Source organism: Moschus berezovskii, chromosome 1, assembly GCF_049115385.1.
Source record: "Moschus berezovskii isolate FMDL1 chromosome 1, NW_MosBer_1.0, whole genome shotgun sequence".
Lineage (NCBI taxonomy): Eukaryota > Metazoa > Chordata > Mammalia > Artiodactyla > Moschidae > Moschus > Moschus berezovskii.
In genome coordinates this window covers 27777048-27921226 of record NC_142460.1, presented here as the reverse complement: position 1 = coordinate 27921226, position 144179 = coordinate 27777048, and the positions used below count along the sequence as shown (strand labels likewise).

At 40.9% G+C, this 144179-nt stretch overlaps 1 protein-coding gene and 1 pseudogene across 1 annotated transcript; one reads left to right on the top strand and one right to left on the bottom strand.

Annotated features, from left to right (window-relative positions):
- Positions 1–43969: 43969 nt before the first annotated feature.
- On the bottom strand, positions 43970–104340 carry ADAMTS5 (ADAM metallopeptidase with thrombospondin type 1 motif 5). Its single transcript, XM_055421697.2, has 8 exons — positions 102791–104340; positions 86646–86778; positions 73889–74056; positions 63511–63794; positions 61569–61752; positions 60816–60991; positions 58489–58664; positions 43970–51054 (listed from the first exon to the last, which is right to left on the bottom strand). Exons 1-8 carry the CDS (start codon positions 103904–103906, stop codon positions 50487–50489), a joined length of 2805 nt encoding a protein of 934 aa, XP_055277672.2. The 5' UTR covers positions 103907–104340; the 3' UTR covers positions 43970–50486.
- On the top strand, positions 103963–104862 carry LOC148778706 (uncharacterized; annotated as a pseudogene).
- Positions 104863–144179: the final 39317 nt, after the last annotated feature.

Here is a 144179-nt window from a genome sequence, read left to right as displayed (position 1 = left end):
TGAGCCTAAAAAAGTGTCCACCACCATCCCCTAGTGTCAGGGTAGAAATTAGACACTGAAGAGACCAGCAAACAGAAGCTAAAACAGGAGGGAACCACCTTGGAAGTGAAAGGTGCAATAGATTAAAACCCTTTAGTTAGCACTGACTACATAGGAAGGGGCCTATAGATCTTGAGAAGTACAAGCCAGATCGAGGAACTATCTGAAAATGAACTGACCCCACACTGTTCACAACACCAGAGAAAGTCCTAGATATGTTTTACTATTATCATTCTTTAAATTAAAAAATATATATGTATATTTTTAGTCCTCTGCTGCTGCTGCTGCTAAGTCACTTCAGTCGTGTCCGACTCTGTGTGACCCCATAGACGGAAGCCACCAGGATCCCCCGTCCCTGGGATTCTCCAGGCAAGAACACTGGAGTGGGTTGCCATTTCCTTCTCCATTATTACTCCTTTAATTTTAATTTTTATAACCTACTATTACTTTGCAAAAAAAGACCCTATTTTTTAAAGCAAACTTTATATATATATATATTTTATAATTTTTGTGACTTTTTTTCTTTAATATTATATTTTTGAGAATCCAACCTCTACTCTAGATTTTTAATGTTTGCTTTTTGGTATTGGTTATCAATTTTGTACCTTTAAGAACCAAATCTTCAGTACCCATTTTTACTTGGCAGCGAGATCACTGACCTGATTTCTCTCTCCCCTTTGGACTCTCCTTTTTCTCCCCCAGGTCGCCTCTATCTCCCCCCTCCCCCTTCTCTTCTCTACCCAACTCGGTGAACCTCTTTGTGTGTTCAGGGCTGTGGGGAGCACTTAGGGAACTGATTACTGGCTGGATCTGTCTCTCCCCTTTAGATTCCCCCTCTCCTCCACCTGGTCACCTCTGTCTCCTTCCTCCCTCTTCTCTTCTCCTTGTAACTCTGTGGATCTCTTTGTGTGTTCCGGGCTGTGGAGAGCACACAGGGAATTGATTACTGGCTAGTTTGTTTTCTCCCCTTTTGACTCCCGCTCTTCTTCTCCTGGCCACCTCTGTCTCCTTCCTCCCTCTTCTCTTCTCTGTGCAACTCCGTGAACCTCTCTGAGGGATCCAGACTGTGGATAGCACATAGGGAAGTGACTACTGGCTAGCTTGCTCTCTCCGCTTTGGATACCCTCTCTTCTCCTCCTGGTCACCTCTATCTCCCTGCTCCCTCTTCTCTTCTCCATGTAACTCTCTGTACCTCTCTGGGTGTCCCTCACTGTGGAGAAACTTTTCATCTTTAACCTAGATGTTTTATCAATGGTGCTGTATGGACGGAGAAGACTTGAGGCTACTGTAAGAATAAGACCTAAAACCAGAGTCAGGAGCCTTAAGTCCAAATCCTGAGAACACCAGAGAACTCCTGACTCCAGGGAACATTAATCGATAGGAGCTCATCAAACACTTCCATACCTACACCGAAACCAAGCACCACCCAAGAGCCAACAAGTTCCAGAGCAAGACATACCATGCAAATTCTCCAGCAACACAGGAACATAGCCCTGAGCTTCAATATACAGGCTGCCCAAAGTCACTCCAAACCCATTGACATCTAATAACTCATTACTGGACACTTCATTGCACTGCAGAGAGAAGAAATCCAGCCCCACCCACCAGAAAACTGACACAAGCTTCCCTAACCAGGGAACCTTGACAAGCCACCCGTCCAACCCCACCCATAGGGAGGAAACTCCACAATAAAGAGAACTCCACAAACTGCCAGAAGATGGAAAGGTCACCCCAAACACAGCAATATAAACAAGATGAAGAGGCAGAGAAATACCCAGCAGGTAAAGGAACAGGAAAATGCCCACCAAACCAAACAAAAGAGGAAGAGACAGGGAATCTACCTGATAAAGAATTCCGAATAATGATTGTGAAAATGATCCAAAATCTTGAAAACAAAATGGAGTTACAGATAAATAGCCTGGAGACAAGGTTTGAGAAGATGAAAGAAAGACATTGCTAGAAGAAATAAAAAAGAGTCAGTAAATAATGAATAATGCAATAAATGAGATAAAAAATACTCTGGAGGGAACCAACAGTAGAATAACAGAGGCAGAGGATAGGATAAGTGAGGTAGAAGATAGAATGGTAGAAATAAATGAAACAGAGAGGAAAAAAGAAAAATGAATTGAAAGAAATGAGGACAATCTCAGAGACCTCTGGGACAATGTTAAATGCCCCAATGTTTGAATCATAGGAGTCCCAGAAGAAGAAGACAAAAAGAAAGACCATGAGAAAATACTTGAGGAGATAACAGTTGAAAACTTCCCTAAAATGGGGAAGGAAATAATCACCCAACTCCAAGAAACCCAGAGAGTCCCAAACAGGATAAACCCAAGGCGAAACACCCCAAGACACATATTAATCAAATCAACAAAGATCAAACGCAAAGAACAAATATTAAAAGCAGCAAGGGAAAAGTAACAAATAACATACAAGGGGATCCCCATAAGGATAACAGCTGATCTTTCAACAGAAACTCTTCAGGACAGGAGAGAATGGCAAGACATACTTAAAGTGATGAAAGAAAATCACCTACAGCCCAGATTACTGTACCCAGCAAGGATCTCATTCAAATACGAAGGAGAAATCAAAAGCTTTACAGACAAGCAAAAGCTGAGAGAATTCAGCACCAGGAAACAAGCTCTCCAACAAATGCTAAAGGATCTTCTCTAGACAGGAAACACAGAAAGGGTGTATAAACTCGAACCCAAAACAATAAAGTAAATGACAATGGGATCATACTTATCAATAATTACCTTAAACATAAATGGGTTGAACGCCCCAACCAAAAGACAAAGGCTGGCTGAATGGATACAAAAACAAGACCCCCATATATGTTGTCTAAAAGAGACCCACCTCAAAACGAGGGACACATACAGACTGAAAGTGAAGGGCTGGAAAAAGATATTCCACGCAAATAGAGACCAAAAGAAAGCAGGAGTAGCAATACACACATCAGATAAAATAGACTTTAAAACAAAGGCTGTAAAAGAGACAAAGAAGGACACTACATAACGATCAAAGGATCAATCCAAGAAGAAGATATAACAGTTATAAATATATATGAACCCAACATAGGAACACCACAATATGTAAGACAAATGCTAACAAGTATGAAAGGAGAAATTTACAACAACGCAATAATAGTGGGAGACTTTAATATCCCACTCACAACTATGGATAGATCAACTAAACAGAAAATTAACAAGGAAACACAAACGTTAAATGATGCAATAGACCAGTTAGACCTAATAGATCTCTATAGGACATTTCACCCCAAAACAATGAATTTCACCTTTTTCTGAAGCGCACACGGAACCTTCTCCAGGATAGATCACATCCTTGGTCATAAATCTAGCCTTGGTAAATTCAAAAAAATTTAAATCATTCCAAGCATCTTTTCTGACCACAATGCAGTAAGATTAGATCTCAATTACGGGAGAAACACTACTAAAAATGCCAACATATGGAGGCTGAACAACACGCTGCTGAATAATGAACAAATCATAGAAGAAATCAAAATATGCATATAAATGAATGAAAATGAAAACAAAACAACCCCAAACCTCTGAGACACTGTAAAAGCAGTGCTAAGGGGAAGGTTCATAGCAATACAGGCATACCTCAAGAAACAAGAAAAAAGTCAACTAAATAACCTAACTCTACACCTAAAGCAACTAGAAAAGGAAGAAATGAAGAACCCCACGGTTAGTAGAAGGAAAGAAATCGTAAAAATTAGGGCAGAAATAAATGTAAAAGAAACAAAAGAGACCATAGCAAAAATCAACAAAGCCAAAAGTTGGTTCTTTGATAGGATAAATAAAATTGACAAACCATTAGCCAGACTCATCAAGAAACAAAGGGAGAAGAACCAAATCAATAAAATTAGGAATGAAAATGGAAAGATCACAACAGACAACACAGAAATACAAAGGATCATAAGAGAATACTATCAGCAATTATATGCCAATAAAATGGGCAACTTGGAAGAAATAGACAAATTCTTAGAAAAGTACAACTTTCCAAAACTGAACCAGGAAGTAATAGAAAATCTTAACAGACCCATCACAAGCACAGAAATTGAAACTGCAATCAATTTCCAGCAAAAAAAAGCCCAGGTCCAAATGACTTCATAGCTGAATTCTACCAAAAATTTAGAGAAGAGCTAACACCTATCCTACTCAAACTCTTCCAGAAAATTGCAGAGGAAGGTAAACTTCCAAACTCATTCTATGAGGCCACCATCACCTTAATACCAAAACCTGACAAAGATGCCACAAAAAAGAAAACTACAGGCCAATATCACTGATGGACATAGATGCAAAAATCCTTAACAAAATTCTAGCAATCAGAATCCAACTACACATTAAAAAGATCATACATTATGACCAAATGGGCTTTATCTTAGGGATGCAAGGATTCTTTAATATCCACAAATCAATCAATGTAATACACCACATTAACAAATTGAAAAATAAAAGTCATATGATTATCTCAATAGATGCAGAGAAAGCCTTTGACAAAATTCAACATCCATTTATGATAAAAACCCTCCAGAAAGTGGAATAGAAGGAACATACCTCAACACAATAAAAGCTATATATGACAAACCCACAGCAGACATTATCCTCAATGGTGAAAAATTAAAAGCATTTCCCCTAAAGTCAGGAACAAGACAATGGTGCCCCTTCTCACCACGACTATTCAACGTAGTTCTGGAAGTTTTGGCCACAGCAATCAAAGCAGAAAAAGACATAAAAAGAATCCAAATTGGAAAAGAAGTAAAACTCTCACTGTTTGCAGATGACATGATCCTCTATATAGAAAACCCTAAAGACTCCACCAGAAAATAACTAGGGCTAATCAATGAATATAGTAAAGTTGCAGGATATAAAATCAACGCACAGAAATCCCTTGCATTCCTATACACTAATAATGAAAAAATAGAAAGAGAAATTAAGGAAACAATTCCATTCACCATTGGAAGGAAAAGAATAAAATACTTAGGAATATATCTACCTAAAGAAACAAATGACCTATATATAGAAAACTATAAAACACTGGTGAAAGAAATCAAAGAGGACACAAATAGATGGAGAAATATACTGTGTTCATGGGTCGGAAGAATCAATATAGTGAAAATGAGTATACTATCCAAAGCAATCTACAGATTCAATGCAATCCCTATAAAGCTACCAATGGTATTTTTCACAGAGCTGCTGCTGCTGCTAAGTCACTTCAGTCATTTCCGACTCTGTGTGACCCCACAGACAGAAACCCACCAGGCTCCCCCATCCCTGGGATTCTCCAGGCAAGAACACTGGAGTGGGTTGCCATTTTAATTTCACAGTTTGTATGGAAGTACAAAAAACCTCGAATAGCCAAATGAATCTTGAGAAAGAATGGAACTGGGGGAATTAACCTGCCTGACTTCAGGCTCTACTACAAAGCCACAGTCTTCAATACAGTATGGTACTGGCACAAAGACAGAAATATAGATCAATGGAACAAAATAGAAAGCCTAGAGATAAATCTATGCACCTTATCTTTGACAAAGGAGGCAAGAATATACAATGGAGAAAAGACAATCTCTTTAACAAGTGATGCTGGGAAAACTGGTCAACCACTTGTAAAAGAATGAAACTAGAACACTTTCTAACACCATACACAAAAATAAACTCAAAATGAATTAAAGATCTAAACGTAAGACCAGAAACTATAAAATTCCTAGAGGAAAATATAGGCAAAACACTCTCTGACATAAATCACAGCAGGATCCTCCATGACCCACGTCCCAAAATATTGGAAATAAAAGCAAAAATAAACAAATAGGATCTAATTAAAATGAAAAGCTTCTGCACAACAAGGAAACTATAAGCAAGGTGAAAAGATAGCCTGTAGAAAGGGAGAAAATAATAGCAAATGAAGCAACTGAAAAAGAATTAATCTCAAAAATATACAAGCAACTCCTGCAGCTCAATTCCAGAAAAATAAATGACCCAATCAAAAAATGGGCCAAAGAACTAAACAGACATTTCTCCAGAGAAGACATACAGATGGCTACTAAACACATGAAAAGATGCTCAACATCACTCATAAGCAGAGACATGCAAATAAAAACCACAATGAGGTACCATTTCACACCAGTCAGAATGGCTGCTGTCCAAAAGTCTACACGCAATAAATGCTGGAGAGAGTGTGGAGAAATGGGAACCCTCTTACACTGTTGGTGGGAATGCAAACTAGTGCAGCCACTACGGAGAACAGTGTGGAGATTCCTCAAAAAACTGGAAATAGAACTGCCATATGATCCAGCAATCGCACTCCTGGGCATACACACTGAGGAAACCAGAATTGAAAGACTCACATGTACTCCAATGTTCATTGCAGCACTGTTTATAATAGCCAGGACATGGAAGCAACCTAGATGTCCATCAGCAGAGGAATGGATAAGAAAGCTTTGGTACATATACACAATGGAGTATTAGTTCAGTTCAGTTCTGTCGCTCAGTTGTGTCCGACTCTCCGCGACCCCATGAATCACAGCACGCCAGGCCTCCCTGTCCATCACCAACTCCCGAAGTACACTCAAACTCATGTCCACAGAGTCGGTGATGCCATCCAGCCATCTCATTCTCTGTCGTCCCCTTCTCCTCCTGCCCCCAACCTTTCCCAGCATCAGAGTCTTTTCCAGTGAGTCAACTCGTCACATGAGGTGGCCAAAGTATTGCAGTTTCAGCTCTAGCATCAGTCCCTCCAATGAACATCCAGGATTGATCTCCTTTAGAATGGACTGGTTGGATCTCCTTGCAGTATAAGGGACTCTCAAGAGTCTTCTCCAACACCACAGTTCAAAAGCATCGATTCTTCGGCGATCAGCCTTCTTCACAGTCCAACTCTCACATCCATACATGACCACGGGAAAAACCATTGCCTTGACTAGACGGACCTTGGTTGGCAAAGTAATGTCTCTGCTTTTTAATATACTATCAAGGTTGGTCATAACTTTCCTTCCAAGGAGCAAGCGTCTTTTAATTTCATGGCTGCAATCAGCATCTGCAGCGATCCTGGAGCCCCAAAAAACAAAGTCTGACACTGTTTCCACTGTTTTTCCATCTATTTCCCATGAAGTGATGGGACCAGATGCCATGATCTTTGTTTTCTGAATGTTGAGCTTCAAGCCAACCTTTTCACTCTCCTCTTTCACTTTCATCAAGAGGCTTTCGAGTTCCTCTTCACTTTCTGCCATAAGGGTAGTGTCATCTGCATATCTGAGGTTATTGATATTTCTCCCAGAAATCTTGATTCCAGCTTGTGCTTCTTCCAGCCCAGCGTTCCTCATGATGTACTCTGCATAGAAGTTAAATAAGCAAGGTGACAATATACAACCTTGACGTACACCTTTTCCTATTTGGAACCAGTCTGTTGTTCCATGTCCAGTTCTAACAGTTGCTTCCTGACCTGCATACAGGTTTCTCAAGAGGCAGGTCAGGTGGTCTGGGATTCCCATCTCTTTCAGAATGTTCCACAGTTTATTGTGATCCACACAGTCAAAGGCTTTGGCATAGTCAATGAAGCAGAAATAGAGGCTCTTCTGGAACTCTCTTGCTTTCTCCATGATCCAGCGGATGTTGGCAATTTGATCTCTGGTACCTCTGCCTTTTCTAAAACCTGCTTGAACATCTGGGAGTTCACGGTTTACATATTGCTGAAGCCTGGCTTGGAGAATTTTGAGCATGACTTTGCTAGCGTGTGAGATGAGGGCAATTGTCTGGTAGTTTTACTCAGCCATTAAAAAGAATACATTTGAATCAGTTCTAATGAGGTGGGTGAAACTGGAGCCTATTATACAGAGTGAAGTAAGCCAGAAAGAAAAACACCAGTACAGTATAATACCGCATATATATGGAACTTAGAAAGATGGTAATGATAACCCTGTATGTGAGACACCAAAAGACACACAGATGTGTAGAACAGTCTTTGGGACTCTGTGGGAGAGGGTGAGGGTGGGATGATTTGGGAGAATGGCATTGAAACATGTATATTATCATATGTGAAATGAATCGCCAGTCCAGGTTCGAAGCATGATACAGGATGCTCGGGGCTGGTGCACTGGGATGACCCAGAGGGATGGTGTGTGAAGGGAGGTGGGAGCGGGGTTCAAGAAGGGGAACGCATGTGCACCCGGGGTGGATTTATGTCAATGTATGGCAAAACCAATACAATATTGTAAACAAAATAAAATGGCATAGTTCGGTCATCTCTCCCTATCTGTGGTTCTGAATCTGTGAATACTGAGGGCTGACTGTATCTATGTTACTACTGCTGTCAGGGATGTGGTCAAATATATGAGCCATGCTGACTAGATTCATATTTTTGTTTGTTGGTTGGTTGGTTGGTTTTCAAATTTTTTTCTTTGTTTTATCTTTTTAAAATTTTATTTTTATTAATTTTTTTTCATTTTGTATTAGAGTAGAGTTTGACTGATGGGCTTCCCAGGTAGCGTAGTGGTAAAGAATCTGCCTGCCAACAAAGGAGATGCAAGAGACCAAGAGGCGTGGGTTTGATCCCTGGGTTGGAAAGATCCCCTGGAGGAGGAAATGGCAACCCATTCCAGTATTCTTGCCTGGAAAATCCCATGGACAGAGGAGCCTGTTGGACTACAGTCCATGGGGCTGCAGAGAATCGGACATGTTTGAGCATACATGCATGGGCACATGTGTAGTTGATCAACAGTATTGTGTTAGTTTCAGGTGTACAGCAAAGTGATTCAGTTATACATATACATATATCATTTTCCAAATTCTTTTCCCATTTAAGTTATTAAAGAGTATTGAATAGAATTCCTTGTACTATAAGGTATAAGGTAGGTCTTTGTTTGTTATCTGCTGCAAATACAGCATTGCATATATATGGCAATCCCAAATTCCCAAGGCTGCCTAGATTTGAATGCAGAATGAGCTACAAGTTGCAAACAAGTGGCTTTCTGCAGATCTATAACACTAATTGATAGAGAAAAATCTCAAAATATCGCTTTACTGGTTGGTTTTTGATTCCGTGGTTCTGGAGAGTGTTAGAAGAGTTTGTGTATGTCTTGATACTATCAAACTAAGAGAAACACTAGTTGATATTTATAAAGCTGCTATTTCAATCCGTTTTACTTGGAATACAGTTGCATCAGTGTTAAATGATTTTGTGCGAGCTTCTTTGTATAGCACAGTCTACTTCTTTGTAGTACAGATGAGATGAGCAGGTGTGTGGCGATCAAACAGAATCCAAGATAGAACCTCATTTGTCTTGTGAGTCCTTATCTCAGTCTGGGGTAGAGAGTGTGAGTGAAGTGGGTGCTGAGATATTAACCCATAAATGGCAATCGAGATATTTATATAAGCGCTCACAGAAAAAACCAAATGAACTTCTTGGCCAACTCAATACTTTGATATCAAATGTAGAATGGCATGTTGGTGATGAAAATTTGTTAATTCTTCCTGGTCAAATTTTTACAAAGATTTATTTTAGCATTTTCTTAGTCAACTCTACCCTCCTTTCAGGTTGTCATTAATTGAAGGTAATGAAATATATGTGATAATTTGGAGAAATCCCTTGAACTAAACTAATTCAGACCCCAACTGGCAACAAAATTGTGTGACTTTCTGTGCATTGGGGAATTATTTCAGGAGAGATTTAGCTACTGATCCTGAAGCCATTTTGAGCTTGCTACCAAAATAAAAACTAATTCCTTGAGAAAAGTCTACACAATTTTGCTTGATTCAATTATATTTCCTGATAATTTTTCATAGATAATAGGTATCCTTGATCTTGTAATAGAGGAATAGATTTCTAACTACAATATAGGTTGTCAGGTACAGCTTTATTCCAGTATGCAACAAATTGACTTTGTATAATTTTTTTTTCCCCACTAAGGGTAGGAAGAGGAAAGGAGAAGGAATCATAATAAGTTACCATAAGAAAAATTTAAAGTATTGCCTTAGTTTTAGAATTTATGTTTTCTGTGTTGCTGTGTCTTGATTTGGGCTAGATAAGACCAATGACACTTATTTGAAATCTGAGAAGGGGGCGGGAGAAGAAGGGGACGACAGAGAATGAGATGGCTGGATGGCATCACCGACTCGATGCACATGAGTTTGAGTGAACTCTGGGAGTTGGTGATGGACAGGGAGGCCTGGTGTGCTGTGATTCATGGGGTCTCAAAGAGTCGGACACTACTGAGCGACTGAACTGAACTGAGAAGTATTCACTCCGATATACATTTTAAAACTATTCAGAACTCTCTAAATTTTTCTCATGGGTTCATCTCTTCATGCCACAGTGAGAACATCATTACTATATGGCAGCACATCTGGAAAATGAGTGGCAAGATCAAGTTGAAGTCATGGAACATTCCAGAGAGGCCAACATTCTAAATAAAAGCAGCTTAACTCAGAATGCTCTACAGTAAAGGGTGATTGCTTTGGCTTCTGCAGTAGCCTCACTGATGATCTCGCATTAAGAAGATTTCAACAAGCAAAATTTAAAAGGTGTGCCCATTGGAAAGAAGATGAAAAATTATATCAGTGGTAAGCATTAGATATAGATATTCATTTAATTCAGAGTGTTTTTCAGATACTCTCACATTGTCAGTCTTTGCTTCTAGTACTATTGATATATTGTCCTGTATAGTAGTCAAGGGTCATGGGTGACCACTGAGCACCTGAAACATAGTTAGTGAGACAGAAAAACTGAATTTTCAGTTTAATTTCAATTCCTTTAAATTTACAAATTGAACACCAACTATCTCATGAATATTTTTATATTAATGATATGTTAAGAAGGAAATATTTTAAATACATTGGTTTAAATAAAGCATATTATTCATAATAATTTCACCTGTTGCTTCATACTTTTTGTTGATGTGACTACCAAAATGCTTAAAATTACACATGTAGCTTGCATTGTATTTCTACTGGACAATCCAGTTCTACTTTGTACTCCTTCAGTTCAGTTCAGTTCAGTTCAGTCGCTCAGTCGTGTCCGACTCTCCGCGACCCCATGAATCACAGCACGCCAGGCCTCCCTGTCCATCACCAACTCCCGGAGTATACTCAAACTCATGTCCACAGAGTCGGTGATGCCATCCAGCCATCTCATTCTCGGTTGTCCCCTTCTCCTCCCGCCCCCAACCTTTCCCAGCATCAGAGTCTTTTCCAGTGAGTCAACTCGTCGCATGAGGTGGCCAAAGTATTTCAGCTTCAGCTTTAGCATCAGTCCCTCCAATGAACATCTGTACTCCTTAGAGGTTCAAAAATGTCTAAATTACCTAGATGCACAATCTCCTCCTTTTCTGTCCTATAGATGATGATTATATATGTCAAACTGACTTATAGCTTAATTCTGATTCTGCCATGTAACTTCACAGTTCCTTGGAGAATACCTTGTTTTTTCTAAGAACAAGTTATCAAATAGTCAGTATCAAATAGTTAATTATCAATAGTCAAAGTCACTGAATGTTCTCCCATGTTTGTCTTTTTTTTTATAAAAGTATTTATTTTTTAAAAGAAAGATAATTGCTTTACAGATTTTTGTTTTGCTTTCTGTCAAACCTCAACATGAATCAGCCATAGGTATACATATATCCTCTCCCTTTTGAGGCTCCCAAGTTTTTCTTCCTTGGCTGTCTTTAATTCTCAGAATAACCCATGTCAAAAATTACAAGCATGACGTTAGAAATTTTTTGCTTATATATTTGCTTATATAACATATATGTTTGCTTATATAATGCATTGCTAATATAATATATATATTTAATTTATATTGAAGTATAGTTGCTTTACAATGTTGTATTAGTTTCTACTACAGTGAAGTGAATCAGCTATCTGCATATATGGCTCTTTTATGGATTTCCCTCCCATTTAGGTCACCACAGAGCACTGAGTAGGGTTCCCTATGCTATACAGTAGGTTCTCATTAGTTACCTATTTTATGCATAGTATCAATAATGTGTATAACTCACTCCCAGTCCCCTAATTCATCCCACCTTCTCCCTTTCCCCTCCCTCTTGTCCATACCTTTGTTCTCTACATGCTTGTATTTTTGATTGAATAATGCCTCTACGATCTCTTAAGTTAATCTGCTTCCATCCAGCTAGTTTATGGACTCCTTTAGATTTCTGAACTTGGCCTTAAACCTCTGCTGTCTCCTTATCACATCCTAGATGTGTTGATCCTTATTTAAATTACTTCCCACAGTTTCCTCACAATACTGCTTCTTAAGGAACATCTTCACGATTTCAGAGTCCGATTCTTGGGACTCAGGATAGTTCTGACTGAATGCAAAAGTGCTGTTGCCATCTTGCACCCTTCTTGGTCCTCACACAGTGCTGCAGAGGCTGACTGGGCTTCTGACCTCATGTGACACACAGTAGAGTGGGAGAGGCACGAAACAAACAGCTGTGCTTCTGCTGGGCTCCGGGAACCTGCCCTGTCTGCAAGCACAGAGAGGGGAAATGCCTGAGAATTTAGCTCTCCCCGAGAACAGCTCACAGCCAATGACTGATGTGTGGGTGAGTATAAACACTCCATCCCTTAATCGGGGCAGCTCTTCCATGAGACGTCACAGAACACAGAATGCCTTTGAGTTATTGCGTTTAAGTTGCGCTCTGTGGAGTTTGTGTTGCCACCACACCCTTCCTTGTGCTACTTCCTGGTCTGATCTCATATTATCACTCCTACGCTTGTGTCCTGGAAATATTTCAAATAGAGCGCTTTCTTAAAATTCCTCATCACTGCATTTCCTTCTGGGGAATTAAATTCCTCATCACTGCATTTGCTTCTGGGGAATCCAGTCCAATGTCACTGATCTTAGGTACTAGAATGGGTTCTAGGAAGCAGACCATCAGGATGTCATTCTAGAATTGGATCACACAGTGAACAGATGACACAGAGGTCCTGTTGTTTGTGGTAAGTGAAGGGATGACAACCTCTTACCCGCTGTGGCACAACTTTGTTGATACGTTTACCTTCTGGGAACTGGGAAGGGATGCAAGTGAAAAAGGATTCATTGGACTATACAAAGCTAAAGAATTGGATGGTTATGATAATTATAAGAATGATGGATGGATGAGCAAAAAGATTTTACTGTATGTCACAGAGAACTATGTTCAATAATGTATGATATCCCATAATGGAACAGACTATTTAAAAAAGAATATATATATATGTATACACATATGCTTCCCTGGTGGCTCAGAGGTTAAAGCGTCTGCCTCCAATGCAGGAGACCCGGGTTCGATCCCTGGGTTGGGAAGATCCCCTGGAGAAGGAAACGGTAACCCACTCCAGTATTCTTGTCTGGAGAATCCCATGGACGGAGAAGCCTGGTAGGCTACAGTCCATGGGGTCGCAAAGAGTTGGACACGACTGAGCGAGGGAACGGATACGGATACATATATATATATATATAAATTGAGTCACTTTGCTATACAGCAGAAATTAACACTGTAAATCAACTATACCTCAATGAAAATTATTAAAACTGAAAAACACAAAAAGAAAGATGGAGTTGTTTGGTCCCTGATAATTGATGTACTGGAGAGAGAAAATACTAAGCCCTGATGGCCGAGTACCACTTTGTGGGGGAAGAAGTGGTCAAGAATTCTATTTTATAGATGCTTAGTTTAATTCAAGAGAAATTTCAAGGGGAGGGTGCTTATGTGACTGTTGTTCTTATTATTCAGTCACTCACTCATGTCTGACTCTTTGTGACCCCATGGACTACAGCACACCAGGCTTCCCTGTCCTTCATCAATCTCCTGGAGCTTGCTCACTCATGTCCATCAAGTCGGTGATGCTATCCAATTATCCAATTATCTCATCCTCTATTGTCCCCTTTCCTGCCCCCAATCTTTGCCAGCATCAGGGTCTTTTCAAATGAGTCAGCTCTTTGCTTCAGGTGGCCAAAGTATTGGAGTTTCAGCTTCAACATCAGTCCTTCCAATGCACCCCCAGAACTGATCTCCTTTAGGATGGACTGGTTGGATCTCCTTGCAGTCCAAGGGACTCTCAAGAGTCTTCTCCAACACCACAGTTCAGAAGCATCAATTCTTCAGTACTCAACTTTCTTTATGGTCCAACTCTCACATCCATACATGACTACTGGTAAAACCATAGCTTTGACTCTATAGACATTTGTCGGCAAAGTAATGTCTCTACTTTTGAATATGTTGTCTAGTTTTGTCATAGCTTTTCTTCCCAGGAGCAAGTGTCTCTTAATTTCATGGCTGCAGTCACCATCTACAGTGATTTTGGAGCACAAGAAAATAAAGTCTGTCACAATTTCTGTTGTTTCCCCATATATTTGCCAGGAAGTGATGGATGCCATGATCTTTGTTGTTTGAATGTTGAGTTTTAAGCCAACTTTTTCACTCTCCTCTTTCACTTTCATCAAGAGGTTCTTTCGTTCCTCTTTACTTTCTGCCATAAGGATGGTGTCATCTGCATGTCTGAGGTTATTGACATTTCTCCTGGCAACCTTGATTCTAGCTTGTGCTTCATCCAGCCCAGTATTTTGCATGATGTACTCTGCATATAAGTTAAATAAGCAGGGTGACAATATACAGCTTTGACGTACTCCTTTTCCTATTTGAAACCAGTCCATTGATCTATGTCTGGTTCTAACTGCTGCTTCTTGTCCTGCATATATGTTTCTTCGGCTGCAGGTAAGGTGGTCTGGTATTTCCATTTCTTTAAGAATTTTCCACAGTTTCTTGTGATCCACACAGTCAAAGGCTTTAGCATGATCAATGAAGCAGAAGTAGATGTTCTGGAATTCTCTTGCTTTTTTTATCATCTAACAGAGCTAGTGACTATATCGGAGAAGGCAATGGCATGCCACTCCAGTATTCTTGCCTATAAAATCCCATGGATGGAGGAGCCTGGTAGGCTGCAGTCCATGGGGTCGCTATGGGTCGGACACGACTGAGTGACTTCACTTTCACTTTTCACTTTCACACATTGGAGAAGGAAATGGCAACCCACTCCAGTGTTCTTGCCTGGAGAATCCCAGGGATGGGGGACCCTGGTGGGCTTCTGTCTATGGGGTCACGCAGAGTCAGACACGACTGAAGTGATGCAGCAGCAGCAGCAGCAACAGATGTTAACAATTTGGTCCCTGGTTCCTCTGCCTTTTCTAAATCCAGCTTAAACATCTGGAAGTACTGTTGAAGCTTGGGTTAGAGAATTACCTTGCTAACATGAGAAATGAGCGCAATTGGGTGGTAGTTTTAACATTCTTTGGCATTGCCTTTCTTTGGGATTGGAATGAACACTGATCTTTTCCAGTCCTGTGGCCACTGCTGAGTTTTCTAAATTTGCTGGCATACTGAGTGCAACACTTTCACAGCATCATCTTTTAAGATTTGAAATAGCTCAACTGCAATTCCATTACCTCCACTAGCTTTGTTCATACTTATGCTTCCTAAGGCCCACTTGACTTCAGACTCCAGGATTCTGGCTCTAGGTGAGTGATCACACCATCATTGTTATCTGGGTCATAAAGATCTTTTTTGTTTAGTTCTGTGTATTCTTGCCACCTCTTCTTAATATCATATGCTTCTGTTAGTTGCATACTGCTTCTGTCCTTTATTATGCCCATCTTTACATGAAATGTGCCTTTGGTATCTCTAATTTTCTTGAAAAGATTGCTAGTCTTTACCGTTCTATTGTTTTCCTCTATTTCTTTACACTGATCCCTGAGGAAGGCTTTCTCATCTCTCCTTGCTTTCTTTGGAACTCTGCATTCAAATGGGTATTTTTTTCCTTTTCTCCTTTGCCTTTTGCTTCTCTTTTTTCCTCAGCTTTTTGTAAGGCCTCCTCAGACAACCATTTTGCCTTTTGCATTTTTTTCCCCTTGCGAATGGTTTTGATCACCACTTTCTATACAATGTGTGATTATAGATAAGGTCAAATCTAGAGATATAACTTTTCAAATCATCATTATACTTACATGGTTGATGCAATTTATATTAGAGTTCTCAGTAACAATGAACAGCCAGCAGAAACCATTTCAAGGAAAGAACATTGAATGGATGTTAAGTACCGCACAAATTTGCCAAAAAGCCTGAGAACAAAGCTTAGGGAATTGTCATGAACAAAGGAGGCTGGAAGCTAGCCAGAACTACACAGACACTGATAAACCTACAGATTCTTTATAAAGGGGACACTGATGCTACCTCCACTGTACAAATTGTTGTCTCAGATTATATAGCCTCCACTTCTAGCTCTAATTCCTGGATGCCACTGGAGGCACCACCGCTTTGGATGCCCTGGAAAACGGATGTGGTGCAGCTGGTTTTGGAGATTTCCTACTGTCTCTGTTTCTATGTCTCACAAGCTCCAGTTCTGAAGAGTGATGGATTCTTCTGATTGGACAAGCCTTGGCCATGTGCCTGTGTGTCCTGCACCAGCCACCAGTGCAATCCACCAAGTATGTGCCTTCTGAATCTTAGGAGAGTGTTTTGGACACTTGTCGTTTGATCATGCAAATTCCTTCCTTTCTATTACTGAGTAGTATTCATACACTATTTGGGCATGAACAACTTGTTTACATCTTGAAATATCAATGTCTTCCTTAAGTACTCAAAGGTTATTTTTCTGTGTTTTTTTTTGAAAGCTTTGCAGCTTTAGCTTTTATATTTAGATTTAGAATTCATTTTTGAGAAAATTGTCTGTATGTTATGATACACGTTGAAGTGCATTTTTTCCCACATGGATATTCAGTTGTTCCACCATCATTTATTGTATTTTGACCTTGTATTTCCTTCGTATGTTTATTGAAAATCAAATGACTGTATATGTGTGGATATATTTTTAAAATTTCTATTATATTTCACTGAGCCATATGTTTATACATTTGAAAATACTACCCTGTCTGATTACTGAAGCTTTATAATAAGTCTTTAATTCAGTACAGTTTCTCCAGGTTTGTTCTCAAGTATTTTTGTTTTTGCTATCACCTTTGAAACATATTTTTGAATCAGTTTGTTAGTTTTTATTTTTAAAAAATCCTTGTTGAAATTTTGATTTCAATTATCAGTACATTGATATTTTAGTATTATCTTCTAATCCATGAACATAGTGTACCTCTCCATTTATTTTTCTTAATTTCTCTCAGTGATGTTTTATAATTTTCACTGTAGAAGTCTTACATGCCTATATTTATATACATACCTGAGTATTTTATGTTTTTATGCTACTGGAAATGGTATTTAAATATTTTTCTATTGTCGCTGCTAGTAAATAGAGTTAGAATAGATTTTATATTAAGTTTTAATATTGATCTTCAGTACCCTGCTGCTGCTGCTGCTAAGTCACTTCAGTGACCTTACATTATTGTAAATGTATCAGGATGTTCTAGGTAGGTTTTTTTGCTAGACTGATTTTTTTAATGTGTGCTATCATATTAACTGAAAATAAAGACAGTCTCCTTTTATTCTGTTCAAGAGCATTTATGATGAGTAGACATTGAATACTGTCAAATGCTTCTTCTGCCTGTTTATTGAGATAATCCATTGTTTTCCCCTTTTTCTTTTAGTATGATGAGTAACCTGAATTGTTATTGAATTATTAACCAGTCTTGCATTCCTGTGATAAACCCATCAGTTATTCTGTAATAATTTAAGTTTGGTACAACAATTAAAAAGTTAAGGCAATAACTGATTGGCTTATCACAGGAATGCAAGATTGGTTAATAACTAGTTGGGAAGATCCATGGGAGAAAGGGACAGGCTACCCACTCCAGTATTCTTGGGCTTCCCTTGTGGCTCAGCTGTTAAAGAATCCATCTGCACTGTGGGAGAACTGGGTTTGATCCCTGAGTTGGGAAGATCTCCTGGAGGAGAGAAAGGCTATCCACTCCAGTATTCTGGCCTGGAGAATTTCATAGACTATACAGTCCCTGGGGTTGTGAAGAGTCTGACGTGACTTTCACGGTCACTTAGGTTTGCTAATCTTTGGTGTTTTTGCGTAGGTTTCTTAAGACACCTTGGTAGAAATGTTTCTACCTTTCCGTAAGAAACCTTGGTAGGTTTCTTATAATATCTCTTCCCTGGGAATCTGAACAAAACAATTGTAAGTAAATTGGGAATTGTTTCCTTCTCTTCTAATTTCTGGGTTTATGTAAGATTATTTTTTCTTCCTTCAGTGTTCCATAGAATTCACCATTAAAACCACTTGAGCCAAAATCAGGTTTTCTTTCTGGATGCTTCTCTTTTTCACTGGTTTTTAATATGTGATTAAGATATGCCTTCTTGTGGTTTTCTTTGCCTTTATCCTGTTTTTTTGAATTTCCTGGTTTTGTGGATTTATAGAAGTATTTTTTTTAATTTATTTATTTTAATTGGAGGCTACATACTTTACATTATTGTATTGGTTTTACCATACATTGACATGAATCTGCCCTGGGTGTACATGTGTTACTCAAAGAGTATGAAGTTTGAGTCACGTAAGTCCTAGAAATCTGCTGTATAGCATAGGGCCTGTAGTTAATAATATAAAACTTATTGGAAACTAAAAATTTCTAAGACTCTAAAACTTTTGGTCTTATCACAAAAATAAGAATAAATAAAGATGATAGGGAGAATATTTTGGAGGTGATAGGTATATTTATGGCATAGAATGTGGTGACAATTTCATGGATATATACTTATCTACAAACTCATTAGGTCTGTTGTCCATTACTGTTCTGTTGCTCAGTTGTGTCCGACTCTGAGACCCTGTAGACTGCATCATGCCAGGCTTCCTCATCCTTCACTATCTCTTGGAGTTTCTTGAAACTCATTTCCATTAAGTCAGTGATGCCACCCAACCATCTCATCCTCTGTCGTCCCCTTCTCCTCCTGCCTTCAATCTTTCCCAGCATCAGGGTCTTTTCTAATGAGTCAGCTCTTTGCAGCAGCTGGCCAAAGTGTTGGAGTTTCAGCTTCAGCATCAGTCCTTCCAATGAGTATTCAGGGTTGGATTTCCTTTAGGATGGACTGGTTGGATCTCCTTGCAGTGCAAGGGATGCTCGAGAGTCTTCTCCAACACCACAGTTTGAAAGCAACAATTCTTTGGCGCTCAGCCTTTGTAGTCCAGCTCTCACACTGATGTGGTACTTGGTTACTGGAAAAGCCATAGCTTTGACTATGCAGACCTTTACATTAACTATGTATTGCTTTGGGTTGGTCAATCATACCTCGATAAAGTGGTTTTAAAGACATTTTGAAATTTTGCCTGTTCTCTGTTTTTCCCTTTTAATCTGTCTTTTCTCTTCTTTTTCTGGAGTCCCTGTTGTTCTGCAGATAAGTGAGATTCTGTTTATTTACTTTTCAAACGTTTTCTCCTCAGTACTTTAGTTTCCACTTCTACTATGTCTTCAAGTTTATTAACCCTTTTATCCCCTCTCTCTAATCTGCGATTAAGTCCTTCCTGTTAAATTTTCCTCTCAGATATTGTTTGTCAGCCTTATAAACCATATTTGCTTTTTTTAATCTTTAATTTCTCTCCTCATTAGATTCTTGTTTTCATCTAAATCCTTAAGAATATTTATAACACCGTTTTAATGTATTTGTCTGCTAGCTGCATTGCTTCTGTCATTTCTCAGTTCATTGCTATTAACAAGCATTTCTCCTGATAATGAGCTTCAACAATGAGCTTCATTTTCCTGCTTAATGTTTAGAGAAAAATTTAAATGATTATAGTCATTGTAAATATTGTTCTGATAAGTGTATAGAATTTTCTGTCTTCATTTAGAGAGGACTGAAGTATATTTAGACAGGAAATTTAATTGCTTATGAATTAGTTTGAACTTACCTTTCAGCTTTTTAAGAGTGACACAGGGTAGATCTACCATGAAGACTTCTGGGGTCTCTATTGAATACCTCAGGTGTTCAATACCTTCAGTTTGGGTAGCCAATGCAAAATAGTCTCCCATCTCTGAGTGAATTTTTTTTTAAATTTATTCAGTTTACAGTTCTCTTGTAACTTATCATTTTTGTCCAGCTCTTAGGCGTTCCCCCACCTCCATACACACTGCTTAGTTTTACCCCTCATATGCTGCTTAGTATTAAGCGAAAATCTCAGGAGGCCAATGCCTGTTCCTGGAGCTATTTCTCTGGGCGCTTTCTCATCTTTTGTATTCTGCCCTGCAAATCCAGCTTTCTCAGCCTCTGAGAACTTTAATCTCTACCCCAACAGCTCAGCAGGACTGCTATGCTTTGCCTGGACTCCTCTTCCCCGCTTTGAAATTGAAAATGGAAAGTTGCAGTGTATAGTTCATTTTTTTTCTCCTCTCTTAGGTAACGCAGTCCTGGACTGCCAGTTGCCCAATGCCTAATAATAGCAGTTTTGCATATATTTTCAGTTTCTAATTATTGTTTGTAATAAACAGGCAAGTCCAGTCACTGTGACTGTGTCACAGGCAGAAGTGATGGTCCTTTGTTCAGATTTTAATCTCTCTTTTGAAATTTAAATGTGTCAAAACAATAATTTGGGGTGGTTTATTTCCAAAATCCACATGTTCCTCATATATGCTGACCTTAAGTGGAATTAGTAACAGAAGCTTTTATTTTGGAAATCCTTAGATCTCTCTGGACTCAATTTTGATGATGAAAAAAGAAGAAAGAAACATTTAAGCAAACAAATTTCCAAAAGCAGCCTCAAAACAGCTAATTGTGTTTTGCTTGTTTCAGCTTTTCATTTATGGTTTTAAGAATGAAATTCATATTCCTCAGAATGAATTAGTACTACTGGAAGATATTTTATGCCTCTATCCTGTTTTCATATACTAAAATAATATTCTTGAATCAGATTTCAACACAAATAACAAGGCAAGAAAAAATGAGAACATCAGCAAAAATATATCCTGCATTGCAGCTAAACTTTGCTCTCTGTTAGTGAATATTTTGCCATGCAGGTAAATAACAAAAAAAGCATTAGGAACAAAGCATTAGGTGTCTCCTGGCACACAACGTGTAAAGATGAATTTCATTGTTTCTCTTGGGAAGCTTTAAATAGTGTTCTGTTCCCAAACTGAACTTTAAAGAGTTCCCTTCTGGGTTCAAAGTGAGGTCTAATCAATGTTTCTAACACCGCACAATCTGCTCTCACTTCTTATGTTCTATTGTGCTCTCACTTCTTATGTTCTATCTGTTCTTGCTCCAAAAAAGACCAGCACATCACAAAGACAGCCCAAGACTTTATGGCTGGGAAATACCCAGTTTCCTAGTAAGGACCTGAAGTTCTGTGTACTTGGTGAGTCCCTGAAGCTCAAAGTGGCGTTAGTTTTGGTCTGTGTTTGTGGCAGGAGGGGAAACCAAGAGCAAGGTTGGGCACAGTACCTTGCTTGCCATGGAAGAGCGTGCTGAAGTGACATGGAAATGGGAAGTGTTCTGAGGATGTAAGGACTTGATCCCTTTGAATCAGTAGGTGAAAGGATGCTGTTAACAGCACTGGCAGGTCGTTTGACTTCTAGTCATAAATTATTGGGGGCTTTTCTGGTGGCTCAGATGGTAAAGAATCCACCTGCAACACAGGAGACAGGACTTGATCCCTTGGTTGGGAAGATCCTCTAGAGAAGAGAATGTGTATCCACTCCAGTATACTTGCCTGGAGAATCCATGAACAGAGGGGCCTGGTGGGCTACAGTCCACAGGGTTGCAAAGAGTCAGACACGACTGAGTGACTGTCTCTCTCTCTCTCTCACACACACACACACACACTTCAATTTTTGATCTCTTCCTCTAAAAATGCAACAGGGCAGGTGAACACACGTTTTCTAATTAGTTTTGCCATCATCAGTTTTTTATCACCTTCCTGTGTATGTGTTTTCTTCTATGGATAAATAAATTAACTCCAGCTGTTCTGGTGTGTCAATTCTTCCAACAAGCTTGGTCCTTATCTCTGATTTGACTGCATGAATTCCAACCACTGTCTCTAACATAATATTTAGTATGACTTCTCATTTCCTAGGCCCCTAGTACACCTTTATGACAAAAATCAGTGAAGTTAACAATAAATGATTATAGGTTGAGGCAAGATGTAAAACTGATTTAAAGAATGGAGATGTGACCATTTTCAAGGTATTTTTGCTTTGAAGTCATTATTTTTCTGGTCAATTTTCTTACCTCTAATTTTCCTATTGCTATTAACACATTATTGACCAGAGACATATTAATACATTTTTTGTTACCCAAACGTTATCACTTCTATAATAAATTGCCAGCTGAAGGTGCTAATTTCTGCAACAATCCCACTGTCAATAATGAGTCCAGATACTTATGTTAGTTCAGAGTAATACTTCAGTACTTTTTGAAAAGGTAATAAGAAAGGTACAGAGATATTAAAAAAGTAATAAATGAAAGGAAATGATCTGGGCCCCAAAACGAAAAATGTGAGTATAATTGAGGCCTGGAGACTTTTCAGAAGAAAGGAAGCCTGCATCTCATTTTGTTTGATGTTTGGGATAAGACTGTCCCAGTGTACTTCTTAAATTGCCTGGATATATCTACTTAGTATTTGAATTCAGCCTGGTGTGCTGTGATTCATGGGGTCGCAGAGAGTCGGACACGACTGAGTGACTGAACTGAACTGAACTGAATTGTGGTCTCATGTTCATTTTGTGACTTTTAACACTTACATTAACCACAGATTTGTCAGTGTTTTGGTGTCATTCAGTTCAGTTCAGTTCAGTCGCTCAGTCATGTCCGACTCTTTGTGACCCCATGAATCACAGCACGCCAGTCTCCCTGTCCGTCACCAACTCCCGGAGTTCACTCAAACTCATGTCCATCGAGTTGGTGATGCCATCCAGCCATCTCATTCTCTGTTGTCCCCTTCTCCTCCCGCCCCCAATCCAAGAGATACCAATTTATGGAATGATTTACATGGAAATAAATACAACTTTAACTTCTCAAATCCTTAATTCTGTCAGCTATACACATATTCATAATCAATTTCAGAAAAATTATATATTTTATTTTTATTTATTTTCTAATTGGTGGAAAATCGACTTAAAAGTTTGCATTGGCTTCTACTGTACAAAAACACAAACCACTCATAATTATGTATATATCTCTTCTCTTCTGACCTTCCCTCCACTCATCCTATCCCACCCCTCTAGTTCATCACAGAATACCAGGATGGGCTCCCTGTATTATTCAGCAACTTCTCACTATCTACTTTACATCTGATAGTGTAATATATAAATATATACATATTTATATGTCTTACCTGGTAGCTCAGATGGTAAAGAATCTGCCTGCAATGCAGAAGACCCAGGTTGGATCCCTGAGTTGGAAAGATTCCATGGAAAAAGGAATGGTTACCCACTCTAGTATTCTTGCCTAGAGAGTTCCATGGACAGAAAGTCTGGCAGTTTACAGTCTGTTCCATTTGAATGCAGAGTTCCAAAGAATAGCAAGGAGAGATAAGAAAGCCTTCCTCAGTGATCAATGCGAAGAAATAGAGGAAAACAATAGAATGGGAAAGACTAGAGATCTCTTCAAGAAAATTAGAGATACCAGGGGAACATTTCATGCAAAGATGGGCTCAATAAAGGACAGAAATGGTAGGGACCTAACAGAAGCAGAAGATATTAAGAAGAGGTGGCAAGAATACACAGAAGAACTGTACGAAAAAGATCTTCATGGCCCAGATAATCACGATGGTGTGATCACTCCTCTAGAGCCAGACATCCTGGAATGTGAAGTCAAGTGGTCCTTAGAAAGCATCACTAGGAACAAAGCTAGTGGAGGTGATGGAATTCCAGTTGAGCTATTTCAAATCCTGAAAGATGATGCTGTGAAAGTGCTGTACTCAATATGCCAGCAAATTTGGAAAACTCAGCAGTGGCCACAGGACTGGAAAAGGTCAGTCTTCATTCCAATCCCAAAGAAAGGCAATGCCAAAGAATGCTCAAACTATAGCACAATTGCATTCATCTCATATGCTAGTAAATTGATGCTCAAAATTCTCCAAGCCAGGCTTCAGCAATACGTGAACCATGAACTTCCAGATGTTCAAGCTGGTTTTAAAAAAGGCAGAGGCACCAGAGATCAAATTGCCAACATCTGCTGGATCATCGAAAAAGCAAGAGATTCCAGAAAAGCAACCATTTCTGCTTTATTGACTATGCCAAAGCCTTTGACTGTGTGAATCACAACAAACTGTGGAAAATTCTGAAAGAGATGGGAAGCCCAGACCACCTGACCTGCCTTTTGAGAAACCTGTATGCAGGTCAGGAAGCAACAGTTAGAACTGGACACGGAACGACAGACTGGTTCCAAATAGGAAAAGGAGTACGTCAAGGCTGTATATTGTCACCCTGCTCATTTAACTTATATGCAGAGTACATCATGCAAAATACTGGGCTGGATGAAGCACAAGCTGGAATCAAGGTTGCCAGGAGAAATGTCAATAACCTCAGATATGCAGATGACACCATCATTATGGCAGAAAGTGAAGAAGAATGAAAGAACCTCTTGATGAAGGTGAAATAAGAGAGTGAAAAAGTTGGCTCAACATTCAGAAAACTAAGATCATGGCTTCCGGTCCCATCACTTCGTGGCAGATAGATGGGGAAACAGTGGGAACAGTGTCAGACTTTATTTTTCTGGTCTCCAAAATCACTGCAGATGGTGATTGCAGCCATGAAATTAAAAGGCACTTACTCCTTGGAAGGAAAGTTCTGACCAACCTAGACAGCATATTAAAAAGCAGAGACATTACTTTGCCAACAAAGGTCCGTGTAGTCAAGGCTATGTTTTTTCCCGTGGTCATGAATGGATGTGAGAGTTGGACTATAAAGAAAGCTGAGCGCAGAATCGATGCTTTTGAACTGTGTTGGAGAAGACGAGAGTCCCTTATACTGCAAGGAGATCCAACCAGTCCATTCTAAAGGAGATGAATCCTGGGTTTCATTGGAAGGACTGATGTTGAAGCTGAAACTCCAATACTTTGGCTACCTCATGCGAAGAACTGACTCATTTGAAAAGACCCTGATGCTGGGAGGGATTGGGGGCAGGAGGAGAAGGGGACAACAGAGGATGAGATGGTTGGATGGCATCATCGACTTGGTGGACATGGGTTTGGGTGGACTCTGGGAGTTGGTGATGGACAGGGAGGCCTGGCGTGCTGCGGTCCATGGGGTTGAAAGGAGTGGGACACGGCTGAGTGGCTGAGCGGCTTGGGTTGCATATGACAGACACACACAGTGTCTGTATGTCCATGCTACTTTCTCAGTTCCTCCCACCCTCACCTTCCTCCAGAAAAGCTGTATTTTTGAAGTTTTTGTTACAGGAACCACAGGAGTTATGCATTCACTCCCTCTCCCAATTTTTCCTCCTCTCATTCTTTCTGTTTTACTCAGTGTGTCTCTGTCTCCCTCTATTTTTACTCACGAGTTGACTTTGTTGGTATATTCAGTTTGTCATTCATTAAATGTGACTGGAAGCGAAGTTCCATTAGAAGTTTAGCACAAACATGACTGGTTTATTTCAGTGTAGGCCCATCGACCAAAGGTGGAAAAAGTTCAAAAAAATTCTATTTGCTGGAAAATTTGCTAATAAACTTTTGGTGGCTCAAAGGCTTGCTCACAATGTGGGGTTTGAGGGTGGGGGCCTGGGTGGAAAGAAGACAAAATATAATAAACACAGCAGAAACTCCCTGGCATGAAACTGATTGGAGTGTGTTAGGAAAACAACTTACGAGAGAACTATGAAAACAGGCTTTGTACTCTGTAAAGTGGAACGTTTCAGAGATGCCGATTATAAAGATTGGAACTAATAGCAGTGCCCCAAGGCAAGGTTTCTGTTTCAGGCCTGCCTATGCACATTTTATTCTTCATTCATAAAGAAATCTTAGTTTGCAAACAGGATGTATACCAGACCCCTGGAGGATGTAAGAATTTCATCTACACAGAGAATTAATGTAAATACATGCCCTTCTTTTAGAGTGAGAAAAGGTTAAGCTAAAAAGAAACAAATGACATTTAGCTTATCTGATATTTCAAAATTAGAAAAGAAAAATGTATGAAAGGAGAATCAGGCTTTTTTTTTTTAAATTAAAAACATATTTTAGAATATTTTCTTTTGTGGGGGCCAAATTTATTTTCTTCTTCCATTTGTTGACTCCACCGTGAATTTCAATAAGTTCTTGGTGTGTTCTTGGTTTACTTGACTTTCGATTTTAAAAGGTAAGGGATGAATTTCAGTCTCTAAATGTGGAAGAATGCCTTTGGAGTGAAGTCCTCCCAGTTTCCTGGAGGAAGTGGCAATTAACTTTGCCTTTAGGGAAAGGGCGCAACTTTAACAATAAAAGGATGGGGTAGGGTCCTTCCAGATGGAGAGGATGGGATTCATAAGTGATAGAGGACCAAGCTGCTTTAGATGAGTGCTTGTGTGTGCATGCTCAGTAGCTTCAGTCTTGTCTGACTCTTTGAAACCCTATGGACTGTAGCCCACCAGGCTCCTCTCTCCATGGGAAGAATACTGGAGTGGCCTGCCATGCCCTCCTCCAGGGGATCTTCCTAACCCAGGGATAGAACCCATGTCTGCCAGCATTTCCTGCATTGCAGGCAGATTCTTTACCCACTGAGCCATCTGGGAATCTCAGGTGAGTGATGAGTGAGGTGGCCTTATAATGCACAAGAAAGGCATCTAAGTAGACCTCATAAACCAAATCTAATGATACGGAATGGAGGGCAGACACCAGAATTCTAGTTTTGTCCTATTTTTTTTTCTGATTATCAAAGTTAATAGGATTTCAGGGTTAACATGCTAGACATGCTTAATTACTTTGCCAACAAAGCCCGACTAGTAAAAGCTATGGTTTTTCCAGTAGTCATGTATGGATGTGAGAATTGGACTGTAAAGAAAGCTGAGCACTGACAAATCAATGCTTTTAAACTGTGGTGTTGGAGGAGACTCTTGAGAGTCCCTTGGACTGCAAAGAGATCAAACCAGTCCATCCTAAAGGAAATAAGTCTTTAATATTCATGGGAAGTACTCATGCTGAAGCTGAAACTCCAATACTTTGGCCACCTGATGAGAAGAACTGACTCATTTGAAAGACTCTGATGCTGGGAAAGATTGAAGGCAGGAGGAGAAGGGGACGACAGAGGAGGAGAGTTGGATGGCATCACCGACTTAATGGACATGAGTTTGAGTAAACTCATTGGTGTTGGACAGGGAGGCCTGGCATGCTGCAGTCCATGGGGTCGCAAAGCGCCGGACTTGACTGAGTGATTGAACTGAATTGAACGTGCTTAATATTATACCTTATCTTAGCTTCCCTTGAAAATGCCCATAGTGATACACAGAGTGGCAGCTGCACCGTAAATTAAACACAAGAGGAGAACAAGGGCAGAATGCTCTCTAATTTCATCTCAGGCATAGTGGAGTTGAAAAGCTCAGTCTTAGGCTACACATGCTAAGTTCCAATCTCTGAACTCAGACAAGAAAGAAGCCAGCAGAGCAAGTAGGCACATTAAGTTGTAAGTGTATTCAGATCCAAACTAATGAAATCCAGAGCCCAGTTCTTTTCTCATTTCTTATATGTTTGTCATCGATTTCTCTCTTGACATTCATGCAGAGATGACACATGTCAGCACACAAAAGGCCAGGAGGTAGTGGAAGTAAGAGGTGGGCAGAGATGACAAATGAAACAGCCGAAGATCTGAAGAGCTGTGAACGGCACCTGATTCTCACGTTGTCATGGCAACTACCCTTATGGCTGATGAAGACGCAGACTCACTCGGTGCCCCTTAGATAAATTCCTCTCATGTGCCACAAGGAGAACAAGGCATTCTTGTATCTTCCCTTGGATTTTGGATTCATTGAGACAAACTCCTCAAATTCAAACGGTTCATGGCTGGAGGTGGGAGTGTGTGGATGTTGGTTGTCTTCACTGCAAAAATCACGTATGGATAGACTGGAAAGCTGAGTAGCGAACAAGAAAACTAACCAAAGCATGTGGTCTATTATTTAAAAAATACAGAATTAGGACTGAACACACTGCGGTCACAATGATGCGCAGAAATGCTTTGTTTTTCCAGATGCATGATAAATCTCCCAAGGAGATTTTCTACAAGTATCAACACCTGGACCTCAGTTTTAGAACTTCTAGTGTGACTGACGTGGAGCTGGGCCTGGGAATTGGTATTTTTTAAGGAGTGCCTGAATCATAGCAAGAACATCTTTCCACACATACTTTCCTCTCACTTAGCCTCAGTTTCCTTGTCTGGTAGAAGACAAACATCCAATAAAGCATTGAATCATCGTGTTTCTCCCTCCTTCTTGGAAATGTTACTACTTTCCAATATTGTTTATATTCTGAAATCCTCCAAGGAAATGCACATCCACCTGAGAGCCAAGCAGAAAATGACATAAACCAAAACTACATCTAGTTGAAAATTATTTCTTTGTGTCTTTTTAAATTTTAGAATGAATTGTCATTCCCAGATTGTCTGAGTGCAGACTGATAGAAATCATTACTGATAAGGACAAGGATTTTTTTTTTTTTTTTTAAAGAAAACATTTTTATTCCTTGGTATTAAGAGAAAATTTCTTTATTAAGACCATTGTGACTCTTGCATGCTTAGTTGTGTCTGACTCTTTGTGACCCCATGAACTGTATAGCCTGCCAGGCTCCTCTGTGGAATTTTCCAGGCAAGAATCCTGGAGTGGTAACCATTTACTCTTTAGGGGATCTTCCTGATCCAGGAATTGAAACTGTGTTTCCTGTGTCTCCTGCATTGGCAAGTGGATTCTTTATCACTGATGCCACCTGGAAAGTATAAAGACTAGAAATACAGGAAAATCTAAAACCATCTAGTAAAAGTAGCTGTATTTGACTACATGAAAGCCGAAAATAAAAGGATTCAAGATATTGCAAAGTTTCAAAACAAACATGACAGACTGGGAAAAAGTAAATATTTTACAACATATGTAATAAAAGGGACCCTTGTCTTTTTTTGTAGGAATTGATTTAAAAATCTTATTGAACTAGTAGTCAAAACTATGAATATCATTTCATCAGAAAGGAAATGAAAGCTGCTAATATATGGGAAAAAAGGGATCAACTTGATCAATAGTTTAGAAATTTAAAATAAAAACAAGATCCCATTTTTTGGTTCACCACTTGGCAAAACTTCAGAAGTGTTCCAGTATCTAGTTCTGGTGATAATGCAGGAAGGGGCAGATATACATTATTTGTGGGGAGTAGATTTTTGCTAGTAATTTAGAAAGTAATTTTGCAATTTCTTTTTAAAATTAATTTTTATTGGAGTTTAGCTGCTTTTCAATGTTGTATTAGTTTCTACTGTAAAGTGAATCAGCAAATGTACACACGTATCTCTTTATTTGATTTCCTTCCCATTTAGGTCAGCACAAAGCATTGAATATAGTTCGCTGTGCTATACAGTGTGTTCTCATTCGTTATGTTTTATACGTAGCTGTATATGTAATGTATATGTATATGTAATGTCAATGCCAATCTCCCAATTCATCCCACCCTTCTCCCTCATTTGGTTTCCAAATGTTTGTTCTCTTTGTCTTTATTTCTGCTTTGCAGATAAGTTCATCTGTGTCATTTTTCTAGATTCTACATATAAGTGACAATATGCAATTTTTGCTTTTATCTTTCTGACTCACTTCCCTCTGTATGAAGTCTCTGTGTCAGTCTGTGTCTCTGCAAACACCACACTCTCTCTCCTTCTAAAGCTGAGTAGTATTCCACTGTATATATGTACCACAATTTCTTTATCCATTCTTCTGTTGATGGACATTTAGGTTGCTTCCAAAGACAAGGACTTTGAACTTTGTCTAACGTAAAAAGAAGCCTATTGAAATTTGTTCATATCCACAGACCCCCAAAACTGCCTGAAGCCCTAGGATAACCAACAAAATAAGAAGTAGGAGTGTAAGCTTGGACCACTTTCTCCTAAATTTCCTGGCCCTCAGATGCTTTATCTATATGATGAAGAGGGTGGATGACAGGATTTAAAGTTCCATTAATTCTCTAATCTATACATTATATTACTATTACTCTTATTCAGTATCAGGATTTCATTAGCATTGAGGACAACAAGTACAACCAAAAACATGTTTTGCTAACTTTTCAGCAGTTATTTTAGATGTCATGGAGATCCCATCTCAGCAACAGGTCTCTGATGAGGTGAGTGAAGAATTTGCATGCAGTCCCAAATTTAAGAAGGAGGCTGGGGTGTCATAAAAACTCATAATCAAGAAAAATAATATCTAGTTTTGTATTTAAAAAATAAAAATGAATGCAAAAAATCTATGAGACCAAAATATCAAAAATCTATGTAGGAAAATTGCATTAAAAAGTTAAGATTGACTTGGGCTTCCCTGGTGGCTCAGAGGTTAAAGCGTCTGCCTCCAATGCGGGAGACCTGGGTTCGATCCCTGGGTCGGGAAGATCCCCTGGAGAAGGAAACGGTAACCCACTCCAGTATTCTTGCCTGGAGAATCCCATGGATGGAGAAGCCTGGTAGGCTACAGTCCACGGGGTCGCATAGAGTTGGACACGACTGGGCGACAGAACGGAACGGACGGAGTATTATAAAATGTCTACTGTTTGTCCAAGATAATATTCAAATATGTTCTCATGACATCATTCATACAATAAATTGGCAGTGATTGAAAATATAAGGATATTGAAGACATGGGCTTTGCCTTCAAAAGATTTATATTTCAATATGGGTTGGTGAAGTCAGTGAGGTAGGGAAGGAAGCAGAAATAGAAGATTTTAATAATACAGAGACCCATAATGTGGGCATTTAGATAACATGGTAATTGATATTGACTGGGAGTGTGTGTGTGTGTGTGTGTGTGTAGTAGATCTGTACAGTCTTCATAAAAAATGTGACTTTTTCCCTGAAAAAGATGTCATTGAGAGACATGATAGAAAGGCAAGCGGGCTGAAGAAACAACATGGCAAAAGTACAGATACTCATGTACACAGAGAAACCTCAAGAAAGATAACGGGCTTTGTGGCAGAACTATAAGTGTGTATGATCAGATATGATAGCTGGACATGTGGCTGGAAAAGGTGGTTGGATTTGGAATGCTGTGAATAGTCATCTTCTGCTGGATTCCAGAGTCGGGCCCTCTACTTGAAGAACTGAACTGTAAATACTCTTCAAAGAACGGAATCCCCACAAATGAGAACCCACTGCGTTTCTAAATGCAACAGTGTTTTGGAGGCTTGTAGCTCTGACCTAGTAAACATAGCCAAGAAGATTTAGTTAGGCATCCAGGAAAACATGCTGCCTCCAGAATTTAGCTTTGAACTGACAAAAGGAATTATTCACTCTTTCATCTGCGTCACCTGCCCAGGGAGTCAGAAGCAAGGTAACGCGTTTTTAGAGATGACCATCAGTTTTGATGAGTCGTGTGTGTTAACATACAAGTCATCGTGTATCAGATTTTGCACTGAGCCAAGACTGACTCTTGTGACTGAAAGTCATCTCTGTGGGAGAAAAACAAAGACATCAAAGCGCAACCATTTTTCAAATTGTACACTCGCTTCTAAAGATGGAGCACTTTTGGCTTTGACTTGAAAGCTGTGGTGTTGAGTCTTTTAGGAGGTGGAAGGTAATGAGTTGGAACAGCAGAAATAAACAAGAACCTCAGGAATCCTTCTGGTTTGGCAGGAGGGAGCCCAGTGGCAAGTACACTGTATATATCTAAAGATGAATAATAACCTACTGAAAATGTAAGCAGAATTTCAGTATGTCCTCTCCTGATCTTACCTGCTCTTAACTAAAATGCTTCTGAATCTCGCTGTCTCTAAAATCTTTTTTAAATTTAAATTTTTATTTGATATTAGAGGCTTCCTTGGTGGCTCAGTGGTAAAGAACCTGACTGCCAATGCAGGAGACATAGGTTCGATTCCTGGGTCGGGAAGATCCCCTGGAGAAGGACAACCACTCTAGTATTCTTGACTGGAAAACCCCATGAACAGAGGAGCCTGCTGGGTTACTCTCCATAGGGTTATAAAACAGTTGGGTATGACTTAACAACTGACCTACTAAACAACAGCAACATAGTTGATTTACGATATTGTGTTAATTTCAAGTGTACAGCAAAGAGATTCAGTTACACATACATCCATTCTTTTACTGCTGGCTTCTCCAGTGGCTCAGTGGTAAAGAATCTGTCTGTAGTACAGGAGAAGCAGAAAGTGCTGGTTCAATCCCTGGGTTGGGAAGATCCCCTGAGGAACGAAATGGCAACCCACTCCAGTATTCTTGCCTGGAGAATCCCAAGGACAGAGAAGCCTGGCAGGCTACAGTCCATGGGGAAGCAAAGAGTTGGACATGACTGAAGCAACTGAGCACACATTCTCTTTTAGATTCTTTTCCCATATAAGTTATTATATAGTATAATAGAATTCCTTCTGCTATTCTGTAGGTTCTTCTTGATTATCTGTGGACTGTAGCCCACAAGGCTCCTCTCTCCATGGAATTCTCCAGGCAAGAATACTGCAGTAGGTTGCCATTCCCTTCTCCAGGGGATCATCCCGACCCAGGGATTGAACCCAGATCTCCTGCATTGCAAGCAAATTCTTTATCACTGAGCCACTAGGGAAGCCCTTATTTCAATGGCACCCCACTCCAGTACTCTTGCCTGGAAAATCCCATGGATGGAGGAGCCTGGTAGGCTGCAGTCCATGGGGTCGCCAAGAGTCGGACACGACTGAGCGACTTCACTTTCACTTTTCACTTTCATGCATTGGAGAAGGAAATGGCAACCCACTACAGTGTTCTTGCCTGGAGAATTCCAGGGATGGGGGAGCCTGGTGCGCTGCCGTCTATGGGGTCACACAGGGTCGGATACGACTGAAATGACTTAGCAGCAGCAGCAGCAGCAGGGTGCATATGTTAATCCCAAATTCCTAATTTATCCCTCCTCCCACCTTGCCCTTTTTTTAACCATATATTTGTTTTTGAAGTCTGTATGTCTGTTTTGTGAATAAGTTCACCATATAATTTTTTTAAAATTCCACATAAAAGTGATGTCATTTGATATTTGTCTCTTCCTCTGTCTGACTTACTTCACTTAGTATGATTAAAAACAAACAAACAAAAAACTTCTCTCCCTCAGTAGTCAATCAGAATATCATTTAGGCTATCCTGAAGAGCCAGGTTTGAGAATGTATGCTGCTGCTGCTGCTGCTAAGTCGCTTCAGTCATGTCCGACTCTGTGCGACCCCATAGACGGCAGCCCACCAGGCTCCCCTGTCCCTGGGATTCTCCAGGCAAGAATACTGGAGTGGGTTGCCATTTGAGAATGTATAGTTTGGCACAAAACTTCATATATAAACCTGTATGTAACTCTTATTCTTAAACAAAAAAAATATCTATACTTGTGATTCATGGAAAACTGAATTTGGATTTTCTGTTGTACTAGGGTTTCCCTAGTGGTTCAGATGGTAGAGAATCTGCCTGCAATGCAGGAGACCCAAGTTCGATCCCCGGATTGGGAAGAGCGCTTGGAGAAGAGAATGGCTGTCCACTCCAGTATTCTTGCCTGGAGAGTTCCACCGACAGAGGAGCCTGGGGGCTACAGTCCCCGGGGTCGCAGAGTCGGACACAAATGAGCTGCTAACACTTTTACTTTCACCTTGTTTTTATATTTCCTAGAGTTTTTGTGTTTCTAGAATTCCCTAGAAAGGAATACATTCTCATTTATAGCAGTTATTATTTAAAATATATGCTATTGCATCTAAAATAAAGTATTGTTTAAACATACACTTGAAGGAACAAAACATTCATTCTTCTCAATTCTTTTCACTTGGCTATTTGGGAAATATTCCACTTAGCTCATTCAGAAAATGTGCATACCTGGCTTTGGGCACAATACTAATATTCTAAAATGGATGGACCAGGGCTAGTTTCCACATGTTTCTTGCAATCGGTTGCACGTGGTTGGAAGTCAGACTAACGGTGATTTACAGTAATTGCTTATCATCAGTCTAAGTCAAGCTCACCTGCATAATTCACCAATTGTCCCCAGTATGCCCAGGACTCATAACCTACCTGAGATTATTTGATTCTTGTGTGAAGAAACAAACCAAGTGCCAATGATTCAAAATGAAGCATGGCCCCCAGCTCCTACTGCGCCAACTATCACAGCACCAAGGAGAACAGCGTCACAGTCCTGTTGACTCCCATCTCATTAGAAGGTAAAAAGTAGTTTCCTGAGAATGTGTATTCCACAGGCAGAGCAGGCCAGGAGTCATCTGCGAAGGTGGTATCTCTTAGCCTCAACACTATGACATTTTGGGTGAGATAATGCCTGGTCTATGCACTGCAGAATGTCTTGATTCTTTCCATTACATACTAGTAGTGTCTTGACCCCTGCATTCTGGCAATCAACAACATTACCCAACAGTGTCAAATATCCCCCTGGGGAAAGTGGGGAATTTGCTTTGAATGAGAACAATTGTACCAGGGAAAAGTAAAACTAGGCTCTTATAATTGGCCAGCATTGTGCACTGAATTTCTGAAGTATACAGCAGACTATAGGATAAAGGGAAATAATAAGATAAATATTTATGAAACAAGTGCTCAGGTGCTCAGTAGTGTCTGACTCTTTGAGACTCCCTGGACTATAGCTCACCAGGCCCCTCTGTCCACGGAATTCTCCTTGCAAGAATACTGGAGTGGGTTGCCATTTCCTCCACCAGGGGATCTTCCCTTATTAAACATGCTTACAAGTAATATATATATATTATACCCATATCTATGTAAGTATGTATTGTTGTTGTTGCTGTTGTTCAGTTGCTAAGTCGAGTTTGACTATTTGTGACCCTGTGGACTGCAGCAGGCCAGGCTCCCCTGCCCTTCACTATCTCCCTGAGTTAGCCAAATTCATGTCCACTGAATTGGTGATGCTGTCTAACCATTTCATCCTCTGCTGCCCCCTTCTAGTTTTGTCCTCAGTCTTTCCCAGCATCAGGGTCTTTTCCAATGAGTCAGCACTCTGCATCAGGTGGTCAAAGTATTGGACTTCAGATTTCAGGGTCAGCATAGTGTGTGTGTGTATGTGTGTGTGTGTGTATCACACATATCTGCAAAGGTACACGGACAGTTTTGGAAAACTTCACTGGGGGAGGGGAGTGGTAAAAGGAAACCAGTTATGGTACTTCTAGAGCACTTGTTTTTGGAACAAAAGTTGCAATGTGAGAATGGTAGTCACTTCCGCCTACACTGGTCTTTACTTTGACCAATACATTAGTTTTAATTTTACCCTTTCTTGTTATGTAGAACAATTATAATTTTTCTTCCCCATGATAACCCATCAACTATAAGAATACATATACTATATATATTGTTCTAAAGCCCCATTCCAACTCTTTTTTTAAAACCATACAAAATAAGACATTGTTGTAAGTTCCTTCAGTTTTCCAACTTCTTTCTTTCCCCTAAAGGAACTTCAGTCTGTTTATATTATTTCTAAATTACAGTTCCCTGAATTGAAATGGGAACTTGAGTCAATGAGGAATGCTTTTGTTTTAACAAAGACAAAATTCAACAAGGATTTAAACCTTTAAAAAAAATTTCTTGTAGAACAAGTATTCCAAATAGTTGATTGTTGGCATTGGTTCAGCTTTGCAGTGACAGTCTCTTCTGCCCTACTGTTGTTAATATAGAGCAAGGAGGAAGGTGAAATATGTTAACATTAACAATGTCCTCAGCATGGAAAATAGGAACACAATCACTGTATGTAACTGTATCAATACACTTCAAGAGTCTAATTGCTTCTTTGGCAACTATATCACATGACTGACTCTGCATTTAACTATCAGAGAAACAGTCACACTGCAATATAATTTATTTGTCACCTATATGCATCTCCCTGGTCCTTGAAGAATTATAACTATTTATTATTGCAATAATACTATTAATATCATTTCAAGCTATATTCTTTAAGTGAACAGTAAATTTTTTGTAACTTATCAATGCATACCATATATATTCTAATCTAAAATGTTTCAATTGCAAAAAGTTATTTATCAGAATATTTCCATTTAAAACATATTTATTTTTCTTTATGTTGCACTATAATTTCTTGTTTAGCTTCGGAGTTCCGTGAATTCTCTAATAATTGCATATAATATTTGTGTGTACATCCACTTATGATGCAAACCACAAGTTTTAATCGGGTTCTTAAAGTGATATTTGGCTTCAGAAGTTTACACTCCTTATACAATATAGATTGTTCAAAAATATGAGAAAAGGAAATTTCTCTGAAAGAATTATCTTCAGGAAAATGAAAACAACCAGAAAGGGCCTATTTTGGAGAGATCTCTGTCTTCCAATGACCCTGAAGTAGTACTAAAAGAAGAAAAAACAGAAAGAAAAAGAGAAAGAAGAAAGGAAATAGCATCTTCCGTGACAGTTCTGGATTTCACGTCAAACTCTGTCTCTGAGCTCATATACTGGTGTCTTGCCAGTGTCAAAATCCAAAGGAGGTTCAGGACTCTACTGGATTATAAAAACAAAAATAGTGGGCTCCAGAAATACTCCACAAGTACTGAAACAGCTTTATTATTTCACTAGGTGAAAAATGCAGCACTCAAGTTGTCCTTTCTACAAATCCCTGCTCATTTTCAGAAGTAGATGCCTTTAAAAGTCTGTGTTGATAGATTTCTATTAATTCAACCATAGTCTTTGACTTCCCTGGTGCCTCAGAAGGAGGATCAGTGGATCGGAAACAGTCAGACACAACTGAGTGATTAACACAGACTAACTTCCTGTAGGACCAATAACATAGGAGCTAATAAAATTAGGAGTGAGAACTATCACTGTAAAGGAACTAGAACTTGATGTTGTCTGTACTAAGTAGAGACAAATCAAGGTGCAATTCACATTTCCTGAACAGCACATTTCCTAAGTCTTCATCCTCCTAATTAGAGGGGCTTCCCTAGTGGCTCAGATGATAAAGAATTTGTCTGCCATGCAGGAGACCTGGGATCACTCCCTGGTATGGGAAGATTCCCTGGAGAAGCGAATAGCTTATTCACTCCAATATTCCTGCTTGGACTGAGAAGCCTGGGGGCTATAGTCCATGGGGTCGCTTTATTTGCTTACGAAATGACCTGCAGATGATTGAACAATTTTATTGTATACATCTGGCTTAATATATTTTAGAAAATAAATATTTATTATTTGCTTAATTCCACATGTACAGCTGATACCCTAAACTTTCTTTGCAATATTAACTTTGAGACCTGCTTAAGTCAGACACTCCTGGTCCACAGAACTTCAACAACTTTTCAGACACATTGAAATGTTTTTTCAGGGAAAAGCACGCATAGTGGGAAAACTATAATAACAAAACTGAAACAGAGCAAAGCAATAAAAATAAATTCATGTTTCCCACCCAACCAGAAAGATTCCCTAGAGTCTGTGCTGGTATACCAAGTTAATCACAAGACTGTGTGACTTCTTGTCTGTAGCCCACTGGTTTTGTACTCACACGAATATAAAGGGTAATAATTTCCACTTAATTGTTAACTATTATGTCTTTGTAATTCTAAACATTGTTTTTTTCCTGAAATGAAAGCCTCCATTTATTTGTGTGGAAATGACATGGTTGCAAAGAAAAATTAACTTTAAAAGGTTGATAACTACAAAGAATAGCGTATCATATAATCTTTCAACTTTAGAAGAATCAAGGAAGGATCTATGAATGTTGCTGATTGCTGTATTGTGAAATTTTTAATTAGTTGTATGTTCTGGGACTTCAGAGTCTTGGCCTCAAGAAATCATGTAGGGTCCACTTGGTTCTCTAGAAACACTTACTCTTGGCCTTCTGAGCCTCCTTGAAGACGACTGACCACAACCTGCTGAAAAGATCTTTCCTCAGGGAAAGTCCTGAGACTACATGAAAAAGGAGGCCTCCAGCTGAACCCGACCTTCTCATTGTCCTTGCCAAGATGCCAGACTTGTGAGTGAACCTGTCTTGGACCCTCCAGTCCAGTCCAGCTACAGATGAATCTCATCCAATAACTCCAGTTGGTATGTGGAGCAGGCACATCACTTAACTGAGGCCTGACTCACTGTATCATGAGATTCAATACACTGTAGTCTTAAACCACAAAATTTGGGGATGGTTCATTAATAGCAATTTATACTCAGAACATCCTTATTGAAACTTTGATTTATTTGATCAAAACTTTCATTCACTGATTTATTGCCAACAAAAGATTTCTTAACTGCATTTTGGAGAACAAGGTTCCAGGCAATAGATTTCTCTATTTCGTGAACTCCTATTCCTTCTGCCCCTGTTTTCAACCAGTTTTCACTTGTTCTATAGAGTCGGACATGACTGAGCGACGGAACGGAACGGAATCAGTAGCTACAGAATCTCACTTCCCCTCAAGTTTTTAGCTCATCCTGTCTTTAATTCAAGGTGTATGTATGGACCACTTTTCCAGCAGCCCAAGTGACTCCATGTCAAAGTAAGCTTAGATGAGGGTCTGATCTCAAGCCTTTGTGCCAGTTTTAGAAAGTCAGAGTCTGTGTTTTTCTGTGTTCCCCCTACACAGAAACCACCCCCCCCACACACTATAACCCCAAGAACTAGTTCCTAACCTTGTTCATTGTTCATTCTGATTAATGGTCTAAACCGGTTCAGTTCAGTTCAGTTCAGTCGCTCAATCGTGTCCGACTCTTTGCGACCCCATGAACCACAGAACGCCAGGCCTCCCTGTCCATCACCAACTCCCAGAGTCCACCCAAAGCCTTGTCCATTGGTTCAGTGATGCCATCCAACTGTCTCATCCTCTGTCGTCCTCTTCTCCTCCTGCCTTCAATCTTTCCCAACATCAGGGTCTTTTCAAATGAGTCACCTTTTCGCATCATGTGGCCAAAGTATTGGAGTTTCAGCTTCAACATCAGTTCTTCCAATGAACACCCAGGACTGACCTCCTTTAGGATGGACTGGTTGGATCTCCTTGCAGTCCAAGGGACTCTCAAGAGTCTTCTCCAACACCACAGTTCAAAAGCATCAATTCTTCGGCGCTCAGCTTTCTTCACTGTCCAATTCTCACATCCATACATGACCACGGGAAAAACCATAGCCTTGACTAGACGGACCTTTGTTGACAAAGTAATGTCTCTGCATTTTAATATGCTGTCTAGGTTAGTCATAACTTTCCTTCCAAGGAGAAAGGATCTGTTAATTTCATGGCTGCAGTCAGCATCTGCAGTGATTTTGGAGCCCCAAAAAATAAAGTCTGACACTGTTTCCACTGTTTCCCCATCTATTTGCCATGAAATGATGGGACCAGATGCCATGATCTTTGTTTTCTGAATGTTGAGCTTTAAGCCAAATTTTCCACTCTCCTCTTTCATTTTCATCAAGAGACTCTTTAGTTCTTCTTCACTTTCTGCCATATGGGTGGTGTCATCTGCATATCTGAGGTTATTGATATTTCTCCCGGCAATCTTGATTCCAGCCTGTGCTTCTTCCAGCCCAGCGTTTCTCATGATGTACTCTGCATACAATATAAATAAGCAGGGTGAAAATATACAGCCTTGACATACTCCTTTTCCTATTTGGAAGCAGTCTGTTGTTCCATGTCCAGTTCTAACTGTTGCTTCCTGACCTGCATACAGGTTTCTCGAGAGGCAGGTCAGGGGGTCTGGTATTCCCCTCTCTTTCAGAATGTTCCACAGTTTGTTGTGATCCACACAGTCAAAGGCTTTGGCATAGTCAATAAAGCAGAAATAGACATTTTTCTGGAACACTCTTGCTTTTCCCATGATCCAGTGGATGTTGGCAATTTGATCTCTGGTTCCTCTGCCTTTTCTAAAACCAGCTTGAACATCTGGAAGTTCACGGTTCATGTATTGCTAAAGCCTGGCTTGAAGAATTTTGAGCATTACTTTACTAGCATGTGAGATGAGTGGAATTGTGTGGTAGTTTGAGCATTCTTTGGCATTGCCTTTCTTTGGGATTGGAATGAAAACTGACCTTTTCTAGTCCTGTGGCCACTGCTGAGTTTTCCAAATTTGCTGGCATATTGAGTGAAGCACTTTCACAGTATCATCTTTCAGGATCTGAAATAGCTCAACTGGAATTCCAACACCTCCACTAGCTTTGTTTGTAGTGGTGCTTTCTAAGGACCACTTGACTTCACATTCCAAGATGTCTGACTCTAGGTGAGTGATCATGCCATCGTGATTATCTGGGTCATGAAGATCTTTTTTGTATAGCTCTGTGTATTCTTGCAACCTCTTCTTAATATCTTCTGCTTCTGTTAGGTCCATTCCATTTCTGTCCTTTATTGAGCCCATCTTTGCATGAAATGTCCCCCTGGTATCTCTAATTTTCTTGAAGAGATCTGTTGTCTTTCCTATTCTGTTGTTTTCCTCTATTTCTTTCCATTGATCACTGAGGAAGGCTTTCTTATCTCTCCTTGCTATTCTTTGGAACTCTGCATTTAGATGCTTATATCTTTCGTTTTCTCCTTTGCTTGTCACCTCTATTCTTTTCACAGCTATTTGTAAGGCCTCCTCAGACAGCCATTTTGCTTTTTTACATTTCTTTTCCATAGGAATGTTCTTGATCCCTGTCTCCTGTACAATGTCAAGAACCTCCTTCCATAGATCATCAGGCACTCTATCCATCAGATCTAGTCCCTTAAATCTATGTCTCATTTCCACTGAAACCTGAAATATTAGGTCCAAGAATCAAGGCAAATTGGAAGTGGTCAAACAGGAGATGGCAAGAGTGAACATCAACATTCTAGGAAACAGTGAACTAAAATGGGCTGGAATGGGTGAATTTAACCATTATATCTACTACTGTGCATTCTCTTGGCAGAAGTCTATTAGCCTTTGCCCTGCTTCATTCTGTACTCCAAGGCAAAATTTGCCTGTTACTCCAGGTGTTTCTTGACTTCCTACTTTTGCATTCCAGTCCGGTATAATGAAAAGGACATCTTTTTGGGACGTTAGTTCTAGAGGGTCTTGTAGGTCTCCATAGAACTGTCTAAGCTGATCTAAACCGGTAGCTTTTCTAATACTCCACTCTATATTTCTGTAAGTGCCATATCAAATTGCTATACACTTAGCAGCCTAAAACACCACCAGTTCATTATCTCACAGTTCTATGGTGAGATAATAATAGATGTTTATAGTTAGAATTGGACCGTAAAGAAGGCTGAGAACTGAAAAATTGATGCTTTCGAACTGTGATTCTGGAGAGGACTCTTGAGAGTCCCTTGGACAGCAAGGCAATCAAACTAGTCAATCCTAAAGGAGATCAACCCTGAATGTTCATTTGAAGGACTGATGCTGGAGCTGAAGCTCCAATACTTTAGCCACCTGATGCCAAGAGCCGACTCATTGAAAAGACCCTGATGCTGAGAAGGATTGAGGGCAGGACGAAAAGGGCAAACTCAGGGAGATAGTGAAGGACAAGGAAGCCTGGTGTGCTGCAGTCCTTGGGACTGCAAAAAGCCAGACATGACTTACCGACTGAAAAACATCATGCTCAGCTTGGCTCAGTCGGGCCTCTGGTTTGGGTGTAACCAGGTTGAAATCAAGGTGTCAACAGAGTTGTATTCCTTTCTGGAGGCTCTGAGGACGACTCTGATTCTGAACTTCATGCTGTTGCCAGAATCCAGTGTCTTGCGGTGTAGAGCTGAGGTCCCTGTTTTCTTCCTGGCTGTCAGCTGGGGGTTGTTCTCAGCTTCTAGGCTCTGTCCATGTTACTTGGCCTCTGACTCCCTCTCTCCATCTTCAGAGTCAGCAGTGGTGCATGGAATCCTTCTCATTCTTGGAATTTCTCTGAATTGCCCTTCTGCCTTTAAGAGTTTATATGATTACTTTGAATCCTCCACCCCACCCCCGGTTAACCCAAGATAGCCTTCCTCTCTTGAGTTAGAGAGGGTAGTAACATTAATTCCATCTGCAAAATGCCTTTACAGCAGTATCTGGATTAGCGTTTGATTGAATGATCAAGGGATGGGAATTATGGAGGGACATCTTTAGAATTATTTTACAACATCCTAGGAACTAAAGATCTGTCTTGGAACTAAGGAGCTACCATCCATCTGCTTTGGTTTCCCTACATCCTTGACCTTTTGTCTAAAATGTCAGAGCACCCTGTTTAAAATATTTTCAGTACTTGTTTTTCGCCGCTTGCTAAGATATCTTTGACCATTTTCTGAATCCCTTTAGTGACGATTATCTACTTGGTTGCTATCCATTCCTTCCTTCTTTCCTTCATTTGGCAGTACTACTGAGTATTTCGGATTTATTTTTGCCAGGTACTTTCAGGGTAGCTGATGAAATGGCAATGAAGAAACAAACAAAAAGACTGTGCTCTCAAGATATGCTTCGAGTTGCCCAAAAAGTGCATAACATCGTGCAGAAAAACCTGAAAGAACTTTTTGGCCAGTCCAATATATCAAGAAAGACCCCAGAGAATCTAGGAATTAAAGATGGTTTGGACTTTTCACATGCCTATAGTTCCATTTTGAACCACCTTATTTGTTCATTTTACTCCTAATCTAAAAACTACCCTCTGGACCACTTTTACACTTTCTGCTTTGCCTGAACCAGCTCAATATTAACGTGAAGGAGTTTCTAAGATTAAATACCAAAGTGCTTTTCCCCCTTCCAGCCATTTAATGGTTTTCTAAGTCAAATTCTCTCTCCTTAAACAACAGTTCTTTGTACACTCTAAGGACTTGTCTCTATTCTCACTATTTGCCCAATTCTCCACAGTTTCCATGCCATTTTAATTGGAACTTTAGGATCGCTCTTGTTTTTACTCAATGGCCCACAGATTAGGTCATTTAAATTCTCCCCCTAACCCCCCGAATCTCACGCATTCTTCCATGCACACTGCAACCCCTCCCTCAGACTCCTAGTACTTTAAAAAGCCAATAATTGATAACAAATATGTAAAGTCATTATACTAGTGCTTGGTCCTTGGCGACAGCTAGATGATCACTGCCAATTATAATTTGAGGGCCATCTGCAGTGTTGGGATCTTAAGACCCATGTTCTAAGGGTCATGGAGTGGAAAACCTGGGAGACAGTTTGTGAGGTATATACTGTTGGGCCTGACACAAAGAGGTGTTCAATAATCTTAAATTATAATATACCAGACTTTTAAATGTTTAAGTGTATTAAATTATTTCTTCCAACACTATATGTCCTACCAAGAAGGAAATTTAAAGTACAATTCTGAAATACTATTTGATAAGAGAGAGAAATTTAGTGTTTGCAATGTACACTAACAAGTAATGATTTCAGTTTTAGAAGGAATTCATGTCCTTCAGAATCCTAATGCTATAAATTTGATACCAAATAAATAAACTTTTGCTGCTGCTGCTGCTGTGAATGTTAATTCCTTTTAAATTTCCACGCATGCATTATTATTTTGGCTCTTTAGTTTTATAGCTAGAATATATTTATCTTTATAAGAGTAAGGATGAAGTAGGTAGGTTATGTTGCTTGTGGTTCCAGTTTAACATCAGAAGTTTGATACTAGACAGATGCAGGGGCTGATGGTCTGGTAAGAAGAACTTGAAGCAAAAGTTCATTATAGTTTAAGATAGACAAAGTATTAAAGGCCTGTGCCAAAGTGTATGAGAGATGGTAGAAAGAAGGAAATGGCAACCCACTCCAGTGTTCTTGCCTGGAGAATCCCAGGGACAGCGGAGCATGGTGGGCTGCTGTCTATGGGGTCGCACAGAGTCGGACACGACTGAAGCGACTTAGCAGCAGCAGCAGCAGCAGGGCTTCATTAAGACCTAGCTTGGTCCTATTGCTTTTATGAGAAAATTAACAATAAATAGACAATAGTTTCTACCTCTAAAACATATTATATGCCGTACATACTTTAACCTATTTTACAATTTGCATTTATTATGCCCACTGAAACCACAAAACCAATGTTTAATTTTACAGTTTAAAGTCACACATAAGGAAATGCTTTACAAAATAGGATATTGTTCCTTAATGAAAAATGTTACAGTAAAGGCCCAAACATCTTATTTCAAGTGGTTTACCTGAATAACAGAGCTGTTGTGGAAAGCAGGCTACAAAACACAGTAATGTTTTCAATAGTTGTTTCAGGTTTGAAACATGCCAAAGCTGAAGAGACATTTTAAATAAGACCCGTCTTAGTTTTCCAAGATCTTTTCTTTTTTTTTTTTTTTTGGTTTTCCAACAGCATTGTATTTACTGAAAAAATGCCATCACTTCTGGAAAATTGAGGGTAAAAAGCAGCTTACATTTTACTGCTTGTTTACAGCATGAAAATCTTCAATATTTTACTCTGCCTTGAAAGCATCTTTCAAGACTTAAAAATATCAGTTCTATACCTATTTAGGTTTATTACCTGACTTGACTCACAGACACTAATATAGAAATCAAATATCTGTGGCCACTGCCTACATCAAATCCAACGTATTCCTGCAATCTGTTTAGTTATCTGCAGTCTATTTACAAAGCACATGCATAATCTCCTCTGACGAATGATCTTATTAAAATGTAAGCAATATTTGTCAACTCCTACATTTATGTTATGCTGGAGTGTGTAATGCAAAAATACCATCCAGAGACAATATAAGTTTCTTAATCCAAAGTCTAGTTTCACGAAGTCACACAGTATGATACTCTATCTTAGATATACTCAGTATGGGGTGAAACGTTTCTAATATGTGGTGAATTGTTACAGAAAAGATGGAGATAGAGTAGCCAAGTGTACAGACATAAAATACTGCAAAACTTGAAGTCCAGCCAAATATACACAAAAGTTCCTTTGTGTATAAGAAACTTGAAACAAGTTTATTTGAAAGGAATGCTGATGGTTTAGTACATGATAGAATGTGACTCATCTAAAACTGGGCTATGGTGACCTGATGCTTTTCAAGTTTGGATGTCACCTTAAATATCCTCAATGTACATGGAGCTTCTGTCACTAAGCCCAGCCAATCTGAATGACCATTAGGTACAATTTCCCAAACTTTGATTATCAAGTTGTGCCCAGCCTTGACAAAAATACTTAAAGAGCTCTTTCTTGCAAACCAAGAAATCATGTAGAATAAAACAGGAACTCAGCAATACTGCATCTGGCAGTTGGGTCACTGAAAATGCTAGCACCTTGATAAAGATTGCAATTGTTCATTGGATGTGCCAAAGGAAAAGTAAAAAAAAAAAACACACACACAAAAAAATGCCCTGTTTTATTTGTAAATCACAGTTCTCCTCACAGTGTTAGACTTGGATCATTCCGCTGTGGCAGTGCCTTATAGGAAGACCTGTGCTCTGTGTGCTGTCATGTCTGACACTGTCAACCCCGTGGACTGTAGCCCACTAGGCTGCTTTGCCCATGGGATTTTCCAGGCAAGAATACTGGAGTGGGTTGCCATTTTCCTACTCCAGGGGATCTTCCCAACCCAAGGATCAAACCCACAATAGGATGATGGGCCATTATTTATTTTTTTCACTTGACCTATGGCAGTGCGCATGGACCAGTTGGTGGAGATGTGAGATATGGACCACAGGCAGCAAACTTACTTTTAGTGCGAGAACATTAAGAGAGTGCAAGTTAATAAATACATATATATATATATATATATATATTTCAGTCCTATTCCATTTTAAAACCAACATTTTCTAATAACACATTCCTTTATCTTTTCTATAAAATCTGCATTGACAACTATGGTATCATGGCAACAGGATAGCCAGATGGAATACTTTTCTGATCTGAACACTATGTATATTTTCATTTTCTGAATCACTGATGCATGGGTTGGTGTTTCAATATGTTCTCATATATTAACTGAAGAGAACATGCAGTATGCAGTATAGACTGATGTTTTTTAAGAGCTTTAACTTTAAAAGTCATTTCTGTAGGTCATGCTACTGAAAGTGAAAGTGAAACTCACTCAGTTGTCTCCAACTCTTTGCGACTCCATGGACTATTCAGTCTATGGAATTCTCCAGTCCAGAATACTGGACTGGGTAGCCTTTCCCTTCTCCAGGGGATCGTCCCATCCTTGGGATCAAAACCCAGATCTCTGGCATTGCAGGCAGATTCTTTACCAGCTGAGCTACAAAGGAAGCCCTGTAGTTCATGCTAACAGGGAGCTAATAGAAAGATTGTATTTTTCAGTGGGCTAGTTGATCTACCCACTTAGTTGGTCTACCTGTTTGATAACCTAAAACTACAGGTTGTTGGCAAAATAGAAAAATAATAGAGAAAACATACAAGTTCCTTTTCTGTGTGTCTATATGATAGATCACTTTGACCCTGCACTTGAATGGCCATTTCTGTTCTCAAGGTCATTCATGTAGAATAAAATATTCACTCTGAAGTTGCTTTGTAACTTTGAAATGTTAAAAAAATATATATAAGGTGTTTTTATGACCTCAAGTTTGACTATTAATAGATTAATAACAGTCACTGATCATGCAGATAAGATTTCATACTCAGCCACAAACTATTAGCAAAATCCAGTGGCTGTTAAGTTTGATCTTATTTCACAGTGAACTCTAAGTTATAGCACAAGTCCTGAACTTCTTTGGATCTGGCTGCTGTCCTCTCCTAAACCATTAAAATGACCTTGTTAATAAAGAAGAAGCCAAGGGGAGAAACATGAGAACCAGAGATTGATCTGGTCAACTGTGTGTCCAAAGGTGCTTTGCCTTACTGTGACCAGATTGTGAAATTATAGTCTGGGGCAAGCTGGTGTGATCAATGGTGTCCCTGCTTGTCCCAAATCCTATTATCCCTCCAAAAGTTTAACTTGTAATAGTAAAACATCATATCATATCAATGGAGATCCAGAAACAGTTGTGACTACAGAAACAGTTATGCAGAAACATTACGACTACAAACATCTAAATCATTTAAATCTGATTTGTTTACTCTCATTTATAAACACCTAAAGATGCTGAGAGGAAATGATATTAATGTTAATAAGGGTTTCTAAAGCAGCAGAAGACAATATTTTGCTTTCTTATCATTGATATCATTTGGAGGTTGTGATATATCAACAGCTCCTTGTCCAAGTTTGTCAGTGAAAGTGTATGGACCTGATTCTGAATTGTCTTAGCTTCTACTGGAAGCTTCCAGGCTACCTATATACTCTAGTTTTGAACTTAGACCTTAGTTCCTTGAATAAATGTGTTTCTTAGCTGAGGTTTGGGAAGATTAGGAACCCAAAGACCTGTTAACATAACTACAAGTGATGAACACTATTAGCCACGGAAGATTAAATTTAAAATGTCCTTAGAAAGGAAAGGGACAGTATCAGAGTAAGAATACATGAGAAATATACACACATACACCTGTTTCACACAGAAAGCTTTCAGTAAAAAAAAATACAAAAGCAACCAGTGCCATATATTATGTAAACTCACAAAGTGTACTTTATACACAAACATGAAGCATAAATTAAAAAGTAGGACAACAGCAGAACATCTTAAATATAGAAGAATTTGCACATATTTTTGTTAAATAAGAATAAATAATTTTATCACACAAATTCACATACCAGTTGCAAAAACAATAAATTACTTTTTTTTTTCAGTGCTGCAACTTTTTTTTTGTCTGTGATTAATCCCTTCATTCTTAATGTGCTAAAACTGTTTCCACAGGAAGGCAGAGGAAATTGAATTGGTTGAATAAATTAAACCAATGTCCTTAAACCTCTAAACAACAAGGTAGGGCTTCATTTGACATTTTCTGTTCCAGAAGAAATAAATGTTGCATTGTTCTGGACTCCCTTTTATCTACTGAAACAATCTGGAGTGTTTAGTTTTGTGAGTGTGATTAGATTCTTACTAACCTGAGCATTTTCAGACAAACTCTTTTAAACTCTTTTCTTTTTAGGAAGTGGCTTCTAGCATCCTGAATTTTACACTCTTAATTCAAGATGCAACTATGGAAAGAGAAAAGGCATAACACAACTTGAAACTGAACTAAACTACTTTGCATATATTGAGTATTTTCCCTTTGCTCATCATTCTCTGTGTCTACCAAATACTCCATTTCTCTAAATTTCAGTTTCCAGTCTATATATTTTCTCAGGAGTTTAGACATACATTCCTTAGTCAATCTACTGATACCCATACAAGAAAAAAACAAAAGTAAAAAGCCCCTTAGATAGAAGCATGGAATAGTGGTTTATTTTATTTTTTTAATTTTCTAGGATTGCTCCTACGAGAAGTGTAAAACTTTGGTATTTGGGGAAAAAAGGAATCATTGATAAATCATATTTTAAAATCCATGAATACAGTATGGAGAAGTAGAATAGGAGACAATCACGTTTGCTCTTGAGTTATTTTTTAATGTTACTGCTAATACAACCACAAAAGATTAAAAAATTGCCACAGCTGAATTACTTGATTCAAGTTATTTTGAATATTGGAAAAAGTAAAGCTGGTCTGTAAATTCTCTCGACAGAGTCAAATGATGGTGCTATTTTTATTTTTTTCTACTGATGTGAACAGCTTTGCTCTCAGTGCCTCATATCTGGTACTTTCATCAAATGGAGGTTACCAGTTTTGTACAGGCCTCCATTCTCTAACTGGTACTTGATTACAAGAAAGGACCATGTCTAAAGCAAAGTCAGCCTACAAAAACCCAAAGGATGATTAACACGTTTGATTTCTTGAGAAAATACTTGAAACACATAGACATCCATTCCCTTGGTCTACTGAAATGAATGTGCTATAGCAAGATCAATTACATAATTCTTTTATATTAAAAATATGTTATGACAAAAATAAACTCTCATGAGCTTAAGGAAACTCAAATAGTAGCTCCCTAATATCCTTATAAGCAAATCTCTAATAATAGGGCACATTTGGTAGGTTCATTAGAAAATTTCATAAAAGCAAATTGTTTGTGCTATTTCACAAAGAAAAACCAAATTAAATGAAATATTTTAGTTTTTCTGAACCATGGCATAGAGGGATGTGGTTTATTGCCTATGAAATTTCTATGCAGGTGACGAAAAATTTTCCATGTCTAACTATTCCAACTCACAATCTACCTAAACAGGCTATGGACATAAGAGCAAACTTTGCAAAGGCCATCACATTTCATCACTCACTGGTACAACCAAATGCTTTCTAACTGGGAACAATCTTAACAGTATCAGTATACTTGGATTAAAGAAAAAATGCAAAGAATTATTGCCCATGGTGTGGAAACAGTCTTGTTAATATTAACCTTTTTTTTTTTTGCACTAGCCACATTAACGATAACCACTTCTACATGCGGGTGACTACCAAGTCAACAAGTCCAAAACATCGTAGGTTCAGAACCCTTGAACAAAGCAAACAAATGAGCAAAAACAAAACGCACTATAAAGGCTTGCTGGTAAGAGGTATACCAGTGTTGAATGTGATTGAAAACTTTGCTGTGTGTTCTGTATGGATACGACACATTGTGAGATATCAGATAGGAGCCACAGAGAGAGAAAGCAGTTTGAAAATATAACTTGAAAATATGGTTAAGCAGGTATTTTTTGTTTGTCTTTACTTTTAAATTCTAACAGGAGGAAATTAATTTTCAGACCTTTGAACACTGATGCACACACAAACACTTCTTCTACCTCCTCATGATACATTAATTTGTCTGGCTGCCTGAAAAAATACAGGCAGTTAGTGATTTAAATAAATGGACCCCTGCGTATATTTAAATGACTAGATACACTGAGACCCTTTTTTCTTTTCAGAATTTCTCAGAAGATGCTTGCTGTCAAAATGGTTTTTGACAAAAATTATATCTCCCGTAGTCTGAACGTATAACTAACTCTTTTTAAAACAGCAGCAAGTTCTTAATTTCCAGTAAAACATCCACAGCTCTTTCTGGAAACTGGAAAGAGTGGAAATAGCTGCAGACCTACTTTGGTCAAATACTTTTTTTATAGAAATATATATATATATATATTTAATAGAACCAAGTGATATAAAGTGACATACCAAGGAAGAATGTATTTACAAACAATAAAAATAAGCTGCTGTGTAAATAATATGCATGAAAATGATTATGATGTCTTTGAAGACATTCTATAAGAGGTAGGTGACGAGGGAGAGACTGCTCTGCCATCTTCGAATGTCCCCTGATTCTACATTCATCCGTGTTTCTGCAATCTCCTCGACCCAGGGGATGTTCAAGAACTCGCAAGTGTTTCCACGTTCCAAGGTCACCACTGTCCCACGAAGCAGTGCACACCTTCATTTTGGTCGCTGAGGGCAGATTCTGCCCATAACTGGACTCCTCGTTGACGACGACACGGCAGGGTGTGGCTTTCTGAGCTTTCGGTGGGCCCTGCATTCGCCACGCCTGCAGCCGCGCGCCATCCTCTCAGTCATCCCGGCAGAAGGTCGTAACCACAGGGCTAACACTTCTTCAGCAAACACTGTTTAAACGCGGAAGGCCTCTGGGAGAGGAGACATCCCTTCGCCAGCTTCCGATTCCCGTCCTGGCACTGCACCGTCCTGGTGTGCCAGCCCGTGTCACAGGTTCGCGAGCAGGCGAGCCAGGGGCCCGTCACCCACTGCAGCTGCGGGCTGGGCGAGCCCACGTTATTGCTGCCCTGGCTGGGGACAGAGTTTGCTTTTGGAGCGGACTTCTTGGGAACGAAGAAGCTGTAGCGGACATCGAGGGCTTTCGTGGGGTCTGTGGCAAGAATCTGCACGATGAGAATTTCCTTGGTGGCCGAGTAGCCCATCCCGTGCAAGAAGTCGTCCCTGTGGCTCCAACCGCTGTAGTTCATGACGGTCCCGTTGATGTCGATGATGGTTTCCGAAGTGGAGATCATGTACTTGCCGTTGATCAGGTACTCACCGTTCTTCTTCTTCAGGGCCAAGTAGGCAGTGAATCTGGCCTGGTCTTTGGCTTTGAACTGGCGGACTTTTATGTGAGTCGCCCCTTCGGGGATCCTAACGACGTCAGTGTAACCCTTACTGCAAGCAGGGATGTCGGGCAGGGGAGAGAGAAGGAACCGGGCGGGGGCAGAGGGGGGGAAGGAAAAAAAAAATAAGTAAGACTCTTAATAAATAGATGCACAAACAGACATTCTCTGAAAGTATGGAAGACCCGGGTTTGATTCCTGGGTGGGTATCAAAGGGAATGGAGAGAAGGGAATGGCTACCCGCTCCAGTATTCTTGCCTGCAGAACTCCATGGACAGAGGAGTCCATGGGGTCACAAAGAGTCGGACCCTGACTGAATGATTAGCACTGCCACATCACCTTATCTTAGTGCAGTTTTAATGTATTAAAAACTTTCAATTTATTAAAGCTTAAAATTGGTTTCAAAAGTTGGTTTTCTTATAGCAAAATGAAATTATAGTTAGACTATCATATTGTACACATTTCTTTAAACAACAGAATTTTATTTATTTTTAAAATTTTCTCTCATTAGTTTTGGCCACACCATGAGTCATGAGGGACCTTAGTTCCCTGGCCAGGGATTGAACCTGTGCCCTCTGCAGTCTTAACCACTGAACTGTGAAGGGATGTCTGATATACATTTTTATTATGATGTTCAAAATTTCTTTTCTGGCACAAAATGGGAAACAGATAAACAGAAACCAACAAAATTCTACCCTCAATTAATCTCACAGAAATCTTTCAATTAACATTACTCAAGCTTGTTTGCACATTAAGATCACATGCAGATCTTTGAAAAAGTTCAAAGCCTGCAAATCTGAATCCAGGGCAGTTAAATCCTCATCTTTCAGGATGGGTCAGAGGCAGCAGTGCTTTTGGAGTTTCTCCCACTGTTCCAACACTCAGACTAGTTGAGGAACCATGGACTTAATTATTTGTTAGACTAGAGAAAGGGTAGAGGCTCTGGTTCTGTTTCTACCTAACACTCTGGACTTGCTGGGGCAGGACAGAAAATAAAACATAAAATTCTGTTACTGGGTAACCACAGCTTACTGGTATCAAAGCGGGGTGGGGTGGGGAAAAAAAACATTAATGCCTTAGCAAATTTCCCAGAATTATTAGGGTCTGCAAAACTTTATGGTGGACTGACTAAGGCTTTTATGATGAGCAACAAATGAGATCGATTTCTAATGATCCATCTTCTGCTCAGGAAAGTGGGCAAACGTATCTCTGATACCTATAAATTTGCAGAAAAGGCTAGGATGAAAGTTAGCTGAGCACCAAGGCATTACACCAGTGCAGAGGAGCCATCTCTTGCCAAAATCTTTGTCTAAGTGATTATATTAATGTCTCCATGCGTTTTAGCTCCCTAGCTATTTAAATATAAGCAAATACTTTGCTTGTACAGTTTGACTAATGTGTGTGAAATTTACTTATTTACTTTCAAATTCTTACTCAAGTTTAGAGGATACAGGGCAACGGATCCACATATGGGAAATCCAAGTGTGTTTCCCACTCAAACATTTCCTCTGAGTTGGAGAGAAGGCTCATTCCCAGAGAAGGCCTCTTTGTACTGCACATCTGCTCTACAGTGATGGCCAGGCAGGTGGCAGAACTTGTTACTGTCCTGAAGAGAGAAGATGCAATGCTGATGACATGGCTTACCTATTCAATGTGATTTAATAACTTTATTTATGTAATACTTTTTAGATTAGATTCTGTCACATGATTTTTTAAGTGTCTAATAGTAAGAGATGAGATGTTTCTACAACGGCTACAAACAAAGCCAGGAGAAAAATATTCCATCATACCTAAAAAGCCTTTCACCTTGATGAGGGTGAAAGAGGAGAGTGACAAAGCTGGCTTAAAACTCAACATTCAAAAAATGAAGATCATGGCATCTGGTCTCATAATTTCAAGGCAAATAGAAGGGGAAAAAGTGGAAGCAGTGACAGAATTTATTTTGGGGGGCATCAAAATCACTGTGGACAGTGACTGCAGCCATGAAATTAAAAGATGCTTCCTCCTTGGAAGAAAAGCTATGACAAACCTAGACAGTGTATTAAAAAGCAGAGATATCACTTTGCCAACAAAGGTCCATCTAGTCAAAGCTATGGTTTTTCCAGTAGTCATGTATGGATGTGAGAGTTGGAACATGAAGGCTGAGCGCCAAAGAACTGATGCTTTCGAACTGCAGTGCTGGAGAAGACTCTTGAGTCCTTTGGACTGAAAGGAGATCTAACCAGTCAATCTGAAAGGAAATCAACCCTGTATATTCATTGGAAGGACTGATGGTGAAGCTGAAGCTCCAATACTTTGGCCACCTGATGAGAAGAGCCGACTCATTGAAAAAGACTCTGATGCTGAGAAAAATTGAAGGCAAAAGGAGAAGGGGGCGGCAGAGGAGGAGATAGTTAGAATCACCGACTCAGTGGGAACTCTGGGAGATAATGAAGGAAAGGGGAGCCTGGTGTGCTGCAGTCCATGGGGTCGCAAAGAGTTGGACATGACTTAGTGACCGAACAACAGCAACAACACAATCATACATTACCATGTGCAAAATAGATAGTCAATGGGAGTTTTCTGTATGACTCAGGGAACTCTAATTGGGGCTCTGTCACAACCTAGACAGGTGGGATGGTGAGGGAGGTTCAAGAGGGAGGGGACATATGTTTACTTAGGGCTGATTCATGTTGATGTTTGGCAGAAACCAACATGATACCATAAAGCAAGCATGCTTCAATTAAAAATAAATAAATTTTATAAAAGGGAAAGCAGAAAAATTCAATGTGTAAATGAATTACAAAACACTAAATCTAAACAAAACTCAAATATATGTTTGGAAAAAAAGCCTATCAGGGAGGATGTAGTAAAGTAACTTGCCCAAGTTCACTAGAGTTAACCAGTGGCAGTGCTAGGAAATTTGACTCCCAACTTCTGCTCCTTTTACCACGTCTCTGTGCATGGAACCCTTAGCTCATTCAGCTGAACTTCCTAACAGTTAAATGAAAATATGTTCTGGTAATGTTCAGAGTTTAAGTGATACCAAACAGAGTGTCAAGAAAGTAAAGAAAGTCAGTTGAGAGAATCAGACAGCACAGACTTTTTTTTAAATCCTTGTTCTTGGAGTCTTGACTCATACTCATGAGAATCACTGGGAACTCAGCCCCGTGCAGGTCTGCAGACTGAGTAGCTCAAAGCACTGGGCAGTATGAAGATTCGTGCGCTGATTTCTTGATGCTTCAGTAAAATAGGATTTCCTTTTATTCCTTATTTGTTTTCTTTCACCCTGCTTGGTATCGTTTAAACTCTGGGCATTAACCAGTTTCCTTGGTCACCATGAATGAATGCAGCTGTTTTCATGTAAGTATGAAGTGTGGATGGCAGGGCAAGGCGTCTTCTTTTTTCTTTATACAAATATCCCCTCTTTTTTGGATTTCCTTTCCATTTAGGACATGGAAGCAACCTAAATGTCCAGAGGAATGGATCAAGAAGATGTGGTACACATATACAAAGAAATATTACGCAGCCATATAAAGGGACAAAATTGTGCCATTTGCAGAGATGTGAATGGACCTAGTGAGTCTCATATAGAATGGAGTCAGGAAGAGAAAAACAAGCATTATATTAAAACAAGTATTATATGTGGAATTTAGAAAAATGGTACAGATGAACCTATTTGCAAAGGGAATCTTCTTGTGTCCAGGGCTTTCTCCATAGTACTAAGAACAGCACCTGCTATGAAGGAATAGGTGCATTCTTACATACTACACATGCTGTCAGGGAAGTGACATTCTAGCAGGAGTGGGGGACTTAGACCCCAAACAAAATATGTGACAATATCTGCTGATAAGAGCTGTGGCGAAGAGAGGAGAGTAAGAAACAGCGGAACAAGGAGGAAGGGGGAGAGACCCTCCAATTCATTTAAGGAAGTCACTGCCTGGGGAAGGATGGGGGTTACATTCAGCAGACATTTAAAGGAATTCTAGAGGAAGCACTGGTTATATTCATGTTAAAAACTGTTCCAGGCAGAGGAAATAGTGCCCGTGCTCCTGCTTGCCTTGTTTGAAGAGCGTTGGGAAGTTGGGAAGTCCGGGATGTTAGAGCAGAGCAAGAGAAGAGGCCAGGGAAGAAGAGACTCAGAACAGGGCAGGGACCAAAGCTTTTGGCATCACCAAGGTTACAAAACAGCCTTGTACACAGACTCTAAGTGAGCTGGCAGCCACTGAAGAGTTGCGCCCAGGAATGCCACCATCTGACTCAGGTAAGAAGAGACCATGAAGACCCATGGGCTGGGGACCACCCATGGGAAGACCGCTGGATTGATACAGCCAAAGAGGATGACGACTGGATGGTGGTGTTCGTCCTCCTGGTGGTGAGGGGCAGCCAGATTCTGGGATGCACCTTGGAAACAGGACTGACAGGATTTGCAGATGAATGGGTGTGGGGTGTGACAGAACATGAGGTGTGAAAGACGGCTCAAAGTTTTAGACCTAGGCAGTAGAAGGGCTGAGTTGCCCTTTAGTGACATGAAGAAAATTGAGAGAGAAGTGAATTAAGATTAGGATCATGTTCGTGAGGAGTTTTGAACTTAGTGAAATATTTTAATATGCATGATCTCATATGATCTTCACAGAAACATTTATTTGCAAGATAATTACTGTTATTTCCATTCTACTTTCAAGGATGTTAATAGGAAAGAAGTTGAGTGATTCTTCAAAGACCACACGGCTAGGGAATTACTAAGTCAGAGCTGGACTGCAAATATTCCAGCTCCAAGATCAATGTTCTTTTTTATCAGTCACCTATGTCAAGATAAGTTATTCAGGATATTCAAACAGGTCATTTTCATCACATACTCTAATCTTGGTCAAATCAATTTGCAAGGATTTATAGTGCATCCTACTTGTTGCTATCATAATGCCTTCATCTTTTTATGTGAAAGAAAGTATGTGTTTATTTGCTGTAAATACATAAAAAACCTGAAAGCTAAATCTAGTATTACAAGAGTCTTATAAGTTGATGTAGGAAGAATACATAGCAAATAGTACATAAGTTAATTTTTTAAAAATAATTTTATTTCTCTTTTGGTTCCTGAAGTTTTTCCCTTCCTTCTTTTTCTGTCTCTTCTCTCTCTCTCTTTTTTTTTTTTTTTTAACAAATAGCCTATGCATCCTATTTTCATAACTTAAACTTAAATGCCTCTACTTTGGCATTCCTCAGTCATGTAAAACTGCATAAATTTTAAACTTTCAGAGTCCCAAATCCCTCATTTATAAAGCAAAACGTTAGACTGTATCTTTCCTAAGGTGCCTGCACCTTTGAAATATGCTGAAATGCAGAATATGATTGGACTTGCAGGCTTTTTGACCTAGATGGTCCAATACCATTAGATGAATAATTATATCACTAGCAAACAAGATTAGGAATGGATATTTTAATACAGAATAAATTCTTCAGCCATATTTTTTTATCATATCAAAGATCACTTCTAGTTTTTTTACATTACCATGGCATGTGATTTGTTTTAAGAAATGCTTCTTGTTGACTTGGCTTGTATATTCCTCTCTGGTTACAGACAACACAGCACATATATCAGGAATACAGATGCACCTGATCAATGTGTGTGTTTGAGTGTGTGTGCACGCTCAGTCGTGTCTGATTCTTTGCGACTTCATGGACTGTAGCCCACCATGGAACTGTAACCCTCCTCTGTCCATGGAATTTTTCAGGCAAGAATACTGGAGTGTGTTGCCATTTCCTGCTCCAGGGGATCTTCCTGACCCGGGGATCAAACCCGTGTCTCTGGCATCTCCTGCATTGGCAGGCGGATTCTTTACCACTGTGCCACCTGAGAAGCCCCATCTGACCAATACCACACAGCGTAAGGGTAGTCTGGTGAAGAGGAAAAACAATTCTGCATTCCTGCAGACTCTTTAGCTGACTCAGTCATTCTAGCTGAGAGTATACTATTTCAGGCCAGAAACTGGTTACTTTCTAAACTTACATTTTTAAAGCAAGAGTGTAATCAAAGACCATGAGAGGGAGCAGGAAACAGATATTATGCTTCATAGAGTAGATAGAAACCAGGGTAATGCACTCAAAAACAGGCTTGCCCTCTACACCACTGCGGATCACTTACATTTTGGTTTGAGAAATGTTTTCTCAAGAAAAATATAGCCCAGAGAGAATTTATTTGTTTAAAAAAAAGTAGTTAAGATGGAAACCAGTCATCTCTTCCTAAATTGTGTTTCAGGAATAACAGATCTGCAAGGTATGGCTCAAGTGGAATGTCACAGATTTTTTCTTTGCCTTTTTCACACTCTACAAAACCTGGAGCCATGGCCATTGTGATTCCATCTGCTTCGCGAGGTGCCACAAGTTTCCAGTCAGCATCCAGGGCTCATTTCATGACCTTGCCTTCCCTTCTCATATTCATAAATCATTAATAAGGGGAGGCTGGCTAAACCTCCTCTGAGACAGGCCTAGGACCTGGGACGCTTTGCTGCAGTGGGGCAACGCTTGCACCTGGACACACCTCTCCTCCAGCAACAAAACTCAAAGAAACTGTATGGGACTAAAAATTACTGCGTGTGATCGACTGTGTGTAGCTGGGGCAAATTCTGGGCCCCCAAAATACAAAGAGATCAAAAAATCCAAGTGCCACTTTTGAAGAGCATGGAGCAAAAAACAGGGTACAGTGCCTGCCCCCCTTCACTCTACACCACCGGAAAGTGAAAGTGTTAGTCGCTCAGTTGTGTCCAACTCTTTGCAACTCTATGGACTATAGTCCACCAGGCTCCTCTGTCCATGGAATTCTCTGGGCAAGAATACTGGAGTGGGTAACCATTCCCCCTTCTCCAGGGCATCTTCCTGACCCAGGGATCGAACCCAGTTCTCCTGAATTCCAAGCGGATTCTTTACCGAGTCATACCACTAGAAGGATGGGCAAAATACCTAGGTCCCCCTCTGGCCGACCCATGGACATACTCCTACCCTCACCCCATATAAAGAATGAGCTCTCCCTCCTCAGGGGAGTGAGCAAGCAAGGGAACCTGTTGCTTGTTTTTTTGATTCCCCTTGCATGGGCCCCAGTAAAGCTTTTCCTGAATTTTTTGTATGCCCTCTAGTCAATTTATATTGCTTGCAGGAGGCGAAGAACCCTGGTGGGAAACATGCCCACAGATAGCTTAGGATGTAATAAGTCCTCCTTTATCAATTTTGCAAGAGTCTAAAGTCACTTGATGCGAAGAACTGACTCATTTGAAAAGATTCTGACGCTGGGAAAGATTGAAGGTGGGAGGAGAAGGGGACGATAGAGGATGAAATGGTTGGATGGCATCACTGACTCAATGGACATGAGTTTGAGCAAGCTCCAGGAGTTGGTGATGGACAGAGACCCCTGGAGTGCTGCAGTCCATGGGGTCACAAAGAGTCAGACACGACTGAGTGACTGAACTGAAAGTCTTGTTCAGGTCAGTTGAGGGCAATAGTTCTCTCATGTTACCTTTTTTTATTGAAGGTTCCAATCACCTTTGTGCAACTGGAATTGTCTCCTCCACAGACACCACACTTGTCATACTGCAGCTTTGAGCCAATGATGCCATCACAGCCTGTCCGCACACACTTCCCCCGGACACACACGGAATTGCTGTATGGCCTGCATTCTGTTCCATCGGTCACCTGAATAATGAGAAACACCTTAGCGATAGGAAATACTGGCTCTGCATACATGGTTTCTTCGATAAAATCAAGTTTTAATTTGGGACTTTTAAGTTTGATTGGAATAGATTTTATATCGGAAACTAAACAACCAAAAAAAAAAAAAAAAAAGAAAAACAACCCCCCCACCAAAAAAAGCGCCATAGTTTCCAGGAGTATTGAGTAGAAAATCTTTGACGTATTGGCAGGAAGAAGAACTGGGATAAATCAGGGTTATGCCCTTTCTTTCTTCTTTCCCTCGTGAGCTTAATCTGAGTGTGTTAGGAGAACCGAGGTCCTCATCTCCATTTCTGTGTCTGCGATAAGTCCCCATCGTATAGTCTTGTCTTTTTATTGATAGAATATTTCACCCAGGATGTGGGACTGTTTGTCGCTTGTGTGGAGGAGGGAGAGGAGAATTTGAGCAGGCTCAAGAATCTGGGCATCCTTTTTGTTTGCACACTTTCTATTACTGTCGTAAAATTTAAAACCTCCAACGGACACACACAGCCTTGTCATGGCTGGAAAGCATTCCCTATTGTGTGAAATGGTGAGATGCTGAAACAGAGATATATGATCAGTTGCTTCAGTCGTGTCCAACTCTTTGCAAACCCATGGACCACGGCCCAGCAGGCTCCTCTGTCCATGGGACAATCCTGGCAAGAATACTGGAGTGGGCTGCCATGTCCTCCTCCAGGGATCGAACCCGAGTCTCCTGTGTCTCCTGCACTGCAGGTAGACTCTTCACCACTGAGCCACCAGGGAAGCCCAACTAGAGGCAAATTTGTGTCAAAAAAGGAGTCTGGGAAAGTCTGAGAAGAGTACTTATTGGGAGAGACTGCATATTTTTGAAAAAATGAATTAGTGTATATTGAAAAAGGTAGTTATAAAATAGTGTATATATGACCTCTTAGTGGCTTGTGCATGTAAGTAACACACAGTCATACAAATAAATGTACATATTTTGTATTTGTGTATAAACAAAACTCCTGTCATATACGTCTGTGAATATGTGGATGTGTGTTAATTGGGGTGGGATATTCTTCAACAGGTTAACAACTTTCTGGATGATTATATTTCCAGGTAATGGTTTTTGCTTTTATTTTTATATAATATTTTTAAAAGAAAATGTATTATTTTGCAATAAAAGATGAAATGTTTTAAAACATACATAACTGGGACGTTAACTTATTTTTCAATAATATGTCATAAATATCTGAAGACCTGTTACAGAGGTGGTTTTACATAGCACGTCTATTTACAAATTATATAAACAGCGTTTTAAGCCATAGCATAAAGTTGATTGTGAGAAGTGAAACTTCAGTAATTCAGAAAATGCTCTTCTGTGGAAAATAAAGGATAATTTCACATGTATATATTATGATGTGCATATCTAGAGGGACACTGATTCATATTAAAAGTGCAGGACATTTTAAAGTCTTGGTCAGGGATAATGATGTTGACATCCTGCTTCATGAATCACCAATGGAATTCTTCAATAAAACATAGAAAAATAGAAAACTTTCTTGTTTTATAGTCCCCTTTACAAATATAATTTGTGCTAAAAATATGAAAAAGTATTCTTTTGAGAAGTAGTCATCCCATCTACATAGGGAATACAAACTTTAAGTATCCTTTATATTTATTTTTGCTTCCCAGGTGGCTCAGTGGTAGAGAATCTGCCTGCCAGTGCAGGAGATGGAAGTTTCAACCCTGGGTCGGGAAGATCCTCTGGAGAAGATGGCAACCCACTCTAGTATTCTCGGGCATCCCATGGACAGAGGAGCCTGATGTGCTACAGTCCATGGGGTTGCAAAGAGTCAGACAGGACAAATTATAAATGTACCTAGGGAATACTATTTTAAAGTTAAGGTCACCACTTGTCTTCTTGACAGAGTTACACTTTTTCAAAAAATAGCTTTTAAAACATTTACTTGTTCTGTTTACAAAACCCTTTTGATTCATTGCAGCAAGTTTGAAAATGCAGAAATTACAGAGGTGAAACTAAAACCTTCCAAAGTCTAGCCACCCCTCAGATAATGACTGCTTACCCTTGGTATGTGCAGCCTCCATTCTACCAAATAAGCCCCACCACGGACCCCCGCTGTTTCTGGACAGCCTGTGAGCAGTCACCTTTGGAGAGAACACCACATAGTAGCCAGTGCCCTTAGCTCTGCACGTCAGTTTGCACACGTCTCCGGGCAAGACACCGGCATACTTGGGAACCCATTCCACAAATGTTTTGACTCCTTTTGCGTCAGACTGATAGCCATTTTTGGCCTCACACTGCTCATGACGGAAAGATTTACCTAAAAATAAAAAAAGCACATTATTACTCTGTTCTGAAACTCCGATACATTCCTATTCATGTAAATACTTTCAAGGAGAAGATGCTAATATTTTTTTTTTTCTACAATCTCCTGACACACACGTGTTGAAGGATTTTCATCCACAGAGTTGAAAATAACAATTATTTTTTCCTACACCCAGAATACTCAACTGTTTATGATAATAATTTAAAAACAACTCATGTATTTGTTACTGATTTGCACACTGGTGGAACAGTGCGGTACAAGATTAACAGAATATTTCTTCAGCCTCTCCTATTGATGACTGCTAGAATAAAATTGTTGTCTAGTTGCTAAGTCGTGCCTAACTCTTTTGCAACCCCATGAACTGTAGCCCACCAGGCTCCTCTATCCAGAGGATTTCCCAGGCAAGAATACTGGAGCCATTCCCTTCTCCAGGGGATCCTTCTGATCCAGGAATTGAACCCATGTCTCCTGGATAGGCAGGTAGACTTTTTACCATCAAGCCACCAAGGAAGTCTCAGAATACAAATTACACTTGATATATGGTGGTTGCGGACACTTGGGAGCGGCGTACCATTATCTGGGCAGGGCATGACGCTGCAGGAGCGGTAGATAGCCCTCTTCCCTGTGCAGTAGCGGCCGTTGTTCCTGGGCGCCGGGTTATTGCAGTGGCGGTAGGCAAACTGCACTCCGCCCCCACACGAGCGAGAACACTGGCCCCAGGACCCCCAGGACCCCCAGTTGCCATGGCTTGATGTCTAAAATAGAAAACAGGAGATATTTTACTCAGAAGGGTGGACAACTTTCAAAATGTACGTTTAGAAATCACTTGCGTGCAATGACTTGGTGGAAAGGTCTTCACAGATAAAACATGATCATCTCGGAGTTTAACATGGTTGCAGATGTTGAACATTTTGAAGCTGCAACGTGATCCCAATTCTAAACAATGCACCTTTTCTGCCCCCTGCCCCCCAACACTAGAGGATCTGAATGGGTGTGTGCTTGGTCACTCATTCTTGTTCAGCTCTTTGTGACCCCATGGACTGTAGCCCACCACAGGCTCCTCTGTCCATGGGATTATTCAGGCGAGGATCCTGGGGTGGGTTGCTGTTTCCTCCTTCAGGGCATCTTCCTGACTCAGGGATCGAACCCATGTCTTCTGCATCTCCTGCACTGGCAGGTGCATTCTTTACCACTGAACCACCTGAGAAGCCCAGAGGGTTTGAAAACTTCACCTGAAGTACTGAGCATGCTGCAAGGACTTCTGATACTGTGCATTTCTGTCAGTCACCACCGAATCATGGTTCACTTTGTGTCCACTCTGACTTTGCATCTTTAAAGAACTGTGTGATGCTAAAGAAGCTGCGTGATCCCAGGCTTATCATGCTTCCATCTTCTCTCCCTCTTGAGCGCTCAAGTTCTGCAGTCCCTTCACAGACATCACTCAGCCCATCTGTCACATGCAAACGTATCCGACCTGAGCTTGGCTTCATAACACCCAGTAAAAAGGAAACAGGACAGATACTAACAGCACCCAATCACATGGACCAATACCACAGGGAATGAAGAGCCCTGTTATGATATCCCAGGTTGATTCCTCTGGAAACGCTGCAGCAGGAAGCCGAAGGAAGATATTAGAAACTCCTCTGTCAAGGGCATTCCTGAAGAACCTCCTCTGGTTGTGGGGTTCAGGGCGTCTGTGTCAGGGCATCTGAGACTGGTAGCTTGGGTGGTAAGCCTTGAAAGGAACAAGCAAAGAGCCCATGGCAAAGGTCTTCCAGGGACTCTGAAAATGTTGCAAGTGAGAAGGAACCAATACTCTGCTTGACAATGAAGGTGGTGGGAGGTCAGGTGCCTTCCTGCAGCAGGTATGGCTACTTTAGTTCCTGAAGTTAGAGGAACTTGCCATGGCCTCAGATGGTTAAAGAATCTGCCCGGGTTTGATCCCTGGGTTGGGAAGATCCCCTGAGGAATGAAATGGCAACCCACTCCAGTATTCTTGCCTGGAGAATCCCACGGACAGAGGAGCCTTGCAGGTTGTAGTCCATGGGTTTGCAAAGAGTCAGACACGACCGAGCAACTAAGCACACAGCAGGCACACCATGGGGGAAAACACGACCATTTTGGAGCTGACCGAGTAAGCCTGAGGATCATCTGTCAGTTCTACTGTGACTTCCCTCCTGAATTTAAACAAATGTATTCCAATAACTTGAAGAGCAGTTTGAAAGCAAACTCCCAAGTGGTGACTCGGGGGCCCTACTTGTGGTCTCAATGAGACAGTATCTGGGCTCTCTACTTCAGTATTACTGGGTAAAACCCAAGACCGGCATTTTCTCCAGTAATTGACAGCTGAGGATGACTCCTGCGGATAAAAGAGGAAGTGGTAAATAGATCCCTCAAGAAAAAAATTTTTGAAGTAGGAAACAGAGCCTTTAGGGGACAGTCCCCTCCACATGTCACAGGAATGTACTTCAGCCCCTGGGGTCCGGACCTTGCGTGACAAGAAAAGTACTTACTGAATAATATTTTTTCTTGGTTTTGTCCACACACTTGCCCTGCAGGCAGATCCTCCCTTTCCCACATGGCGTCCCTTCCACAGCCGGCAGCTTCTTGGTCAGACACACCATCTGGCCCTGGCGCACCACGGCACACCAGAGGCGGGCGCACACGTCCATGCCGGGGCACACCGAGTACTCCGGCCCGAAGGTCAGGTTGCACTGCTGGCTGGCGTCGTAGGTCTGGCCCGGGAGCTCCTCGGGGCCTGGGATCTGTGTTCGCGGTAGGTCCAGCAGACAGTTACCTACAAGAACAACGGAGACCCGACACCGTGCCACATTTCCGCAAGACGCTGGCTGCTGCGGAGACACGCTGCGCCCACAGATCCCCGCGAGGGGGCCCTCTAGTCGAGGCTGGGTGCCTCCACGAACTCGCCAACGCCCACCAGGACTTCTGAGGGATGACGTGCCCTGGGGTATCCATGATGATGGTATCATAATGATGGCAGTGAATTTTATTTGATTAAATAAAATTTTGCAATAATTAGCTGGGAAAATAACCATCGTGCTGAGGGACTGAAAGACACTGGATGGACCTAGCAGAAATCAGAAAGTGGGTCTACTAACACTATGTGCTGTGTGCTAAGTCACCTGTCATGTCTCACTCTTTGCGAGCCCACGGACTGCAGCCTGCCAGGCTCCTCTGTCCGTGGAGTGGGTTGCCGTGCCCTCCTCCAGGGGACTGTCCCGACCCAGGGAGCCAACCGGTGTCTCTTATGTCTCCTGCACTGGCAGGCGGGTTCTTTACCACTAGCACCACCTGGGTGTCACAACATCACAAACACCAACAACGATACAGTCGTGTTCACAACTTTGAGAAACAGAGTTTGTCCTTGGGCCCTTTCTACACCCCTTTGTCTGCCACCAACCCCAATTCTGACCTCTTTTTCATGCGCTCATCCCCATTCCATGTTGCTTAGCTGCTAAGTCACTTCAGTCGTGTCCGACTCTGTGTGACCCCAGAGACGGCAGCCCACCAGGCTCCCCCATCCCTGAGATTCTCCAGGCAAGAACTCTGGAGTGGGTTGCCATTTCCTTCTCCAGTGCATGAAAGGGAAAAGTCAAAGTGAAGTTGCTCAGTCGTGTCCGACTCTTCATGACCCCATGGACTGCAGCCTACAGGCTCCTCCATCCATGGGATTTTCCAGGCAAGAGTACTGGAGTGGGGTGCCACTGCCTTCTCTGATACACTGATTATTTACATACTAAAAATGATGAATATTTGTTATACACTGACACTCTTTTTGGGTTTCCCTGGTGGCTCGGATGGTAAATAATTCACCTTCAATGCAGGAGACCCAGGTTTGATCCCTGGGTTGGGAAGATACCCTGCAGATGGGAACGGCAACCCACTCCAGTATTCTTGCCTGTAGTATTCCATGGACAGAGGAGTCTAGCAAGCTACAGTCCACAGGGTCACAAAGAGTCAGACAGGAATGAAGCGACTTGACACCCTTTTCAGTTCTTTAAATGTATCAGTTTATTCAATCTTTAGGAGAATTCTATGTAGCAGATTCTGTTGTGTTGGCCAAAAAGTTCATTTGTTGTTGTTTTTTTTTTCATAGATGTTATGGAAAAACTGGAACAGAATTTTTGGTCAACTCCAGCATTGTTTTCTTTATTTTGCAGATAAGGAAACCAAGGAACCTGAAAACCTAAGGATCAGTTAACTAAGGTCTCATAGCTATTAGGGCTTTATGCTCAGAGTCTGCTCTAGTCATCATATACAAATCTGACTCTGCTTACCATGTGGACAGGCTGCTTATTTTATTGCTAAAGGGCAGGCATGTGTATGAATCCTTTAAACGGTAACACCAGGCCTAATGGTAGAAACACCCGGTCTAAAGTCTAATTCTGGCAAAACACTAAATGGCTGAGTGTTCTTGGCCAAATTAGTCCACCGTCCCTAATTTATTTTCAAGATCTATGAAATGTTGCTCTTCTCACTGTGACACTGGAGGGGCATAATTAGCTCACAGAGCTATTAAGGGTGACCAGAAAAACATAAGACAATCATACTGGTACTATGCTCAACATATTTAACAACATTTCAGATTTATTTCTAGTTATTCTTTCTATCCAACAAAAGAAAACCACGTTTAAATCCTATTTTCCACTGAGAAATGGAATATTGTGCACATTTTAAGTACACTGCAAATGTTTTTACAACTACGCTCAAGTTTCTTCAAAGTGAATACTTGAAATTTGTCAATCTGTGATGGAGGTATTATATGAAAATGAATCAAGAGCAAAGTTCCTATTTAACTTCTGAGCCAGAACTTCTGAAGAGGTAAAGCTTCTTAAGGCAGGCCAGAAAAAGCATTAAAACTTACTATCCAGCCAAATAGAACTTTGGGAGGAAAACATCAAGTTAAAAGGAAAACATCAACAGCAAGTCAATAGGAAGGAATGATAGTAAAACCTCACAAAGCTTTGTTTAGAAGATAAAGTGAGACGAAGCCCTTTGGACTCTAGGAAAAGCATTATCTTCCTTGCTACATAAAAAAGAGCTTTGTGTAAAGCAGAAAATGCTTAGTGGATTGATGACGGTAGAAGACCGTCAACAGATTTCTGAGGCACAAAGAATGCTTTCCAGATCTTCAAAAGTACTGTTTAATGGATTTTTTTTTTCATTGAAAATCACAGACTGTACACTGGGTAACTAAATATCAGCTGGGTGCCTGTGGCATGGGTTGACATTGCTTTTCCCCAAGTCAAAACAACTCATCACCTCCCCATGGATATGTCACTGACACTCTTTCAACCTCCCTGCCTGAAGATTTATGAAAAGAAATGGACAAGGCAATTGGAAATTGGCTTACAACAAAGAAGGCTTCAAGATGTGGTCCCTCTTTATTTAAGCTCAAGGTATGTCTCGTGCTCAGTCGTGTCTGACTGCTTGCCACCCTTTGAGCTGTAGCTCGCCAGGTTCCTCTGTCTGTGGGATTTTTCAGGCAAGAATACTGGAGTGGGTTGCCAATTCCTTCTCCAGGGGATTTTGCTGATCCAGGGATCGAACCCGTGTCTCCTGCACTGCAGGTGAATTCTTTACCCACTGAGCCATCAGGGAAGCCTATGAAGCTCAATACCAAAGTATAAAAGTTTTAAAAACATAACATATTTGCTTGACTATTAAAAAAAAACAACATATTTAGCTCTGTGGTTTTCCCTCACAGGTCATTTGGAGAGGAGCTGTTCTTGCTTAAAAAAAAAATGCTTTATTCAGATTTGCCTTTTATTTATGACTTTAATGTTCTCAACATTAGGATTTGTTGTATTAGCCTCTGATAACACTGAAATCTATAGTCTATTGAGTTCATCTATATGTTGACATGTCGTTTGGTGAGAAAATAGGTATAGACAGCGCTACCAAATGGCAGACTGGGGCCAGGGAACAAGAATAAAAAATCAAAATACAGTTTGACTCTGAGTCTCACGATATGCAATATTCAAATTATAAGTAACAGTGAATTGGATATACATTTTTCATCTAAAAATTGTGTACAATTTGGGGAGGGGTGAGCAAGGAAATTGGTCAACCTTTTAATACCGTTTATATTGACCTCTAAAAGCATTCAGTCCATTGCTGACTTTTCTTAATCTTTATTACTTTTATTCTCAACCATCTCTTTACATATTTTAAGATTTATCTTAGCCTGAAATCCTATCTGGACTTTGCTGCCAACATCTTGTCTATTTATTTTGCTTCACAAAATTGCCAAGTTCTTTTTCCCTTTTCTTTCCCCATCTCTTTTCCTTCCTTCTTTCCTTTTGTCTTAACATTCTGTGTAAAGACAATGAAAATGTGTGCATACTGCAAATTGGTTTTCACTATCCATGTTAAATTAAATGCTTTAAGTAAGGTGAAAAGTTTAAAAAGTAAGACTCAGTGATTTGCGATGAACAAATAAAGGGAATTATGTGGTCATACCCCATGGCCATAAAGAACACTTTTGGGTGATGGAAGGTATGCCAGGTGTCCAGGAAATGGAGCAGAAAAATCTTTCTTTTTTATATCTGACTGGTGTCACTATCTTTCATATTAATGATTAATGAAAATTATCAGATGAAGGTTGGTTGTTCTTTTCTCCCCCCCTCCCCTGTTTCTAACACTGTAGTTATTTCCATCTTTTCCTTTTTAATACACACACATGCAATTAAGAATTGACCCAAATAGACAATTCCTTGGCGGCCCAGTGGTTAGGATTTCATGATTCCACTGCCAGGGGCCTGGATTGGATCCCTGGTCAGTGAACCAAGATCCTGCAAGCTGAGTAGTGTGGTCTCTCTCTCTCTCTCTCTCACACACACACACACACACACACACAATGGCCCAAATATTCTTGGCCTAGGAGAAATAAATTAATATTCCTGATGAAACTCATTCAAAGAACCCTCATAACACTACAAACTCTTTTCTTTATCATCATCTCTCTGGTCTTGCAACTCTTCTTTGAGGTATTTATTTGAATGTCTAACATTAAAAGAGACACTGAAGCATCACGGGTTCAGTGATGGATAAACTAACTTGTTGCATGTTGTTTAGTTCCTAAGTCCTTTCCGACCCTTTTGTGACCCCGAGGACTGTAGCCTGCCAGGCTCCTCTGTCTATAGGATTTCCCAGGCAAGAGTACTGGAGTGGATTGCCATTTCCTTCTCCAGGGTATCTTCCTGACCCAGGGATCAAACCCACGTCTCCTGAATTGGCATGAGGATTCTTTACTACTGAGCCACTAGTAGTAGTGTTAGTCGCTCAGTCATGTCCGACTCTTTGCGACCCCATGGACTATAGCCGTCTAGGCTCCTCTGTCCATGCGATTCTCCAGGCAAGAATACTGGAGTGGATTGCCATTACCTTCTGCAGCAGACCTTCCCAACCCAGGGATCGAACCTGGGTCTTCTGCATTGCAGGCAGATTCTTTACCATCTGAGCTAAAGGGAAGCCACTAGGGAAGCCCTTAAACTGACTTGGGCGATGACAAAGGCACTGTCATTACTTGCTGGCCAAAGTAATTCAAGAGATCTGTTTGTGAAACTGTGAGAAGTATTAGTACACTATTTAGCAGATGTTATGAAAGGGAAATTTTGATTAAAGATTCTCTGTGTTTGAGGATGAAGATTAGCTTTTTAAACAGAGGTCACTGTGGACTTAAAATTCATGTCTTACTTGCAGACTCTGTTAAAGAACATATTTACTGTGAAAAATCAAGAGGCTACCATAGTGGGCTTTGAATTTTATACGACCTTAAAAAACAAATGTTAACATCGTATTAGGACCTCTATTGTCTATACTTACAAAGGATTAAGAGAATGGCTTTTTAATACCACTTTTTCTCCAAAGTTGTGTGTTCAGTAAGTGGCTGCAAACTTAGTTCTTTAAATATGAATTTTTCAAAGATATCTATAGCTTTTCCTTAGCAGCCTGTGTCTTGGGTGTGCTTGAGTTGTGTCTGCTCTCGCAGTGGACATTTCTCATCACCTGGCATTGGGGACTCAGGGATCCAGAGGACACGACTATTATTTTTGGCTTCAAGACTATTAAGCATTTGAGAAAGGAAATTTAATAACTTGCTTTTGCTAAGCAATTTCTCTGCCAGTGCTTACCTTTATTTTTGAGGATCATGCTCCTAAGCCAATTTGCCTAGAGCTAGGTTGTACAAACACTGCAGAAAGTTACAAGTATCTTGGCCAGGCTGGGGTTGTGGGTGGGGGGGAGGTCCCCCATAAGACAGGACTTCTTCCTTTCTGAATTGCAAATTTGCAGGCTCAGTTATTTTAGAGTGTGAAAACTGAATTTTCAATAATAAGCTAATTGCTGTGCATTTCTTGTTGGAACTAAAATCAGAAAGCACTCGATATTAATAAATTTAAATTTGGCAGGGGTAGAGTGCTACAGGTGTCTAGCTACTTGTGGCTAATAATTTTAAAAACAACTCAAATGACACAAATTAAATTGTACTCTAAGAACTCATTTCTACAGCATTGCTGGAGGTGGGAAGGAGACAGGTGAGCAATTACATACATGGGTTTTCTAGGTACCCGGCATGCGTGCCTGCTGAGTCGCTTAGTTGTGTTCGACTCTTTGCGACCCCATGGACTGTAGCCCATCAGGCTCCTCTGTCCATGGGGTTCTCCAGGCAAGAAAACTGGAGTGGGGTGCCATGCCCTCCTCCAGGGGATCTTCCTGACCTAGGGATTGAACTCGCATCTCTTATGTTTCCTGCATTGGCAGGCGGGTTTTTTTACCACTAGCGCCACCTGGGAAGCCAGGTACTCTTTAGGGACCACCTAAAAATTCAGTCATGGCAAGCCACTCCAGTGTTCTTGCCTAGAAAAATCCCATGGATGGAGGAGCCTGGTGGGCTGCAGTCCGTGGGGTCGCTAAGGGTCGGACACGACTGAGCGACTTCACTTTCACTTTTCACTTTCACACACTGGAGAAGGAAATGGCAACCCACTCCAGTGTTCTTGCCTGGAGAGTCCCAGGGATGGGGGAGCCTGGTGGGCTTCCGTCTATGGGGTCACACAGAGTCGGACACGACTGAAGCGACTTAAGCAGCAGCAAAAATTCAGTCAGCTTTGTGAAAATACCTACTTAAAAACAGCGATTGCTTTGCTACATATTATACTAGGTTCTGAGTTTAATCTTCTGAAATAACTGAAAATCATTTATTTTCTGAGTATCAATTATTGTGTTCTGCTGCAATACAGGTTCATCAAAGGATCACAATGGTATAAGAGTTTTTGACCTGGAAATTAGTGTCAGACCACTATGCTTTTACTGTTTGAAGGCTACCATTTTACAGGTGGTTTCTGGTTTCTCTCTCATTTTCAAATGATTTTACTTCTTGTTCTCAGCTTACTTATCTGAGGTCCCTATGCATGCAAATGACTTTTATTTTTGCTCTAAATTGTTGGTTGGTTTGGTTGGTTTAATCATTAAGTCGTGTCCGACTCATGTGGACCCTATGGATTGCAGCCTGCCAGGCTCCTCTGTCCATGGGATTCTCCAGGCAAGAATACTGGAGTAGGTTGCCATTTCCTCCTCCAGGGGATCTTCCCAACCCAGGAATTGAACCTGGGTCTCCTGCATTGCAGGCAGATTCCTTACCAACTGAGCTATGAGGGAAGCCCTAAACTGTTAGTGGCCTAGAAAATCAGAACAGAAAAACAGTAGAACAACTTCATTCCTTCTGCATGCGACTGAATGGGCTCTGCATGTTCCCTATGAGTGCATGTTCCCAATGAGTATGTGGAAAAGGAAGGTTTGATGATATGGTTTCATGACATCAGCTTAGTCTTCTAACAAAGATGTGTGTTTGTTTGCTCTTGTTTCTCTTTCCATTGTCTTGGGCTTTGACGGTCCCCTTGATTCTCTCCTAAGCTCTGAAGTTGAAATGTCAGAACCGCCACCAACTCAAAATCCTGCTGACTAATTCCTATCGCCATACTCTCAGTTGAACTGACTTAAGTCAGTTTTTGGTTGCACTCTAAAAGTTATTAAGGTATTTAAAGTGACGCTTAAATGACAGTGCTACATAGAGTATTGTAGCTTCAATTCTTTATCTGTTTTTCAATGAATGAGCCACCCTGGTGGCTCAGCGGTAAAGAATCTGCATGTGACACAGGAGTGGGTTTGACCCCTGGGTCGGGAAGATCCCCTGGAGAAGGGAATTGCTATCCATTCCAGGATCATTGCTGGGATAATCCCAAGGACAGAGGAACCTGGTGGGCTACAGTCCACAGGGTTGCAAAGAGTCGGACATGACTGAGCATGCATAGGATAGGTTTGAAATGAATATAATTGATCTTGCCACTGTGTCACAGCTACAGTGCCTTTCTTAGACTCTCATCATAAAGTCAGTTTTGTTTTGGTGGGCGGAGCGGGGTTGAAGGGTTAGCTAAAACACAAAACTGCTTACTCAACATTCAAAGGTGAGAGAGTCTAGGTTTTGATGAATGAATGAATGACTATATTATGAGAACTTCTTGTCCAACAGATGTTGGTAATGAAGTTTATTTATTTACTTAACATATAGATGGGAAAGTTATATAAGATTTTCTCGGTGCAAATGAAGGAGATCTATTTCTAGTAAAAGTACAGTTTGGTGGTTATCTACCAGGAGATCCTTTGGAGCAGATGCAGAAAGATGCTTAAAATTTGTTGTAAAATTTTTAAAAATCTGAGTGTAGGCTCTTTTAAATACAGAAATGAGATTTAGAAAGTGAAAACAATACTGGAAGCGTTTTTACTGCATGGAAAGTAAAATCATGAATTCCATAAACATGAAATAAATGAATCATTCCCGAAATATGGCAATAAGGGACAAGATTTTGCACAGCATTGTAATTAGCTGACCTAATACTTATACAGGGAAAAAAAAAAAGTTGGTCCCATTTTAGCCATAAGTATTTGCTGCCTTAGCAACTAAATCTGTTCATTTAGTGATTCAAAGTTTAGCTCAACCTTTTGGAATGTGTAATGTGGGATTCTAAAATAAAATATTAATGTTATTCCATATTCACAAAAGCTGAAAAAAAAAACAGTAAAAACAATATTAAGAGTGGAAACTAAGATTCCACCTAAGAAGAAATGTTACTAGATATGGACTTAATCAATGTAGATAATTAGGTAAGCATTTATCTCAGGACTCTGCATTTACTCAGCATTTTAAGCTGAGCTAACTAAACAGAAAATTACCACTTTATTATTATTCTAGGATAAACCTAATACATTGATTCTTGAAATTGTGTCTAAATCTTTGAGATATTAGGCCATCTTTTCAACAAACAAAGAACATTTATTTTGTGTTAAGGGAAATTTTAAAGTAAGCTGGGTAGTGATTGTTTTCAGGAACAGAAAATTTAAATAGTTGAAAGCAGCTAAAGCCTTATCAATTCACCATTAACATAGCAAAAATGAGTTTGTGAACATTTTGGCTATAAGACAACAAAAGGCTATATAGTAGAATTTCCTTTTGTCTGAAAATAACTGAATTTACTAATTGTTTTGTAATTATGTAGCCAAAGCTCAAGATGGCAAACTCACTAATAAATTGCAAAAATATCAAGCTATAACTGCTGTAGAACTAGGGAAAAGCAGTTACCCCAGATTCTCTTTATCCAGCTTTGAACCATATCTTGAGATAAATTTGTGAACAATTATCATGATCAAGAATTTCTGGCCCATTTACTTCAACCATCAGTTTTAGAAAGAAATAAATTTTAAGAGGAAAGAAAAAGGAATGGGAATATGTCCATTCAGGTGGCACAGTGTGAAGAATCTGCCTGCAACTCAGGAGATGCAGGAGAGGTGGGTTCAGTCCCTGGGTTGTGAAGATCCCCTGGAGAAGGAAATAGCAACCTACTCCAATATTCTTGCCTGGAGAATCCCATGGATAGAGAAGCCTAGTGGGCTACAGTCCAAAGGGCAGCAAAAATGTCCATAGTGTCAAACAGTAGGACAGGACAGAAGTGACTGAGCACGCACACATGTAATATAAGAAACTTGAACTCTGTGGTCTCTGAAAATCTCTTCCAAATTTAAATCATCTATTTGCCTATGTTTCCAGTATTTTAAAGTAACAGGGATGCTAGGAAATTAGCAATAGCTTGTTTCAAAGATTACTTCAGGGTCAGAATTTATATTTCTAAAAACTGTGACTTCCTTGGTATTTTGATATAATTTACAGCACTAATCCTAGATTTAACAGATCTTAATAAAGTATGTTGTGCTCTTGAACTCCATTTAGAGGACAAAGCCAAAGATTTTCTTTTGAAGTTCTTAAACTGTTTTCTCATGGTTCAGATTGATTTTCTATTTCTGTTTCTGCAGCTTTTACTCCACTTTCAGGAAAACGGGCTCTCAGGGTGAAGACAAGTCTTGTAGTGAATGTAGATCTGTAGAGCTTCCTTTCTTGGTTTTATGCTGCCATAAGGAGAATCTGACAGAATTGTTACCTACGTTCTAACCATACCTTTATAATAAGCGTGTAACAAATAATTCTGAGAGTCCTATTAATAACAGGGAAATGAGATATCTGCCAACATTCTCACAGGAAGCTGGTGTGGTGAAAAAGGGAATAAAAGCCAGGCTTTCAGGGCACTAGTGAGGCCTTCTGTGTGGTCTCCCACACTGCTTCTCTTTGAACTTGGCAATTCAAAAGCAAAAAATACCATAGCTATAATGCCACCAAGGGTGTTGGCATTCCATACCAGTAGACAGACCCCCCTGTTCCTTTTTCTGACACTGTCTCAGCAACCATTGTTTTAGAGGTCAAAGTGAATACCAGAAGGATACAATGAGGTGTTGTTTCAGAGCCTGTGGAACTGTACCTACCGTGGCCATCATCCAGAAATTCTGTGATGGTGGCTGAGGTGCATTTGGACCAGGGTTTGGATGCATCAATGCTGGTTAGGATGGAAGACATTAAGCGCTTATCTTCCGTGGAGCCGAAATTTTCTTCACAGAACTTGGAATCATCATGGGAGAGGCCAAGCAGATGTCCTAAAGGACAGGGTAGATAAAGTGCAAATAATGAGCGATTTTTGCACGTCTACTTTTCTGTGGCAATTAAACTAACACTTGACTCTTCTCCCAATTGTACATGAGTTCATTTTAACTGCTTTTTCACACAGAGACTGGACTCCCCCCAGGGAAATTAAAGCTGCATGTCATCAGAGCGGTCACTTCTGGTGAACATTCTGGGGAAAACTGAAAAATTACACTAGACGAGATGTTCCCATAATCCATCTGGATCACACATGCTCAAGAATATGTAGAAACAGACCTTATTTAGAACCTAGAATTTGCAAGGCAACTGTGGGATTATGTCATAGTTCTCACGACATATTATTTTGAATGCTTGTTAATTTTCCATCTTCTGTGCTCAACTATAAGCCCCATGGGATCAGAGAGCATCCCCCGCCAACTCCCCGCCAGCCACTGCTGGAAAATCTATATTTAACTCAATGTTCTGCAAGTTACAAACACTTAATACATGGTATCTGAAGGTCAGGGACTTCCATTTTCTTGGCCAAGTAAATAGGTAGCCATAAAAGAGATGACTAGAGGAGAAAACAAAGAAGTGAACTTAGTAACTTCCTGGTTTCATGCAAACGTTAGCTTGCTTCACTCTCATTTCTTTAAGTTATTCAGTGAGTTGTGAAGATTCACTAGTTCTGCAAGTAAATGGTATATCTTGAGGATATACCCATTTGCATTTAAGAAATGTCTAAAGCACCAATATGCCTCTCACCAAGTATTAGCCCTTGGAGAGAAAAGAAATACTAAGAAGGGAAGTGATTGTCCAAAACCACTCAGGTGGTTTTGTGGTTAAGTTTACCAAACACACTCTCTGTGACCCCACACTGGTGTTCCCGTTCTGCCGTGCTAGGTATTATTCCACAGAGTACATAAGCCCATTTTTATAATCTGACTAAAATTTTTTTATTACATAAGATTAATTTTTCACATAGTCTAAAGGTATAACACATTCTACAATACATTTAAACTACTATTTTTTTTTAGTTTTTATTTTTTTAATTGGGGGATAATTGCTTTACAATATTCTGTTGGTTTCCGCCATACAGCAATGTGAGTCAGCTATAAGTACACATATATCCATTCCCTCTTGAGCCTCCCTCCCACCCTCCTATCTCACTCTTCCAGGTCATCACAGAGCACCAGACTGAGCTCCCTGTAGTCATATAGCAACTTCCCACCAGCTATCTAGTTTACACATGGTGGTGTATATACTTCAATGGTAAAATTCAGGACAACAGATTGGAGAGACTCTAAAGAGTAAACAAGACATCCTAGTGGTGTTTTTTGCAAAGGTTTTTAAAACCCTACACAAACCACCAAAAAAAAAAAAAATGTGGAAAATACCATAGAAAAGTGATTACTGCATTCTCCTTGGGTTCCTGAATACCAAAGGCAGGAACTTTGGCCATTCTGCCAAGAAAAAGTCCAGTGTGCAACAGTAAAACCCAACAGAGATGAAATTTTTCACGCCAAATTCCAACTACTTGGGGCCAACTTGTTAAATCACTAACACCTCATAAGAAAATTGTCCACTGAGCAGCTGGTTGCTGTTGTGGTTGAAATTAAGTGGCCAGGGCTTGGTGACCTTCTAAGCTTTGCATTTTGATGCTATTTATACAGTTATTTACTTCAATAGCATTTACTCAGCTAGTCAGTTCTCTGTGGGAAACCCTCTTACCACCACTTGCGTTCTATTTGGTCAGCAGCATAAACTCACAGTGTAGTTCATAAAATATCTTCCAAATAATATGCAAAAGAAGATTGGCAGGAGCTTGTCCAAGTTTTGGGTGGTATGTTGAGTTTCACCGCACCCACAGAAAAATAGTACCTTTCATTCACATCCTATTCAAAACTGCTAAAAGTTACTTAGTACATCAAATACTTGTTGAGAATGTAGAAAGTTTATCAGTGAACACTGTGGGATTAGAGTGGATGTTTCACACTTGAGTCTTTTCCCCCTTGGCATAGTAGGGAAAGTGGCCTAAGGGAAGCTCTGTGTTATGAATCTAGGTTTTATACTTCAAAAAATGGGATTTTTGCATTCTATTTCATAAGACAAAATAAAAGCACTATTCATATGCATATGTATTATTGCCTCAAGATACTCACTTCATATGGAGGCTAAATTTTAGATATTTGATTTAAATACAAGCCATATGGTAAACACCAAATTCACTTTGAGGGGCTGAGGAAACTACCTTTACTTTTTTCTTTTATACATAATGGTGATGCCTATATGCTAAATATCAATTATGAAAGCAAAGCAATTTATTTTAAGACCCTCTGGTCTTTTTAAATGAATCTTTTGGCAGACTCTCTGGCGTCTGAATTGCCAATTTATATGTGATAACTTGTTGCTGAAGATACAGGTAGACGGTCATCAGAAAAGGCTGCCACTCTGGGCATGAACAAATCAGAGGTCCACTTTGGCAAGAGCTGAAAGGAGAAGTGAATTTTATAAGGTCTCCCAGAGGCAGTCAGAAAGAGACTGCTTGCGGGTCAGCTGAGAGAGACAGACTCCTTGGAGAGAGGATGAATGTTCTCTTCTCCATGAAGAAAGCCTGTCAGCTGGCTGGGAGAGGAATGCTCTCCCCAGGACAAGGAGAATCACGGGCAATGTGAAGACTGTTTCAGCACCCAGAGAAACAGGCAGCCAGTGCCACAGGAGCTGGATCCAGGGCATAGCGAGAGAGACCCATGTGACTTCCCTTCAGGAGGTGGAGAGGGATTGAAATGGAAGAACAATGTGCGGGACGTGATAGGCATACTAAAGGCTGCAGACAGCCAAAGAAATGGCATTCTCAAATGTGATTCCCCTCATCATTAAGCTAGGACACCTAACGTCAGCCTGAAATCATCCTATATCTTTGAGCCCTAGAATGGTAAGATACAGATAAAAGCATAAGTTATTTTCAAGGGACACTCACATTTGAGACCACATGCTTATTAACAGAGAAAAGCCTGGATCCTAGGAAATTTCAAATGTTCTGTCCCAACTGACAACAACACATTTTAAGTAGATGTTGTGAAGGGCTTGACCAGAATTGATCATGATGTCCCTGATGGCCTTTTCCAGTGAGAATTTGTTCCCAAATAATCCAATGAGATGTGTAAAATGACAGGCATGGATTAGAGATTAATCACTCCTCCCACAAGCAGCCTTGAGCAGGATTAGTGAAGCTGAGATTTAAACATATGTGCCCCAGAGGATAAAACAGTGTCAGAGAAAACATTGACATCTCCTAAAATAATGTACTGCTTTCATCAAAAGGCTTTTTCATGATGAGTTTTTTCAGCAATGCAAACCAGAGTTAGTTGAAGGGTGGGCTTCCTAAGTGGTGCCGGTGGTAAAGAACCTGCCTGCCAATGCGGGAGACTGAAGAGGCACACGTTCGATCCCTGCATCAGGAAGATCCCCTGGAATAGGACATGGCAACCCACTCCAGTAATCTTGCTTGGAGATTAAAATTCCATGGAGGAGCCTGGCAGGCTACAGTCCATTGAGTCTCACAGAGTTGGACACAACTGAAGTGACTTAGCACAAGATCAAGGAAGAGTCAGGGAGATAGGATTCAGAAAGTCACAGAGAAAGGCAATTCTTTCCCTTGGAAAGACAGAGATATTTCTTTCTCTAGGCCAAGTATGGGAAAAGAGTGAAGGAGATTCAAGGCAGTTTTGAAAGGTAAGGGAAGAGATTTGAGGGAGTTCTACCAAGTTCCCTTACTAAAACAGGATGTGAAAAATCCTAGTGAGAGGGCAAGGCTGACATGGATTAAGGACCACAATTCAAGATCTGGGTTTAAAGGAGAGGTTCCAAAGTCTTGCTTCAAGGAAGTGTTAGCATTTGTATTTGGGACCATTTGTAATCAGTAGACATGCAAAAGATTGAAGAGTGGTTTGTTTGCCTTAACTAAGTTAAGCAACCTTATTTACAATACTATCTTTCTTGGTGAATCTTTAATTCTTGAGTGATGTCATTGGGAGCCACTTCTCACGTAAAATCCCAACACAGTAACAGACCAAACACTGTTAGTCAGTGGGTGAGTTTGTTAATGGCATTCATACACTTAATTTCTTAAATAAGTATTACAGAAGTCAGAGTGAAATTTACAGTGATGCAGGGGTCCAATTCATTATTTTCCCAAGTGATGCAGCCCTTACAACTGTATCTTGATGTTTGAAGTCATTAATAAAAATCAAGGTGTACATTATAAGGGCTTCTGTAGAAAATACCCATCTATTCTTAATAGATATTAAACCATGTCATAAACATGACAGTCCTGCTAATGAGTGCCCATCACACATAGTAACTCAGGAAAGAGTTTATTTGAATTATGCAGAGGAAATGAGTTTCGGGTAAATTATGTCAAAACAAAGTCTGTAGGGTAAGAGTCTGAGTTATAAGTGTTAGTTCAGAAACAGCAAACTATTAGTCACCTGGAAATTTTTCTGGACAGCAATCATTTTTTAAAATTGGTAAATAGGCAGCATTTCATTAAATCAATTTCATCTCAGATATTCACAATATAGATTTTAAAAAGCATCTTGCCTCCTTAAATTCACACATGAATTTGGTGTCAGAAAATCTGAAATAATGGACACCCTGGTGAAGACACATTACTTTACAGGAAAATGTTGGTTCAGCTTCTTATTCAACTCAGGTATTACTGTACAACCAGGGCTGATTTATAATATTAACCTCAGGAAGGAAATTGGGTTGTTTTTCTAAACTTTGGTCTGTAAATTAAACAGAACTTCAAGCTCTTGTGTCCTGACCCCAAACTGGCCAATAGGCAAGGGGCCACAGCATCACATCCTAAAAAAATGTCACAAGAAGCTCTGTCATGTGTTTACTTAAGAAAGCCCTGCTCATGAAGCATCTGTTTCTTAATGAGGTCATGTTTTTATTTTTACCTAATTTTCCAGCTGGGATTATTAAGGTTCAGGAAGGTCTTGCCAGGGGTTGAAAAGGGAGTCAAAAACTCACAGGGGATCAGGATCTAGAATCCTTGGTGAAGGAAGCCAGGAGCCCCAATAATTGGATCCTACACATCTATTCAAATGCAAATCCTTAAGAGAAGTGATAAAACTTTTAAACTCCCATTTAAAAACATTTGTGTTGTTACCCAGTCCTGTCTGACTCTTCGTGACCCCATGGATTGTAGCCTGCCGAGCTCCTATGTATATGGAATTCCCCAGGCAAGAATACTAGAGTGGGTAGCCGTTCCCTTCTCCAGGGGGTCTTCCTGACCCAGGGATTGAACCCGGGTCTCCTGCATTGGCAGGCAGATTCTTTACCATCTAAGCCACTAGGGAAGCCCTAAACACAAATGTTAAATGTTACATCAATGATGTAATTTAGAAGGGAGAAAATACATTTTTTTCACCTTATAAATAGCTGTGTCAATATCCTTTTGATTAAAATTCAAGACTATCTTTCAAAAGGGACACTAACAAGCCATTCCAGTATAGTGTCCAAATTTTGGGCTCTGGAGCCAGATAAATTGGATTTAACTTTTCCCCAAGCAGTATACCTAGTTGTTGACCTTAGATCAGTTTAGAGACTTCTCTGTGTGTCAGCATCCTCCTTTCTTGGGTGACTCATTAATAGTACTCACCTCATGGGATTTTCTGAAGCTTAAAGGAGAAGGAAATGGCAACCCACTCCAGTGTTCTTGCCTGGAGAATCCCAGGGATGGGAGAGCCTGGTGGGCTTTCATCTATGGGGTCACATAGAGTCAGACATGACTGAAGTGACTTAGCAGCAGCAGCAGCAAAGGATATAAAAGTTGCAAAGTGCTTAGAAAACGTGCTTGACAAATATAAAGGCCCAGTGATTATTACTGAACTTCATTGTTCTCACTGATATCTTGGGTTTGTTATAATTTTAATTTACGAGTAGTTTAATCTTACGTAGTTTTTGATGAATTCTGATTACCAGATGCTAGATTACTAGTGGCTGATTAGTAGACACTAGATTACTAGTGTCTGATAATCATACACTCAATTTGGGAGACCAGGGGAAATTTTCTAATCCTAAGAAGGAAAAAAAAATTACACGTTGTGTGTGATATATTTATTTTATGTCACCTTCAACTTATTGGCTTTCCATACCCATGGCAGACAATCCATAGGCTTTCCCTAGAGAAATACGAATTGGGATTTGATTTCAAAACAAACCAACTGATACTAAAACTACATCTTTCAATGCTGCCTCTGGACACGGAGCAAAGACCTATTCCCACCTTTCATCTGGGGGCCAAGAAAGACACAGTATGGCACTGCTCCAAACCGAACAGAAAAAAAAATGCTCAGTTCATGTTGATTAAAGCTATGGGTTTTGAAGGTAAATACCAAGTTTAATCCTGGCTTCCTTTCACCTCACATCTCACAGCCAGTCCTGACATCTGATTCTGTGTACTTGGCTTTGGTCTATGGTGTTTCCAGGGCCTCTGCAGCCTTTCAAAACATGGCCTCGTTTAATCTAATCGATGGTGGGGTCAGAGTCACACGCAGATCAGCAGAACAAAACCACTCGCTCCAACCACAGCAAAACACAGGCAGCCATACTGTTGTGTCTCCACTGCTTCCTAAGTTTCCAGCTGACTATCTGGCCCTGATTTTAGCTTAGGAAGCATTTTTGGAGTCTTTCATTATGCACAGAGTCACTTAGCACATTTTATAATCAACCACTCTAAGGCAAAGCTTCAGCCTGTTTGCAAACTACAGATTTCATGAGTCTAAATAAAATCAGATGGCTCCCCTAGCACATTAGAGGCTGGCCCAACATCAATAAAATTATTATGTTGGAGAACCATGTGTGCAGCAGGTGAAATCATTATTACAAGCCCATAATAAAAGTTTGACAAGTTAAAAACATAAATTCTCAATGTAAACTTACATTCACTTGAAACTTGCCGCAGCTCACATTTGGATTGTAAAACAGCTATAGTCACATTCTTACCTCCACCCATAGTCCAGGGATGGGAACCATGCCCTTGATAGTTTAAAAAAAAACTTTCTCAAAGATCCTAACACTTGACTCAATGTTGACCTGTCCATAAGATAGCAAGAAGGCAGGCAATAAGGCAATTTATTACAGCCTAGGCAGTGTCTGGACACATCAAAATCTATTTTCCAGAAAGCTGTATTGACACCAGTGGACTGTGTCTCCAAAATCTAGCTTTCTGTTAGGAAGGAGCAGGAAAGCAGGAAAGCAGGAAAAGAGAAGTATTCCCACTCACACATGGCACAAGAAGCATCACTCCTCAGAACTGTTCATTTAAGTCACTTCATTATGACTTTAACATCATGGACAGAAAAGGTACAAGATAAAGACTTCAGGCTTGCCTCTGTCTTACATGATAATTCTCAATGTAGGGACATGTTTCAATGGACTGAGTGAAAGAGCAAGTAAAAGCGAGTAAAAGAACAAAAAAACTTTGGGGGACTTTCCTGGTGACCCAGTGGTTAAAGAATCCACCTTACAATGCAAGGGATGCAGGTGGATCCCTGGTCTGGGAACTGTGACTCCACATGTCTGCAGAACTACTGAACCTGCACACTTCACAGCCTGTGGACCCTGATGAAAGATTCTGCACAAAGAAACCAAGACCCAATAAGTAAATAAATTATTAAAAAAGAACAAAAAAATTTATATTCAACTCTCAAGACTGTGTGTTTTAAATCCTTATTGTATAGAAAGAGGAAGTACTGACTAGAGCATGTCATGAGAAACTGAGTTAATAAAAGTGAACTTACATGCAGAGCACATCATGCGAAATGCCAGGCTGGATGAAGCACAAGCTGGAATCAAGACTGCTGGGAGAAATATCAATAACCTCAGATATGCAGGTGACACCACCCTTATGGCAGAAAGTGAAGAGGAACTAAAAAACCTCTCGATGAAAGTGAAAGAGGAGAGTGAAAAAGCTGGCTTAAAACTCAACATTCAAAAAACGAAGATAGTGGTATCCAGTCCCATCACTTCATGGGAAATAGATGGGGAAACAGTGGAAACTGTGACAGACTTTATTTTCTTGGGCTCCAAAATCACTGCAGATGGTGACTGAGTCATGAAATTAAATGACACTTGCTCCTTGGAAGAAAAACTATGACCAACCTAGAGAGCATATTAAAAAGCAGAGACATTACTTTGCCAACAAAGGTCCTTCTAGTCCAATCTATGGTTTTTCCAGTAGTCATCTGTCGATGTGAGAGTTGGACCATAAAGAAAGCTGAGTGCTGATGCATTGATGCTTTTGAACTTTGGGGCTGGAGAAGAATTTTGAGAGTCCCTTGGACTGCAAGGAGATCAAGCCAGTCAATTCTAGAGGAAATCGGTCCTAATTATTCACTGGAAGGACTGTTGCTGAAGCTAAAGCTCCAATACTTTGGCCACCTGATGTGAAGAACTGATTCATTGGAAAAGACCCTGATGCTGGGCAAGATTGAAGTCAGGAGGAGAACGTGATGACAGAAGATGAGATGGTTGGATGGCATCACCGACTCAATGGACATGAATTTGAGCAAGCTTGGGAGTTGGTGATGGACAGGGAGGCCTGGAGTGCTGCAGTCTATGGGGTTGCAAAGAGCTGGACATGACTAAGTGACTGAACTGAACTGATTCTTAATTATACCTTTCATTGCTGATAGACTAAATAAAGTAGAAACATCATGGGAGCATCCTGGAAATTTTCTCTGCAGCTTATGTTTTGAGCACAGAAACATATTTACTATACACATGAAGCAAATTGCTCATTTTGGAATAGACTCAAGCAAATTCAAAACACTCTGGCAAAACTGAGGTTTCACAGTGGCACTTTGTCAGCATACGTAGCCTGGATATAACCTCCAGATCTGGAAAGCAGTAAATGTCTAATAAAAGGGGAGGAAATTACATAGAAGAACGGAGTAGAATTAGAATTCAGAGCATAGTAAACTCAGGCTGATGGCTACAAGCAACAATCTAAAAATAAAGCGCTGGAAACAGAACAGGGAACTCCATGACCCAAGAGCACACTGGCTGCAGAGGCAAAGCTCTGTAATCGTATACAGATGATTAGGAAATATTTTGTAAGGTTATCTTTGCTACAATTTTTAAGGCACATACTTTATAACACGTGTTTGCAATATTTAGGCGAAAAGTGAAATTAAAGAATAATAAACCAATTAGAAAACGAAATGAATGAAAGCCAGATTTCTTTATGAAAGGGAAATTAAACCCATATTCCGTTATCCCCAGACCTTACATTTCTCAGATTAGGCCATATGTGACACATAAAGAGAAATGAAGTAGGCACTGTTTTATTGGAGAATAAATTACAGAGAATTCTGAAGAAGTACATAGAAATGATCCAATCAAGAAATTCAAGGGAACATGGAGTGTAGTCAGACAGCAAAGATTTAGGTTTGATTTTTTTGCAGAGAAACCCACATTTCTTCCACATTATTCTCTTGTAGAACCATGTCCACTTAAAAAAAGAAAACTTCTTATTATACATAAATAGTTTTAATAAAACACCTGTTCTCATTAGCATCTGGCTTCCTACCTCTTTGCTGTATCTGTCTGTGTAATCCCTTGGTGTAGGAACTCAGGAGGGCTGAGAAAGGTGGTGCTAGAAGGTTCTTCATTCCAATTCGGTTGCTTTGAGGGTTCATGAAGCCTCAAAGAAGCTGCATTTACTGCCACTGTGGTTCCCTTACAAAGAAACCTCCCAGATGCTGTCAATGTGTGAAAATAGATCACTAGTTGGACCATAAAGAAGGCTAAGCACCAAAGAATTGATGCTTTCGAACTGTGGTGTTGGAGAAGACTCTTGAGAGGTCCTTGGACAGCAAGGAGATCTAACCAGTCGATCTGAAAGGAAATCAACCCTGAATATTCATTGGAAGGACTGATGCTGAAATTCCAATACTTTGGCCACCAGATGCAAAGAGCTGACTCATTGGAAAAGATCCCAATGCTGGGAAAGATTGAAGGCAAGAGGAGAAGGGGGCAACAGAGGATGAGATGGCTGGATGGCAACACTGACTCAATGGACATGAGTTTGTGCGAACTCTGGGAGATACTGAATGATAGGGAAGCCTGGTATGCTGCAGTTCATGGGGTCCAAAGAATTGGACACAGCTTAGTAACTGAACAACAACAACAAGAGGATTAAAGAAATAAAACCCATCCTTCATGGAATCTGGACTCTCTTTTTTAGAAGGTCAATATTAGGGCTCATGATATTATGGTGGTTGATGCCACAATTCCACTCTGTTGCTTATCCCTCATCATTCCTTAACCAGCCTTTGCCTACCAAGGCTTAGAACTTTCCTTATGGAACTTCTCCCATTCTGAATACTGGTAATTAAATACTGGTGTAGTTTTAAAATCATCTCTGGGTAATTACAATGCTTTTGAGTATTTGAATTCATTCTTCTTAGCTTTGCTGAAAAATCAGAATATTGCCTTGGGTGGCTCTTGTGTTTCTCCCACTGACTGACTTGTGCACATACATATATATGTAATAAATATTGATGAAAGACCAATGTTAGGCTGTATTTTTATCAGTCAGTTTAATAGGCAAGAGTGAGAGACAGGTGAAGGTATAATCCCAGCCCTGAAGTTCAAGTGGCATCTGTGTTTTAAAAGTATTTGCAGCCATATCAGGTCTTCTAGTGCAGTCACCAGAGAGCCGTCTCATTCATTATTGGTCTACCTTCTAGAGAAAAAACGGAGACTCCTTGTCTGAATCTCTTGCCTGAGATAAAACACAGAACAAGGAGACGGAGCTGGGAGTCCATCTCGAAGCTAAAGAGGCTCAATTAACAAAGTGTTAAATTTCACTGTGATCAGTGATGCTATTGGACAGTTATTTACATTAAGATGTTATGTTTGTGCTTTTTTTAAATTTTTGCTTAGGTGGTAAGAAGAGTGTCAGTTAAGAAAATTAAGATCATGATGCTGAAACTGCAATACTTTGGCCACCTCATGCGACGAGTTGACTCACTGGAAAAGACTCTGATGCTGGGAAAGGTTGGGGGCGGGAGGAGAAGGGGACAACGGAGGATGAGATGGCTGGATGGCATCACCGACTCTGTGGACATGAGTTTGAGTGTACTCCGGGAGTTGGTGATGGACGGGGAGGCCTGGCGTGCTGTGATTCATGGGGTCGCAGAGAGTCGGACACGACTGAGCGACTCAACTGAACTGAACTGAACTGAATTGGAACTTAACTACTGATTTCTATTTTACTGTTCTAATATACGGAGAAGGAAATGGCAACCCACTCCAGTGTTCTTGCCTGGAGAATCCCAGGGATGGGGGAGCCTGGTGGGCTTCCGTCTATGGGGTCACACAGAGTCGGACACGACTGAAGTGACTTAGCAGTAGCAGCAGCTCTAATACACTGACTTGTGCAATTGCACTTTTGATGTGAAGTTAAGTCCCCAAAGAAAACATAGCGGCCAAAAATCAACACATTGTGAAATGTTCTTTGCCTACTAAAGTGGAAGAAAAGTTTTAATTTCTATTTTAAAATTACTGTGTTAGCTTAAGAAAACTACATTTGTATAGTAAAATACAACAAAAGGTGCAATAATTTGCACCATACTTTGTCCCCAAAAAGATAGTGCTAAAAGGTGATATATTTAAAAAGCAAATTAATTAATTAAAAAGCAAAGCAGAAGTGTATATGAATATAAACAACAGCTGGTATCTATAATTTACCCAAGTTGGTCCCTGAAATAATTCGATAAAATAGGCACAATTATTTCTATATTTCAGATATGAAAACTGAAGCTTAGAGAGTTTAAATCATCAGACCAACAGGAGACAGGCAGAAAGTACTTTAGCAAGAACTGAGCCCAGATGTATCTAATTCTAAAACCTAATCCCAAATACTAAATTAACTTCTCATGTCTAGTAGCCTCGGTCAGTGATTACAAACCACATATTCCTAATCGCTGGGATATTTGTCATATTTAGTCTAAAATTTCCAGTTTCAGGATTGAAATGAGTTTCTTAATGTCACCAGGTAAGGAACACTTTGCAATCAACCCTGGTGACAGGTTCTGTTTCATTTGCTTTGCTTCTTAAAAACAAGACTGGAATGGTGACCATAAGCTATAGATTACCTTTGCCAGGAGTCACTGTATCACTGACAGTGGAATAAAACCTGAATGAATTTCTGTGTAAATTGATTCGCCCTGGATGAGTCCACAGGGTAATTTTTAAGACAAACATCTCTGCATTCCATTGTCAACTGTGACAGATTTTATCTCATCAGGTTCTGGGTGGACACTTTACAAGACAGTGGCAGTAGTAACTTTCTCTTAAACTTTTAAATGGCACCAACAGAAAGGAAGTCTCTACCACGTGTGCCTAACTTTGGTTTCCATCCCTCTTAGGAGTTAACCCTAAAAGTGCAAATATAAACAAATGTAATCCCCAAGGGTTATCCGAACCAGGAGAAATCTGGAATTAATTGCCAAGTATGCTGGTTCCTGTTGCAGCTGTTACAAGTGTTTGATTTGGCCAGGGAAGAGAAAAGACGCTGCATACCAATTTCGTGAGCCACGGTAAAGGCTGCATGGAGGCCATCATCTTCAATCACCGCGCAGCTGCGCTCAGGAGAGCATATGGTCCCAACGTCTGCCATTCCCAGGGTGTCGCATGAATGATGCCCACATAAATCCTGCCCAGGAGAAAGAAAGAAATCATTAAAGTCCATTTACATCCAGAAGGAGCCACCTTGTAGAACCACTTGCTCACTCCAAATGTCAACACTGGGATTTGTTTATGGTATCACCTGCTCAGCTCTGGAAATGGTCCAAAGACAAACTAATAGCATTGACTCTGCTAAGCTTCTCTGGGCCCCAGAAGCACAGAAGGATGATGGGACTCAATTACATTTTAAAAGATGTCCAAGACTGTGGCTTGTCTGGTACAAAAGTAGCCACAGTCTTAACAAAGTTGTATCATGTAAATGTAGGCATGTATGTTATGGATCATTTTCACATATGGTCACGCTTAAGAAAGTCTTTAATATTCTGACCTAAATTCATGTTAAATGTATCAGAAGTCAAACGTATTAATTTATTTTCCATCACAGGGGCAAAACTGCAATTCTGCCACCTATTTATGGCATAATATAAATTTCTCAGTCATTTGAATAGGAAACTAAGTTTTAATGTATGAGGGTAATTCCTCAAAAGATCATCTCAATTTCCAAATCGAGTGGTAATTTCATAGATTGTTTCTTCAGAAATATATACAATCTTTCCCATAGTGTTTAATGTATGTTTCTCAACCCGATCAATCCTCAGAAAATATAGGTAACATATTGTGGGTGCTCAGTCACTCAGTCATGTCTGACTCTTTGTGGCCCCATGGACTGTAGCCCACCAGGCTCCTCTGTCCATGGAATTTTCCAGACACGAGTGGGTTACCATATCCTCCTCCAGGGGATCTTCCCAACCCAGGGATTGAACCCAACTCTTTTGAGTCTCCTGAATTGGCAGGCAGAATTTTACCACTAGTGCCACCTGGGATGCCCCTGTAATATACTGTATTTATATAAATGAGTGTATGCATTTGTCTGGTGAGAAGTTGTATAGCTTATAAGAGTTTCTCAAAGGAGAACACGATCACATGTCACTAATGGTTGTGAAAGTCGCTCAGTCATATGCGACTCTTTGCGACCCCATGGACTGTCTCCAGGCCAGAATACTGGAGTGGGTAGCCCTTCCCTTCTCCAGAGGGTCTTCCCAACCCAGGTCTCTCACATTATAGGAGGCTTCTTTACCAGCTGAGCCACAAGGGAAGCCTGTTACTAATGGTTAAGATGATCAAATTAGATGAAAGAGACATCAACAAGACAATTTTAAATTATGAAGCATAAAGAAAAAATAGAAGCCAAAATTTAGATATAGATTTGTAATGATAAATTTTCCCCTAAATGTTATTTGAATGTTAATGGACATTAGCTTTTCTTGTATTTGACTCCTGCTTTCAATGAAAATGAATTGAGAGTGTGTGTATTTCTATCAAAGAAGCCATAAGTGGGTAATGGCAGGAGAGTTTTATAAAATATCGATTATTATGAAAGATGACTGTTTACTAACTGAAATTGTTCTCTCTATTGCAGTTATTATCTTTGTGTCTCCAACTACCACAATGTCTGACTTTCAACAGGAACTCAACAAATATTTGCTTAATTGAAGGTGAATTCTGACATATAGTCAGATGCAATGTAGACCTCACACACCTTTACTTTTTGTTCATTTATATTTTGATGACATAAGCTAATATTTTTATTCTACCAGGACACAGAGAAAAGATGTTTATCTTATGTGGATTTTTGCCTTGATGAACATTGTCGCACATGTTTAATATGCTGTATGCTAACAAGACTGCAATAGACTCCAGGAAGTCAACACGAGATGTTACTACTATATAACCAATGCTGCCGAGTCAATGTCTATACACTCTTCTAACTCTTCTCTGTTTTGCTGCATGGAAGTCCAGCCAAGGTGAATAATATTTAAAAGATATATGCTACAATCTCCCTTATTGTGTTCCATATATTATGAGATCCCAGCTGCGATGAACTGTACTGTGGCTGCCATGTCATTATAACTTCAGACAGTGGAAATCTCAGCCAAGTAAGTTTGGTGAATCAAGTCACCAAACCAACAGTAGTCTCCCAAAGTCTCCTGGGTATCCTCATATGCCATCCTGTGGGATGTCAAATAACTACTGTTGAGAACAAATTAGTAGTTTTTAAAATTGAAATTAGAACACACGTTTGCATAACAATCGGTCTTTGAGATAATTGTATAGTAGAATGCATGTTTTAATCCATTTTTTTCCTCCAGTCATTTTAGTAGCTTTAAGACCAAAGACCAAGGTCATGGTTTAAGTGAATTGCTGGACACTGGAGGTTATTTCTGCACATGCAAATTTTTTTTAAAAAACCAGGATTTATGTTTACCTTCACAGTTTGGGGTTATTATCTTCAAATGACAAAATCTAAGAAATGTTTCCCCTTCTTACGCTTTACTTCATTAATAAGCTTGGATGAAGAGTCACAGCTAATGGAAATGACCTCTTGTTGTACACAGAGTTTAATGTGGATTCTTCATCTCTCTCTGTTTACTGATAATCAATTGCTCATTAGAGCCCATCAGCCCTCCTTGTCATCCTTGAATTGCATTAAATGCATTTGGCACTTTGCCATGGAAATTTGTACATGTGACAAAATTATGAACAAAAGCAGTTTTTTTTTTTAAATCACATTGATTAAACCCCTTGACTGCATAGCCACAGTCTTTATTTCTGTAACTGTAATTATGTGAACTAGCAACCTTTCCATTTTACTCATGCAGTTTCAAATCCATGGCAGCCCAGTAATGGTGTCTTCCTCAAGACTGACAATGAATGCCTGTGATTCTCTGTGCTCCAATGTTCATTCCAATCCACTAAAACTGAACTTGTGCATCAAATTATTAAGAATATAACACATCAAACTCATCTCTATTTTCTGATGATTTATAACAACATTTACAGGTGCAAAGCTTATTTAAAGTTTATAGGTGCTTTTGTTTTTTAATTCAGAGCAGGATTAAGTATCCTAGTGAGACAATAGCACATCTACCTATCTATCTGTCTATCCATCCATTCATCTATCTTCCAAAACTGGAGGTAGGAGATACTAAAGGAATGAAAATCACAAAAGGTATCCACATAAGGGTCAAATGAATTAAGAGTGCTGACAAGGATTTTTCTGCTTAGTCAGTGTAAATCTGAAGGTAAGTTATATCTGTTATGTCAAAGATGGTTCTTTTTAAGCAGAATTGATTTCATGATATTGATATGTATAGACAATGATGCAATGGAAAATTTAATACAATGTAAGGGTTGCGACGCGAGAGACGCCGGCCCCGGCGGCGCAGACGCGACGCGAGAGACGCCGGCCCCGGCGGCGCAGACGCGACGCGAGAGACGCCGGCCCCGGCGGCGCAGACGCGACGCGAGAGACGCCGGCCCCGGCGGCGCAGACGCGACGCGAGAGACGCCGGCCCCGGCGGCGCAGACGCGACGCGAGAGACGCCGGCCCCGGCGGCGCAGACGCGACGCGAGAGACGCCGGCCCCGGCGGCGCAGACGCGACGCGAGAGACGCCGGCCCCGGCGGCGCAGACGCGACGCGAGAGACGCCGGCCCCGGCGGCGCAGACGCGACGCGAGAGACGCCGGCCCCGGCGGCGCAGACGCGACGCGAGAGACGCCGGCCCCGGCGGCGCAGACGCGACGCGAGAGACGCCGGCCCCGGCGGCGCAGACGCGACGCGAGAGACGCCGGCCCCGGCGCAACGAACCACGCAAAGAGGTGCGGCCGTGAGGAGCTACCCCACGCCTGAGGCCAGGGCCGGCGGCCGAGAGGAGCTACCCCACGTCCAACAGGCGGTGGCTGCGCGGGCGCAGGAGGGCCGAGAGGAGCTACTCCGCGTTCAAGGTCAGGAGGGGTGGCCTTGAGGAGATACCCCTCGTCCAAGGTAAGGTACAGCGGCTGCACTTTGCTGGAGCGGCTGTGAAGAGATTTTCCACGACCAAGGTAAGAGAAACCCAAATAAGACGGTAGGTATTGCTAGGGGGCACCAGAGGGCAGACAAACTGAAATCATAATCACAGGAAACTAGCTGATCTAATCACATGGACCACAGCCGAATGTGGTCCCCTGGAGAAGGGAATGGCAAACCACTTCAGTATACTTGCCTTGAGAACCCCATGAACAGTAACAAAGGGCAAAATGATAGGATACTGAATGAGGAATTCCCCAGGTCGGTAGGTGCCCAGTATGCTACTGGAGCTCAGTGGAGAAATAACTCTAGAAGGAATAAAGGGATGGAGCAAAAGCAAAACCAATACCCAGTTGTGGATGTGACCAATGATGGAAACAAGGTCCGGTGCTGTAAAGAGCAATATTGCATAGGAACCTGGAATGTTAGGTCCATGAATCAAGGCAAATTGGATGTGGTCAAACAGGAGATGGCAAGAGTGAACGTCGACATTCTAGGAATCAGTGAATTAAAATGGACTGGAATGGGTGAATTTAACTCGGATGACCATTATATCTACTACTGTGGGCAGGAATCCCTTAGAAGAAATGGAGTAGCCATCATGGTCAACAAAAGAGTCCGAAATGCAGTACTTGGATGCAATCTTAAAAATGACAGGATGATTTCTGTTCGTTTCCAAGGCAAACCATTCAATATTACAGTAATCCAGGCCTATGCCCCAACCAGTAATGCTGAAGAAGCCGAAGTTAATCAGTTCTATGAAGACCTACAAGACCTTTTAGAACTAACACCCAAAAAAGATGTCCTTTTCATTCTAGGGGACTGGAATGCAAAAGTAGGAAGTCAAGAAACACCTGGAGTAACTGGCAAATTTGGCCTTGGAGCACGGAATGAAGCAGGGCAAAGGCTAATAGAGTTTTGTCAAGAGAATGCACTGGTCATAGCAAACACCCTCTTCCAACAACACAAGAGAAGACTCTACACATGGACATCACCAGATGGTCAACACCGAAATCAGATTGATTATATTCTTTGCAACCAAAGATGGAGAAGCTGTATACAGTTAGCGAAAACAAGACCAGGAGCTGACTGTGGCTCAGATCATGAACTCCTTATTGCGAAGTTCAGACTTAAATTGAAGAAAGTAGGGAAAACCACTAGACCATTCAGATATGACCTCAATCAAATCCCTTATGATTATGCAGTGGAAGTGAGAAATAGATTTAAGGGACTAGATCTGATTGATAGAGTGCCTGATGAACTCTGGACGGAGGTTCGTGACATTGTACAGGAGACAGGGACCAAGACCATCCCCATGGAAAAGAAATGCAAAAGAGCGAAATGGCTGTCTGAGGAGGCCTTACAAATAGCTGTAAAAAGAAGAGAGGCGAAAAGCAAAGGAGAAAAGGAAAGATATAAGCATCTGAATGCAGAGTTCCAAAGAATAGCAAGGAGAGATAAGAAAGCCTTCCTCAGTGATCAATGCAAAGAAATAGAGGAAAACAACAGAATAGGAAAAACAAGAGACCTCTTCAAGAAAATTAGAGATTCCAAGGGAACTTTTCATGCAAAGATGGGCTCGATAAAGGACAGAAATGGTATGGACCTAACAGAAGCAGAAGATATTAAGAAGAGGTGGCAGGAATACACAGAAGAACTGTACAAAAAAGATCTTCCCGACCAAGATAGTCACGATAATGTGATCACTGACCTAGAGCCAGACATCTTGGAATGTGAAGTCAAGTGGGCCTTAGAAAGCATCACTACGAACAAAGCTAGTGGAGGTGATGGAATTCCAGTTGAGCTATTTCAAGTCTTGAAAGATGATGCTGTGAAAGTGCTGCACTCAATATGCCAGCAGATTTGGAAAACTCCGCAGTGGCCACAGGACTGGAAGAGGTCAGTCTTCATTCCAATCCCAAAGAAAGGCAATGCCAAAGAATGCTCAAACTACCGCACAATTGCACTCATCTCACACGCTAGTAAAGTCATGCTCAAAATTCTCCAAGCCAGGCTTCAGCAGTATGTAAACCGTGAACTCCCAGATGTTCAAGCAGGTTTTAGAAAAGGCAGAGGCACCAGAGATCAAATTGCCAACATCCGCTGGATCATGGAGAAAGCAAGAGAGTTCCAGAAAAACATCTATTTCTGCTTCATTGACTATGCCAAAGCCTTTGACTGTGTGGATCACAATAAACTGTGGAACATTCTGAAAGAGATGGGAATCCCAGACCACCTGACCTGCCTCTTGAGAAACCTGTATGCAGGTCAGGAAGCAACAGTTAGAACCGGTCATGGAACAACAGACTGGTTCCAAATAGGAAAAGGTGTACGTCAAGGTTGTATATTGTCACCTTGCTTATTTAACTTATATGCAGAGTACATCATGAGGAACGCTGGGCTGGAAGAAGCACAAGCTGGAATCAAGATTGCTGGGAGAAATATCAATAACCTTAGATATGCAGATGACACTACCCTTATGGCAGAAAGTGAAGAGGAACTCAAAAGCCTCTTGATGAAAGTGAAAGAGGAGAGTGAAAAGGTTGGCTTGAAGCTCAACATTCAGAAAACAAAGATCATGGCATCTGGTCCCATCACTTCATGGGAAATAGATGGAAAAACAATGGAAACAGTGTCAGACTTTGTTTTTTGGGCTCCAAAATCACTGCAGATGCTGATTGCAGCCATGAAATTAAAAGACGCTTGCTCCTTGGCAGGAAAGTTATGACCAACCTTGATAGTATATTAAAAAGCAGAGACATTACTTTGCCGACCAAGGTCCGTCTAGTCAAGGCAATGGTTTTTCCCGTGGTCATGTATGGATGTGAGAGTTGGACTGTGAAGAAAGCTGATCGCCGAAGAATCGATGCTTTTGAACTGTGGTGTTGGAGAAGACTCTTGAGAGTCCCTTATACTGCAAGGAGATCCAACCAGTCCATTCTAAAGGAGATCAATCCTGGATGTTCATTGGAGGGACTGATGCTAAAGCTGAAACTCCAATACTTTGGCCACCTCATGAGACGAGTTGACTCACTGGAAAAGACTCTGATGCTGGGAAAGGTTGGGGGCGGGAGGAGAAGGGGACAACGGAGAATGAGATGGCTGGATGGCATCACCGACTCTGTGGACATGAGTTTGAGTGTACTCCGGGAGTTGGTGATGGACAGGGAGGCCTGGCGTGCTGTGATTCATGGGGTCGCGGAGAGTCGGACACGACTGAGCGACTGAACTGAACTGAACTGAACTGAAGGGTTGCAAGAGCATGCAGAGGTTTAACCAGTGGGCTTAAATTTAACCAGTGGCTGGGGGATAGGACTGGGACACTGTACCTAAAATAGAGCTGAAATGGTCAGCAAGACCAGGGAAAGCTTGACAGAGAGGTCACTGACATGGTGACGAGGGGTGGCCATTTGCAATATCATGAATATGGCAGTATCTGTGATTCATCATGGAGTTTAGAAGGACTCACAGTGTCCCAGACCTATTCTTGTGGATGGAATGGGGAGCAGGGAGCCAGCAAAGGATTCTACCTTGAAATGCAGGTGCCTAGAAGCTAACACAACTTGGAAAATCAAAGTGATTGGTACTGGGTAAGTAGACACGAATATGCAAACTGGAAGTAACAGCAAGAGATGTAGGGGAGATTGGTTTCTCAGGCAGCACAAACGTGCTGAGGGAAGGAAGGAAACACAGAGGCTGATACGAGCAGATGTGATCCCATCTGCAGAACAGCAGCCAGAATGAACGCAGAGTGCTTTGTAAGGGGGGATCTGGAGTTAACTAAAACTTCAGTTCGGTTCAGTTCAGTCGCTCCGTCGTGTCCGACTCTTCGCGACCCCATAGACTGCAGCACACCAGGCCTCCCTGTCCATCACCAACTCCCAGAGTTTACGCAAACTCATGTCCATCAAGTCGATGACGCCATCCAACTATCTCATCCTCTGTCACCCTCTTTTCCTCCTGCCTTCAATCTTTCCCAGCATCAGGTCTTTCCAAATGAGTCAGTTCTTCACATCAGGTGGCCAAAGTATTGAAGTTTCAGCTTCAGCATCAGTCCTTCCAATGAATATTCAGGACTGATCTCCTTTAGGATGGACTGGCTGGATCTCATTGCAGTCCAAGGAACTCTCAAGAGTCTTCTCCAGCACCACAGTTCAAAACCATCAATTCCTTGGCGATCAGCTTTCTTTATAGTCCAACTCTCACATCCATACATGACTACTGGAAAGACCGGCATGCACTGTCTGGGTTTCTCATGGCTTTTCAGCTAGACCCCTACCTATTGTTGATCGGCTGTTTGTTGCTGTTGAGGTGCTTGACAGTTGTAGCGAAGTGATGCTCAGGCTTGCTTCTCCCAGTGTTCGTAACAGTTCAGTTCAGTTCAGTTCAGTCGCTCAGTCGTGTCCGACTCTCCACGACCCCATGAATCACAGCACGCCAGGCCTCCCTGTCCATCACCAACTCCCGGAGTACACTCAAACTCATGTCCACAGAGTTGGTGATGCCATCCAGCCATCTCATTCTCCGTCGTAACAGTACTTTCTATTAAATATTTATACAGATATTACCACTAATAAGGACAAGCCTGGGCTTCCCTGGTGGCTCAGTGGTAAAGAATCGGCCTGCCAGTACAGGAGATTAAGGTTTGATCCCTTGGTTGGGAAAATCCTCTGGAGGAGGGAATGGCAACCTGCTCCAGTATTCTTGCCTGGAGAATGCCATAGACAGAGGAGCCTGGCGGGCTACAGTCCATAGGGTTACAAAGATTTGGACACTGAGCCACTGAGCACACACATGAGGACAAGCCGGGAACTCAAGGGAAGGGCAGAGAAGAGGGTTTACATAGCCTTGTGTGTCTGCCTGTCTGCCCAGTTCCTAATGAAGAAGAATTATTGATAGGAGAAAGGGGTGTGGTCCATATTACGGCCATCAGTATAACTCAGATATACACTTATTCATCATAATTCATATTTTTCCTGTGGGATCCGATTCTTTTCTTTAAGATTTTTTTGATGTGGAGCATTTTTAAAGTCTTTATTGAATTTGTTATAATACTGTTTCTGTTTTATGTTTTGGTGTTTTGGCCTCTACGAATGTGAGATCTTAATTCCCTGGCCAGAGATTGAACTGCCTTGGAAGGTGAAGTCTTAACCACTGGACTGCCAGGGAAGTTTTCCTGGATCTGTTTCTCGAGGTGTCATTTCCCTCTCTGGCTATCTAAATGGCATCCCCCAATAACAGAAGCTCTTATGTGGACCTCAGCAGAGACTATGTTATTTGGGTCTGTTAAACCGCGACTGAGCGACTGAACTGAACTGAACTGAAGCCGAACAAGACAACATCCCATGTTATGCAATCTCCATCTTTGCTTCTGGATACAGCTCGGTCACACAAAACAGAGAGCCCTGCTGGATTAGGGACCAAGGGCCCTGGGTACTTGCTCCTAAAACAATTACTGTGTGTTCACAACCTGCCCGACACTGTACTAAGTGCTGACAGCATAGTGAATAAATAAGATCTGATTTCAACGGTTAAGAAACGTGACATGATTTAGATGCATCAAGAGGGAGGCAGACTGAACAGGCTATTGAGGGATTTCAGAAGAGGAATGACACACTCTCCTTGGGGAAATCAATAAAGGTGTCTCAAAGGAGGTCACTGGATCTTGAGGGATGAAAAGATGTTTGACAATGTTAAAAAAGAAAAAGAAGTGAAAGTGTGAGTCTCTTGGTCATGTCTGACTCTTTGTGACTCCATGGACTACAGCCCACCAGGCTACTCTGTTCTGGAATTTTCCTGGCAAGAATACTGGAGTGGGTTACTATTTCCTCCTTCAGGGGATCTTTCCAACCCAGGGGTCAACTTGTGTCTCCTGCAGTCCTTGTGTTGGCAGTTGGATTCTTCACCACTGAGCCACCCGGGAAGCACAATCTTGACCTCTATGGTATGTCCGGTGAAATCCAAGAGTCTACAGGCACAGTACAGTACATATGAATGCACTGAGAAAGACATTCCAGAAAAGAAGCTGAAAGTGATGGATAAGACACCTGGTGACATCATCAACTTACCTGTCTCCCACTGGCCACATCAGATTGGTCACTGCGAGTCACTGACTCCAACTACCAAATGTCTCAGGTAGCTGTCCTGTCTTTCTTGCTCCTTTCATTGTTCCTTCCTGTCTATCACTTAAGGCTTTTAAAGGGTCCTTTGTCTCCCGTGAGATCCCTACCTATATGCTACAGTAAGTTACCTTTTAGCATCCTGATGTCGTGCTGGGTGCTAAGTAGCTTCAGTCGTGTCCAACTCTCTGTGACCCCATGGACTGTAGCCAGCCAAGGTCCTCTGTTCATGGGATTTCTCAGGCAAGGATACTGGAGTGGGTTGCCACTCCCTCGTCCAGGGCATCTTCCTGACTCAGGGAGCAAACCTGACTCTCTTGGGTCTCCTGTGTCTCTTGAATTGGCAGGTGGGTTCTTTACCACTAGCGCCACCTGGGAAGCCTCTGTCCTTGAGTACCTAAACCTTATTATATTTCCCAGGATTGCCATGCTGCCTCTGGGCAACTCCAAGAATTAATTTGGTGTTTCTACAATGCCTATATCCTCCTTATGGATCTGGTTAATTCTCCTCTTTCTTCCAAAGTGAACTCAGATGGGTTAGGCTACCTTCTAATGTACTCCCATGCCATTTAGTGACCACATTTATTAAAACATCATCACACTGTATAACAATCATCTACTTCCTTTTCTGTTTCCTACATTAGGATTCTTAGGAAAAGGGCCACTTTTCAAACCTCTGAAGCCCTCTTTGCCTATGAGAAATATGTTGAATGTTTGCATAAACTCATTATAATATTTTTATCTTAGAGACCACTTGACAAACTTCCCTCTCAGCCATTTGTCAGCTGTTACTGGTGGAAGTTTATCTCTGTTTCTCTTTGTATGAATGTCCTTATCTGTCAAATGATAATAAGATCAGATGCGTGCATATTGTTGAAAGAATTAATTCTTAAATGATTTATGACTATGAATAGCACCTAATGAAATGCTCAACAAAAGCTGGCTGGATCCAAATAAAATCTATCCATCTTTTGAGGACCAGTTCAATTCTCCATTTACAATAAAGCCAGTATAAAGATCCAGAGACAGAATTGATTGTTCCCTTCTCTTTCCTTTCTCAGCTTTTGTTTATAGCTCAGTTGCAGCAATTATTAGAGCTTTCTTAATATTAGAGTGATATATGCATACATGTGAGCTTCCCAGGGAGCACTAGTGGTAAAGCACCAGCTTGCCTGTAGGAGAGGTGGATTTGATCCCTGGATTGAAAAGATCCACTGGAGGAGGGCGAGGCAACTCACTCCAGTATTCTTGCTTGGAGAATCCCATGGACAGACAGAGTCTGGCAAGCTATAATTCACTGTATCAACTGAAACAACTTAGCTTGCAGACACAGCACATATATATACGTAAGCTGACAATGGTCCGTATAGTCATAGCATGGTTTTTCTAGTACTCATGTACAGATGTGGGATTTGGACCATGAAGAAGGCTAAGCACTAGAAGAATTGATGCTTTCGAATTATCGTGCTGGAGAAGACTCGTGAGAGTCCTTTGGATTGCAAGGAGATCCAACCAGTCCATCCTAAAGGAAATCAGTCCTGAATATTCATTGGAAGGACTGATGCTGAAGCTACAATACTTTGGCCATCTAATGCGAAGAACCAACTCACTGGAAGAGACCCTGATGTTGGAAAAAAATGAAGGCAGGAGGAAAAGAGGGCAGCAGAGGATGAGATGGTTAGACAGCATCACTGACTCAGTGGATATGAATTTGAGCAAACTCAAATGGTGGATGATGGGAGATGGTGGAGGACAGGGGAGCCTTGCATGCTGCAGTCCATGGGGTCACAAAGAGTTGGACATGACTTAGCGAATGACAACAGCATGCATATGTCTGCTTCCTCTCCCCTGGTGACAAGCTGGAGTGGCCAGGGATGACATATTTTCTTACTCCCTTCAACTCCCTAAATGAGTGTCTCACAAATAGAAGGTGCTCAGATGCATGAGCTGAATATAAGACAGACGACAGTAAAATACATCCTTTGTGTCATGGCTTTTGATTTTGTGGAATATTCTTCACAACTACTTAGTTTAGACACAATTTATTTACAACATTATGTCAGTTTCAGGTGTACAAACTACTGATTCAATAGACACATATATTGCAAACTGATCGCCATATTAAGTCTATTTAACATCCATCACAAAGTTTTTCCCTCGTGATTTAGAACTTTTAAGACCTACTCTCAGCAATTTTCAATTCATAATTTATTATTTAAATACCAACTTGAGCTGCTGAAGTTGCCCCCTGTCTTCCCATTTCTGAGTTATTTAGCTTTTTACCAGTTAGAATTGACCTATTGGCTATGATTCTTTTAGAAGGCTTCCCTTGTCAGTTTAAATGGGATTTGAACTCATATGTGTGATAGAATTCAGTTAATCTAGCCTACAAGCAAATAAGAAAAAGCTCATCCTTCTCCCTCTTCCAAGCTCCCAATCTTCTTCTAGGGCCCCCTATTATGATAACCTTGAAAGAAGCTAGCTGGTAATTCTGAGTGGAGCCCCCATTACAATGTAAGAGTCCCCCTTATAATGCTTTACAGTGTTATAAGGCAGAATGTAGATTGGCAATTCGGGATTGACAAGGACCCACCGTGTAGCACAGGGAACTCTGTTCAACACTCTGTAATAGACTGAATGGGGAAAGAATTTGAAAAGGAATAGATACATGTATTTGCATAATTGAATCACTTTGCTGTATACCTGAAACTAACACCAATATAAAAAATACTTTAAAAATAAGACTAATTATAGGAGCAAGGTGTTACCTGTTAACTGGCACACTGATGATTCATGAAAATGAATGAACTGTTTCTATTATATAATCTGAAAGCTGGTTCAGTTTCAATCCAACACTTCCAATCCATGAAAAAGTCAAGCTTTCATTAATGTGGTACAGAGGGGAGAAAATATTAAACAAACAATTTCTCACTTTGTTCTCAAACAGGTAGGTGTTTATCTCTAAAAAAAAATTACATGGCCCCCAAAATGGGTTTAGGAGTTTGTCTTTAAAGAAATTATTGTATAAAAAAAAAAAAGAGGAAGCCAAGAACCAGAAAAGGATTCTGGAAGGCAAAAATAAATCCTAGGGCGATCGGATTTCTACTGTTTGATGGAAGAAGTGGTGTGAATTCCAGTGTAAGTGCCACTCAGGAGCGAAAACTGCTCCCCTTGCAAAAAAAAAGTGACTGGTGCTAAGTTTCTCTAATTAGGACAGCGCCAAGTGCTGGGGTACAGTCCTAACAGTGAAGTCTGTTAGTTTGATAAATGAATTACCAGCAGTATCCTGCTGACTCCTAGACACAGCATTCAAGGTGGCCTCGGCTAGTCAACAGGGGTGGAAAACATATCCTCACACATTTGCTTCATGCCTGAAAAACAAGCAATTTAGGAGAAGACATCTGGACACAGAATTTGAACAGTGCTCAGAGCCCATCAAAACATGGATTTCATGGCTTGGCGTCTGGCTGCTAAGCAACGTACTTCTTACATTCAAAACAGAGTTGTAAAAGTGGGATCCTGGTGCCAACTCTGGGTATTTCTCATTGAAAAAAAACAGCCATGAAAGTTTTTCTTTAGATTCCAGATATCTGATTTCCATGAAACTGAAGATCTCACATCATTTCTCCTTTAGTTCCCCTTGGTTTCCATACTCTGAAGTATTAACCAGAGACTGACACTGTTATTTTAAAGTACTCCTCAGTGAATGCTATGTGAGAATCTTGCAATATCCTTCTCAGCCCCTTAATTAATTGTGCTTTTTAAAACTGGATGCATATAATCATAAAACGCTTTTCAAATATTTGGTTCTCATCAAGTTAGATGTATATACCAGAGAGCCAGCCACCAGCTAAATGAGATTTACTTTACTGCTTCTGCTTGGCAAGGAGGCCAGGGAGGGCCCATGTAAAATATTTTCCATGTGTAGACTAGCTTGAAAAATGAATGTCCTTATAGTACTTATTAAAATGAAGATAGATGTTAATTTATTCCTTCCTTATCTATTAAAAGGTGCTGATATATTCCAAAGCTTAGAAAATAAGAATTGTTAGCTACTCAAATCAAATCCAGAAAACGCAACAGACAAATCATTTAGAATCACTGACTAGTTTTACTTTTTTTCTTTTTATTCTAAGACACAATTAGGAAAATTATAGGGCAGGAATAGGGAGTCATGGGGTCTTCTATTTATGTTTATTTTAATAATTTATGGCATCTGCATGTGTATTAAAAACGAAAGTGCACCATGAAAATGTTCAAAGGGAACACTTTGGAGTAGTATGCCTACAAAAGTATTTTTTCTCCTGTCTTTGGAGAACTTCCTTCCATAAACTCTCTGAAGCCTCCTTCTTGGCAGCCTCTAGTGATGTAGCAAAGCAAGAAATCCAGACACGGAAAGTTGCTTACCAAAAAAAAAAAAAAAAGGACCTGGAAACCAAATAAGAAAGGGATAGTCTTACAGGAGAACTTCACTTCATATGGAAGGCTACAGAAGTGAATGTTCTTCCGTTTTAAAGATTAATGTTGTGCAGAAAAATTAAAGGATGGTGTCCAGGAGATCACTTAATGAAGAGAAAGATTTTCCATCTTGCAAAGCACCGTGTACTGGCAGCCTCTCCCTAACTGCTGCCCTCCGGAGTCTTTATTTACATGTGGTTTACATTTATGTCCACCCCATGAACCACAAGTGTTTCTTCACTCCAAATTTATCAACACTTTTCCTTCATACCAGGAGTGCCTTAGTAAAAATAGGAGAATTAGGTGGTGGAGCTGTGTGATTCAGAAACCTCCTGCAAGCCGTCATTGAATTTCCTGTCCTATTTCTGTTTGTTCCCTTTTGTACCATGATTTTGCATAATATTCCAAAGTTTCTAATCCTTCATCTATCCTGGATGGATCTCAAGCACTTAAAGAATGTGCTATCAAGGTCCATTCTTACCAGACATCTGAGAGCATGACTCAAAACTGCCAATCAGAGGACAGCTGTGAAAATGGAGGCTCAGAGCTCCCAGCAAAATCAGCACAAAACCAGCTCAGACTCTGTATCTGAATGTCACACTTTTGTGGTGGTCTACATAGGTACTGGGTTACTCCCAGAACCTCTGAGTCTATAAAGATAATTTTTTTCCCCCTCCCATTACCTCCGTCCTTAAAAGAGGGAAATCCTGGAAAAACATTCCTTCATGTCTTGACTCTCTGCCCAGATCTTTCCGCTCTGGGACTTCAGAAACATTCATCCAAAACCCAAACATGCGAATTGGATGTGACCCTTGACGGGGCAGCTGTGGACAACCTAGCAGCGCTTGCTGTGCACTGAAGGATCAGGCAAAGGCGTTGCTAAGGAACCTCACAAGACTGATTTCTGTCTCCTCCTGGCCCTCCCGCATCTCTTCCGTGCAAGGAACCAAGTTTCCACCAAGGTGGATGTGTAAGAACTCCATTAGAAAGCCAGATGAGAAAACGAATCCTTCCTTTAGAAAGTCTTCCTTTGACTTATGTCCGGAAAGAGGTTCAAGGAAGAAGGTTGGGCATATACAGAGGAAGATGGTGGCTAAGAGTGACTACAATGAGTCACCCTTCACAGCCCTTTCCATCAGGTTAGCCAAAGTTCTACCTTTGGGTTCCTTGGAAAGTAGATGACCCCTGATTCCAAAGACAGACTCTGCTTTCCCCCTTTCCCCACGGAACCGTGCACATTTGCCCAAGCATGCTAGCCCAGCCCATTTTATCCAATTTGTGCCTCTATGGTACCAGATCTCAGACTGGAGACATCCAACCTGATGGACTGATGTCTAAGCCAGACTTGGTCATTTAAGGTTTGATTTGCTGCTGACTCTATACTCTGAAAACACGAGCACAGTGGGAGGCTGTCCTGGGTTTCCTGCAAGGAGCAGGTCAGCAAACCCACGGGGCCAGGCGGTTCGTGGGACAAAGAAGGCTGTCAGCCAGGCCGTCCCTTTGACCTACCTCCTTACTGCAGGCCTTGAACCACTCACCCAGGCGGGACCTACCTCCCGAGTAAACAGGATGGCCGCGTCATAGTGGTCCTCGTGATCATCGCCCAGCTGGTTGCGCTGGTGCTGCCACTTGCAGAAGTTCTTGAGCGTGGAGGCCGCGTTCTTGCTCACCTCCAGGCTCTTGTCCTTGTCGCCCAGCACCACGACCTTCACCACGACCAGGCGGATGTGGTTCTCGATGCTGGCGTGGCTGTACAGCTTGTTGGCGATGGAGGCCAGGGTCAGTAGGTAATGCTGGAGGCCCCGGCCGTACATCCGCGCCATGGACGCGTCGGCCACCAGGAGCAGCTCCACCTGGCGGGCCCGGGAGATGGAGCGGCGCCGCCGCCGCCACCACGTCCGTGGTCCCTGACTCCCGTCGGACGAGGGAGCCGACTGGCCCGGGAGCTGCTGCGGGGCCAGAGCCCAGCGTCCGTCCGGGCGGCGGGGCGCCGGGGGGCGCTCGCGGGCGCCTGGCGGGGACGCGAGGGTCTCGCAGCTGGTGCGAGGAGGCAGAGCCTCGAAGCTGAAACCCTCGCGGGTGTAGACGTGCAGGATCTGCGCGGACCCGTCCCCGTAGACGCGCGCGTCGTCCTCCGCCTCCGCCCAGGGACCGCGCAGCAGCGGCTGCAGGGTGTAGCGCGCGCGCTTGACCGCGAAGAAGCCGTCGAGGCCGCCGCAGAGATCAAAGACGGCCAGCGAGCGCGGGCTGCCGTCCACCGTGCCCCGGTAGAAGCAGTGGCCCCGGTGGCGCCGGGTCGCGTTCGGCCCGCCTCCTGCGGGCACCAAGCCAGCGGCGCCCACCGAACCGTCCCTCTCCAAGTCCAAGAGGAACCGCCGACCTCCCGCGTAGACGAGGTAGCCCACCTTGCCGCCGCCGGAGTAGAGCTGGTCGATGTTCTGCACGAGCCCGCGGCTCCCGCGCTGCGGCGCCAGTGGGTGCGGGTGGCCCGGAGGCTCGCTCGGCTCCCGCGCCTCCTCCCCCCGCCGCCCGCGGGGCTGGGCGGCCGCAGCCACAGCAGCAGCCCGAGGCTGCCCGGCTTTATCCTGGGCAGGTGCCGCGGCGGGACCGGCGGCCACCGGGGGCAGGCGGAGCGCCCACAGCATCAGGGACGCCCACCCGAGCAGCATAGTGCGCTGCCCGCGGGAGGGGCTGCGCGCCTGGGGGGACTTGGTGGGTTATTTGTTATTAGCTCTGGAAGTTACCGGGGTGGGAGGTGGGGACACATACACTTGCTTGCAAGGTTGAGTCTAGTGTCGGAGGGAGGGGGAACCCGGTAGCAGCGCCAGCCTGTCCCGGCCGCGATGCCAGCGTGCGAACTTTTCTTTGTTGCTTTGGAAAATGTTTGGATTCGGGCTCCGGAAAGAGGAGGAAAGCAAGAAAAGGAAAAAAAAAAAAAAAGCCGGGTTGCGGAGATTCAGCAGGTACTAGAAAACGGGGGAAAACCCAAACACGGCCAGGATCGGGGCACCAAGAAAAGTCAAGAAGGTGCCGCGCACCAGGCGGGCGACTGGTGCATGCTTTCCTCCAGGCTCCTTGCTGCTCCCGACCCGCCGGCCGCGGGGTTCCCAGCTCCGGAGCCGGCTTCCTTTCTTATTTGGGGGGTCTCCTTGACTCTACTGGAACCGGCCGGAAGGGAAGAAGAAGAGGGAAAAAAAGGCAGGAAAAATTAAAACAAAAATGCCAGGGGCGGCCTGCGGCGAAGCCAGCGAAGCGGCGCGTCTGGGTCCCTTCGGATGCAGTGTCCTCCTGCCCGCCGTCATCCCCAGTCTGCCGCTGCGAGCGCCGAGAGCAGCGCGAGCGCTGTGAAGATGCGAGGAGGTGGAACAATGAATTTATAGCGGCATGCCATCCTGCAATGGCAATTTCAACAATTCGTCACTGCAAGCTGCCTCTTAAAGGGAGAGCTTCCCCCACCACTCCCACCCTTCCTGGTCCGCGCCTAATCAGAAGGGGGAGGGCGGGCCTGGGGTGGGGTGGGGGGTTGATCGAGGAAAGGGCGACCGCGGAGGAGGAAGGGACCCGCCGAGGTGGAAGGAGGGAGGGGGGAGAGCGCAAGGGCGAAGGGGGAGAAAAAAGTATTTGAGGACGCAAAACAGAAGATTTCGTTGGCCTCATTTAAAGCCGCAGCGGCTCGGGGTTTGTCTGATATTTCACAACCAATGGGGTTGGCTAACCTCGGCTTACCTCATCTCCAGAAGGGGTGTTTTTGGTGTGCTTTTCAAGTTACTGAGACGTTTCACGTCTCTCCCTGCCTCCTCCTCGCCTGCGTTTCTTTCCCTCAGTAGGAAGTTCCTGTCGCAAGTTTTCCCCCTCCTCGCTTTTCAGGCCGGTGCGCGCCGGCCTCACAGACCTTGCAGCAGCATCCACCAGCCTGGGCTTTCGGCTGCCCGTGCACCCCCTCGCCCGGCGCTCCCGGTCCCAATCTCCTCCCTCCACATTCCCCAGACTCTTCGCTGTCGCTTTCGGATGTCCGCTAGGCTAGGGTTTCGGGTGACTAACTTCTCCCAGCCTCCAGCAGAGGGGCCTGGCAGCTGGCGCGCCGCTGCGGTGTCCCCGGGCAGGGCCGCGGGAGGCCTGGGAACTCCTCGCCTTTGTGTGCGAGCCGCGCGCTCCCCCCGTCTCCAGCGTGCGTTTCCATCCGCGCCCGCAATCTGTCACTCAATCCCAGATGACTGGAACTTCCTTTGCTTTACTTTCTGACGGCCAGGTTGAAAGCGTTAACTCATTTCCACCCGGTAGATTTAAAAAATAATGTACCCACACTTCACTTCTTCCTTCAGCTAAACATATACTTACATGATAAATACCCATGAGTGAAGTGAAATGAAAGTTTCTCAGTTGTGTCCGACTCTCTGCGACCCCATGGACTTTTTCCATGGAATTTTCCAGGCCAGAATACTCGAATGGGTAGCCTTCCCCTTCTCCAGGGGACTTTCCCAACCCAGGGGTCGAACCCAGGTCTCCCATCTTGCAGGTGGATTCTTTACCAGCTGAACCACCAGGGAAGCCCATAAATACCCATATTTATATTTATTTCTCTTAAAACAACCACTTACCACCCTTGGTCCTAACATACTATAATTCTCAGAAATTCCTTGTAGGTGAAAAAGAAGACTTTTTTGGGAAGAAGGGTGCCAGTTGGTGTTAGTATGTGAGCAGCATTGTGACTACAACTTTATTTGTCCCTTTTCTTTCCTCAAATTATCAACTCCAGCAGAAAAAAAGAAAAAAAAAAAAGGAAAATCCAACGACTTTCTAACCACTCAGTTCAGTTCAGTTGCTCAGTCGTGTCTGACTCTTTGCGACCCCATGGACTGCAGCATGCCAGGCCTCCCTGGCCATCACCAGCTCCCTGAGTTTACTCAACCTCACGTCCATTGAGTCGCTGATGCCATCCAACCATCTCGTCCTCTGTCATCCCCTTTTCCTCCTGCCTTCAATCTTTCCCAGCATCAGAGTCTTTCCAAATGAGTCAGTTCTTCACATCAGGTGGCTAAAGTATTGGAGTTTCAGCTTCAACACCAGTCCTTCCAATGAACATTCAGTACTGATCTCCTTTAGGTTGGACTGGTTGGGTCTCCTTGCAGTCCAAGGGACTTTCGAGAGTCTTTTCCAACATCACAGTTCAAAAGCATCAGTTCTTTGGCGCTCAGCTTTCTTTATAGTCCAGCTCTCACATCTGTACATGACTTCTAGAAAACATTCTAACCACTACTGATAATGATTAAAAGGTCTACTGCAGGGACAAGAGCATCTTCCTTCTCCATTATTCCTTGGCGAATTAATGAACAGCAGTGACAAATGAATTTGCTTTCTACCTTAAATTCACAGGGGATGCATGATAAGGATAGCAGGGGCACCTCTGTGTAGGCCAAGCTACTGATGGTTACTTGTATCCTTGCCAAGAGATTTAATCACTTTTTCAGGGAATCAGGAGGGTCCTGAATTGGATTCAGGTCCTCGGAGGAGCAATGAACCTGAGAATGCCAGAATGCCCAGCAATGATGCCCACTGCCCTATGCCCAGAGCACCCTCTGGAGTCATCGGAGAGGAGGGGTGAAACTGAGAGTTAGCTGAGAGTTAGCTCTCACTTATAATTGTAATGATTATAATGATCCTTGGGGTTTCCGGACCACTCAATAACCCCTAGTGGATTCTAAAAACATCTGCGAAGAAGTTACTATTTCTGAAGGTCATTGCCTTTAAAATTTTATATTGGAGTATAGTTGAATCCCAGAAAAACATCTATTTCTGCCTTATTGACTATGCCAAATCCTTTGATTGTGTGGATCACAATAAACCGTGGAAAATTCTGAAAGAGAAGGGAATACCAGACCACCTGACCTGCCTCTTGAGAAACCTATATGCAGGTCAGGAAGTGACAGAAGTGGACATGGAACAACAGACTGGTTCCAAATAGGAAAAGGAGTACGTCAAGGCTGAATATTGTCACCCTGCTTCTTTAACTTATGTGCAGAGTACATCATAAGAAATGCTGGGCTGGATGAAGCATAAGCTGGAATCAAGATTGCCGGGAGAAATATCATTAACCTTAGATATGCAGATGACACCACCCTTATGGCAAAAAGTGAAGAGGAACTAAAAAGCCTATTGATGAAAGTGAAAGAGGAGAGTGAAAAAGTTGGCTTGAAGCTCAACATTCAGAAAACAAAGATCATGGCATCTGGTCCCATCACGTCATGGGAAATAGTGGAAACAGTGTCAGACTTTAATTTTCAGTTCAGTTCAGTTCAGTCGCTCAGTCGTGTCCAACTCTTTGCGACCCCATGAATCACAGCACGCCAGGCCTCCCTGTCCATCACCAAATCCCGGAGTTCACTCAAACTCATGTCCATCAAGTCTTTAATTTTGGGGGCTCCAAAATCACTGTGGATGCTGATTGCAGCCATGAAATTAAAAGACACTTATTCCTTGGAAGGAAAGTTATGACCAACCTAGATAACATATTAAAAAGCAGAGACATTACTTTGTCAACAAAGGTCCGTCTAGTCAAGGGTATGGTTTTTCCAATGGTCATGTATGGATGTGAGAGTTGGACTATAAAGAAGGCTGAGTTCAGAATTGATGCTTTTGAACTGTGGTGTTGGAGAAGACTCTTGAGAGTCCCTTGGACTGCAAGGAGATCCAACCAGTCCATCCTAAAGGAGATCAATCCTGGGTGTTCATTGGAAGGACTGATGCTGAAGCTAAAACTCCAATAATTTGGCCACCTCATGGGAAGAGTTGACTCATTGGAAAAGACCCTGGTGCTGGGAGGGACTGGGGGCAGGAGGAGAAGGGGACAACAGAGGATGAGATGCCTGGATGGCATCACCGACTAGATGTACATGAGTTTGGGTAAACTTTTGGAGTTGGTAATGGACAGAGAGGCCTGGCGTGCTGCGATTCATGGGGTCGCAAAGAGTTGGACACGACTGAGCCACTGAGCAGAACAGATACTTGAATCCCATCTGGCGCCGCACTAAAGAATCTGCCTGTCAATACAGGAGATGAAAGAGATGTAGGTTGGGAAGATCCCTTGGAAAAGGAGATGACAACCCACCTGAGTATTCTTGCCTAGAAAATTCCATGGAGAGAGAAGCCTGGTAGGCTACAGTCCATGGGTCGAAAAAAGTAGGACATGACTGAGCACACACGTGCACACATAGACACATACATAGTTGATTAAAAATGTTGTGTTAGTTTCAGGTGTACAGCAAAGAGATTCAGTTATACTTGCACATGTATCTATTCTTGCTCAAATTCTTTTATCATTTAGGTTATTACAGAGTATTGAGCAGAGATCCGACAGAGTAGATCTTTGTTGGTTATATATTTTAAATGTAGCAATATATACATGTCAGTCTCCCAGGCTAACCGTCCTCCAGCTGATATCCCCTACTAACCATACGTTCATTCTCAAAGTCTGAGTCTGGTAAATTAGTTCTTGTGACATTTTTTTAAAGGTTCTTCATAAAAGTGACATCGTATGATATTTGTCTTTATTGCTCTGACTTACTCCATTTAGTATGATAATCTCTGGGTTCATCCATGTGGCCTCAAATGGCATTATTTCATTCTTTTTATCCATTCGTCTGTTGATGGACCATTAGGTTTCTTCCATGTCTTCACTATTTTAAATAGTGCTGTGAGGAACATTGGGGTGCATATGTCCTTTAGAAACTTTCTTTTCTCTGGATATATGCCCAGGAATAGGATTACTTGATCATATAGTAGCTCTATTTTTAGATTCTTAGGGACTCTCCATACTGTTCTCCACAATAGCTGTGAAATTCAAATCAAAACTACAATGAGATATCACCTCACACCAGTCAGAATAAGTAAATAAGTATTAGTTGCTCAGTCATGTCCAACTCTTTTCCCATACACTGTAGTTCACCAGGCTCCTCTGTCCATGGAATTCTCCAGGCAAAAATACTGGACTGGCTTGCCATTTCCTTCTCCAGAGGATCTTCCCAACCCAGGGACTGAACTCTGGTCTCCTGCATTACAAGCAGATTCTTTACCATCTGAGCCAAAAGGGAAGCCCCCTCACTACTCCCCCACCCCCTGGCACCCCACACAGAATGGCCATCATCAAAAGTGTGCAAACATTAAATGCTGGAGAGGGTGTGGAGAAAGGGGAACCCTCCTACACTGTTAGTGGAAATTTATATCGGGCCATTGCTTTCTAATTCCACAATCCCTCAGGCTCTCAGTCTAAGACCAGTACTACCAGTTGAATATTTTGAGGAACTGCAGACTTTCAGGATCAGGAAATAAAGGGGACTACCTAGTTTTTTTTTTTTTTTTTTTTTTACAGTTTTCCTCTTCCTCCAATAGTCTTCAAGTTTGTGCTGGCCATTCTCTCTTCAATGGTCATTGTCTTGTGCCTTTAGATAACATGTGTTACTATTACTATTGCTATTACCAATTTCAGTAAAAAACAGTTCAATATATGTCACTAAATACCATCTCTAAAACAACTTGGATTCATTAATTTTACCTTTTAGTCATGGTTGATCTCAAAGGATCATTTTGATAGAGAGGCATTTTAGATGACCGCGGTGTACTTTAACTATGATCATTTGCACTCACAGATTTCTTATTTAGCATTTAAGGAAATCCCAAATGAATTTTCTTCTTAGTGAACATTTTTCTCCTCTTTCACTGCCTTTCTCCCACGAATCATGTCTCTGAATGTTAGGCCTTCGGTTTTAATTTCACAGTGATATTTGTACTCAGGTCGTTGCTCAGCTGCTAAGTTGTGTCGGATTCTTTGCATCCCCATGGACTGTAGCACGCCAGGCTTCCCTGCCCTTCGCTATCTCTCAACATTTGCTCAAACTCACGTCCATTGCGTGAGTGATGCAACCATCTCTTCATCTGTCAACCCTTTCTTTTTTTGCTTTCAATCCTTCTCAGCATCAGTGTCTTTTCCAGTGAGTCGATTCTTCATATCAGGTGGTCAAAGTATTGGAGCTTCATCTTCAGCAACAGTCCTTCCAGTGAATATTCAGGGTTGATTTCTTTTAGGATTGACCAGTTTGATAGATGATTGAAATGTTTAGAGATATGTTGAATAACAGAATAGAAACAGATAAAGCTCCAAACATAAACATCAAGTAATAAATATAAATATAACCACATATTTACAAGATCAGAAACTAATACAGCTTATAAATACAATGAGTAAATTCTTACACATTCAGAAAACTTCTACTTGGATATGATTTTTTTTTTCTGTGAAAGTGACTTGGGCACATTAGGAAGTTCCTCTCGTAACACTTTTAAAATGTTACTCTTGTGGATTAGGATGAAAATTCCAGAAATGTTCCAGAAATATTAATGTCTGTCCCCCCAGGGAAATAATTTGCACTGGATGGAAGTAGTCTGGGTTTTTATTTTCATTTTTCAAAGTAGAAAGAGAAAATATATGAGACCTCACGTTTAGGGGGCCTAATTGCTATTTCATTCTTTCATTATTCTAAGTAACAGTTTTGTTTGTGCATATTTAATGAGAGGTGTCTACTGCATTTCTGGAGTACGTGAACACCCCTGATGTGTAATTTCACATTTCCCCAGAGGAAAACAGATGTTTCACTCCAGAATGTTATCAGTTGGAAACTAGAGATTTTACAACAGTCAAGACTGAAATGAGCTGCTGGTAAGCCAAAAGTCCACTAGTGGCCAGCTCTCCTGAAGCTAAAATCCCTTCCCTTGTAATTTGATGCTCAATCCACGTCTCTTAAAATCCACCCAGTGTAACAAATACCTGCCAAGCACCCACTGCAGAGTGCTCTGGAGGTTCTCCAGAGACATATAAAGATGAATAAGCCATGATTAATATTCAGAGATGCTGACCATTCAGAGAAAGAGCCACTGTACCAAGGAATACTTGGAGTGCAAACTGGAAAATGCAACTAGAGAGGGGAAAAAGGCAAGAGAACAACTTCTGCAGGTGCTCTCTGCTCTGTTTCCAGCACCACTTCCCTGCAAAGGATGTGTATGTTCTTGTAAGTAATATTTTCTCAGATTTCCATTCGCTAAAGTGTTATTTCCTCCCCTTCCCCCACCTGATTTTAATGCTAACAGTGAGGAAATAACAGACAATAAAATATTCCCCTCCAGCCAAACACCTGCTCCTTACCTCCCAAGTTGGAGAATCTCAGTCTCTCAACTCTGTAATAGTTTTCCCCCTATTATGGTCCCTACCCTATAGGTCTTGCAGTATTTTGAGGTCCCTGAGTGTCATGTTCCCAAGTGGCTGGATGCTAGATGCAGCAAATAGATCAGCTCCACTGCTGCTTGAGGCCCTGTATGCACACTTTAAAGATTCTAGGTCACCCTTCCCTGCAAGTGCCTCTCACCTTTGCAAATTCTCAGAAGACCTGCTTCAAAAGCAAAGATTATATTAGATGTCTCATATAAGTGCTATCATGTTCTGTTCTATGACTGGTTGACTTCATTTTGCCTCATGTCCTTTAGAGTTCCCTAGTGGCTCAGATGGGAAAGAATCTGCCTGCAAATGCGGAAGCGGAAGACCCGGGTTCAATCCCTGGGTTGGGACGATCCCCCAGAGAAGAGAATGATAACCCACTCCAGTATTCTTGCCTGGGAAATTCCATGGACAGAGGAACTTGTTGGGCTACAGTCCATGTGGTTACAAACAGTTGGATATGGCTGAGTGACTAACACACACGCACAGTGTCCTTCAGGTTCACCTGTGTCATGCACACACAAGAGTCAAATTTCCGAAATTTTAGAGAAGAACGATGATGCTAGGGTCTGGCAGGAGGGGAAAATGGAGAGTTCCTCTTTAAGAGTGTAAAGTTTAAGTTACTGAGAATACTAAAATCTAGAGATCTTCTGTAAAACGTTGTACCTATAGTTAACAATAGGGGCTTCCCAGGTGACTCAATGGCAAAGAATCTGCCTGCCATAACTGAAGATGCAGGAGACTTGGGTTCCATCCCTGGGTTGGGAAGATCCCCTGGATTAGGAAATGGCAGCGCACTCCAGTATTCTCACCTGGGAAATCCCACGGACAGAGAAGTTTGGCGGACTATAGTCCATGTGGTCGCAAAGAGTCAGATGCAACTGAGCACATAGTTAACGATGCTACATTGTACGCTCAAAGTATATTGATGGTTGCTGCTGCTAAGTCACTTCAGTCGTGTCCGACTCTGTGTGACCCCATAGACGGCAGCCCACCAGGCTCCCCCGTCCCTGGGATTCTTCAGGCAAGAACACTGGAGTGGGTTGCCATTTCCTTCTCCAATGCATGAAAGTGATGGTAGATGTCATTAAATATTCTTAACACAAAACAAGATGAAAACCTATTTGGAAATAGGGAAGGGAGTGTATATACTATGCTAGCTTTGATATTAACCCTAATTTTTTTTTAAAGGGGAAACTATTACTCTTTTCTATCTTCTAAACTATCTTCTCTTTTCCCCTAGCCCTTTACCTCCCTGTCCGTTTTCCTCCCACAATCCACAATGGTGTAAAGTGCTCCTTGACACACCAGGGCACATGCACAATCCTGCACATATGAGACACACAGCACACGTCAGCTTTTGCCGGCATGTGCACATACCCTCTGCCCTAACTCAGCTTTCCATGTAGGCTGTACTGATGTGATGCGAGTATAGCAAGTCCTGAGAATGTGGGAGGAGGTATTATGTCAACTCCTCCTTTCCCCTTGCAGAGAAAACAAACCTTGAGACCTGCATTGCAGATTTTTTTTTTAGGGAAATATGCCACATTCCTGATAAAACTCAAAACCATTTTCTTTTGTCTCTGCCTAGGACAGATTACAGAACAGTCTGTCTGCTGTGATGGATAGCATATGCTTCAGAATCAGTGTTACTTAATTTGATAAAAAAAATGTTGGGAAAAACTAGATTTTTCGTTTTTCTTACACACAGAAATTTTATATAGTATGAAGGTCTTCACGTGAATAATGTACATGTGTATTATTTAAGACATACAGGTGCTATCTGTAAAGTAAAACCGACAAGTCAGTTTTTATGCTGACCAGCTGTGAAATGTTGTTTTAGCTTTTCTCACACAATTATGTGCATATTACTTGCTTTTATGAGTTACTCCAGTTCCTTTTTTTTTTTTTTTCTTTATTTTCCGGAAACCATCTCAAAGTCAAACCTTACTGGAAACACATGGAAAATCAGGAATTTCCAGCCTAGAGTAATTTGAAACATTTGAGGTTTTAATTTTTTCCCTCATGATGACAAATTTAAGCAGAAATTTCAAATTACTTAATGAGTAGTAGTTGCCATTGTAATTGTAGTAGCTAGGAATTGTTTTCCATAAGCCTACAGTTAGTTTTTATTTTTTTTAAGCTTACATGGTAACAACACCTTGCTCAAGCTCTCCGGTTTCTTGATCTCCCTAGAAACAAGTCAATCCTTATTAAGCGCATTTGCCTTATTCTGGTCAGTCAGGTAAGAAGAAGTTAGTCCAGACAAAGCTATTTTTTCCTGCCCCATTCACCCCTGGCTAGTAAGGAAATGAACACAGTAGCTATCTAATAGGAGAAGGCAATGGCAGGCCACTCCAGTACTGTTGCCTAGAAAATCCCATGGATGGAGGAGCCTGGTAGGCTGCAGTCCGTGGGGTCGCTAAGGGTCGGACACGACTGAGTGACTTCACTTTCACACACTGGAGAAGGAAATGGCAACCCACTCCAGTGTTCTTGCCTGGAGAATCCCAGGGAAGGGGGAGCCTGGTGGGCTTCCGTCTATGGGGTCACACAGAGTCGGACACGACTGAAGTGACTTAGCAGCAGCAGCAGCAGCTATCTCATCAATAAGTGTACCTTACACCCATACTGTTGGGATCCCTGCAAGTTGCTTAGATTGTTTGAGAAGAGATACATGGTATCAGTTTTTCATGACTGTCCATAGACTAACACACACCTGTCCAACACATACCTTTCCTAGTCAGGTACTAGCAGATGGATGGAGCAGTTATCCTGGATATGACCCTACATGAGAATGGGAGTTCAAGTAAAAAGCTTGCAGTGTTTACTTATCTTCTTTAATTTTGCATGTGTCACTCTTCCACCACTCCTCTTCCCAAGCCCTGAATCATGGAGTTAACAGGAAGTAACAATGTCACCATTATTCACTGATTGCCTGACTGAATACAGACTTTACGCTATCAGTAAGTTCCAGGAAGGAACCCCTTTCATGACATTCACCATCAACTCTCCCTCTTTTTCCTTCTAGTTGGCCCATCCTGGACCTATTGGAAATTCTCCTTTCACCACTACTGACATGCCCCAGGGTCCCATAAGGTTCAATTGCTCATCTTTGAAAATGGGAGCAGATGCACTTGAGATAGCAGGAAGAGAAGAGGAAATGGTATGTAAAATAGATAGTCAGTGGGAATTTGCTTTATGACTCAGGGAACTCAAACTGGAGCTTTGAATCAACCTAGAGGGGTGGGATGGGGAGGGAGATGGGAGTGAGGTTTGGGAGGGAAGGGATATATGTATACTTATGGCTGATTCATATTGATCTTTGACAGAAAACAACAACATTCTGTAAAGCAATTATCCTTCAATTTAAAATTAAATTAAAAAAGTCTTTCATATATATTCCATAGCTAAACTCTACAGAATTTTCAGAAAATCTAAGTTTAATTTTTTTTAAATACTGGTATTCAGAGGATTAAAAGGCAAACTATCTTGACTGATTCTCTGCTAGCTTTGAGCTAAACCATTTATTCCCTAAAAATGTAAAACAGTGTCTTGAGACTATGAGGCATTTTTGTCTTCATTTCCCTCCCCCTCCCTCTCTATCATAAACCTTGTTTTGTTTTTGCCTTTGATCATTGACAAGTCTAATGGTTGGGTTCCTCCTACACAAGTCAACTTTATGCAAGCTGAAGATGACTCCATGTCTCCGAATTTACTCTTGGCCATTTTCTCCTCCTTCTTTCGCTTTTTCCCTCCCTCTTTCTCCCTTTCTTTCTTTTAAAATTCATTTATTTATTTATTTTTGGTGGCACTGGGTCTTCGTTGCTGTGTGAGGGCTTTTCTCTGGTTGTGGTGCATGGGCTTCTCATTGCAGTGGCTTCTTTTGTCTCATGGAGCACAGGCTCCAGGGTGCTCGGGCTGCAGTAGTTGTGGCTGGCAAGCCCTAGAATGTGGGCTCAGTAGTTCTGGTGCATGGGCTTTAGTTGTTCCATGGCATGTGGAATCTGCCTGGACCAGGGATCAAATTGGTGTCCCCTGCAGTGGCAGGGGGTCTCTTAACCACTGTTCAACCAGAGAAGTCCCCTCTCTCTCTCTCTGTCTGTCTTCTCCACTAGAATGCATGCGCCATGAAGACAGGAAGCACGCTCGTCTTTATCACCTCGTAACTGCAGTTTCAGTCTTGGTAACTGGAACATGGGATGCATGAGTAGGTATGCTAACTATACAAAACATCTATGTTAATTTTTTAAGTATTTGTGCTTGTGTTTTTTTGATATTTGTGTCATCTTTCTTAGCCATTCTTTCTCTAACAATAAAACCACATCTTTTCAGGGAAACCCAATTGATGCTTTGTGTAAAACTGATCCCATTGCTACCCCTTTCCCACAGGTGTTGGCATTTGATACCAAACTTGGAAGCTCAGAACACCCCATTGACCTGGCCACAGAAATTGGTGGGTTCCAGAAAGAGCTCTGCCCTTTGGATTCCCACTTGGGACATTTGCCCAGGTCATTAGCCATCTATTTTTTTTCTCCATGGTCAGCAGATGTAAGGACCATTACTAAAAATGGAAATCTAAGTGCTGTTAAAAAAAAAAAAAAATCTCAGTGGTCTCACACAATTAAAGTTTATTCTAACTGTTATAATAAACATACTCAAATTCTCAGTGTTTTTACATAATCATGTTTTAGCCCTCGATATCACTGTGCTTTAGCTTATGGCAGGTGGAGTGCTGCTCCATGCAATGCATCTGGGATCAACCTTGTTTCATCCCATAATCCTACCCCATCTTCCACCTGTTGCCCCAAAGGCTCACTTAGTGAAGAAAGAAAGAGTAGATAAGGCATTCTCTCTTACTTGCCTCTTCCTGGCAGTGCTGTGAGCCCGGCAGAGCACCGTCTCTTGTCTGTCCTGTCTGTGGCAGTAGGATTTAATATGTACAAACATAGAAATGTATGTATGTGCTCTCCCTTCTCAATGTGTGTATGCATGCTCAGTTTCTTCAGTCATGTTTGACTCTTCACAACCCAATGGACTGTAGCCCACCAGGTTCTTCTGCCCATGGGGTTCTCCAGGCAAGAATACTGGACTGGGTAGCTGTGCCCTGCTCCAGGGGATCTTCCTGGCCCTGAGATCAAACCTGCATCTCTAATGTCTCCTGTATTGGCAGGCGGGTTCTTTGCTAGCACCACCTGGGAAGTCCATTGGCATACTTCAATTCAGCTGATAGTCCATTGGCATCACCAGACATAGGGACCCACCCAGACACAAAGCGGAGATAGGCAAGGATGAAGCCCAGAAGCAGAAAGGGGGCAAAAGCAATATCGAGTCCGTCTTTGATGACAGCCATTTATCTTAGATAGGCCACCAAATGGAAAAAGACTATGAACGAAGTGAAGCCATGGTGAGAAAGAGAGCAAGAGGGAGAAAATAAGATAGAGGAAGGAGAAGAAAGGGCTAGTAGTAACATTAGAACCACAATAGCAGTAAGATCTTTACTTACGCTAGCTTAGTTAGGAATTCTGTCACCTAAAGTAGAAATAACCTAAATGAACACATCCCTGTTTTGTTTGACACAGTACGTCTAGTCTGGAACATAATGCTTTGCATGTGATAGACAGTCTGGATATTTTTTGAATCAATGATTATAGGAATGAAGGCATAATATTAATATATTTTTTTGATGTTAGCTGTCAAACTTATACTAATAAATGGATGGCACGTTTGGCCTGTTACTTATTTCCCGTTACCATGTTTTATGTTCTCCTGTGTCTCATGATAATCGGTGTCAAAATTGTCAACACGTTTTTTCTGGGTTGATTCACTAATTACAGAAATTTTCACATTTATGATTAGTGAAATCTGAGACTTCAATTGTATTTCTTTGATTCTAAATCTGTTTAATCCTACCTAAGCACTGTAATGTCTGTGACATCCTGGAGCATAAGGACACCTAGCAGTCCTCTGATGTGTGCTTGCAAGAGATATTTCGCTCCCTGCCCCCTCTGAATTCCGGCCCTGCAGTGTAGAGAGACATTCATCACAGGCTCTTGATAATTAGAGAAAATGCCAGAGTTGAACATCATAAGAAAATTCTTCTACCAAACTGTGAGGCACAGGAGTGGCGGAAAGTCTACTCTGTGCCAACTGGGTCTCTGGTTCAGCCCATCCCTCCAAACGTCAGCAACGCTCCAAAAGCCCAAGTCTCTATCTCAGGCCGGGAACTGTGATCCCTGTGATCCAGAAAGCATTTCCACCCTTTGTTGCACCTATTCCTCCATTTGCAAAAAAAGGTGACAATAGTAACACATATCTTCCTGGGTTCTGAGAAAGTCTAAGGGTTTAAATATGTATGAAGTGCCTGGTAAACAGCAAATAAATAATAATAGTAATAATTATTATAATTATTATCATATTGTTATATTGTAATTGTAATTGGGTTTCCCAGGTGATGCTAGTGGTGAAAAATCTGCCCACCAATGCAGAAGACACAAACAGATGCGAGTTCAATCCCTGGGTCTCGAAGATCCCCTGGTTTCTTGCCTGGAAAATTCCATGGGCAGAGGAGCGTGGCAGGCTACAGTCCATGGGGCCACAAAGAGTCGGACACGACTGAGCACATATATATAATTATTCTCATCCCAGTACAGAAGCTATCGATTTTACCTTAACTCTTTCATGTCCATTTGTATTTTGGTTCAGAGTCTCTCTAACTTTGTCCTTAAAGGAGGTTTTGAAAGAACATTACTAAGGCTGTGAAGGATAAAATATTTAAAGCATTCCAGGTAACAAATTTGGAGAATAGCTTGATGCAAAGTGGAAACCCCAAAAGGGCTAGAGAGATGTTTCTTCTCATGGTCATTACCTTTGATGTCTGATTGAACTTGTAAAGAGGAATTATAAAAAATGAAAAGCATTTTATTTTTCTGTTCATGTCTTCTTGTGCTTATACTCCCTGATAATGTTGAAGTCATTTGTGTGCTTCTTTTTCTGTCCCTTCTGCCACGTGCTAGATCCCAGAGTATGAGGACAGTCACACCCATCTCCACACACCTCCAGTGCATACAACATCAGACCTCATAAACTCTTGACAAACATTGGCTTTAATTAAATTCATCTCCTTTAATCCCACAGGGTTTAAGTGAGGAGAGATAAAGCACAAACTATTTAATTCCTGTTCCTTTTTTTTTTCAATCTTGATCTGAGTTTAAGGAAAACGGAAATAATTACAGCTTATGAAAGTAATCGTGACTATCTGTTTAATAGTAAAATTTGCCTTCTAGACTCCGATGTTGAGAGTAGAGATAGTAACAGTACTGTGTGGGTGGTTGGTACTGGAGGGAAGAATTATTGACCCTTACCTTTCTCATCATGTGATATAATATATGGGACCCTTATGGTTAGAGGACATCATATTCACATTTTCAGTTTCTCGGTGATTCCTGGAAGAACTTACATACATAGTACACAGAAATTCATAATTTGGAATGTGGTCAGCCTAGACACCTCTCCTGACATTTCTGGTTCTGGGTTTTGTTAGTTTTGTTTTGTTAAGTATTTAACACACAATAAAAAGCTAAAGTAAAGAGATTAAGCAAAAAATGAAAACCCTAAGTATTTGTTTCTTTAAAAGAAGCCACCCCAAACCACAGAATGTGACCTTATTTGGAATGAGGATTGTTGCAGATGTAATTAGTTATGATGAGGTCATAGGGATCAGGGTGGGTCCCAAATTCAATAACTGGTGTCCTTATAAGACACAGATACAGAATATACACACAGAGGGAAGATGGTTATGAAAAGGTGGAGCAGAGATTGAACTGATTCAGCAGCTATAAACTGAAGAATGCCCAGATTTGTGGGCACCTACCAGGAGTTAGGAAGATCCAAGAAAGGTTTCTGCCCTAGCGCATTTACAGAGCGTATGACCCAGCTGACACAAACTTTGGACTTCTATCCTCCAGGATGTGAGAAAATTAATATCTGAGCCAAATGTTATAGGCCAAAAAATCCAAAAAAACCCTGAGATTAAAACTTCCTGCTTTTTTTAAATGGACATTTCTTCAAAGGAGGTCACTATTTTTATTGGTGGTAGAAGTGAATACAAATAAGAGTAAAGCAGCTGTGCTTTAAGTTAGAAAATAAATGGATAGATTTGAAAAGGGAACTCAGTAAAGGCTCAGATCTACCATGTAAACAATTTCACTTAGGCTGCTCAGAGGTATAAGAAAAGGAAATAGATGGGACAGTGACTCCATGTGGCTCATGCAATGCAGGGTTTACTCAACAGTGAGATAAATATGTGGAAAAAGTTGCAAGATGGCAGCATGTGTTATATACAAAAAGCAGACAATTTGAGGATCTCCATTAAAATAAAGCTGAAGAGGAAGTCAAGCGTGAAAACAGAGCTACAGATGGTGAAGGCAAGACAGTAGCAATTGGACTAGAGTGAATGTTGGTTTGAAGCTTCCCAAAGAATTTATTTTTTGACAAATGTGAAATCAACAAGTACGTTGCCCCAGAAGTGTTCTCTTGAAGTGGAGAAGCTCAGAGTGGAGAAATAACGTTCAATAAAGAAAATTTCTTCCCAAATATTCGTTCATCTGTGAGATGGTAAGAAAACACAAGGATTTAAGGAGGCCAAGGACAAACTGACTCATCTACTTTTGTGGCAGTGTTGCATATTTTGGGATTACGACTCACTTGTTTTCCTGTTCTGTCATTTCCCAACATTAAGGGACTCGAATAAGAACTGCCTTAATGTTTATTGACAGTCCATTAAAAACAGTATGAAGCATGGCCAAATCTTATTTTTTCTTTCAAAAATGTCCACAAGTACCTATGTTAAGATGGAATTTTAAAATGGGTGGGTTCTCAGAGTTTAGAATACTATGTCTATACTTTTTTTCCTTCATGTTTCTCTTGAGACAAGGAAAAAGCTTCCATTCTCTAGAAAGCAGTGAATCTCAAATGTTTAAGAGTCCCTTTGTCCCTTTAAAAATGATTGAGGAACCCCAAAATTTAGTCTGCATGGGGTTTTCAGTATGTTATTTTATTTCATAGTTACCATAATAGAAAAAAGAATTGAAAAAATAGATATTTGTTGATTCATTTATAATAACAAACCTATTGTATGCTAACATAGGCAAGATTTTTAAAGAAATTATATTTTTAAGAAATTATAAATATTGAAAATAAAAATGTAGTTTTAAAATATGAAAATATTTAAATTAATTTTATTGTTCTAGGCCCAGGTCTTCATTACACATATGACTGGAGGCAACACAGAAAGGCAATGTCATTGAAAACAAAAAAAAGTTTAAATTACTCATTATTTCTTAGAAATGACAAGCACAACTTGTATCATGAGGCCACTGTAGAGACACCAGGTTTTAGTCGGGAAGCAGAAGCAGGAGCTGGGAAGTACCTAAGCTTTGACCCTTTTGGGGATGCTAATGGAGGGAGGAAAGACAGTACTGTGTCAATGGGCACTATTGCCAGTGCTAGTTTCCATGGGTTTCCCAGGTGGCTCAGTGGTAAAGAAACCACAGGAGACCGCAGTTCAATCTCTGGGTCCAGAAGATTCCCTGAAGAAGAAAATGGCAACCCACTCTAGTATTATTTTGTGGAAAATCCCACGGACATAAGAACCTAGTGGGCTATAGTCCATGGGGCTGCAAAGTGTTAGACATGTCTGAAATGACTCAGCATAACACCTTACCAAGTTTGCATAATTTCAGTGGCTTCAGTTGTCTGATACTTGGCCCTGGTATGATTAAGGCAGAAGGAAATTGTCATCTGTAGTAAGAAGGTCTTTTCATACTGTTCAAACTGGATTTAGAAAAAGCAGAGGAACAAGAGATCATATTGTCACCATTCCTTGGATCATAGAAAAAGCAAGAGAGTTCCAGAAAAACATCTACTTCTGCGTTATTGACGATTCTGAAGACTTTGACTGTGAGGGTCATGACAAACTTTAGAAAATTCTTAAACAGATGGGAATACCAGACCACTTTACCTGCCTCCTGAGAAATCTGTGTGCAGGTCAAGAGGCAACAGTTAGAACTGGACATAGAACAATGGACTGGTTCCAAATTGGGAAAGGAGTATGTCCAGGCTGTATATTATCACCCCACTTATTTAACTTCTATGCAGAGTACATCATGCATAATGCCAGGCTGTGTGAAGCACAAGCTGGAATCAAGATTGCTGGGAGAAATATCAATAGCCTCAGATACGCAGATGACATCACCCTTATGGCAGAAAGTGAAGAAGAACTAAGGAGCCTCTTAATGGAGAAGGCAATGGCAAGCCACTCCAGTACTCTTGCCTAGAAAATCGCATGGACAGAGGAGCCTGGTGGGCTGCAGTCCATGGGGTCGCTACTAGTTGGACATGACTGAGCGACTTCACTTTCACTTTTCATTTTCATACATTGGAGAAGGAAATGGCAACCCACTCCAGTGTTCTTGCCTGGAGAATCCAGGGGATGGCAGAGCCTGGTTGGCTGCCATCTATGGGGTCGCACAGAGTCGGACATGACTGAAGCGACTTAGCAGTAGCAGTAGCAATGAAAGTGAAAGAAGATAGTGAAAGAGGTGGCTTAAAACTCAACATTCAAAAAATGAAGATCATGGCATCTTGTCCCATCACTTTACGGCAAATAGATGGGGAAACAATGGAAACAGTGGTAGACTTTATTCTGGGGGGCTCCAAAATAAATACAGCTGGAGACTGTAGTCATGAAATTAAAAGACACTTGCTCCTTGGAAGAAAAGTTATGACCAACCGAGACAGCATATTAAAAAGCAGAGACATTACTTTGCCAACAAAGATCTGTCTAGTCAAAGCTATGGTTATTCCAGTGGTCATGTGTGGATGTGAGAGTTGGACTATAAAGAAATCTGAGCACTGAAGAATTGATGCCTTTGAACTGTGGTGTTGGAGAAGCTTCTTGAGAGTCCCTCAGACAGCAAAGAGATCAAACCAGTCAATTCTAAAGGAAATTAGTCCTGAATATTCACTGGAAGGATTTATGCTGAAGCTGAAGCTCAAATACTTTGACCACCTGATGTGAAGAACTATCTGACTCTTGGGAAAAACCCTGATGCTGGGCAAAATTTAAGGCAGGAAGAGAAGGGGATGACAGAGGATGAAATGATTGGATGGCATCACTGACTCAATGGGCATGAGTTTGTGCAAGCTCTGAATGTTGGTGATGTATAGGGAAGCCTGGTGTGCTGCAGTCCATGGGATCACAAAGAGTTGGACAGGACTGAGTGACTGAACTGAACTGAACTGAACTGAGTAAGAAGGCCAAGTAGAGGAACTTCTCTCCCTAGTACCTTGTGGTACTAGCGTCACCATATAGAGATGGTGCAGACTTTGCATTGGATTGTTTGCATATCAAAGGTATGCTCCCTAGCTGAATTCCTGCATTTCCTTCTACCTCTCAGTTCAGTTCAGTTCAGTCATTCAGTCATGTCCGACTCTCCGCGACCCCATGAATCACAGCACACCAGGCCTCCCTGTCCATCACCAACTCCCGGAGTTCACTCAAACTCATGTCCATCGAGTCGGTGATGCCATCCAGCCATCTCATTCTCTGTCGTCCCCGTCTCCTCAGGCCCCCAATCCCTCCCAGCATCAGTCTTTTCCAGTGAGTCAACTTGTTGCATGAGGTGGCCAAAGTATTGCAGTTTCAGCTTTAGCATCAGTCCTTCCAATGAACACCCAGGACTGATATCCTTTAGAATGGACTGGTTGGATCTCCTTGCACTCCAAGGGACTCTCAAGAGTCTTCTCCAGCAACATAGTTCAAAAGCATCAATTCTTCGGCAATCAGCTTTCTTCACAGTCCAACTCTCACATCCATACATGACCACGGGAAAAACCATAGCCTTGACTAGACGGACCTTGGTTGCCAAAGTAATGTCTCTGCTTTTTAATTTACTATCAAGGTTGGTCATAACTTTCCTTCCAAGGAGTAAGCATCTTTTAATTTCATGGCTGCAGTCAGCATCTGCAGTGATTTTGGAGCCCCCAAAAATCTGACACTGTTTCCACTGTTTCCCCATCTATTTCCCATAAAGTGATGGGACCAGATGCCATGATCTTTGTTTTCTGAATGTTGAGCTTCAAGCCAACCTTTTCACTCTCCTCTTTCTCTTTCATCAAGAGGCCTTTGAGTTCCTCTTCATTTTCTGCCATAAGGGTAGTGTCATCTGCATATCTGAGGTTATTGATATTTCTCCCAGCTATCTTGATTCTAGCTTGTGCTTCTTCCAGCCCAGCGTTCCTCATGATGTACTCTGCATGTAAGTTAAATAAGCAAGGTGACAATATACAACCTTGACGCACTCCTTTTCCTATTTGGAACCAGTCTGTTGTTCCATGAACAGTTCTGACTGTTGCTTCCTGACCTGCATACAGGTTTCTCAAGAGGCAGATCAGGTGGTCTGGTATTCCCATCTCTTTCAGAATGTTCCACAGTTTATTGTGATCCACACAGTCAAAGGCTTTGGCATAGTCAATGAAGCAGAAATAGATGTTTTTCTGGAACTCTCTTGCTTTCTCCATGATCCAGTGGATGTTGGCAATTTGATCTCTGGTGCTTCTGCCTTTTCTAAAACCTGCTTGAACATCTGGGAGTTCACGGTTTACATACTGCTGAAGCCTGGCTTGGAGAATTTTGAGCATGACTTTACTAGCGTGTGAGATGAGTGCAATTGTGTGGTAGTTTGAGCATTCTTTGGCATTGCCTTTCTTTGGGATTGGAATGAAGAGTGACCTTTTCCAGTGGCCTATGGCCACTGCTGAGTTTTCCAAATTTGTTGGCATATTGAGTACAGCACTTTCACAGCATCATCTTTCAAGATTTGAAATAGCTCAACTGCAATTCCATCACCTCCACTAGCTTTGTTCGTAGTGATGCTTTCTAAGGCCCACTTGACTTCACATTCCAAGATGTCTGGCTCTAGGTCAGTGATCACATTATCATGACTATCTTGGTCATGAAGATCTTTTTTGTACAGTTCTTCTGTGTATTCTTGCCACCTCTTTTAATATCTTCTGCTTCTGTTAGGTCCATACCATTTCTGTCCTTTATCGAGCCCACCTTTGCATGAAATGTTCCCTTGGAATCTCTACTTTTCTTGAAGAGATCTCTTGTTTTTCCTTTTCTGTTGTTTTCCTCTATTTCTTTGCATTGATCTCTGAGGAAGGCTTTCTTATCTCTCCTTGCTATTCTTTGGAACTCTGCATTCAGATGCTTATATCTTTCCTTTTCTCCTTTGCTTTTCGCTTCTCTTCTTTTCACAGCTATTTGTAAGGCCTCCTCAGACAGCCATTTTGCTTTTTTGCATTTCTTTTCCATGCGGATGGTCTTGGTCCCTGTCTCCTGTACAATGTCACGAACCTCCGTCCATAGTTCATCAGGCACTCTGTCTATCAGATCTAGTCCCTTAAATCTATTTCTCACTTCCACTGTATAATCATAAGGGATTGGCTAACCCTGTGAGGTGTAATCTCTGCCTAACCAGAAAGGTTTTTTTAAGATTTCAAAATATATACACACACACACAGTACATCTGTAAGCTCTTCATGCAGTTCAAGATAGTAATTTGGAAGACAGTATTAAAGAATTCATCTAGAGTGCATCTATCTTAGTCTGTTAAGGTGACTATATGGGAAAAAATAAACTGAGTGGCTTATAAACAAAATATTTATTTTTCACAGTTCAGGATGCTGAATGTTTAAGATCAGCATGCTGTCACGATCATATGATAAGAAAGACTGAGTCACATTAAATAACATTCTAAAGATCACACACAGCTAGGAAAGTGGCAGAGTTGTTTTTTGAACTGAATTTATTTTATTCCAAATCTTGTGGTTCTAACCACTGTGCTATACTGTACTATGTGTAGTATGTTAAAAATAAAGATGAAACAAGATCCCATTCCTTATTAGGCTCTAGATAGAAGCTTGTTAAATATCTTTCTAAATGTTAGATTTTAATAATATATTAGAAAATATACACTGATTTTTTTTTTTCTTCTTTCTTTTCACTCTTCAGTCTGTGGTCAAATGGGCCACAGGCTTCTTGTTGCACAGTCATGTGTGGAAGGGTCTAGGGAGCTCTATGGCTTCTTTTATAAGAACACTAAACCTGTTCATTAGGATTCCACCCTAATGACCTAACACATTTCCAGAAACCTCACCCCCTAACACCATCACATTGGGTATTAGAACATCAGCATATGAATTTAAGGGAAATAACACTCATTTAGACCACAGTAGCATGGTATAAAAGTAAAAGACCATGTAAAAGTTGTATTAATCAGGAAGGATCCAACAAACTCAGGGAATAGAGAGAATAGTAGAAAAGAAGCATATGAAGAGAAAATATTTGATGTTTCCAGAATTCATTAGGTTTAAAATTTATTCCAAGCATCAAAATGAATTAATAAAAATAATTTGCTTGACTTATTATACTGAATCTTCCTAACACAAAGGATTATATATTAATGGTTACCAGAGGGGTCACTAAGTCACTAAGTCCTGTCCCACTCTCTTGCAACCCCATGGACTATACCCCTCCAGGCCCCTCTGTTCAGGGGATTTGTCAGGCTGGAATACTGGAGTGGGTTGCCATTTTCTTCTTTAGGGGATCTTTCTGACCCAGGGATTGAACCCTCATCTCCTGCATTGGCAGGCAGATTCTTTACCACGCTGCCACAAGAGAAGCCCTAAAGTGAAGGGAAACTCAAATAAATATTTATCAAACTTTTGTTCAGCAAAAAATAGGTAACAGAAAGCAGTGGGTTAAGATCTTTAAAAGACTAAAGGGAAACCATTGTAAGCCTAGAATTTTATACCCAGCCGTATTTTCCAAGAATGGGAGCAAAATAGAGATAAAAATTTTTTCCCCAAGACTAAGAAATTTTTCCATTAACCAATAAGCCCTTTTGTAGGAATGGTTAAAGTAGAAAAACTAGCAGGAAGAAAGGTCAGCACAGAGAGAAGGCATAGAATACAAGGCAAAATGATAAACACAAAATTGATATATTGATTAATATCTGAAGCAGATAGCAACCCACTCCAGTATTCTTGCCTGAAGAATCCCATGGACAGAGGGGCCTGGCGGGCTATAGTCCATAGGGTTGCAAAGAGTCATACATGACTAAAGTGACATAGCATACATTGATTAATATATTGAATTTTGACATAATCGCAAAAATAATACACTTTGTATACTTTTCTTAAAGCACTTATCTAAAATAATAAAAATGGGGAAATCACTATGAGCTTTAATACAGGAGCTAAGCTGAAAGTGCTGTCAGTGGCCGAACACCGGACAATTTCAGCAAAATAATAAAGTATTGTTGGATTATAGCCCAAAGTGTATGATTAAGATACATGAGTTAATACTGATACAAATGTGGTGGTGGAATTTTATTTGCTGTCATTTCCAACTCTTGCGACCCAATGGACTGTAGCCCATCAGCCCAACTCGAGTCTCCTGCATGGGCAGGTGATTCTTTACTGCTGATTCACCAGAGATTAATGATACAAATATGCTATTGAATAAATAAAAAGAAAAGAGACAAATTTCCCACACAATATACAAATACAGTGCCCGTTAAGTTGATGGAACTTAATTTTCCATCCCTTGAGTATGCGTTATGACTTAGTTGACCAGCATACAATGAATGGAATATGGATATGGGGAAATATATCTTTACAGTGGAGAAATTCTGCAAACTCTGCCATACCAAGTGATCTGGGTCAACAATGCCAGTGATAAGTAATGTTGATAGTATCCTTGGTGGGATGTGATAAAAATGACATTTCATCTTTTATCTCTATAATCTTTCTTCCAAAAATCTATAACCTCAGTGTGACCATGAGGAAAATATACTGAGAAAAGGGGAGGGACTGATATTCCTAAGAGCATAGAAAGGAAACGAAAGGAAGGGGTGTAATAAAAAGCAGATAAAAGCTTTTCATTGAAACATAAATGTAACTATAGAATAAAAAATAGAAAGTGAAGGTGAAAGCAATCCAGGCCCTGTTGGAGGGACAGATGAAACTAGTGAGCTTGTAAAGCTTTAATAGTGAAGAAGGAAGAGTCAGAAAATGGCCAAGTGATGTGTGGCAATATCCAAATGGGATTTAACTTTAATGTTAAAAAGAGAAAATTACCTTGGCCAAGCTGAAGGGAAAGTGAAAATAAACAGATTTTTGTGAATGGTGATAGTGTTTTGGCTGAGGAAACTGAATTAGAGTGCGTATCCATGGGACAGAACTCAGACTAAATAGGTAAGACAGGACTTTTTAGTATGGTTTATACATGAAGCTAAAGGGAAACAACTCCCTTTTTGATTTTTTAAAGTAACCCACAATGTTGTAAAGAAGGAAGAGCCTGGGTATAGAGTCACCATACTCAGCCCCAGGCCCAGAGTCCAATTTCTTTCAAAGAGGAAGCTTAGAAGAGAAACTTTGGATAGAGGGGTGGCAAGAGAGAATTCCTAGAAAGAACTGCAGGTCAGAGCAGAGGGCTCTTTTGCATCAAAAAGATCACTCTTTCTTCAAGTTTTCTCTTGCTCTGATACATTCAGTGAGGCACTTGTTTTAGCTACAGGTGGTTTCTCACTTACAGCAATTTGACTTATAATGAGTCACATGCTCAACACTCTGCCAGTTACTCAGAGCCCTGGCAGAAGGCTACACATAGCTACATCATTGTCAGTGCCTGCTTTCTGACCTGCATCAATACGTAAGCCCTTGTGGTCTGGGTGCTCGACCTCAGTGGCTTTCTGAGAGCCTCTGCAGCACCCTCTGCCTGGGTTCATTTTGGCTGTTGGTCTCAAAAACTCTCTGTCAATAATTAATAACAACAATGTAGGATCCAGTGTGTAATATTTTGTTCTCTACCTTCATGTACACGTTCTTTCATTTGTTAACTTGGTTGTTGCTGTTCAGTCTCTAAGTCGTGTCTGACTCTTTGCGACTCCATGGACTGCAGCACTCCAGGCCTTCCAAACTCCGGGAGATGGCAAACCGTCTCCCGGAGTTTGCCCTAGTTCATGTCCATAGAATGGGTGATACCATCCAACCATCTCATCCTCGGCCACTGTCTTCTCCTTTTGCCTTCAATCTTTCCCAGCATCAGGGTCTTTTCCAGTGAGCTGAGTCTCCTTATCAGGTGGCCAAAGTATTGTAGCTTCAGTTTCAGCATCGGTTCTTCCAACGAGTATGCAGAGTTGATTTCCTTTAGGATTGACTGGTTTGATCTTGCTGTCCAAGAGACTCAAGAGTCTTCTCCAGCACCACAATTTGAAAGCATCAGCTCTTCAGTATTCAGCCTTCTTTACAGTCTAATACTCATATCCCTACATGACTACTGGAAAAAACCATAGATTTGACTATATGGACTTTATCGGCAAAGTGATGTCTTTGCTTTTTAATACGCTGTCTAGGTTTGTCATAGCCTTCTTTCCAAGAAGTAAGTGTATTCCAGTTTCATGGCTGCAGTCACCATCTGCAGTGATTTTGAAGACCAAGAACAGAAATTTGTCACTGCTTTCACTTCCCCAGTTCCTTCCCTTCCTTTTCTCCTTCCCCCAATTGTAAATAATCAAATATTTACTGAGCACTTACTGAGTGACAGTCACTGTAGTAGTCACTTGGATGGATGAGTGTATTAACCCTTTAAGAAATCTATGACAAAGGAGCTACAAATTGTATGTTGCTTATAGATATATTAAGACTTGAAAACAATGTGTAACTTTGACAAGGACAGAACTGGTCCTTGGCAGAGCCAGAACTAATCCAAGTTTCCTGACTCTAAGCCTTTTTTCCTTATTTCCTATTATACATATATTTTGGGCTTCCCTAATGGCTCAGATGGTAAAGAATCCACTTGCAATGAGGGAGACCTGGGTTCAATCTCAGGGTTGTGAAGATCCCCTGGAGGAGGAAACGGCAACCCACTCCAGTATTCTTGCCTGGAGAATCCCCATGGACAGAAGAGCCTGGTGAGCTACAGTCCATGGGGTTGCAAAGAGCTGGACATGACTGAGCAATGAAGCACAGCACATACATATATGTTCCCTCCTTATGAAGGCCTTAGTTATTCACTTTTATCTTTAAAATATTTCTACCGATTACAATTTCAGTAAAGACCAAGTATTCTTATGTGACTAGTTAACCATATTTTTCACATATACTGACTCTATACACTGTTAAAATTTTATACTATCCACTGCATTCCTTTATGATTTAGTGACAAATAATTATTTTTTTAATAGAAATGACCACTTTTTAAGAAAATTGACCATTAGATTGTTGATTAGGAAACATCCCCATTTTAGCATTTTATCTGAGAGAATACCAAAGTCAACTGGTTCAGTTCAGTTCAGTCGCTCAGTCATGTTTGACTATTTGTGAACCCATGGACTGCAGTACACCAGGCCTCCCTGTCCATCACCAACTCCCGAAGTCCACCCAAAGCCTTGTCCATTGGTTTGGTGATGCCATCCAACCATCTCATCCTCTGTCATCCCCTTCTCCCACCTTCAATCTTTCCCAGCATCATGGTCTTTTCAAATAAGTCAGCTCTTCACATCAGGTGGCCAAAGTATTGGAGTTTCAGCTTCAGCATCAGTCCTTCCAATGAATATTTAGGACTGATTTCCTTTAGGATGGATGGGTTGGATCTCCTTGCTGTCCAAGGGATTCTCAAGAGTCTTCTACAACACCGCAGTTCAAAAGCATCAATTCTTTGGTGCTCAGCTTTCTTTATAGTCCAACTCTCACATCCATACATGACTATTGGAAAAACCATAGCTTTGACTACATGGATCTTTGTTGGCTTTTTAATATGCTGTCATAGGTTGGTCATAACTTTTCTTCCAAGGAGCAAGCTTCTTTTAATTTCATGACTGTAGTCACCATCTGCAGTGATTTTGGAGCCCCCCAAAATAAAGTCTGTCACTGTTTCCATTGTTTCCCCATCTATTTGCCATGAAATGATGGGACCAGAAGCCATGACCTTAGTTTTTTGAATGTTGAGTTTTAAGCCAGCTTTTTCACTCTCCTCTTTCACTTTCATCAAGAGGCTCTTTAGTTCTTCTTCGCTTTCTTCCATAGGGTGGTGTCATCTGCATATCTGAGGTTATTGATATTTTTCTAAGTCAACTGGTATTGTTTAATTAACAGCCCAAGTAATGAGCTGTAAATTTAAGGATTGTCTTATATTGGTCTAGGAAAGAGTAGAGTAGAAGACAAAGTCTTTGAAAGAGAAATTTCACCTTCATTTTTGATTCCTGAGTAGAGATAGTGTAAAGTTAACCTAAGATCAGAGATTCAGACATCTGGCCATTTACTTGTACCTTGAAGTTGTCTCAATCAAGGGCAACTCTTGTTGGTATTCTGATGATTAATTATTCAGAGGTGTGAATGGACTGTCTTCTGAGGTCTGCTTGCTGTCTACCAAAAGAGCCTCAGAGAAAACAAGCCTGGTGAATTTTTGTGGTCTAAGATTGGATAATTAAATTTGCAGATAAGAAACTGGGCTTTTCATTTCCCTATCCCACCTACTTTTCAGTGCTGACAATCCTCTTCGAGACATTCTTTCCTTGGGGTTTTAAATTTACTGATGAAACTAGCAGCTCCTTTAGTCCTGGAAAACATTTTTCCCCCTCTCTTCCTGTGTTGATGGATTCAGTAGAGTGTCATCTCTTGTCCTGTATATGGTAGTACGATTTAAGATGTACAAACATTGAAATGTATTAATGTAATTTCCCTTCTCCATGGCCACGTGCATGCTGCTGCTGCTAAGTCACTTCAGTCGTGTCCGACTCTGTGTGACCCCATAGACGGAAGCCCACCAGGCTCCCCCGTCCCTGGGATTCTTCCGGCAAGAACACTGGAGTGGGTTGCCATTTCCTTCAATGTGTGAAAGTGAAAAGTGAAAGTGAAGTCGCTCAGTCATGTCCGACCCTTAGCAACCCCATGCAATGCAGCCTACCAGGCTCCTCTGTCCATGGGATTTTCTAGGCAAGAGTACTGGAGTGGCTTGCCATTGCCTTCTCCGGCGTGCATGCTAGGTCACCTCATTTGTGTCTATCTCTTTATGACTCCATGAACTATAGCCAGCCAGGCTCCTCTGTCCATGGGATTCTCCATGGACAAGAATACTGGAAGTGAGTTGTCATGCCCTCCTCCAGGGGATCTTCCTGGGCCAGCGATCAACCCTGCATCTCTTATGTCTCCTGCTTTGGCAGGCAGGTTCTTGACCACTAGCGTACCTGGAAAGCCCCTCCCTTCTCCATACTACCAAGCTATTTCTTTTGAAGAACACATAAAATGTTTTCTAAAATAGAGTAAAATATGAAAAATTATTCTTCGTGATGATTTACTGGTAATCTGTATGAAATATGTAACATTTAAAATTGTTGAGAAAAACATGATAAAATTATCACTTAGAATATCTTAATAGCAAAGAATTTATAATTGTGTGTATTTTATTCTAGCCTTTAATTTTACAATTCTATCAAATTGTATTTGGTCATATAGATTTTTTTAAATGCTAAATACCTTAGAGTTAGAAAATGGTATTCTTAGGTCTTTAGATCCAATAGTCTTACTCCCCAGAAGCAACTATTACAAAACATTTAGCTGTTTCTTTAGGTATTTCCTTCTGTATTTCTAGGTGGTATGTTAATAAATTTTCTTTCTTAATTGTTTTTATTTGAGCATAGTTGATTTACAATGTTTTGTTAGCTTCGGGTGTACCACAGAGTGATTCTGTTGTATATATGTGTGTATATATATGTATGTATATATATATGTATATATATACACCTATGTATATGTTAGTTGCTCAGTGTGTCTAACTCTTTGTGGCCCCTTGGACTATAGTCCTCCAGGCTCCTCTGTCCATGGAATTTTCTACACAAGAATACTAGAATGGGTTGTCATTTTCTCCTCCAGGGGATCTTCTCGACCCAGGGATTGAACCCATGTCTCTTGTGTCTCTTGCGTAGGTAGGTAGGTTCTTTACCACTAGCACCATCTGGGAAGCCCATACACACAGAGTTAGTTGCTCAGTCATGCCTGACTCTTTGCAATCACACGGACTGTAGCCCCCAGGCTCCTCTGTCCATGGAATTCTCCAGGGAAGGATATTGGAGTGGATTGCCTTATCTTTCTCCAATATATGTATGTATTATGCATATGTTCTTTGTAATTTTCTTTTCCATTGTGGTTTGAATCATCATCAAATATCTTCTTGCAGGAGTTAAAATTTGATCTCTTCCTTATAGTCCATGGAGTCACAAAGAGTCAGACATGACTGAGTGACTTTCACTTTCACTTTAGCTCTCCTATCCATCTCTCCTGCCTACATAATAGAGTTAAAGAAAATTTTAAATGAATTCAGTAGTTTGTGAAAATACTCAAAGTAGGAAGCAAGAGTGTTGACTGAGAGTGAAGAAAAGAAGAAAGTTGTTGTAGGTTTGAGGAGAGAGGAGCATAGGAGAATACATTGGCTAGTCATTTTACTTCAGTATATTCTTGTGAAGGTATAGGAGTATATGTAAATATATGGAGCCTATTTGACATACTTAAAGAACAACAAAAATCATTTCTAAATGGAAAATGTATATGAAGTGAGTTTTTATTTAGCTTAAATTTTATGCTAAATTTTAAGCTTGGCTAAAAATAAAGTTTTTTGGATTCCAAAGTTGTGGCATTTCTAGTTGAAGTAAGCATGTTTGCCTTTCAGTTCAGTTCAGTCACTTAGTTGTGTCTGACTCTTTGCGACCCCATGAATCACAGCACGCCAGGCCTCCCTGTCCATTACCAACTCCCGGAGTTCACTCAAACTTGTGTCCATCGAGTCGGTGATGCCATCCAGCCATCTCATTCTCGGTCGTCCCCGTCTCCTCCGGCCCCCAATCCCTCCCAGCATCAGAGTCTTTTCCAGTGAGTCAACTTGCCGCATGAGGTGGCCAAAGTATTGGAGTTTCAGCTTTAGCATCAGTCCTTCCAATGAACACCCAGGATTGATCTCCTTTAGGATGGACTGGTTGGATCTCCTTGCAGTTCAAGGGAGTCTCAAGAGTCTTCTCCAGCACCACAGTTCAACAGCATCAATTCTTCGGCAATCAGCCTTTACTTATCCTTTAAACCAGCAAAAAGTAGACTGAATATGCTAAAGTTTGACTGTAATAGGATAATTGTATTTTTCCCCAAAAATTAAGTCTGGGTATGGGCATGCATGATGTTGCTTCAGTTGTGTCCAACTCTTTGGACTCTATGGCCCATCAGGATCTTCTATACTAGAGTGGGTTTCCATTTCCTCCTTCAAGGGATCTTCCCAGGGATTGAACTCGTGTCTCTTAAGTCTCCTGCAATGGCAGGTGAGTTCTTTACCACAAGTGCCACCTGAGAAGCCCCAAATCTAGGTGAAATCCATTCCAATAAGTATTTTGACAATTTTGGGATGTTATGAGGTAGCTTGCTGTGCTAGGAATAGCTTGGCTTGGGGGTTGACAAATCACGTGTATGGGTTGAATCTCAACTCTGCCAGGTAAATTTCCTCTTCTATTAAAATGTTCAAAAATATTTTCCTCATCTATTAAAATAAGAAAATTGCTAGTTTCCATATCTATTACAATAACACTTCCCTTTTAGCAATATTGGGTGGAGCAGAATTCATTTTTACATAGTGGAAGATACTTTGGAGGATGTTAGTAATTAGAAATTGCCTTACTGCAGAATTACAGAATAGCTATTCTATGATTGTCTCCCTGGAGGATATGGTGAAATTTAAATAGTGCTCAGGATCAGGATGGACCATTTTTACATCCATGAAAAGAAACCATTCACAGAGAAAGAAGGATGCCAAATACTGTGTACGTAATTCTTGCTACAGAAAGGTTTTTCATTTTTTCAGTTTATCTTCTTTTGAACCAAGACATCACACATGTGAGGTGTTTGCATATAGTCATTACTTTCATTGATCTGTGAGGCATTGGACATTTATAGATAATTAATGTAATAGAATCACCATGCCCATGGACTAAACATAATGCTGGTTTTCATACAAAAAAAAAAAAACACTCACTGTTAATAGTATATAGCTTTTTGTAATTCTGTACTATTGCATCATGGGTGGGGATAAAAAGAGGAATATTCTTATTTCCTAGACTGTTATTTTTTTAATGTATTTGGACAGCATATAAATGTAGTGAGTATCTCATTGTATACAAAGATATCAGGATTTGTCCTGTATAAGAATTACTTAGTTAGAAATTCAGTTTCATTTAACTTCTAGGTTGAGTTTGAAGTTTTCATGAAGTGCAGCAGACACTGACTGTGCATCTCATCATCTTGTAAACTTATTGGAACGCACACGTCAATAAACCATTGTACATTTTTATACAGTGATGAAGTCTCCAGAAAATCATCTCAGGGGAGGAGATGTATATGGTATGCTATTTACATTTAAAGCCAAAACATTTCAACATCAATCAATCATTACAATGTTATCAAGTTTCATTTGTGCTCCAGGGAGATAGAAAGTTCTTCTTGATGGCTGATTTATCCCTGCTTTTAACAACTCTTCACACTCTTCCTGTCCACTTTGTTGAAATTGCTTCTTCTTTACCTACTATCTCTCCTTCCCATCCTGCCAACCCACACAAAACACCAAATGAAAACAAACAACAAACAAACAAATACAAAACATTAAACCCTCACTAAGTGATTTGTTTCCTTCCTCACTGTTTTTGTATTTCATGACCTTCTTAAGGTCCTGGAATCACCCCAAGCTGAACATCACTAGTCCAAAGCTTGGACAAAGTAGGTGGACAGTAAATATTTATTAAGTGAATGAAAGAATTATGTCAACAGCCTCACAAGCTACCCCTATCATTCTGCTTTCAGTTAATGGCATTGGCATCCATTCATCTGCTGCAGAAAACAAAACACAAGGATTCATCCTTATTCCTGACGTTTATTTGGTCAGCAAGTCCTGGCAATTTAGCCTTAAAAATAACTCTAAATGCATCTTCTTTTCTCTGTCACTTCTGTCATATTATCTCACCTGAGATGTTGGGGTGAGACTGTCTGACCCTACCCTAGGTTCTTTTCTACACAGGGCAAACACATTAAAATATATAATAAAGATCACAGTTTGTAAACTCCTTCACTAATGGTGGGAATTTTCCAAATTTGCTGGCAAATTGAGTGCAGCACTTTCACAGCATCATCTTTTAGGATTTGAAATAGCTCAACTGGAATTCCATCACCTCCACTAGCTTTGCTCATAGTGATCCTTCCTAAGGCCCACTTGACTTCACATTCCAGGATATCTGGCTCTAGGTGAGTTATCACACCATTGTGGTTATCTGGGTCATGAAGATCTTTTTTGTATGGTTCTTCTGTATGTTCTTGCCACCACTTCTTAATATCTTCTGCTTCTGTTAGGTACATACCATTTTTGTCCTTTATTGTGCCCATCTTTACATGAAATGTTCCCTTGGTATCTCTAATTTTCTTGAAGAGATCTCTAGTCTTTCCCGTTCTACTGTTTTTTCCTTTATTTTTTATTAATTAATTAATTAATTTATTTTTTTAATTTATTTTATTGGAAGCAAATTACCTTACATTAATATATTGGTTGGTTTTGCCATACATTGACATGAATCCGCCCTGGGTGTACATGTGTTTTCTTTCTTGAACCCCCCTCCCACCTCCCTCTTCCCCATGTTTTCCTCTATTTCTTTGCACTGATCGCTGAGGAAGGCTTTCTTATCTCTCCTTGCTATTCTTTGGAACTCTGCATTCTATTCTCCTTTGACTTTTGCTTCTCTTCTTTTCTCAGCTATTTGTAAGGCCTCCTCAGACAACCATTTTGCCTTTTTGCATTTCTTTTTCTTGGGGATGGTCTTGATCACTGCCTCCTGTACAATGTCACAAACCTCTGTCCATAGTTCTTCAGGCACTCTATCAGATCTAATCCCTTGAATCTATTTGTCACATCCACTGTATAATCATAAGGGATTTGATTTAGCTCATACCTGAAGGTCTGGTGGCATTACTTTGCCAACAAAGGTCGGTCTAGTCAAATCTATGGTTTTTGCAGTAGTCATGTATGGATATGCATGTTGGACTATAAAGAAAGTTGAGTGCCAAAGAATTGATGCTTTTGAGCTGTGGTATTGAAGAAGATTCTTGAGAGTCCCTTGGACTGCAAGGAGATCCAACCATCAATCCTAAAGGAAATCAGTGTGGAATATTCATTGGAAAGACTGATGTTGAAGCTGAAACACCAATACTTTGGCCACCCAATGCAAAGAACTGACTCATAGAAAAGACCCTGATGCTGGGAAAGATTGAAGGCAGGAGGAGAAGGGGATGAGATGGTTGGATGACATCACTGACTCGATGGTAGAGTCAGATATGACAGAGAGACTGAACTGAACTGAACCGAACTGAATGATGGGAAAGATTGAAGGCAAAAGGAGAAAAGTGCAACAGAGGATAAGATGTTTAGATAGCATCATGGACTCAATGAACATGAATCTGAGCAAACTCTGGGAGATAGGGGAGAACAGAGAATCCTGGTGTACTTCTGTGGGTTGCGAAGAGTCAGACACAATTTAGCAACTGAACAAGAACAACAAATTGACTTGTTTCATTAAACATCTTGAGAGTTTCCCCATTTCTTATATAAGTGAGTCCAGAATCTTTCGTATCATATAAAAATCCATCAACAAGGCCCAAGATTACCTCTTATACTTCATTGCTAGTCTTTCATTCATCCCATATTGTGGTCAAATGGGATTCCTTTCTTTTTTTTAACACCCTTGACAGGGAGGCCTGGCGTGCTGTGATTCATGGGGTCGCGGAGAGTCAGACACGACTGAGCGACTGAACTGAACTGAACTGAACTGATGTTTTCATTGCCCCTGTAGTTTTTTTTTTTTTACTTCCTGTTCCTACCATGTTAATAACCTTCTTTTTCTTATTTATCTGGATAAGATGTGCTTAAAGTGCCGTTAAAACTGACAGATTTTGTGATATGCACTTTACTCAAGAAGAAATTAGTCCTTCCTCTTTTGTGTACTAATGGTTACTTTATAGATTGTAGTTACTCTTGAACTGCCTCTGACCCCCACGAGACTGCTCACCTCTGTGGGAGAATCCACATCCTCCCCTTCTTTGTACCTGTATTAGCTTCCTGTGGTTTCTTTAACAAATGATCATGAACTTGGTGGCTTAAAGCAACGGAAAGTTATTTTCTCACAGTTCCAAAGGTCAGAAGCCCAAAATTAGTATCACTAGGCCAAAAACACTGTTAGTAGGGCTCTGCTTCCTCTGGAGTCTTTAGAGGAGAATATCTGTTTCTCTGCCTCTGATGTGGTGGTTTAGTCACTAAGTCGTGTCAAACTCTCATGACCCCATGGACTGTAGCCCTCCAGGCTCCTCTGTCCATGGGATTCTCCAGGCAAGAATACTGGAGTGGGCTGTTATTTCCTTCTCCAGGGGATCTTCCTGATCCAGGGATCAAACCCAGGTCTCCTGCATTACAGGCAGATTCTTTATCAACTGAGCTATGAGGGAAGCCCAATCAGAGGGAAGCTACCTCTGATGATTGTCAGTATTTTGCCTTGTAGCCATATCAGCACAATCTCTTGGTTACCTTGCCTTCTCCTACTTTGTGTCAAATCTCTCTGTCTTCCTTATATCAGGATAAACTGATGGAATTCAGGGCCCACTTAGATAATCCAGGATAATCTTCTCAAAATTCTTAAATTAATCACAGCTGCAAATAACTTAATAAAATAGCATTTATGGATTCTAGGAACTAAGACCTCATATTGTTGGGAATCATTCAATCATTATCTTCTACTCTGATCTCCAAAATTTCATGTCTGTCCCATAGACGAAAGGCACTCCCACCATCCCAGAATTTCCAAGTGTCTCAACCCATACAGCATCAGTTCAAATCTCATCCCCTACATCATGTAAATCAGGCATCTATAAGACTCTAGGTAGGATCTACCTTGAGGCAAAACCTTTCTCCATCTCTGCACCCCTGAAACTAGGAAACAAATTATCTGTTCCCAAAATATAAGGAGAGGGTAGACATAATATAACAGTTATAAAAATGTCCATCCTCAAAGGGAGAAAATGGAATAAGAAAAGGGTCTTTAGTATCAGGCCATTTCTTTTCATTTAATTTTAATTGGAGGATGATCGCTTTATGATGTCATGTCAACGTGAACCGTTCCGTTCAGTCGCTCAGTCGTGTCCGACTCTTTGCGACCCCGTGGACTGTAGCCTACCAGGTTTCTCCGTCCATGGGATTCTCCAGGCAAGAATACTGGAGTGGGTTACCATTTCCTTCTCCAGGGGATCTTCCCGACCCAGGGATCGAACCTGGGTCTCCCGCACTGGGGGCAGACGCTTTAACTTCTGAGCCACCCAGCCGTGGGTATACCTATGTTCCCTCCGTCTTGAACCTTCCTCCCGCCTCTGACCCCATCCCACGCCTCTAGGTTGTCACAAAGCACCGGGTTTCTGTCATACAGCAAATTCCCACTAGCTATCTATTTTACATATGCTAATATATATGTTTCAAATCTAGCAAGTGTGATTAGATTTCAAGGCCTGAAAGTATTTCTTTGAGAAGATTAGAGGCTCCACCATCTATGCCTGTAGTTCTAGTCTCTGTGTCCACTGCTCTAACATCTACACACGTGGCTCTGGCCTCTGGGATCAAGGCTACAGTTGTGGAGTTACATTTCCTTTTTCCTGAGTGGTAGCACGTGTGTGCATCTGAGTAGTGTTATCAGTCTGTTGCCTGCTTCTAGAATTTTGGGAGTCTGACAACTCTCCTTTTGTTCTGCCTCTTTCTCTGTCAATGCAAGTTGATAGCATTTTGCTGATATAACTTTCTTAAAAAATGCTGTGATTCTCCAGTGTATGTCATGAGGATTCACTCCATTAAATCAAAGTGTTCCCCAAATATCTTTACTGTGTAATACCATTTCTAGTTCACTTTCTGCTGAGATGGCCAAGGAGATCCATGAGTCTAATATCTTTGGCACCAGCAAAAATTTATCAAGCCACACTTTTGACCTTCTCTCCAGAACACACTTCCTAACAGTGAATCTCCTAATTTTAGCATCTTTTTCCAATCTGGATGAGCTGAGAATGTTCCTAGTTATCAAGTACTGGTTCGTTTTTGTTTTAGAGTTCCTTTCTCAATTTACCACTTTCCACTCATGTTTTCCTATAGGAAGAAAGAAAAAACAAGTTGCATCTTCAACATTTTGCTTGAAATCTCATCAGCTAAATATCCGAGTTGATCATTTACAAGTTCTGCTTTCCATACAACTCTGGGACACAATTCAGCTACATTTACTCTCATTATATAGCTGATTCATGTGAATATATGGCAAAAACCACCACAATATTCCTATTAAAATTATATATATATATATATACACACATTTTGTACACAACAGAAACGCCATTCCTCTAGCATCCAATAGCATTTTTCTCATTCTCGAGTTTACCAGAAGTGTCTTTTAACATCCATATTTCTCCCATCCATTTAAACTGCCATTCAGTTCAGTTCAGTCACTCAGTCGTGACCGACTCTTTGCGACCCCATGAATCACAGCATTCCAGGCCTCCCTGTCCATCACCAACTCCCGGAGTTCACTCAAACTCATGTCCATCGAGTCAGTGATGCAATACAGCCATCTTATTCTTGGTCGTCCCCTTCTCCTGCCCCCAATCCCTCCCAGCATCAGAGTCTTTTCCAGTGAGTCAACTTGTTGCATGAGGTGGCCAAAGTATTGGAGTTTCAGCTTTAGCATCAGTCCTTCCAATGAACACCCAGGATTGATCTCCTTTAGGATGGACTGGTTGGATCTCCTTGTAGTCCAACGGACTCTCAAGAGTCTTCTCCAACATCACAGTTCAAAGCATCAATTCTTCGGCGATCATCTTTCTTCACGGTCCAACTCTCACATCCATACATGACCATGGGAAAAACCATAGCCTTGACTAGACAGACCTTGGTTGGCAAAGTAATGTCTCTGCTTTTTAATATGCTATCTAGGTTGGTCATAACTTTCCTCCCAAGGAGAAAGCGTCTTTTAATTTCATGGCTGCAATCAGCATCTGCAGTGATTTTGGAGCCCAAAAGATAAAGTCTGACACTGTTTCCACTGTTTCCCCATCTATTTCCCATGAAGTGATGGGACCAGATGCCATGATCTTAGTTTTCTGAATGTTGAGCTTCAAGCCAACCTTTTCACTCTCCTCTTTCACTTTCATCAAGAAGCTTTTTAGTTCCTCTTCACTTTCTGCCATAAGGGTGGTGTCATCTGCATATCTGAGGTTATTGATATTTCTCCCAGCAATCTTGATTCCAGCTTGTGCTTCTACCAGACCAGCGTTCTTCATGATGTACTCTGCATACAAGTTAAATAAGCAGGGTGACAATTTACAACCCTGACGTACTCCTTTTCCTATTTGGAACCAGTCTGTTGTTCCATGTCCAGTTCTTAGAGTTAGGTAAATATAAACTTTCATAATCAGTTATTAAAGAAGGTAACACAAAGACCTACATAGTAATATCTAGATCCCTGTTTGGTTGAAGAACTGGGACTATAGCCTAGTCAGGTTAATGCATAAAGCTGACTATCACTGAACTCTATAGAGTTAGGACAGCTTCCAACATGCAGTGGGCTCTCATTTGACTTATGCTAAATAAATAAATGGATGATGCCTCACTCTATGAGCTATACTTCTGCTCTATATGACTTTCTATAGAGCTGCTTGGATCCTTTGGCTGGTTTCTTAAATAGTCACTAACATAGCTCTGTCTTATGACCGTGCCATTTCCCAATCTTAGATCAGCCCTACTGCAAAATTTTGTTGTTGTTGCTCCTCATCTCAATTTACCATCATGATGTCTTGAGCACGGATATAGAAAATCTGGCTAAGAAGTGACATTAGTGACTCCCAAGTATTTAATAGATATAAAGTCATGAAAATTTCATACAGATTCATTTCATTTTTGCTCATCAAAAATGTGGTTATTTGAAAAATTACATTGCATTTTATTTGAAATTAGTCTATTCCTCCTATTAATTACTATTTCACATCTTTTTCACATTTTAATTTCCTCCCAATATCGTGAATCTGAGTAGCTATCTAGTGATTGGCATTTCCTTCACAGTTTTCTGGGTTCTCCTAGAAAACTTCCAATAAATCAAACAAGTTAAATCCTTAAATTCCTTAAGCTATGAACCATTCTTAAGATAATATTCTAAAGTATTGCAAATATTCCATGTAAATTTACCACACCCTCAAAGTTAAAATCCCCTCTACAGTCTTTGAAATCACTTCAAAAATGAAAATAATATGTTATTCTCTTTTAGTTCTCTTATTTCTCATAAATTACCAAAGATTATCAACAGAGATTTGGTTTGTCCTTGGCAATTTTGCTCAAGTCCTTGCAAACCAATTCATCAGGCCTAGACATCATAACACATTGAAAAACTAATGTCCTTTGCTTCCCCCCCCCCCCCCACTAATTGAGGCATCAGTTTTAACTAAAAGACTTCTTTTGAATTTGAGATTTTTCAATTTTGACAAAGAAAATAATGTATAATATGAGTAGTTCATTCTACTCTTTGAATCCCAGCTCTTAAATTTATACTAATTGATTATGTATCTCATCTGTTTGATTCTTATAGATAAACAATTGCTGGATGGATGAAATGTTTCTATTGTTTTTAGCATTTCTCAAAGTCTTGTTTTGCACTCAGTTTTTCCAATCCTTTTATCAACTGTAATTTGTCCCTAGTAACTAGCACTTCTCCCTTGCATGTTTTTTGCTTGGCAAACATTCAGCTACTCAAGAGTTAATCAACATTTTCATCTCCATGGGCATCATTTTTAATTACTTACTTAGAATTTAACTTCTGTCTATTACCTGTTCTCTTAATAGTTTCACGTAGTCATTTTTACACTTTTTTTTCTGAGCTTTTAAAATTCGTGTCACTGAATCTATAATTTATGGGTAGAATATCCAGCAATATGGATATACTAAGCTGTGAAAACTTCTAATTTCAAATTGGGTCAACTACCCAAGGGATTCTTGATCTTGTTTGGTGTGAACATTTGAGTCAGGTACATTATGGGGAGTATTTTAATCTGAGTTTCTGTTAAATTGACTGGAAAGATGCCAAACCATGTGTTGCTCATAATTTGTTTTTCCACCCTGCCTCCTCCACTGTTACCCACATTTATCTGACCGTAAAAGGCCTTCTAACTAGGGCAAACCCATCCATGTTTGGGTTCCTCAAATGTTTCAAGCTATTTTTCCAACTGTTGGGGTTTGGCAAAGTCTTGTCAGGTTTTTGCCAAGGCAGTTATTTTTTCTTTTTAATTTTCAAACCCAAGTGTATTTCCAGGGAAATGCAGTCCATATGTTTCTTATTTATTTATACATAACTCATAAAATAGTTTCTAATAATTATCTTACACTCACAGTATCTATATGCTATTCCATGCTTGTGCCTTGGTCAATCCAGAAATGTTTCCCCTTTTGTATTTTAATTTAAATGAAAAATTTTGAACCCATTTGAAACGCAGATGGGTCAGAAAATTGAAAGTTTGGCAAATGTATTTTTCATTTCTCTTATTACCTTTAGTAGAAATGAACATTGTTCCTTTTTCCTAATTCAACAAAAAGTTAGGTCTATTCAAATAACTAACAAATAGCACATGCAAGCAGCATGTGAGTGGTCAATGGGGAACAAATTCTTTATATTGTGTCCTTAATTGCTAGCCCCATTTATTTTGGAATTCTGCTCCTTTTCCACTCCCTGAAGAGAGACTTTTTCCAGAAACAAACACAATGCTAGTCCTTAAGTAGAATTCACCGGGATTCCTTTCATTTTTTCCACCTAAATTAGAAGTTTGCACTGAACTTAAATCTTACTTTAAAGTCATTTGCACTGAATTTTGACTTTTTCTCTCTCTTGTTTTATTTTATTCTATCACCATTCAACTTAATGTCTGTCCAAAGTGTGTTTCCTCTGAGTTTGCCTCTATTCTGTCACCATACTGCTGCTGTTTTTCACATCAGCTCTATTTGTACACGACTCTTTGTGTCCACTGCTCTGTCCCATATCCAGCCTCCACACTGCTACCTGAATGATTGCAGGATTGTGTTCAGTGCTTTGTACAAGCCTCAGTCAATCAGTCTTAATCCTAAAGACAGAAATTTAGGTTTAAATCCCACAAGGTTAGCAAGCTAATTGGTATCCAGTGATCACTGCTCAAGGTTGGCTTGTCTATATGCTCAAATTTCTAATGACAAAAAATAACATTCATTCATAAAAAAGAAAGAAATGATGCCATTTGCAGTAACATGCATACATCTAGAGATTATCATACTAAGTGAAATCAGAAAAAGAAAGACAAATACTGCACTATATCACTTATGTGTAGAATCTAAAATATGATACCAATGGATCTACCTATGAAACAGAAACAGAATCATGGAGAAGAGAGAACAGACTGGTGGTTGCAGTGGGGAGGGGGTTGGGGGAGGGATGGAATGGGAGGTTGGG

Coding starts and splice junctions, on each gene's coding strand:
- ADAMTS5 (XM_055421697.2), bottom strand. CDS start 103,906: ATGCTGCTCGGGTGGGCGTCCCTGATGCTGTGGGCGCTCCGCCTGCCC. Junction 86,779..102,790: donor CCATCCTGTTTACTCGGGAG/GTAGGTCCCGCC, acceptor TCTCCTGGGCAG/GATTTATGTGGGCATCATTC. Junction 58,665..60,815: donor ATGTGGTGTTCTCTCCAAAG/GTGACTGCTCAC, acceptor CTCATTATTCAG/GTGACCGATGGAACAGAATG.